The following is a 144179-nucleotide window of genomic DNA, read 5'->3' as shown; positions in this document are numbered from 1 at the left end:
TTGCAATTGAATGGGAAAACACCCAACATGACATGCATGAAACCAATGAGATGATACCACACAGTGAAGAATGAAAACAAAATTGTATTAAAAAAAGAAAGAATGCAAAAGAAATGAAACAAACTACAATGGGAATGAAAAAAAGATAAGCTGCATGTCCGTTTAAAAAAATAAAAACACCAAATCCTAATCCAAAAAAATGTCGTACAAAGTCAAATGAAAAATAAAATCAATCCAATGATGAACTATGTACAAAACATCCAAGGGTTCATGAGCCCAACTGAAAAAAGGAAACCTACAAAAAACCCTAACTAAAATGCAACTATATACAAAAAGTGGAGCAGTGTCCGTCGACTCCAAATCATAAGAACAAACAAAGGAAAGCTAATACTAAAGAACTATATACAAAGGCGGCGGGCAAGTCCAGCAGCTCACTCCGTGGTGTTCCGGCCAGGGCATCATCGAACTCCTGTTTGATGTCCCGGAGGCGGTCCTGTTCCATGGCCCCGAGGGTCCGCAGGGATGACGCCGTGTTCTCCTCCAACCCCCTGCGGATTGCCTCGAGGCACTCGGCCCGCCTCAGGGCCCTCGGCATGGAGTTCTCCGCCCTGACCATTGTGAGCCGCGCCTCTTCCGCCCGCCGCCGCTCCGCACCTATGGCGTGGCCCAACCGCTGCCACACGGAAGACACTCTCTGTCCTGGGTCCTCCTGCCCTCCGGCCGATGCCTGCCCCTCCGATGTTGAAGGCCCCGAGTCTTCATGGCCCCCACCACGTTGCTGCTGCTGCTGCTCTGCCTTTGCCCGTGCACTGCCTCCTGCTGCCTGCACATCCTCCGCCGGCTAGGGTGCAGTTGTTGATGTGGCCACCCCTGCTGGACGTCCGACTCCCGACTGTGGCAGGGATGCCTCCTCCACCAGCCTGGCCGCACCGTCAGAGGCAGCTCCACAGGGCACCCAGGTGACTGATGGGTAGGAAGATGGCACAGAGGACGACTGGCGCGTAGGGGGTCCAGTTGAGGAGGGGGTCGGAGCAAGCCCCATCAGACGGAGGAATCCGGCCTGGGTGACCTGTCCCAGCAGGCTGACGTGGTCAACGAGCCATTCGAGATGACGTGCAGTCTCTCCATGAAAAGACTGCAGGTCACCTCGCATGGCCCGTTGACGCAACGCCACACCAGCCAGGACAGGCTCAACCCGGACCTGGATAGCCACGTCCGCAGGCAGAGGAAGGCCAGTTGACGTCAGCTCATCCCCTGCCTGAAAACGGGTCTGAACATAGGCATCCCTGCTGGTGCAAGATGATGCAGGGACAGGATCGGGGACAGGATTGCACACAGGCACCTCCGCGGCGGCCTGTGCTGCCTCCTGTCCCTGGTCCTGCACTGCACCACTAGCACCAGTGGGATCCCCACCTCCAGACCCCGTCTCTGGTGCTTGCACGGCCTCCTCCTCCACCAAACCCCCCACCAACCTGGATGACTCCGTGCCATCTTCCCCTGTTGGGCCCTGTGGGGTCCCAGCTGCCCCTTCTGCTGCCGAGGAGTCCAACTCCAACCTCCGCCTCTTGGACCTCCCCCCGGCAGCTGCGGCCTGGGACGCGGCACCGGACTCCTCACTCCCCGACGAGATGACAACACGGGAGGGGAGCCGGGCCTTGCGTCTCCGGCTGGCGGTGGGATCCCCGCCGCTGTGCTCCACAGCACCTTCTCCGCCCTCTTCATCAGTTGACGCTGCAGACAGGGAGAAACAAAACACAGGCATCAGGGCACTGTACAATGGACACATACACACATGACAGTTGCACATGAGTGGCATTGGAATACCTCAGACATGTCATCACAATCCCCAACACACATGTCATTACAACTCGCACACATGAGCCATACCACAGCCATATCGCCACCACCATCCCTACACATACAACAGCATGAGCAGCCAAAGGTGAGCCAGACATCACATGCAACACAGGAAGTGCACCACACATGTACACACACCACCACACTTGCATGCATGTGTACACCTCTGCCAAGTGTCACACTGTTCAGACGGGCATCCATCTCACATCTGCCAATCAGGCTTCCACATACCGCTGTCACATGCATCCATGTTGCATCACTGTTGCACCCTTGTCAAATACACACACATGCACATGTACACAGTGCACATACATGCAGCCGAAAACAACATACATGCGTGACATCACGGACATGTCTACTTACATACACATTCATCCAAACATGTGTGCCCACACAACTGCATTTGGCATGCAAGCCTACACACACAAGCACCATCCATGTCTCACACATTACAGCCCTCGCATGTGTCAGCCCCACGGCCCTGTACACCCCCACCCATACTCGACCCCATACAAACAGATGTGCAACCTGCACACTACCGAATAATCACCACACTCACTGCTCACAATCAGGATGCATGTACATTCACCGCTCGACTCCAGACGGGTCTGCTTCTCTAGGACCTGGACGTGGAGCGCTGGGGATATGCGTTCCAGGACCCTCATCTGTTCTTCCGACAAGTGGCCCCGGCGCCCCTTGGCATCTGCTGCCTTCAAGAGGCGCCGGTCCTTGTTCGGGGTCCTGGACCTGAAGTCCTCCCAGCGCTTCCTGACATGTGGTAAGTCGCGGACTGCCACCCCCTCCGCGTTGATGGCAGTCACGATGTCAGTCCAGATCCGAGTCCGTCCTTCCTTGTCGGCGCGGGAACTTCCGAAGAGGGCATCATACTGCCCCAGGACTTGCTCCACCAGGACACCAACTTCGGTGGCACTGAAGCTGGTGCCCCTCTGCCTCTCTGGCCAGGGGTTGTCAGTGGTCACAGATGGTGTTTGCCCCGACATGACAACCCCAGAGGCAGGAGTGGGTGGGCAACTGGGTCCTGGGGCTGGGCTGTGGAGCGATGGAATCCCAGTCGGGAGTCTTTGGTTCCAGCAGGGGTGGTCACAGCAACAGCACCCCTGGCTGATGTGCAGGCAGCAAATGGCAGTGCACATGGGCAGCAGGCAGTCAGGCAGCAGCAGATGGCAGGTGGGAGCGTGCTCGGGGCTCTGGGGGGCAGTAGTTCGGCCTTCTGGGCAGGAGCGTGGTCTTCCGTGTGCTTACGCGTGGCCAGCTTGATACGGAGTGATTTTGCACGTGAAAAATCCAACACGTCTGCGTGTAATTCGAGGAAAGGCCCTTAGCGCGTAAACGCGTCACCAGCGTATGCGCGTCTATGAAGTCACGTGCACGTTGAATTGGGCACACGTTTGAAAATGTTGCGTGTGAAAAAAATGAAAGACACGTCCGAGTGTCAAAGCGTGTAATTGGTGTGAATGGGCCTAGCGCGTACACGTGGCAGTGACAAAGCGTGTAATTGGTGGAAATGGCCCTACACGCAGAAGTGACAAAGCGTGTAATTGGTGGAAATGGCCCTACACGCAGAAGTGACATAGCGTGTAATTGGTGGAAATGGCCCTAGCGCGTACACGCCGCGTAAGTGACGCTGGACGTGTGGGCCTGTATAAAAGGTACGTGTAGAACACCATTTCCTTGTACGTGCTTTTCGTGGAGAGCGAGTGGGTGAATTCTTTACTTCTTGTCGTTTCACACGCGATTTACTTCACAGCGTTTCAAGTTCGTATTCCCTGTTACCTCTGACAGCTTTTTCTCTTTTTTCTCTTTAACTGGTTTACCTGGGCCTGTTCCCTCAAACAGTGTTCCCTTCTACTGTTGTCCTGTCTCCTCAGACAGCGTACAAATCTTCTTTTGGCGGGGGTGTTGCCAACCAAAGGCGCTCCTTTTTCACGCTCTTTTACCTGGCAGACGGTGAGTCACGCACATATCTAACATCTGTGCTTGCCCCGTGTGTAGCCTACCCCTTCAGAGGTCATTCTAGGCTGCGTGTGACACGCATACGTTCATTCTTGTGTTACTGGGTGCCACAGCGTAGTGCAGGTTTTTCTTTCTGCACACGTGGTCTAGGAGGGGTTGCGTGCACGTCATCTCCCTTTTTTGGGGCTCCTGTGCGTAGCGTGACCCGTCATCTTTCCCCAGGGGTTACATTCAGCCTTGCAAGAGCACTAGGGTACAATTACCATCTGGTACCCAACCCCTTTGACCCCCAATTGCCCAGGACAATAGTTTACAGCCACTCCCATATGCACATTAACATCAGTGCCATGGCTGGGAGGCGAGGATTCCGTAAGGGTGGCAAAGGTGGAAGAGCCACAAGTGGTGGCCGTGGTGGATCCGGTAGGGGACATGGTCGTTACTTGCAGGGTGAGCCTGTCCCCCCATGTGTGGAGGACCAGTCAAGGGCACCCATAATCCCCCCCCCCCTCCCGTTGAGGCTGATGTGGCTGACACCATCCATGCTCAGCCCTTGTTGGATCAGCAGGCCTATGACACGTGCGCTGGTGCACGTTGATGCCATCATGCCACGTCCATCTGGGGCAGCAAGGTCATCTGCTGCCCCAAGTAGGCAGGGCGGAGAGGCTGCAGGGGCAGCTGCGGCTCCATCCACCCCAGCTCTCACACACCCAGCCAGGACTGTGTCGGTCCTAGTCCATACTGCTGACATTCCCCCTGACACCATTACACTTGAGCCAATGCCTGCACCAACTCCAATGCTGAGTGTGCAATCCCACACTCCTGATACAGAGTCCACCAGGGCTCCTGCCCCTAGTGTCCAGAGCGGCGCAGGACACTCAGGATCACCACCACCTTCCAAGCGGAAGAGGAAGAGTGCTCGTCCGGCACAGGCTGATGCCCCAGACACGGCTACACAGTCTGGCCCGTCGAGGAAGTCCAGCTTCACGGATGACGAACTGAATGCACTTGTCGAGTATGTGTCTGCACATGATAACGAGATGGTCATTGTTGCAGGATCCAAGACCACACCTGCACAACGCCAGGCACACTGGCAGACCGTTGCGGACATCGTAAGTGCCCTTGGAATTGTGAGGCGCACAGCCAATGATTGCTATAAGCGCTGGAATGACCTAAAGCGCAGGGCAAAGAGTAAGCTGGCCTCAAGTCATGCCGCAACTCTAGTGACTGGAGGTGGGTCTCCAGTAGTAGACATGGAACTCACTCCACATGAGTCAGTCGCTGGGACCTACGTCACGGAGGAACAGATCCAAGGCGTGGGAGATCTGCCTGATTACGAGGCATTGTCCGGTGAGTGCACATGCAAGTGTGTGTCATCCATGTGCATGGTGTGTGTGAGGGATCTGTTTGTGTGCCAGGTGAGAGTGTGTGCGCCTGAGTCGTATGGGTCCGCCATGTGCTTCATGCAATACATCCTGCGCAGCTGCATTTGGCCATAGCAGGATACCTTCTGCCAACAGTAGACATCTAGCCCAACTGCACGCCAGTTGCCCTTGAAGTGTCACCTTGCCACAACATTGTTGCTTATTTTTCACTGTTCATTCAGTCAGATTGTTTGCATTCCACCACTTTTACTAGGCATTTCGCAGTCCTCTAGTCACATGTCTGACATGGCTATGGTAAAGTGGAGTGACTTTGTTACCTGGATATCATTTGTTCACACATGTCCCTGTGCAATTGGACCATTTTGGACTGGCAGCTCCAGGTGAAAAATCTGACCTGTTTGAATTAGAAAAGCTATTACATGCGGGAACTGGACTGAATGAATAGGTGCTGCCCTCCTCTCCATCTTCACTCAATAGCAATGGTACATGCCATCTGTGTGATGGCATGTGTGTTTCACCTGGCAATCACAGGCCAATGTGTGATGCCACTGCCAGGCAGCATGCAGAAAATGTGTTCCTCTTCCATCTTGGCGTCATCAGTGTGTGCCATTTGCCTGCCCTTCATATGCAGTGAGGGTGCATGCATGGGAGGGTTTTAGTCATGTGGGACATGTGTCAATCAAGTACTGGTTCTCTTGCTTCTCAGCCCTCATTGTGTGCCATGGTGCTAATGCCTTTTTCCATTTCTTTGTGTTTATGTCTTTGCAGGGGAAAACGCACCTGATACTGCTGGGGTTGTGGAGATGGTGCAGACCCAGGAGGGGTCCGAGGGCCGACCAACCACCAGTGAGGGACGTGGTGTGGTGGTGGGTGAGAACCCACAAGTGCTGCAGGTCGTGCTCTCAAGGGGTGTCTCTGGCTGCACCTCCCCCGAGCTGTACTCAGGTGTTGATTCGGATAATGAGACCTACGTGCCGTCGCAGGTGACTGTTCCAGGGAGGGATTCTGTTCTGTCCCACCCACCTGCACCAGGGTCAGAACCCTCAATGGGGATGTCAGTGTTGGCAGCTACGCCTTTGGTGGTTACGGATGCAGGGTCACACTCCGCGACATCTGATCCTGTTCCTGGGCCAGCAGATCAGAGGGGGAATGCAGTCCTGCAGCCTCAGGCAGTGCCGGCACAGCATGGCGCAGTTCGCCTTGCCCCAGACAGGTGTGGTGCCCGCCGACGTGGTGGCCGTACACCACCTGGCAATACCGCATGGGAGCAATCCATTTACGGTATGGCAACCCAACAGGCAGCATCATCCGAGATGATGGCTCAGGCCATGGATAGGGTGGCCACTTCCATTGTCCCCCCTGAAAGGCTGATGGAGCGACTACAGCAGGCAACCGACTCCATCTGCCAGTCACACAGGGAGGACATGTTGGTGTCCAACAGGGACAGGCGGGCGGCACTGGCGACTCTGCAGGAGGCCATCTCCATAGAGTCCCAGGGCCACAGGGAAGCCCTGAGGCAGGAGCTCCTTCACCTCAGGACGACTCTTGTTGAGCTTGAGGCTTCAACACACCAAAGGACAGAACAGCAGCTGGAGCGTCTCACCCGTACGCTCTCAGCTGAGATGCAGGCAACGAGGGCGGAGGTCCGGGCATCCCGTGAGTTGTTGAATGGGGACCTCCGCACACTCATCCTCCAGAACCAGACCTACCACACCCGCATGCTTGCAGCCATGGAGGAGCAGACTAGGGCCTTGCGTGGGCTGCCTCCCATAGTGCAACCACCTCCGGATGCAGCTGCACAGGGTGATAATAGCGACAGCAGTGATACTCCCACAATAGGGTAGCCGTGTGGGCCATGAGCCCATGGAGGTGTTTTTTTTTTCCCCAGGATCCACACAGGTGGGTTTTGGTGTGCACCCTGTCCTCGGACCTCCTGGGTGGCCTCCCCAACCCCCCCGGGCCCATCAAAGGCCATTTTTTATTTTTTTTTATTTTTATTTTTATTTATTTATTATATTTTTCCCAATTTTTTTGGGACAATTTGTTGCCTTCCGTGGTTCCTGTGGGCATACGCTGCATTGTGGCTGGGCACTTGCAGGCTTGTCATGTATTTGGTTCAGCTGCTTGGGTTTGAGTCACACACACCCCTCCTGCTTCCCGTTTCCATGGGCTTGCAAAGGGTGTGCCCAAGTGACATTGACGTACATGGTGACATTGGACTCCCACTACATGTGTGGGTAGTCTAGTCAATACTGTGTATACATTCCTAGTGCATATTGCTGTTGTGTTGTACACTGCATGTTGCATTGATGTGTAACTCATCATCTGTGTCTACCTCCCAATTTGCAGGTCCCTTCATCATGTCTACACAAGGCCCTCTAGTTTGGAGATGGGGTCCATGTTGGCAGCAGTGCACCTACAACTCTACATGGCGCCAACACTGCACAGTTGGTAGTGGTGGGAGTGCAGGCATTTCCAGGTGGTGAGACTACTAATTTATAACATTTGTGATGTCATGTTAATGGTAGTACCTGCTCAAGTTTGTTGTTGGTCCTGCATTACTGTGAGCATTTCAGGTGTTGCAAGTTTCAATTAGGGACACTGTACATTGTGACACAAGTGTCATGTTGTGGGGATTACTTTGTTTACCTGCAAATAGCATGACATGGCACGGTGTGTCGTGTGGCGGTGCTGGAGATGGGTTGGCTGACATGGCACTGTCCTCTTGTTGCATTTTGAAAGTGGGTATTCATTTTAGCTGCTTGAATGTGTTTCTTCACAAAACTGCATTGGTGGTGTCTGTGTGGGTAGGGATGCACACATTTTAACACTTTCAGCTGAACAATCTCAGGCTGATATGATTTTGACGGTTGATTCTCCAGACATTCAGGATCAGTGTCAGGTTGAGTCATCATTGATTGTCAGATGGAATGTGCCAGGGCAGTGTGCACTCCACAGGGGTGTGATTTCTATGTGAAGTAATTAGCCACTAGCTGTGTACAGGCTGCCTCCCCCCGTGCCCTTTCCCCTCCCATGCGCAGTGGCTGTGCATGTGGTTGGGGATGTGGTTCCACCACCATGTCCACGGCCAGGCCCCGGCGTGTTGCAACGTTGTGCAGAACGGTCAAGGGAGCGAAAGCTTGACTTTAGCACTCCGAATGTGCGCTCCACTATGCCCCGGGTTGCAATGTGGGCTGTGTTATATCTTACCTGGGGTGGCGTGGTGGGGTTCCGAATTGGCGTCATCATGTGGGGGCTGAGAGGGTAGGCACTGTCCCCTGTGGAGGTGGTGATTGGTATCATTGGTGGGGTTGTGACCTTGCTCAGTATCTGACATGCATGCATGTGCAGTGGCATTCATACTCACCAAGCAGCCATGTATCGCCATGCCGCCCAGCTTCTAGGTCCCGGCTTAGGGTGGACATTCGGTAAATGAAGCTGTCGTGGGTGGACCCGGGATAGTTGGCATATACTGAGGTGATGATTCCCTTGGCATTACATACTACCTGCACGTTGATGGAATGCCAGTGCTTGCGGTTCCTATAGATGTGCTCTGATGCCCTGGGGGGACGTAGAGCCACATGGGTGCAGTCGATGGCACCTAGCACTTTGGGGAATCGTGCCACACCGTAAAAATCCAGGGCGGCAGCATGCCTTTCTGCAGGTGTTTTGGGCAGGTATATGTGCCTGCGGACTGATGGGCGTGCAGTGATGATGTTCAAGACCTGGTGTAGGCAGCGTGACTTGGTGGCCTGTGATACCCCACCCACTATGGCACTTGTCCGCTGAAATGATCCTGTGGCTAAGAAGTGCAGTACATTGAGGACCTTCTCCAGGGGGCTGAGTGCTTGGGAGCACAGGATGGGTGATGTGAGGTCATCCTCCCACTCACTCACCAGGTCCAGTATTATGTGTGGTGGAAACCTGTACCTCCCATACACCTGGTCATCAGGCATCCCGAAAAGGCTGGTTCTGGGTGTGAATATTCTGGCCCTGACTATCCTCCTCTTCCTCCTTTGGTAGCCCACGCCCACTGCTGCTAGGAACGGTATGTTCATCCTGGGTCAGAGCTAGTTATTTTGTTAGCGCGCAAATTTATGCGTTGCGTGTGTTGTAGGCGAGCGTGTTACCCGTGCACCCCTGAAATCCAGTACCCAGCCCAATAGCGTGTGGAAATTCCCGCGCACCCCGGGATACAGGTGCGCTGACGTACTTGCGTGTGTAAGTGCCCGCGCACCCCTGATATACACGTACATAGGCCAAATAGTGTACGCGCACTTTTGTCCAATTACACGCGATGACACTCTGACGTGCTGTCCAATTACACGCGATGACACTCTGACGTGCAGTCTTTCCACGTGTGCTCTGTCATCACGTGCTGTGTGGGAAACACCCGTGCGGGTCACAGACGCGCTTACGCGCTGAGGGCCTTTGGTCCAATAGAATCGCGTATGCGTGCTGACGCGCTTACGCGCTTAGGGCCTTTCCTCGAATTTCACGCTGACATGCAGGATTTTCACGTGCCAAATCACTCCGTATCAAGCTGGCCACGCGAAAACACACGGAAGACCACGCTCCTGCCCAGAAGGCCGAATTACTGCCCCCCAGTGCCCCGAGCAGCCTCCCACGTGCCATCTGCTGCTGCCTGCCTGCCTGCCTGCCTGCTGCCACCGTGCCCTGCCATTTGGTGCCTGCACATCAGCCATCTGCAGGGGTCCAGTTGCTGTGTCCACCCCTGCTGGAACTGAAGACTCCCGACTGGGATTACATCGCTCCACAGCCCAGCCCCAGGACCCAGTTGCCCACCCACACCTGCCTCTGGGGTTGCCATGTCGGGCACTTCCACATCTGGCACCAATGGCAACCCCAGGCCAGAGGGGCAGAGGGTCACCAGCTTCACTGCCACCGAAGTTGGTGTCCTGGTGGAGCATGTCCTGGGGCAGTATGATGCCCTCTTTGGATCGTCCCGCGCCAGCAAGGAAGGACGGGAGAGGATCTGGGCCGACTGTGTGGTTGCCATCAACGCGGAGGGGGTGGCAACCCGCGACGTCCAGAAGATCAAGAAGCGCTGGGAGGACTTGAGGTCCAGGACCCTCGTGAAGGCCCGGCGCCTCGTGGAGGGGGGCCGGGCCGCATGAGTTCCATCCAGATGAGGGTCCTGGAACGCGTACGCCCAGCGCTCCACGCCCAGATCCTTGAGAGGGAGACCCGTCTGGAGTTGAGCGGTAAGTGTCCAAGCATTGCTGTGTGAGACAGGGCATGTTGCGGTGTGCTGGTTCTCTGATACTTGCCTGTATGTGTGACATAGGCCATGTATGCATGTATGTGTGCAGGGACATCATGGTAATGCATGTGCGACCAGTGATGTGTGAACCACATGGTTGTTGCATGTGTTTAAATGCCACATGGGGAGCCCTATGCAGATTTTAGACATGAGAGCATGCCAGTCTCTGTTCCTGGACATGGGTGGGGGTGAGGGATGGGTGCTGATGGCAGGTACATATATGGTAGCCATGTCTGTGTGCCTGACCTGCGTGTCTGTGACTTGTGCATGCCATGGATGCATGACACATGTGTGTGACAATGCACAGATTCACTGATGCAGCCTAGTTACCCTTGTATCCGCTGTGTTTGGGGTGTATGGGGCCAGATGGATGTGACTGAGGTGAAGTGTGTGCATGTGATAGGCATGACCCATGATGCATGTGAGTTCCATATCATTGTATGTTTCAAGAGTCCATTGGACATGTATGGAAATGTCCATGGCATGCACCATGCCTGTTACTGTGTGTGTTTTGCCTGGACTGACCCATGTGTTGTGGAGGGACTTGATGGAAGTGTACTTTGACAGTGGTACTCATCTGCTATTGCTTCCTGTCTAGGGGACCATTGTACAGTACCCTGATGCTTGTGTTCTTTGTCTCCCTCTACGCAGCGGCTAGTGAAGAAGAGGGCGGAGACGGCGCTGTGGAGCAAGGCGGCGGGGATGCCCCCACGGCTGCAGCGGAAGGGGTGGGTGAGCCCCCACAGGGGCCTGCTATGGTGGAAGACGGTGAGGAGCCATCCAGGTTGGTGGTTTCCACAGAGGAGGAGGAGGCCGCCACAGGGGCACACATGGGGCCTGGTGGGGGCATCCCTGCTGGTGCAAGTGGTGCAGTCCAGGGCCAGGGGCAGGAGGCAGCACAGGTCACCGTGGAGGGGCCTGTGCATGTCGCTGTCCCTGACCCTGTGAGTGCACCACCATGCACCAGCAGGGTTGCCCCGTCCCAGGCCCGTCCGCTGGTAGAGGTGATGTCCATGTCACCTGACTCCCCTCCACCTGCGGACGAGGGGACCCGTGTCCGTATGGAGAAGGTCCTGATTGTGGTTGCGATGCGCGCGGGTGCAATTCGTGATGACGTGCGTGCTTCCCGGGAGGAGCACGCACATCATCACGTAGAGCACCGTGCCGACGTGGCCCAATTGGGATCTTCCATGTTCGGGGGTTTCCTGCATGTGTCGGCCAATCTGGCGGCCCTCTCCTCCTCTGTGGAGGCTATACGCCAGTCGTTCTCCTTGCCGTCTTCCGTCCCAGATGCCACCAGGGCCCCCTGTGGACCTGCCCTGACCTATGCAGCCAGCTCGGTGGGGATCCCATCCCTGCCACAGTCGGGAGTCGGAGGTCAAGCAGGGGTGGACACCACAGCAACTGTACCCCAGCAGATGGAGGATGTGCCGGCATCATCAGGCAGGGCACGTGCACCACGGCGTCGGTGGATTCCATCAGCCTGGATGCCGTCGTGCTGGCAGAGGCAGTTGCGTCGGAGGCAGCAGCAGAGTCAACGTGGGAGGCATCATGGCTCGGGGCCATCAACATCGGAGGGGCAGGCATCGGCCGGAGGGCAGAAGGACCCAGGACAGGAAGTGTCTTCCGTGTGGCTGCGGTTGGGCCAGCAGATAGGTGCGGAGCGGCAGCGGGCGGAAGAGGAGCGGCTCACGATGGTCAGGGCGGAGAACTCCATGCGGAGGGCCCTGAGGCGGGCCGAGTGCCTCGAGGCAATCCGCAGGGGGTTGGAGGAGCAGATGGCGTCGTCCCTGCGGACCCTCGGGGCCATGGAACAGGACCGCCTCCGGGACATAGACGAGGAGTTTGATGATGCCCTAGCCCGGAACACTACGGAGTGAGCCGCTGGACTTGCCCGCCGCCTTTGTATATAGTTCTTTAGTTTAGGTTTCATTTGTTTATTCTTATGATTTGGAGTCGACGGACACAGCTCCACTTTTTGTATATAGTTGCATTTTTATTAGGGTATTTTGTAGATTTCCTTTGTTCAGTTGGGCTCATGGACCCTTGGATATTTTGTACATAGTTCTTCATTGGATTGTTTTATTTTTTAATTTTATTTTTTCTTCTCCATGGAGCAATGGTGTTTGGATTTTTGTTTTTTTCTGTCGGATTGATTTCATTTTTAATGTGACTTTGAAGTACATTTTTTTTGGATTTGGTGTTTTTCATTTTTTGGGACGGACATGCACCTTTTCTTTTTTTCATTGGCATTGTACTTTGTTTCATTTCATTTGCATTCATATTTATTTAATACATTTTTGTTTTCATACTTCACTGTGTGGTATCATCTCATTGGTTTCATGCATGTCATGTTGGGTGTTTTCAAAATCATTTGCAACCATTGTGTGTGACAGACATGGGTTCATTTGCTTTATGTACGTTGGGGGGGTAACATGTAATTTTCATTTCCATGTGGGTGAATGGGTTACTTGGTAGGGCCTTTTGGCTGTGGAGGCTGACCATTACGCACATGGTTGGTGATTGTGAGGACCTGGGTGCAGGGGGACATGGGTGGGGGCCTGGTGGAGGGTGCCCCTGGATGCTGGGGGGTGGGGGTGGGTGGGAGACATGAGTGAGGACCTGGTGGAGGGTGCTCCACACTGCTGGGGGGTGGGGGTGGTGGGAGACATGGGTGGGGGCAGGTGGAGGGTGCCCCGCACTGCTGGGGGGTGGGGGTGGTGGGAGACATGAGTGGGGGCCTGGTGGAGGGTGCCCCTGGATGCTGGGGGGTGGGGGTGATAGGGGCCATGAGTGGGGGCCTGGTGGGGGATGGCCATGGTGGCTGGGGGTGGGGGTGGGTGGGAGACATGAGTGGGGGCCTGGTGGAGGGTGCCCCTGGATGCTGGGGGTTGGGGGTGATAGGGCCCAAGAGTGGGGGCCTGGTGGAGGGTGCTCCACACTGCTGGGGGGTGGGGGTGGTGGGAGACATGGGTGGGGGCCTGGTGGAGGGTGCCCATGGTGCCTGGGGGATGGGGGTGGTGGGAGACATGAGTGGGGGCCTGGTGGAGGGTGCCCCTGGATGCTGGGCGGTGGGGGTGAAAGGGCCCATGAGTGGGGGCCTGGTGATGGGTGCTCCACACTGCTGGGGGGTGGGGGTGATAGGGCCCATGAGTGGGGGCCTGGTGGAGGGTGCTCCACACTGCTGGGGGGTGGAGGTGATAGGGGGCATGAGTGGGGGCCTGGTGGAGGCTGCCCCTGCACTGCTGTGGGATGGGGGTGGTGGGAGACATGAGTGGGGGCCTGGTGGAGGGTGCCCATGGTGGCTGGGGGATGGGGGTGCTGGGAGACATGGGTGGGGGCCTGGTAGAGGGTGCCCCGCACTGCTGGGGGGTGGGGGTGGTGGGAGACATGAGTGGGGGCCTGGTGGTGCTGACCCTGCACTGCTGGGGGGTGGGGGTGGTGGGAGACATGAGTGGGGGCCTGGTGGAGGGTGCCCCTGGATGCTGGGGGTGGGGGTGATAGGGGCCATGAGTGGGGGCCTGGTGGAGGGTTCCCCTGCACTGCTGGGGGGTGGGGGTGATAGGGGACATGAGTGGGGGCCTGGTGGGGGCTGCCCATGGTGGCTGGGGGGTGGGGGTGGGTGGGAGACATGAGTGGGGGCCTGGTGGAGGCTGCCCCTGCACTGCTGGGGGGTGGGGGTGGTGGGAGACATTAGTGGGGGCCTGGTGGAGGGTGCCCCTGGATGCTGGGGGGTGGGGGTGGTGGGAGACATGAGTGGGGGCCTGGTGGAGGGTGCCCATGGTGGCTGGGGGATGGGGGTGGTGGGAGACATGAGTGGGGGCCTGGTGGAGGGTGCCCCTGGATGCTGGCGGGTGGGGGTGCAGGGGGACATGATTGGGGGCCTGGTGGAGGGTGCCCCTGCACTGCTGGGGGGTGGGGGTGATAGGGGACATGAGTGGGGGCCTGGTGGGGGCTGCCCATGGTGGCTGGGGGGTGGGGTTGGGTGGGAGACATGAGTGGGGGCCTGGTGGAGGCTGCCCCTGCACTGCTGGGGGGTGGGGGTGGTGGGAGACATGAGTGGGGGCCTGGTGGAGGGTGCCCCTGCACTGCTGGGGGGTGGGGGTGGTGGGAGACATGGGTGGGGGCCTGGTGGAGGGTGCCCCGCACTGCTGGGGGGTGGGGGTGGTGGGAGACATGAGTGGGGGCCTGGTGGAGGGTGCCCCTGGATGCTGGGGGGTGGGGGTGATAGGGCCCATGAGTGGGGGCCTGGTGGAGGGTGCTCCACACTGCAGGGGGGTGGGGGTGATAGGGGGCATGAGTGGGGGCCTGGTGGAGGCTGCCCCTGCACTGCTGGGGGATGGGGGTGGTGGGAGACATGAGTGGGGGCCTGGTGGAGGGTGCCCATGGTGGCTGGGGGATGGGGGTGCTGGGAGACATGGGTGGGGGCCTGGTAGAGGGTGCCCCGCACTGCTGGGGGGTTGGGGTGGTGGGAGACATGAGTGGGGGCCTGGTGGTGCTGACCCTGCACTGCTGGGGGGTGGGGGTGGTGGGAGACATGAGTGGGGGCCTGGTGGAGGGTGCCCCTGGATGCTGGGGGTGGGGGTGATAGGGGCCATGAGTGGGGGCCTGGTGGAGGGTTCCCCTGCACTGCTGGGGGGTGGGGGTGATAGGGGACATGAGTGGGGGCCTGGTGGGGGCTGCCCATGGTGGCTGGGGGGTGGGGGTGGGTGGGAGACATGAGTGGGGGCCTGGTGGAGGCTGCCCCTGCACTGCTGGGGGGTGGGGGTGGTGGGAGACATTAGTGGGGGCCTGGTGGAGGGTGCCCCTGGATGCTGGGGGGTGGGGGTGGTGGGAGACATGAGTGGGGGCCTGGTGGAGGGTGCCCATGGTGGCTGGGGGATGGGGGTGGTGGGAGACATGAGTGGGGGCCTGGTGGAGGGTGCCCCTGGATGCTGGGGGGTGGGGGTGCAGGGGGACATGATTGGGGGCCTGGTGGAGGGTGCCCCTGCACTGCTGGGGGGTGGGGGTGATAGGGGACATGAGTGGGGGCCTGGTGGGGGCTGCCCATGGTGGCTGGGGGGTGGGGTTGGGTGGGAGACATGAGTGGGGGCCTGGTGGAGGCTGCCCCTGCACTGCTGGGGGGTGGGGGTGGTGGGAGACATGAGTGGGGGCCTGGTGGAGGGTGCCCCTGCACTGCTGGGGGGTGGGGGTGGTGGGAGACATGGGTGGGGGCCTGGTGGAGGGTGCCCCGCACTGCTGGGGGGTGGGGGTGGTGGGAGACATGAGTGGGGGCCTGGTGGAGGGTGCCCCTGGATGCTGGGGGGTGGGGGTGATAGGGCCCATGAGTGGGGGCCTGGTGGAGGGTGCTCCACACTGCAGGGGGGTGGGGGTGATGGGAGACATGGGTGGGGGCCTGGTGGAGGCTGCCCCTGCACTGCCGGGGGGTGGGGGTGGTGGGAGACATGGGTGGGGGCCTGGTGGAGGGTGCCCCGCACTGCTGGGGGTGGGGGTGGTGGGAGACATGAGTGGGGGCCTGGTGGAGGGTGCCCCTGGATGCTGGGGGTGGGGGTGATAGGGGCCATGAGTGGGGGCCTGGTGGGGGATGGCCATGGTGGCTGGGGGATGGGGGTGGTGGGAGACATGAGTGGGGGCCTGGTGGGGGATGGCCATGGTGGCTGGGGGGTGGGGGTGGGTGGGAGACATGAGTGGGGGCCTGGTGGAGGGTGCCCATGGTGGCTGGGGGATGGGGGTGGTGGGAGACATTAGTGGGGGCCTGGTGGAGGGTGCCCCTGGATGCTGGGGTGTGGGGGTGCAGGGGGACATGAGTGGGGGCCTGGTGGAGGGTGCCCCTGCACTGCTGGGGGGTGGGGGTGATAGGGGACATGAGTGGGGGCCTGGTGGGGGCTGCCCATGGTGGCTGGGGGGTGGGGGTGGGTGGGAGACATGAGTGGGGGCCTGGTGGAGGCTGCCCCTGCACTGCTGGGGGGTGGGGGTGGTGGGAGACATGAGTGGGGGCCTGGTGGAGGGTGCCCCTGGATGCTGGGGGGTGGGGGTGGTGGGAGACATGAGTGGGGGCCTGGTGGAGGGTGCCCATGGTGGCTGGGGGATGGGGGTGGTGGGAGACATGAGTGGGGGCCTGCTGAAGGGTGCCCCTGGATGCTGGGAGGTGGGGGTGCAGGGGGACATGAGTGGGGGCCTGGTGGAGGGTGCCCCTGCACTGCTGGGGGTGGGGGTGATAGGGGACATGAGTGGGGGCCTGGTGGGGGCTGCCCATGGTGGCTGGGGGGTGGGGGTGGGTGGGAGACATGAGTGGGGGCCTGGTGGAGGCTGCCCCTGCACTGCTGGGGGGTGGGGGTGGTGGGAGACATGAGTGGGGGCCTGGTGGAGGGTGCCCCTGGATGCTGGGGGGTGGGGGTGGTGGGAGACATGAGTGGGGGCCTGGTGGAGGGTGCCCATGGTGGCTGGGGGATGGGGGTGGTGGGAGACATGAGTGGGGGCCTGGTGGAGGGTGCCCCTGCACTGCTGGGGGGTGGGGGTGGTGGGAGACATGAGTGGGGGCCTGGTGGTGGGTGCCCCTGGATGCTGGGGGGTGGTGGTGATAGGGCCCATGAGTGGGGGCCTGGTGGAGGGTGCTCCACACTGCTGGGGGTGGGGGTGGTGGGAGACATGGGTGGGGGCCTGGTGGAGGGTGCCCCGCACTGCTGGGGGGTGGGGGTGGGTGGGAGACATGAGTGGGGGCCTGGTGGAGGGTGCCCCTGGATGCTGGGGGGTGGGGGTGATAGGGCCCATGAGTGGGGGCCTGGTGATGGGTGCTCCACACTGCTGGGGGGTGGGGGTGGTGGGAGACATGGGTGGGGGCCTGGTGGAGGCTGCCCCTGCACTGCTGGGGGATGGGGGTGGTGGGAGACATGAGTGGGGGCCTGGTGGAGGGTGCCCATGGTGGCTGGGGGATGGGGGTGGTGGGAGACATGAGTGGGGGCCTGGTGGAGGGTGCCCCTGGATGCTGGGGGGTGGGGGTGATAGGGCCCATGAGTGGGGGCCTGGTGGAGGGTGCTCCACACTGCTGGGGGGTGGCGGTGATAGGGGCCATGAGTGGGGGCCTGGTGGAGGCTGCCCCTGCACTGCTGGGGGATGGGGGTGGTGGGAGACATGAGTGGGGGCCTGGTGGAGGGTGCCCATGGTGGCTGGGGGATAGGGGTGGTGGGAGACATGGGTGGGGGCCTGATGGAGGGTGCCCCGCACTGCTGGGGGGTGGGGGTGGTGGGAGACATGAGTGGGGGCCTGGTGGTGCTGACCCTGCACTGCTGGGGGGTGGGGGTGGTGGGAGACATGAGTGGGGGCCTAGTGGAGGGTGCCCCTGGATGCTGGGGTGGGGGTGATAGGGGCCATGAGTGAGGGCCTGGTGGAGGGTGCCCCTGCACTGCTGGGGGGTGGGGGTGATAGGGGACATGAGTGGGGGCCTGGTGGGGGCTGCCCCTGCACTGCTGGGGGTGGGGGTGGTGGGAGACATGAGTGGGGGCCTGGTGTAGGGTGCCCCTGGATGCTGGGGGGTGGGGGTGGTGGGAGACATGAGTGGGGGCCTGGTGGAGGGTGCCCATGGTGGCTGGGGGATGAGGGTGGTGGGAGACATGAGTGGGGGCCTGGTGGAGGGTGCCCCTGGATGCTGGGGGGTGGTGGTGCAGGGGGACATGAGTGGGGGCCTGGTGGAGGGTGCCCCTGCACTGCTGGGGGGTGGGGGTGATAGGGGACATGAGTGGGGGCCTGGTGGGGGCTGGCCATGGTGGCTGGGGGGTGGGGGTGGGTGGGAGACATGAGTGGGGGCCTGGTGGAGGCTGCCCCTGCACTGCTGGGGGGTGGGGGTGGTGGGAGACATGAGAGGGGGCCTGGTGGAGGGTGCCCCTGGATGCTGGGGGGTGGGGGTGGTGGGAGACCTGAGTGGGGGCCTGGTGGAGGGTGCTCCACACTGCTGGGGGGTGGGGGTGATAGGGGCCATGAGTGGGGGCCTGGTGGAGGCTTCCCCTGCACTGCTGGGGGATGGGGGTGGTGGGAGACATGAGTGGGGGCCTGGTGGAGGGTGCCCATGGTGGCTGGGGGATGGGGGTGGTGGGAGACATGGGTGGGGGCCTGGTGGAGGGTGCCCTGCACTGCTGGGGCGTGGGGGTGGTGGGAGACATGAGTGGGGGCCTGGTGGTGCTGACCCTGCACTGCTGGGGGGTGGGGGTGGTGGGAGACATGAGTGGGGGCCTGGTGGAGGGTGCCCCTGGATGCTGGGGGTTGGGGGTGATAGGGGCCATGAGTGGGGGCCTGGTGGAGGGTGTTGGTGGAGGGTGCCCCTGCACTGCTGGGGGGTGGGGGTGATAGGGGACATGAGTGGGGGCCTGGTGGGGGCTGCCCATGGTGGCTGGGGGGTGGGGGTGGGTGGGAGACATGAGTGGGGGCCTGGTGGGGGCTGCCCATGGTGGCTGGGGGTGGTGGGAGACATGAGTGGGGGCCTGGTGGAGGGTGCCCCTGGATGCTGGGGGGTGGGGGTGCTGGGTGACATGAGCAGGTGTGCAGGGTAGTCCCCTGTGGTGTGTGCTGCCTGCAGGGGCCGTGGAGGGTGTACAGGGAATACCTGGGAGCACACAGCCAAATCGAGTGTAGGATTTCCTGCGTACCCCTGTCATACACATGCCCAGCCAAATCGCGTGTGGAACTTCCCGCGCACCCCTGTAATCCACGTACCCTGACAAATCGCGTGTGGAACTTCCCGCGCACCCCTGAAATCCACGTACCCTGCCAAATAGCGTGTGGGACTTCCCGCACACCCCTGAAATCCACGTACACGGCGAAATCGCGTGTGGAACTTCCCGCGCACCACTGAAATCCACGTACCCTGACAAATCGCGTGTGGAACTTCCCGCGCACCCCTGAAATCCACATACACGGCCAAATCGCGTGTGGAACTTCCCGCGCACCCCTGTAATCCACGTACCCTGACGAATCGCGTGTGGAACTTCCCGCGCACCCCTGATATCCACGTACCCAGCCAAATCGCGTGTGGAAATTCCCGCGCACGTACCCTGCCAAATCGCGTGTGCAACTTCCCGCGCACCCCTGAAATCCACGTACCCTGCCAAATCGCGTGTGGGACTTCCCGCACACCCCTGAGATCCACGTACCCAGCCAAATCGCGTGTGGAAATTCCCGCGCACGTACCCGGCCAAATCGCGTGTGGTACTTCCCGCGCACCCCTGAAATCCACGTACCCTGCCAAATCGCGTGTGGAACTTCCCGCGCACCCCTGAAATCCACGTACCCAGCCAAATCGCGTGTGGAAATTCCCGCGCACGTACCCGGCCAAATCGCGTGGGCAACTTCCTGCGCACCCCTGAAATCCACGTACCCTGCCAAATAGCGTGTGAGACTTCCCGCGCACCCCGGTATACACGCACACGTATTTTTTGTCAGCGGGTGTCCGTGTTTGTGGGTACCCCTTTGCACCTCATTTGTCCTGGAGGGCCACAGTATGGGACATTCATCATGGCTGTATATAGGTGCTATTTGTTGGCGCACCTTTTGGCGCACATTTCTTCCAGGCGCAGAGACGCTACCGCCTGCTTTCTTGTGGCGGTCGTGTTTGTGCCTGTGCGCTGGTTTGAGCGTGCGCTTTTTTGCCCTATTCTATTCCATGAATATGTGTTGTAGGCGAGCGTGTGGGCGTTCCGCGCGCTTGTACCCTGTACTTTCCCCGTGACGCCCACGTTTTGGCAAGTTGTTCCCCATTCCGAGTGTTACGCCCCGTGTTCCGCCTACTTTTGTTGCGTGCGCCGCGCTATGTGCGATTTTCGCTGTGGCCTGTGCGATTTTCGCTGTGACCCGGCGCACGCAGTTAGATGGCCTGTGCGCCAACATGCGCCGCACACTTTTTTATCGCACATCCGATGGTTTTGTCGCGCACGGCCTTCCATGAATCGATGTGCGCTGCTTTTCGTGCGATTTTCGCACTTGCACTGCGATTTTCGCTATTCCACTGCGATTTGCACGTTTTTGCCCACTTGCGCCGCGCTAATTATTCCATGAATCGGCCTGAGAATGTCTTGTGATGATCATAACAGAGACAATGGCAGAAAAAAACATGCTATTAATGCAACTTGCAAAAGGCAAACTACATAGTCCGAAATGAATGCTTATTCTACTCTAAAATTGGTTGTTTATCACTAATACCACTACTACATATGTGTCACTAATACAACAGCACAGCAACTCCAGGGTGCACTGTGCCCCCTGGAGTGGCAGCACGGTGACAGCTGCCGGCCCGGCGGCAGCGCCGGCCCCTCAACTTTGCATGCTGCAGCAGCATATTTATGATGCGTGTATGATGCACACATAATGCATGCAAATACATCATCAAAGCAAGGTAACATTTGTTACCTTGCTTTGATGAATTATGCAGTTGCAGGTATTTGTTTTCTTCAAAAATATATATATTTTTTTCCCAAAAATGTATTCTTAAATTTCTTTTTGTCCAAACCAGCCCAGGCCGAAAAGCCGAGGGACCAATCCAACTCTGTATACATCATGTAAATTGTGTTTCAAAGGGCCCACATGGCAGCAGGGAGGGAACATGGGAACGAAAGACAAATATACAAGCAGTGGAGAGAAAGAAAGAGGCGTACCTACTAAGCCTTGTGAGCATTCAAAATGTGTAATTGTAGAGAGGGAGAAGGGACAACAGAAGGAGGTAAGTGCTAGGAGTTCCACTGAGGCAGTGCTAGAGGTACGTTGCAGTTAGTTGTTAAGTTCCTGCCAGAGATCACTTGGTGAGAGTCGTCAACTGCCAATAGTAAGTGCAGGCCTGTGAGACAACGCAGGCCAGTGGGTGACCAAAGGCAAGAGCTGGGAGTGGGCGGAAACTGGAGGCAATTGGGTAGGGGGGGCAGGACCCAGAAGGATACATGAGGGCCCTCGTCTCCAATCTCAGTGACTGTTGTGTTTAGCACGGGAGGGAGAGGGGGGAGGAGGAGGTGAAAAGGAAAGTCTTGAGAAGCTTTCCGGAATTCGAGAAGATCTGGCTCAAGACAGAGAGGAAGGGGGAGGCTGTTCCAGAGGAGGGAGCCAGCCGAGGAAAGAGATCGGCCACGCTGTTTTGAAAAGATCTTTCCATGCAGAGTTGGCACCAGAGGAGCTTAAAGATCTGGAAGGAGAGTATTTGGTGAGAGCCAGTTCTAGATAGCATGGCCCCCGACCCAGACAGCCTTGTGGATGATGCAGAGGGATTTCAATGTGATCCTTGCATCAACCAGGAGCCAGTGGAGGGATTTTAGGGCTGGAGAAGATGCTGTCCATGGGCTTGAGGCCAAGGATAACTCTCACAGCGATATTCTAGATAAGCTGGAGGGGACATAGAGAGGAAGAGGGTAGGTTAAAGAAAAGGATGTTGCCATAGTCCAGCCTAGAGAGTACCAGAGCTCTAGAGACAATGAGCTTCCGGGGTAAGTGAGAAAAGGAAGGATTCCTTTGAAGAAGTGTACTTGAAAATGGGCCTTCTTGGTAAGGTCCTGGAAATGATGGATGAAGGAACGGTTTCTGGCTTCCAATGAAGGGGAAGGGGGAGAGTCCATAGAGGGAGACCAGAGTGAAGGGAAGAAGGGGGGAGCAGGAGTCCTAATGGGAAGGATCTCAGTCTTTCTGGCTTTGAGGCAGAGGTCATTGGAGACACACAAGGACTGGATGGCAGACAGGCAGTTGGGAATGATGGAGGAAGTAAGGAAAGGATCAGAGGAAAGTTTGAAGAAGAGTTGTGTGTCATCTGCATTACAATGGAAGGAAGGGGAGTAAGTGGAAATAAGGTGTGCAACCTGGGCAAAATAGATGTTAAAGTGCCAGAAGAGAGGTTGAAGCACTGGGGAATGGCACAGGTGGTGCAAACTGTGGGAGTGGGGAAAGGGCCCAGGACGGTCAGTGAGGACGGAGGTTAACCAGTCCAGTGTCTGTCCTCAGAAGCCATGGGTATCGTGGAGCTGTTTTATGAGGATGGAGTGGTTGACCGTATCAAATGCAGAGGAGAGAGCAAGTAGAATGAGAAGAGCTGGGGAGTTAGAATCAAGAGATGTGAGCAGTCCTTCACAGGTGTTCAGAAGGGCAGTTTCTGTGCCCCTGGATGCTCAGAATCTAGATTGTTGGTCATGTAGGCTACCAAAAAGCTCAGTATGCTGAGCAAGTTGTGGGTAGACCAGCTTCTCCAAGAGTTTCCCAAGGAACAGGATAATATAGATATAGAGATGGAGCGATAGTTAACCGGACACAAGGGGTCGGCAGTATATTTTTTTCAGGAGCGGACGCACAAGAGAGTGCTTTGAGGGAAGAGGGGAAAGACCCCATAGCAAGAGAGTGATTGCAGAAATCAGGAAGTGCAGGTACCAGGGAGCCAATATTGTTCAGTGATTGATTTACTGTAAACAAATTAAATTGTAAAAGTTCTTGTACTAAATACAATAAATAAATAAATTGCATCTCTCACCCTTGTCTGCGTAATCTATGTATAGCTCGCGGAAAAGCCCTATAGGGCGGGGCAGTGGGCCCCATAACGTGCAGAGCATCATGCCTGTGCTGAAAATTTGACAAGTGGTGCAGTGTATGATCATGTTAGTGGCGTACTCCTGAATATTGGGCACAAACCATCTGGTATGCACAGAACATATCCTGCGTTGTTAATCATTGGCACATACTTATTGAAACCCACACAATTAGCAGACAGAGACAGTGAAGGCATATATTATCTCTTATCTCACTTGGAGCTGGCTCTCCAAGATCCAAGGCTGAACAAACACTGAGCTAAGCCTTTATGTGCCATAACAGCATTCTCATGCCGCAAACATATTTAGTTTAAGGATAGAAAATTGGAGACACAAGAGTCGGTTTGTTAACAAAATGGAGGGCATAGACTAACCAAAATGGATGCAGATTCATGTGTGCTGCTTTGAACTGTGGGAGGGGCGGTGGAGATGGTCGAAAGTTATTGTAAACTGTTCATAAGGCATTACTGCTTTGCCAGTGCACTCCTGCCACCAAAACAAATCAGTCAGTGATTATCTGCAACCTCTCTTTTCCCAGTGTTCTTTCTCTTGCCTTGCAATTCAATAAGCTATGCAGTAGGCACAGCTACATATGGGGTGCTTTGTTGATTATTTGAAGGTGTGGTCATAACGTACTCAGCCGGTGTGGGTACCGGAAGACAAGCTACCATTTAGACTGCTGCATTAGTAGCAGTGTTTCCCAGTTAAATTTCATCTGTGTTATTGGTATGGGTGGCACAATTAACAACCGCCACTACAGAGGGATGGGACAACGCAGAGATTAATATGTCTAGCAATGCAGCATGTTGAGCGGGGGAACCCTCTGCTGTTCGAAAACCCCTTCTACCATGACAGACCGGCATGCACTGTGGTAGTGACGTATGCCGAGTCAGAATATATGGTCACGTGGCACCCCTGCGACGCCCGCAGCACTTCAATGAGTGTTATGAGCTCTGCTGCTTGGCCAGAGTAATGCATCAGCAATCTCTTCATAATCAGTGTCTCATATTCACCTGCCTCGAGGTGCAACACTGCAGCACCCGTATGTCTCTGGCCCATCTCTTGGTCAATTATTGCTGACCCTTCAACAAAGAAAACCTCCCCTCTGCCAATCGGCTATGTCTTGCCTTGGGAATGGCATCTTCCTCCCCTTCATATGTGACACAGCCATGAATTGCTAAGTCTTCTTCTATGCATATTTCTGTCAAAAAGATGGCAGGGTAATTTTTTTGCATTGCACATATGGATGTTTGGGCTTGAGCGGATAATTTCATACGCTAAAGCTCATTGTGTGGTTAGGGTAGATTTTGATCTCTCTAAGATGGTGAACACTGAATGTTCCACATACCAAGGAACGGAACACACCATCACGTTAGGGGAACTTTTCTCAATTGCAAATATAGCTGCAGCAAGTGCTTGCTCGCACGCATGCAAACTGTGCCTGCATTACAGAGTCTAGTGTGCCTCTGTAGTAGGCCATTGGCTTTTGGCCGATTGTACTCTTCTGGGTCAATACTGCAGTCATTAGTTGCCCATTAGAATCTGAGAATATGTAGAAATCCTGTGTGTAGACTGGGGTGGCGAGCACTGGGGCTGTACATATTACTTCCTTTAAATTATTGAAATTTTGTGTCAGGTCTGCTGTCCATTCTACTTTGTGATTGCTGTTTGTGCTTCCTTGAGGGCTTGCAGGAGAGGCCTGGTATATGCTGCATAGTCTAAAATCCATGCTCTGCAATAGTTGCATAGCCCTAAGAATTTCTGCATGTCCTTTACTGTTATGAGCCAGTGGGTGGCGCGCACAGCCGCCACTCGGTCTGGTATGATTATATGGCTGTTTGCTGATATTAACTGACCTAGATATAACACTTCCTGATGGCTGTACTGTAGCTTGGCCTTGTCAACCTTGTACCCCTTCCGGGCCAGTAGTTGTAGGTGTGTGATAGATTCCTTCCGGCACTGCTGCTCATTTCACTACATACAAGCAAATTGTACTGGATAATTGTGCTGGGTTCTTGAATGTTTCCTAAGTCAGCATGCAATATCCTGTTGAAAATGCTTGGACTCTCGCAGTACCCTTGGGAAAAACAGGTATGTTTAAAGCGCTTTGAGCAATGATACATTTTGTAAGGTACTGTGAATCGGGGTGCAAAGGTATCAAAAATAAGGAATTTTTCAGATCCACTACTGCAAAGTGGATTGCCTTCTTGGGAATACTGCATAGAATGGTTGCAGGGTTAGGTACCACCAGACATTCCTTCTCTAGTACATTGTTTAGGGGGCGTAAATCCTGGATCATTATCCAATTGCCCCTGTTGCCTTTTTGACAGGGTAAATATCCGTGCTGCACGGGAAGGTGGATGGCACTATTATATCTTAACCGAGCAGGGCCTGTATTTTGGCTCTAATAACTTCTTCTGCTTCTCTTGACAATGCGTACTGTTTAACCCGAGGTAGCACTGCCCCTACTTTCAGTGTTATGTGTACTGGGTCACTTCCTGTAAAAGCCCAACATCGTGTGGATTGGTGGTCCACAACCGCTGAGGTACATATTCTAGGTCTGCTTCAATGAAGGGGGTTGAGGCCACAATGGCCATTAGGGGACACTGTACTCTTCGGTCCTGCACCATGATCTCACAGGGGATGAAAATCTCTAGAATTATTTCTCCATCACTGTCATCATTTTCAAACAACTCTGCATCTGTCACTACCTTGACAGGTACAGTGGGGTCTGTTAGACAAGACGGTATGTAGTATCCCTGTGGGAGACTACACCAGCCTTGTCCTCTTGGCATTAGATACCCAACTATTGGTATAGGTCTGTACTACACAAGTTGGTAACATGACAGCAGCCAGACTTATCTCAGGATAGGTAATTGTGAGCTGTAGAGATATACAGTGACAAATATCCAGATATCCAAATCACATGTATACTCAAGGTTGTCTAGTAAAATAAGGATTTATTGAACATTCAATTTTAAAATAAGCTTTCTTTAGAAAGGGCACGATGCAACAATAACATACACTTCAAAAGCACTTTCTCAGTTTCAAATTAAGTAAGTAGATATCCTTTGGCGATGGCACACAGACACCCTGAGGTGACTTCAATGCTAGGACACTGTGGACATTGATATATCACTTCTGACACTGAAATGCAATACTAAGTTTGTGAAAAAGGCAAAGGTTAGGGCCAGAAACAAAGGTTAACAAGTTCTCTGAACAGTTAAGTGTTTTACAATCCCCCAATGAAGTGTAGGATAACCTTTGTCCAGCAATGCAAATAACTCATGCACCACCTATGTGGACAGTTACATGAAAAATCAATGACCAAGAAGAGTCTGCAGGGAGCCAGGACAAGCAATGTCAATTGAACAAAGTCTAAAGGAGTTGAGGTACTTCTTGGAGATTGCACAGACGTCTTGCACAATGTTATATAGAGAAGTTGTAGAAATGAATAATTGTTGGGCCACAAGCTGTAAGACTTGTGAAAGCAAAGATGCCAGATACTTCACAGAAAAAGTAGGTACTGTAAGTCTCCAGTGAGAACAAACAAGCTACACACCAAAAAGGCAAGTATCCCTTTAGTTGACAGAGTACATTAGATTAGAAGAAGAGATTTCAGCTGGCTTCTGTTACTGTTGCAGTCCTGCAGATCCTGTGTTCCTGGGCCTCAGTCGTGGGGACAAGATGGAGGACACCCGGGGACTCCCAAACTGCAGTTTGAATTTCAGTGGCAGCAAAGGGCTCTTTTCAAGTCAGAGGCACTTTGCGGTTACAGCTACCGGTCAATAGCACCACCACAGATCTCGGACACTTGATGGGCCCCCCCTTGCTTCTGTGGTGTAGCATTTTGGTCAGGTGCCTCAGGCTTGGGTCGTCCTGCTTTGAGATGGTCCTTAGGATCTTCTTGGAGCTCTGGTCCACTTAAAAACAATGCACTCAATTCTGGTGCATCTGACGCTTGGCACTCGGTTCCAGCAGCAGCGAGGAACTGCAGCCAACAGGGAGAGGGGTTTCAGGCAAGTTCGTCTTGGGGTCGATTGGTCCCACCAACGCAAGGGGAGAAGGCGTCCATTCCGGGCTTCTCTATTCGATTCAAAATTTGGAGCTTCATCACTGCAGCAGAGCTTCACCGGGTAGGCCAAAGGTCCAGGAGGGTGCAGCAAGCTTCTCTTTCAGGTTATTCTTCGCATTCTTCATCCAGTGGCTGACTCTGCCTTCTGTCCAAATGACCTTGCCTTTTATGCAGGTTTCTCCCATTTATTTGCAGCCTTGCTGTCACTCACACACATGGTGGCTGTCTTCCAAGGACAGCCAGCCAGACAATAAACTTTGGGTCCATTTCTGTAACCAAGGAAACTGAGCACAGGGCGTTTCGGGAACCTCCCTCGCTTCCTGCCCTGCCAGGCACATTGGAGCCAGAGGCGGATTTTAGCACTGTAGCCCGCCAAAGACAAAGTGAACAAAGGGACCAAACCTGATTTGGCCAGCAAAGTAAATCCCAAGAAAGACTTCAAAAGCAAGAAATGGTGAAAAAAGAAGACTGGGGCCATTTTGACAAAATGAGCACCCATGGATCCAATACTGAAGCTGAGGATTCAGCCTGTGGTAAAAACGCACAATGGTAGGAAAATTAAACTACTGCCATCAGCCATTAATTGTAGTGAGGGTAACATAAAAATGTTACATGAGAAAGTAGACAAACGGGGCTACTAAGTAACAACCAGCACTCCACATAAAATGGCGTGTGCTGGGTCTACAAAGAGAAAAAGTTAAGTAAAGTCAATTTCACTTTACTACTCTTGGAAACAGTAGTTTATCCAAGAGAAGGTATATAAACCTTAAGAGAAATCCCAAGGGCTTCTCTGTGACACTACACTGAAGGTGTTGTGTGTCACAATAAAAAAAGGTGCTGCCTATGGATTTTGTCAGACTACAACAATCATAGAAACACAGAGTTCATTTCAAATGAAAAATCCATGAGATAGTGAGAAAAAGGCCTCACTCATTCCAGGATAAACATTTAAAGTCTTAAAGTCCAGCAAAAGAGCTGGGGGTCTCTAAGATTGAAGGGAATTAGTACAGAAATTAGAATTCTCCCTAACAGGGTCAATGCAGAGCACCATAACGCACTTACGCATCTTCGCCGATACCAACAACCCTTTCAGGTCCAGGGACTGAGTGTGTCTGCCACCGATTCGGGAGACACCACTGTGTGAAAGATAAAATCTGTTGGCACTCTCCAACAGCCCTTGGCAATCTATGGCACTGTCTCCACAAGTACTGTTATTACATAGATAAACATGCCTGGGTCTAGGGTATCCCTCAGACCATTAGCTCCCCTGCCATTGCATGTATTACCACCTTTGCTCTTATTGCACACATCCCTGTCATGGCACAGACAATGCCTTGATCTGTGAACAAAATCATCCTTGTTCAACTTGCTGTGCAGATCCCTGCACAGCAAGTTTAAAGGAGAACTTTCAGAATACAATAAGGGAGCGTGCACCACCCTCCTTCCTACGTTTACATCTAGATCTTTAGTGTATGGAACTGTAGAAATAGCCCCAGAGAAGCCCCGCATGTCATGAGTTTTGCCCGAACCAACCATAAAATTATTGCTTGTTTCCTATCTCTGCCCCACCAAGGGTTCCTCTTCAGGGTTGAGGGTCATCGACAGGACCGGACACCTAAGAGTTCTCTGTGGGCTGTCCTAGTCAGGGTATTTATATGTCACAGGAAATGAAAAGGGATTTCCCTCCCACGGCTCCGCCTTCAAACGGGGCGACCATGGCTTTTGGTGCTCTGGTGAATGGGGCTGTGCCACCTCCCTGTTAGGATGTGTGTTAGGGTGTGGACGGTTGGATTGCTTGTTGCTGATGTGCAGGTGGACCAGGTATCTGTGTGGGTAACTGTGTGTAGACCTGGTGTATTTCATAGGGTATAGAAGTCATTCTAGGCATTGGCCCGTGTGGGGGTCCCTGGGGTTGTAGGCCATATTTATACCCCATCTCTGGTCTGCTCATACATTCTCTTGAAAAATGTCCCCATTTCACACAGCTCCAACATTGTGAAGGCCCCATTCCCCCGTCTGGGCCTCATTCCCCCAAAACCCCATCCCCTTGCTCTTTGAAATCCACCTCTTCCTTGCTTCTGTCCTCCCTGTTGCCACTGTGGGTCCGGGTACTGTGGACACCCGCCACACTGTCCTTGCCCTACTTCTGAACAAACCACAGCTATTCTAGTGTTTGTGAACTCTTGGGAGTTTCCTGCCAGCTTTGTCTGCTCTGGCATTAATACTGACGCTGCCACAGCCATTTTAGCTAATTTGTTTTGTACTAGGTTCGCTTCCTTTGCTTTCCGGCTTTGGGCCATTTCCTTGTCACGCTCCTTTATCCTCTTGGAAGGGTGTACTATTATGCTCTGTATTTCGGCCTACCCCTTCGCCTCAAAGCCCACGATTTTGTCTAGTACCTTTTGTACTTCTTTGGGCAGGCCCTTTTTAACGATAAAGTAGAAAAGGGGTATTGACTGGTCCCATGAACTACCCGTCTCCTCTATCCACATTTCCTGAACTTTAAGAATTAACTGTGAAGGGTCTTCGTCATTGCCCATAGTACATTGCATCATCGATTGTAGGTCAAGGTGTATCAGGGAACGCTTGCCGCTGTGCATCCCATATTTGTGCCCGGATCTTGTTGAACGTTGCCCCGTCATGTACATCGTTAGCCAAAGTCACTCGCGGGTATCCTGCTTTTACCCACATATCCCCAGCCTGGTGTTCAATAGCAGCTACCAATAAGCTTTTGATGTCGCCGACTGTCAGGGGTACCCAGGCTGTCTGCTTTTCAAATGCATAAATCCACTTACCTGCACCTGCCATGGGGGGTGGGAGCGCATTTATCAAATTGTCTTTTTCCATCAGTGCCCAGGGCACATAGTGCGGTCTGTTTCATCCCTTATGTTTAAGAGGCATCTGCATCTTTGCCCTATTCCTGTCAACCCATTTTCCACTTTCCTTTTTTCTTGCCACTGCCATCCAGCCAAACCTGCTCCTTAACCTACCTTCCCACAAACTGTCTATCCAGGGAGTTTGTTCAGGCGCTTGCTCAGCCTCCTCACCCTCATCATCTTCAAACTCATCAGTTGTTTTCCTCTCCCCAGTGAGTTCCTAAATTCTCATACCCTAGGTTGTCTGCCCGCTCACCCCCATCTCCTTCCTTTTCTATATGCACATTTGTTATGGCTGTGCTATCTATTCTGAACATAAAGTCTCCTGCTTTCAACCCATCTGAGCCTTGTTCTGCTGGTTTATCAGTTTTCACTTCACTCTGTTCTGCCCGCAATCTAGTCAATTCTGTTCTTCCCACTGCCAGTGCCACTTCTAGTTCTATTTTATTGACATCAGCATGCGCTGGGACATCCGAAGCGGATGCATATGGGGGTGGTGGGGCTGTTGCTGTAGTGGACACATAAGTTAGTGTAACCTACTGCAGGGTGAGCTGTCAATGGATATTTTCCCTGCGCTCTGCTGGTGCCGCTCCCTCCTTTCCTGTACAGTCGCCCTTGCTATCTTTTTGCGCTCTGCCTCCCTCAGAATCCTTCGAACAATTTCCACAGTTCTAACACGTCTCTTCTTTTCTCTTTTGCAACAGTTTTCCTTTATACTTGGCTGTCAAAAATATGGGCATGTGTTCTAGAATACCCTTATTAGGGGAGCCTTACTGTGGCCACGACCAGGGCATCCCCCTCCTCTCATCTCCACCAACCTCTATTGTTTGTGATATTTCTAGATTCTGTCATGATATAGTGGCAGTGCCTTATACATATACTCTATGGGTGTTTCACCTCCCATTATAATGGTTCTTGTGCCTTATTGCCTTTACGCCTTTGCTAGCGCGCCATGTCCACTGCCGCTGCTCATCAAAAAAGTCAATCCTTCATCCCCTCCCTCCCATCAAAAAAAGATCAAAAACATCTTACCCCCACCCTTTCTTTCTTCCTACACCCCCACTCTCACACTCCACACACTCAAAACAAACTACTACTTACACAACACCCCTCCTCGGGCCTCCAGCCTACACAATAAAAACATTTATTTTATTTATTTATTTATTGCATTTATTTTACGTCCAAACCCGGAAGTACCACAGCGTAGTTTACAGTATACTTAGTCTTGGTAGTTACATGTACAACAAATAGAATAGTACGGTTTACAGTTGCAAGTTGTGTTACACTAACAGTGGTATGCATAGAATACTTACAGGCAAGCCTAGTATCTTGAATGTTACACAGGACAGGTAAAAAAGGGAGGGATCATTAGGTTGGTTAGGAGCTAAGGTTAATTAGGTTATTGGCTGAAGGTCAGGCGTGTGATTAGTATTTGTTGAAAAGCCATGTTTTAAGGAGTTTCTTGAATATGTTAAGTGTGGGTTCGTTTGTTATGTTAGGTGGGAGTGTGTTCCAGATTCTGGGGGCCGCTATGGGGAAGCTGGATCTGCCTGTTCTAGTATTCTTGAAATGTGAAATGAACAGGAGTAGGTGGCCATTGATCTAAGTGTTCTAGTGGTATTTTTCTGGCTTAAACTTTGATTGAGGTAGCCGGGTGCAGTACCTGAAACACATTTATGTGTTAGGGTGAGGGTTTTGTGAATTATCCTTGCTTCAATAGGAACGCAATGAAAACATTAACAAAACAAGCTAAAATAACAAGCAAAAATAAAAACAACTACTATTTCCAAGCCCACTATTTATGCAGGGCTCCTATTTGTTTCCTTTTTCTTGTTACACAATACATGTGGTACTATCTTCTCCCCTCACTTGGGAAGGCTCCATACCATTCCATTTTCCTTTCCTTAAAATTCTCTTTAAAAGGCTAATAATACGAAAATATAAAACAAACCACATACATGCCACTACAAAAATCTTAATTTCCACTGCTCACACCCTTCACACTTTCCCATATACCCATCCCCCACGTGTTATCACTTTCAAGTTTATACTCACATGCACGTGTTCACCCAAACCCCTCCATCACAGGGTCCAAATAACACCAGTCTGCACTCTTCTCTGAGCCGCGCCCCACTCCAAAGAGCAGACAAGAATTCTGCAAAGACAACTCCTGTAAAACCACTCGAGGAATATGCGTTTTTTGAGAATGGTTGCTATAGGTGGGTGCGGTCCCCCCAGAGACGCATCCTGGACACCTCCGCCGGCACGGGGTACTGTGATCATGTCGGGGTCAAGTTTTATTTCTACAAAAATAGGGGCATCAGGAAAGAACTGTGCTGCCATGGAATGTTCTGTTGAAAAAGGTTACAAGCAGAAGCTTAAAAGGAGACACAGCATCATAGATCACGTCATTATATATATAGTGGAAAACTGCGTGGCTGGTTGTTGCGACCCTATACATGGTCGGCCTGCTCCATAGGGGATGCCAAGTCATTGGTCCCAGCCCTGTCCATCAGTCTTCCATCACATGGGGTCTGCTGGGCTCATCATCTCCAGGGAACCAAGGCCAAACAATCAATTAGCTACATTAGTGAATAGCGCTACTCTATCATTATACAGTGCACCTGGCATGCTCAAATGCTTGCGCAGGGGAGTCTCGAGGTCACACTAAACCACACATAGTTTACTCACCCTGATCGCGTCTCTCGGCTTCTATTGGCTTCCACCCTCGCTTTTTAACTCTAATGTATCCCTCACTGTACCTCGCATTACAAAAATAACTCTTATGCTCTTATATATTGTGTGGTTGATTGATTTATGGTCAGTGGTTTTGGGTCAATTAGTATCTTGGAATGCAAGGTCTCTGGACTAGGCAGTTGTAAGTGCTATAACTCGTAGTTGGCTGGTCAGGGTCGAGGCCTGCTCTGGCTTGTTTGTGATAACGTGTACACTAAGGCGCCCAGTGCTGTCTCATGGCCTTGCAGAGCACGTTCTTTCTAGAACATACTGGCAGCAGCTTTATAACAAAGAAGCGTTTCTGTGGATGGTCTGCAGCGTGGGCCTCTCTCATCATCGCTTGGGCATATTCAGATTTCCCCTTCAAACTCGCGGCCTGTGTCTAACACACTACATATTTCATGGCTTTGCAGGCCCTATGCTTCGACCATGGCTACTTAATATTTGCTAAATGGCGTCTGCTTATATGCACTTACTATGTTTAAATATCAAAATTGTGTATAATATTATGATTGTGTGGGCACCTTTAGGACACCCACCTGCACCCAGGATTTCCAATGGGACATGCCTCAACCTAAAGCACCGGTGGGGGGTGGGATGGGTTTGTTCCCTTTCCAACAATAGCGTTGGTTTGGTAAACTCGTGCCATCTTCAGCTTTAGATTCTGTCCATCTCTTGCTGTACCTGCCTGGGATATGGGCGGTACAGTTGCCTTCATGAAATGTTTCTCACCTGTGGGGTATTGGGTTGAGGGAGGGGCAGAAAATATGGATGATGTATTAATCTGCCTCTCAACAAAAGTCTGCAGCAACCAGGCCATAACCAAAGATAAATTAATATCCAAAGTTAGCTACACTAGGGACAGAGAGAGCAAATCTTTCCTTGGGGGCCTTTACCCAGATGTCCCTATCAATATTGCCAAAGTAGTTCAAGACATCAAAGCATCCCTTGTACAGAATTACCCATGCTGAAGATTATTATTATTTTTTATTATTTTTTTTTAATTATTATTTATTTGTATATAATCAAAAAAAGATGTTTACAAAGAAAAATTGAAGATTTTTTTTGACGATAAAAGACCATGGGCCTCATTCCGAGTACGGCGCTAACCAATGGCGCTATTAACGCCTTGGTTGACGCCGTACCCGGACCGGCAGCGCCTTGGTGGATGGCGGAATTACCGCCCCATTCCAAGGTTGGCGGGGCGGTAATTCCCCATTCACCAAGGCTCTTCCCTCTTCCCCATTCCCAAATGAGCCCCCATAGGGCTCAATGGGAATGGGGAAGATGCAAATAACGGTGACCGTTCATTACGGTCACCGTTATTGGCTTGGAGGCCCCTTTGCGCCCTCGACTTTAACACCTGCTCAAAGCAGGCGTTAAGGGCGAGGGCGCAAAGGGAACTCGGAGTATGGCGGTAAGGGATTACCGCCACCGGTCTCGTTACCGGTGGCCGCTATACCTTACCGCCATACTCGGAATGAGGCCCCATGAGTTCAGTTCAGAAAATTCAGTTTGTTAACTCTTTAATTTGTCTCTTTGTAGTTGTAAATATTTCAGGGGAGCTTGCCGGAGGACGGGACTACTTAATTGAGGACATTTTATGGAAGCATCTCTTTGACAATGTGTTGCATAATGTTTACTGTTGCCAGTAGCCATGAAGTTCTATCACCTCCTATCAGTTTTTGCCAGAAATCCTCCTCATCCATTAGAACAAAGTTAGATAAGGTACCGTTTAGGTATTTGAAACGGATCTCTCGTGTAGCCGGGCAAACTAGAAGCAAATGGCGAATGGATTCTTTCTCCATCGAAGGTCTACATAGGCGGCAGGTGTTCGTATGGGATAGACCTCTAACAGCCAGTATTTTGTTTGTTTCAAGTAAGTTCAGGCGGATTCTCATGAAGGAGTTAAGCGTCATTCTATTCGGAAATAGTTTGATGTAATTTTGAAGAACCTCTAGTTTTTTGAAGTTCTGAGGCAGATGTATCGTAAGTTTGTTTTTGCTGGCAGATTCTAATGTTGTTATCCAGTCCAGTTCTCTGATTTTTTTTAGAACTTTTACAGTATTAGTTGAGAGTTCTTCTTCACAACTCTCAACAGAGAATAGCAAGGTGACGTTTGTTGCTTTCCATTTAGTCAACATAGTGCAGGTGGAGGCCGACAGTTCACGGTTTATCAATCTGTAGACATGTGGACTATCCTTTAATATATATTTTCTGTATAGCATTAAGCTACTGCAGTCTACTGATGTCTTTAGTGATGAAAGGCTGAGTTCTTGTCTGATCATTACTATAGATGTTGAGTTAGGAAGGCAGAGGACTGATCTCCAGAAGATTGCTTCCATCTTAGGCCATAGGTACAGAGGGAGATTAGGCATGGTGTCTGCGCCAAAGATTAAAGAAGGTATAACCTTTTTTTGTAGAATTCTCTTGCTGGAATACAAGAGAATCGATCATATTTGATGTCAATTGCCTTCCCCTGGGCTGCAAGCTTTTTTGTTTTTTCGTAGAGGACTCCTTGCATATCTTTTTCCTTCCCAGAACTATCCAGGGCCACCCCTAGATACTTGAAATCGCTCACTCTTTCTACTATGGCGGTCCCCAATCGAAGGGAGGTCTTTTCGGTTTTCATGATAATTTTTTTCTATTATCATCATTTTTGTTTTACCTTCATTGATGTTCAGGTTGTTATTTGCCATGTAGGACTGTAAGTTATTTAATTGGTGCTGGAGGGCTATTGGAGTGTGATCCATCAAGATCAAGTCATATGCGTATAGCAGGCGAGTGATCTTTTCCCCTCCGATTTTTGGTGGAAAGGAGCGTAAGGTCTTTTTGGTTTCTTGGAAGTCACCCAAGTATGCCCAGCACAGAGCCGGAGCCAGACGGCAGCCCTGTTTCACTCCTCTCGCTGTTGTAATCTCCGCCGAGACGGCCCCTTGGGGGTTTAAGCGGACTTGCATTGTGGTGTTAGAGTACAGTGCTCTAATTGGATTCAGGATTTCATTTGGGCACTTCCAGGCAATACGTTTCGACCATAATCTAGATCAATCCACTCGGTCGAAGGCCTCGGTAAGGTAAACGAAGGCTACGAATATTCTTGGACTGCCTTCTAGGACCTTCATTTTTAAGGTGCTCAAGCTCAGTATGTTCGCATTTGTGCCCATGTTCTTTTTCAACCCTGTGTGGAGATGGTCTTGGCAAGGAGCATTATTTGCCCATAGTGTGAAATGATGTAGCATTAAGGATCCAAATACTTTGCCTATTGGGTCCAGTAGGGCGATTGGGCGATAATTTGCTGGATCGGCCATGTTCCCCTTTTTGTGGATGGGAACCACATTTGCTGTGTTCCATGATGCCGGGATAGATCTTGAGTCGGGCACAGCGATTGAAGATCTTACTTAGCAGTGAAGACCAGTCTTCCGGATGGGTTTTCAAATCTAAGTTGGTTATACCATCTGGTCCTGGGGCACGTGAGACTTTAAGTTTCTTTATTAGGTCAAGAATGTCTGTTTTGGAATCCGACCGAATCCATAGAGAATCTGGCCTCGTATTCTCTTGTTGGGAGTTTGTTGGTTGTTGGAAGAGGTGCTTAAAGTAATTTTCCCATGTCGCTTCACCTATTCTGTTTTGTTGGGAAGGTAAGGCTCTTGTCGATGTTGAAAGTAGTAAGGACCAAAAGTCTTTAGCATGGTTGCCGTTGCTTTCGGCATCTTGTTGGTATAAAACGGCTCGATGGGCCTGTATCCATGCTTTATAAGATCTTGTCACCTCTGTGATGACGTTTAAGGCAGCTTATGGGTCAAGTTTTTTTGCATGTCTCTTGATCCTCCGTACTTCACATCTTTTGTCTGTCACCAGCTTGTCAAAGGCGTGTTTAGTTTGAAGGTTTACTGTTGTCTTCTTCCGAGATGGAACTTTGTAAGTGGTTAATAGAGGGATATAGTCAACCTGTAGTGGACTTTGGCTGCTTGCTAAGATGCTGTAATTGACTTTCAGAGCTCTAATGGCAGCCTCCGTCATTCTTAATCTTGTTCCTTGGTTGTTTAACTCAAGGTCGGAAGTCATTTTCTCATAACATGGTGTTTTTGAGGACCAGGAAGTTAGTAGGAGATTGTGGTCACTTGCTGCCGTCCTGACCACTTCAAAGGCCATTATTAGTTGTAATAGCGGGCATGTCAAGAAAATGTGATCGATCGTTGAATGTGATCTTGCTCGTTCCAAGGAAGGTATTTGATTGGCGTCAGGGAAAATCGTGTTGAGGTGAAGAAAGTCTCTTGATTTCATTAGTTTCATCCATTTAATGGCACATTGTTCAGCAGGTGTTTTCTTGCTATTTGTTTTGTTTTCCATTTCTTTTTTTTGACAGCTGATGTTTAGATCGCCACATATAAGGATGTGGTCAGCCTGATAAGTAGCTTGGATTGAGTCAATTTCAGTCTCTATCATTTCCAAAAATGTTGCTGGTTCAATTGAATCAGGATTCCAATAGGTGTTGATGATTGTAAGGACCTTTGTCTTGTTATCTTTTTTCTTGGCACTAGCTGAGATCCAGTTCAATTTTACCACTAACATAGATTGATTTTCTTTAAGTTTTTGGTCGAGTGTAATGCCACTACCATTTCGAATGGTCATCAATAAGCCCGAGGTGGGGTGTCCTGCGATGCCGTTTTTGGCCAGAGCTACAGCGATTTCATATCCATCCAGAGAAGGACTTTGTAGGAGCCATGTCTCCTGGAGGTGCAGAAGAGGATGGAGCTGATTCCCCGCATTGTGCTTTGCGGGACTCCGCCTCCAACGGTGGTGAGTTGACAGGTCCCACGAGAGGCCTAGGGGTGCAGGAGGGGGGCAAAGACTCTGATGGGCCCCTTCAGACTGAGCCGCGGCTGAGCTCGGGCGAGTCCTCCCAAGAGGCAGTCCAGCCAACGCCGAGCTCACAGCTTGTGGCCCCGCCCACAAACCTCGTCTCAGTAAAAACGCTGATCCATGATAATCCGACGACTCCTCAGCCCATTGAACCATTAGCTCAGCAAAAAACTGTGATAATGCCAGCTTGGACTGTATCCAAGAAGTGGAAGACCTAAGTGATTCACTAAACACTAAAAAAAGACAAAGAAAGCTGAGAGACTCTTTAGAGGAAGTAGACGGAACACAGCTAATTGCCAAAAAAAATAGCTAATTCTTCTCTGCGGCAAGTCCACAGCACCAAGCCTTTTAGCAACCATAGAGGCAGTTGTGTGAGTACTACCTCAACAAGAAAAAGTGGGAAAAAACCCTCATGAAACATCTCCCAAATGCCTTCAAAGAGTTCAAGAATGAATCACAGGCAATATCATCTTCCTCAATTCCAGCAATATGGCAAATATCTTTTTTGGGGCATTTTCCCTGACATCACTTCCTCTTAAATAGCCCGGGACACTATGCCCCCCCGCCACATCTAGTTTATAAAAAAAAAGTGGCAAAATGTTTTATTCTGACATGTCCTTCAACCCTCAAATAGATGAGGTTTCCTACAATGCCCAGTTCAACTCCACATTTTACAAAGGAACACACTTTGTCTAGAGTAGATGGAATTGACTAGATCCTCTGTCCCATCTCAAGCAGGCGAAGAACGTTGGTCTGGAGGGTTGCCACGAGCAATGCCAGTGGTTAAGATTCAGTCTAAACCTTCCAGCCATCACCTCTTTGTTTTTGCTTTGTCACCCCGAGTGGGACGGGTATGCCCAGACGTGGGTCCCGTGCCTGCTGGGCCTAGAGACCAAAGCTACTCCTCACTGATGAGCCCCAACAAGGGTGAAACATGTTTGGGGATGCTTGTGGACATGTGTAGAAGGGATGTGACCTAGCAGTTCGGGCTGGACTTCCCCTTTTGGGGTGGGGCCAAGCCTGATTTGCATATGGTCTTTCCCCTTCTGTAATGGCTTGGCAGGCGAAGAACGATGGTCTGGAGGGTTGCCCCGAACAATGCCAGTGGTTAAGATTCAGTCTAAACCTTCCAGCCATCACCTCTTTGTTTTTGCTTTGTCACCCAGAGTGGGACGGGTATGCCCAGACGTGGGTCCCGTGCCTGCTGGGCCTAGAGACCCAAGCTACTCCTCACTGATGAGCCCCAACAAGGGTGAAACATGTTTGGGGATGCTTGTGGTCTTGTGCAGAAGGGATGTGACCTAGCAGTTCGGGCTGGACTTCCCCTTTTGGGGTGGGGCCAAGCCTGATTTGCATATGGTCTTTCCACTTCTGTAATGGCTTGGCAGGCGAAGAACGATGGTCTGGAGGGTTGCCCCGAGCAATGCCAGTGGTTAAGATTCAGTCTAAACCTTCCAGCCATCACCTCTTTGTTTTTGCTTTGTCACCCTGAGTGGGACGGTTATGCCCAGACGTGGGTCCCGTGCCTGCTGGGCCTAGAGACCCAAGCTACTCCTCACTGATGAGCCCCAACAAGGGTGAAACATGTTTGGGGATGCTTGTGGTCTTGTGCCGAAGGGATGTGACCTAGTAGTTCGGGCTGGACTTCCCCTTTTGGGGTGGGGCCAACCCTGATTTGCATATGGTCTTTCCCCTTCTGTAATGGCTTGGCAGGCGAAGAACGATGGTCTGGAGGGTTGCCCCGAGCAATGCCAGTGGTTAAGATATAGTCTAAACCTTCCAGCCATCACCTCTTTGTTTTTGCTTTGTCACCCCGAGTGGGACGGGTATGCCCAGACGTGGGTCCCGTGCCTGCTGGGCCTAGAGACCCAAGCTACTCCTCACTGATGAGCCCCAACAAGGGTGAAACATGTTTGGGGATGCTTGTGGACATGTGTAGAAGGGATGTGACCTAGCAGTTCGGGCTGGACTTCCCCTTTTGGGGTGGGGCCAAGCCTGATTTGCATATGGTCTTTCCCCTTCTGTAATGGCTTGGCAGGCGAAGAACGATGGTCTGGAGGGTTGCCCCGAACAATGCCAGTGGTTAAGATTCAGTCTAAACCTTCCAGCCATCACCTCTTTGTTTTTGCTTTGTCACCCAGAGTGGGACGGGTATGCCCAGACGTGGGTCCCGTGCCTGCTGGGCCTAGAGACCCACGCTACTCCTCACTGATGAGCCCCAACAAGGGTGAAACATGTTTGGGGATGCTTGTGGTCTTGTGCAGAAGGGATGTGACCTAGCAGTTCGGGCTGGACTTCCCCTTTTGGGGTGGGGCCAAGCCTGATTTGCATATGGTCTTTCCACTTCTGTAATGGCTTGGCAGGCGAAGAACGATGGTCTGGAGGGTTGCCCCGAGCAATGCCAGTGGTTAAGATTCAGTCTAAACCTTCCAGCCATCACCTCTTTGTTTTTGCTTTGTCACCCTGAGTGGGACGGTTATGCCCAGGCGTGGGTCCCGTGCCTGCTGGGCCTAGAGACCCAAGCTACTCCTCACTGATGAGCCCCAACAAGGGTGAAACATGTTTGGGGATGCTTGTGGTCTTGTGCCGAAGGGATGTGACCTAGTAGTTCGGGCTGGACTTCCCCTTTTGGGGTGGGGCCAACCCTGATTTGCATATGGTCTTTCCCCTTCTGTAATGGCTTGGCAGGCGAAGAACGATGGTCTGGAGGGTTGCCCCGAGCAATGCCAGTGGTTAAGATATAGTCTAAACCTTCCAGCCATCACCTCTTTGTTTTTGCTTTGTCACCCCGAGTGGGACAGGTATGCCCAGACGTGGGTCCCGTGCCTGCTGGGCCTAGAGACCCAAGCTACTTCTCACTGATGAGCCCCAACAAGGGTGAAACATGTTTGGGGATGCTTGTGGTCTTGTGCAGAAGGGATGTGACCTAGCAGTTCGGGCTGGACTTCCACTTTTGGGGTGGGGCCAAGCCTGATGTGCATATGGTCTTTCCCCTTCTGTAATGGCTTGGCAGGCGAAGAACGATGGTCTGGAGGGTTGCCCCGAGCAATGCCAGTGGTTAAGATTCAGTCTAAACCTTCCAGCCATCACCTCTTTGTTTTTGCTTTGTCACCCTGAGTGGGACGGGTATGCCCAGACGTGGGTCCCGTGCCTGCTGGGCCTAGAGACCCAAGCTACTCCTCACTGATGAGCCCCAACAAGGGTGAAACATGTTTGGGGATGCTTGTGGTCTTGTGCAGAAGGGATGTGACCTAGCAGTTCGGGCTGGACTTCCCCTTTTGGGGTGGGGCCAAGCCTGATTTGCATATGGTCTTTCCCCTTCTGTAATGGCTTGGCAGGCGAAGAACGATGGTCTGGAGGATTGCCCCGAGCAATGCAGTGGTTAAGATTCAGTCTAAACCTTCCAGCCATCACCTCTTTGTTTTTGCTTTGTCACCCCGAGTGGGCGGATATGCCCAGACGTGGGTCCCGTGCCTGCTGGGCCTAGAGACCCAAGCTACTCCTCACTGATGAGCCCCAACAAGGGTGAAACATGTTTGGGGATGCTTGTGGTCTTGTGCAGAAGGGATGTGACCTAGCAGTTCGGGCTGGACTTCCCCTTTTGGGGTGGGGCCAAGCCTGATTTGCATATGGTCTTTCCCCTTCTGTAATGGCTTGGCAGGCGAAGAACGATGGTCTGGAGGGTTGCCCCGAGCAATGCCAGTGGTTAAGATTCAGTCTAAACCTTCCAGCCATCACCTCTTTGTTTTTGCTTTGTCACCCCGAGTGGGAAGGGTATGCCCAGACCTGGGTCCGGTGCCTTCTGGGCTTAGAGACCCAAGCTACTTCTCACTGATGAACCCCAACAAGGGTGAAACATGTTTGGGGATGCGTGTGGTCTTGTGCAGAAGGGATGTGACCTAGCAGTTCGGGCTGGACTTCCCCTTTTGGGGTGGGGCCAAGCCTGATTTGCATATGGTCTTTCCCCTTCTGTAATGGCTTGGCAGGCGAAGAACGATGGTCTGGAGGGTTGCCCCGAGCAATGCCAGTGGTTAAGATTCAGTCTAAACCTTCCAGCCATCACCTCTTTGTTTTTGCTTTGTCACCCCGAGTGGGACGGGTATGCCCAGACGTGGGTCCCGTGCCTGCTGGGCCTAGAGACCCAAGCTACTCCTCACTGATGAGCCCCGACAAGGGTGAAACATGTTTGGGGATGCTTGTGGTCTTGTGCAGAAGGGATGTGACTTAGCAGTTTGGGCTGGACTTCCCCTTTTGGGGTGGGGCCAAGCCTGATTTGCATATGGTCTTTCCCCTTCTGTAATGGCTTGGCAGGCGAAGAACGATGGTCTGGAGGGTTGCCCCGAGCAATGCCAGTGGTTAAGATTCAGTCTAAACCTTCCAGCCATCACCTCTTTGTTTTTTCTTTGTCACCCCGAGTGGGACGGGTATGCCCAGACGTGGGCCCCGTGCCTGCTGGGCCTAGAGACCCAAGCTACTCCTCACTGATGAGCCCCAACAAGGGTGAAACATGTTTGGGGATGCTTGTGGTCTTGTGCAGAAGGGATGTGACCTAGCAGTTCGGGCTGGACTTCCCCTTTTGGGGTGGTGCCAAGCCTGATTCGCATATGGTCTTTCCACTTCTGTAATGGCTTGGCAGGCGAAGAACGATGGTTTGGAGGGTTGCCCCGAGCAATGCCAGTGGTTAAGATTCAGTCTAAACCTTCCAGCCATCACCTCTTTGTTTTTGCTTTGTCACCCCGAGTGGGACGGGTATGCCCAGACGTGGGTCCCGTGCCTGCTTGGGCCTAGAGACCCAAGCTACTCCTCACTGATGAGCCCCAACAAGGGTGAAACATGTTTGGGGATGCTTGTGGTCTTGTGCAGAAGGGATGTGACCTAGCAGTTTGGGCTGGACTTCCCCTTTTGGGGTGGGGCCAAGCCTGATTTGCATATGGTCTTTCCCCTTCTGTAATGGCTTGGCAGGCGAAGAACGATGGTCTGGAGGGTTGCCCCGAGCAATGCCAGTGGTTAAGATTCAGTATAAACCTTCCAGCCATCACCTCTTCGTTTTTGCTTTGTCACCCCGAGTTGGACGGGTATGCCCAGACGTGGGTCCCGTGCCTGCTGGGCCTAGAGACCCAAGCTACTCCTCACTGATGAGCCCCAACAAGGGTGAAACATGTTTGGGGATGCTTGTGGTCTTGTGCAGAAGGGATGTGACCTAGCAGTTCGGGCTGGACTTCCCCTTTTGGGGTGGGCCCAAGCCTGATTTGCATATGGTCTTTCCCCTTCTGTAATGGCTTGGCAGGCGAAGAACGATGGTCTGGAGGGTTGCCCCGAGTAATGCCAGTGGTTAAGATTCAGTCTAAACCTTCCAGCCATCACCTCTTTGTTTTTGCTTTGTCACCCCGAGTGGGACGGGTATGCCCAGACCTGGGTCCCGTGCCTGCTGGGCTTAGAGACCCAAGCTACTCCTCACTGATGAGCCCCAACAGGGGTGAAACATGTTTGGGGATGCTAGTGGTCTTGTGCAGAAGGGATGTGACCTAGCAGTTCGGGCTGGACTTCCCCTTTTGGGGTGGGGCCAAGCCTGATTTGCATATGGTCTTTCCCCTTCTGTAATGGCTTGGCAGGCGAAGAACGATGGTCTGGAGGGTTGCCCCGAGCAATGCCAGTGGTTAAGATTCAGTCTAAATCTTCCAGCCATCACCTCTTTGTTTTTGCTTTGTCACCCCGAGTGGGACGGGTATGCCCAGACGTGGGTCCCGTGCCTGCTGGGCATAGAGACCAAAGCTACTCCTCACTGATGAGCCCCAACAAGGGTGAAACATGTTTGGGGATGCTTGTGGTCTTGTGCAGAAGGGATGTGACTTAGCAGTTCGGGCTGGACTTCCCCTTTTGGGGTGGGGCCAGGCCTGATTTGCATATGGTCTTTCCCCTTCTGTAATGGCTTGGCAGGCGAAGAACGATGGTCTGGAGGGTTGCCCCGAGCAATGCCAGTGGTTAAGATTCAGTCTAAACCTTCCAGCCATCACCTCTTTGTTTTTGCTTTGTCACCCCGAGTGGGATGGGTATGCCCAGACGTGGGTCCCGTGCCTGCTGGGCCTCGAGACCCAAGCTACTCCTCACTGATGAGCCCCAACAAGGGTGAAACGTGTTTGGGGATGCTTGTGGTCTTGTGCAGAAGGGATGTGACCTAGCAGTTCGGGCTGGGCTTCCCCTTTTGGGGTGGGGCCAAGCCTGATTTGCATATGGTCTTTCCCCTTCTGTAATGGCTTGGCAGGCGAAGAACGATGGTCCGGAGGGTTGCCCCGAGCAATGCCAGTGGTTAAGATTCAGTCTAAACCTTCCAGCCATCACCTCTTTGTTTTTGCTTTGTCACCCCGAGTGGGACGGGTATGCCCAGACGTGGGTCCTGTGCCTGCTGGGCCTAGAGACCCAAGCTACTCCTCACTGATGAGCCCCAACAAGGGTGAAACATGTTTGGGGATGCTTGTGGTCTCGTGCAGAAGGGATGTGACCTAGCAGTTCGGGCTGGACTTCCCCTTTTGGGGTGGGGCCAAGCCTGATTTGCATATGGTCTTTCCCCTTCTGTAATGGCTTGGCAGGCGAAGAACGATGGTCTGGAGGGTTGCCCCGAGCAATGCCAGTGGTTAAGATTCAGTCTAAACCTTCCAGCCATCACCTCTTTGTTTTTGTATTGTTAACATGAGTACATATGCTTAGAACATATCAAATTCACCAACCCAGCCTCTTTCAAAATCAAGCAATCAGGATGATATCGCTATTTTTGACCCCATTTCTGATGGCCTTGGGACTTAATAAAACATATAATCCCATCCAAAGTTTTATAATCCTCTAAAAACTAGGGAAAGCATTCCTCTCACCTTCAAATCTTATTGACAATTACACAGTGGAAGAAACGTGTAGATGATCACAGCTATGATATAGAATGGACTGCCAAGGGGACTAAGACCCGATTCTGCTTATAACATTTTTAAGGCCTCCACTAAAGCCTTCCTGTTAAAAAAAGTATTTCCAAATACTTGTGTATAGGCGCGTTATAAATGCCATATCATATCATATTATATCAAACATCAAACCTGGTGTACTTGCCACAGATGCCGCCTGAAACATTCTTCCACCTCTGGTCATTACCATGAGAAAACCTTTCAATTTACCCCTTGACACAATACTCCTGATGGCCATTGCTCCATGACATACACAGGTTCAGTTGCATGTTGTTTGCATTTTGTCTGTTGTTACCCAGGAATGTACTGTAGTATGATGTATTTAACTATATTTATGTGTTTTGCTCCCCATCCAACTCCCTGTTTTTCGATGTATTATCCTAACGTACACCCTGCCACATCTCAACTTTGCACATTTAAAAAGCTCTGTTTTGTTTTGTCAAGTTATAAACAACAACACAATTTAAAAAAATACAATTAAACAAATGTCACGGATGCCCTATCAGTTTTGGAAATTAACCTTTTTTCGGAGGTGGATAACTTACAGTACTGCTGGGAGAGGTAAAGAGACAAGAAAACATACAGCATGCCAATAACGAACCACACAATCAACAGTGAAGAAATGCGTAATGAGTAATTAAAAATACTATATTACATACCGAGTATTAAACTCATTCATGGGCAGTAAAACATAAATGAAAACCGCATTCATGAGAAGAATACAAAAACTATCTCTCTGCCCCATATCTTGGTCAGCAAATGCCAGCAGAAGATTTACAATAGTCGTTTTCAATAGCACAAGGAGTAGGAAAGAGACACACTGCAGACTACCGTAATTTAGCATTGCTGATAAAGAGGACATCTGTAGTCTTTTCCTTTTCAATGGTGGGCACCTCTCGTCCCAACTTTGTTGTATCTATCCTCTCGCATTGTTTAAACAGCATGGTCCACCTAGTGTAGAACATTGTGGTCTCCATCTAGAGATTAGTACCTTGGACAGATTAGGGCTCAGCACATGCAGTGCACAGATTTCAATAAGCAGAAATGGTGCCATTTGGAATCTTCCTCTTCCCCACAACGACCAGTGCTTCATCAACAGAATGTCTATAATGCAAGCTAAAGAACTACCAAGCTATGGATGGCGTTCGCCTTGCGGGCAGTGTTCAGCATTCTACAAAGAAGATACTGGGCCTCATTACGAGATGCCTGCTAAAAACGGAGTCATTACTGGCTTGGAGGTATTAGCGCATCTGTGCACCCTTGACGCTGATAATAGCGGCTGATTACGAGTGCGCGAGTACGCGCAAACCGCCATGCCAGTAATGGCTACACCACCATGCTGCTAAATGCCCTCCAACCCCCCGATAGCGCCATCACGGGACCTGCCGATATCGCTTCCACCAAGGAGCAACCCCTTAATAACGACCCGGTAATAACAACATGCTAATACCAGGCTCGTAATACCGGACCCGGAAGTAACATCATCGCGTCGGAGCGGGAAATGCGCCGGCGTACATCTTTAAAAATACGATCAATTGCAATCCTCTCAATCCAGCAGTTCTACAGAGGAGAGAGTAGGGCCATAGCATCCATCATGTTGAAGGCTAGCCGCAAAACTACCCCCCGCCTGCACAAGAAGCGCTTCTCTGATGGGGAGCTAAACATGCTGGCTGATAACCTTGCAGTCAATGCAGAAGAGGTTTTTGCTAATAACCTTAAAAGGGAAGTCCAGCTGAGGAAGAAAGAAATCTGGGAGGAGGTTTCCCACAAGGCGTCAGTGGTTGGCACCACCCGGCGCACAGTCAAAGACTGTAAAAAAAAGATGGGACGACCTCCGTCTCAGGGTCCGGAACATCCTGTCCAGCAATCGCAAGGAGGCCATGGACACAAGCGGGTGTGCCCACTCACCAGTGAAACTGATGCGCTGGGAAGAAACCTGCAGCACGACCATCCAAATGGAGTCCATAGAGGGCTTTGGGGAAATGGAGATGGGTGCCGCGACATCAGGAGATGGAGGTGAGTGACCCTGCAAACCCCAGTAGGCCAAACCATGACATAGGACAACTAATATGAAAGTGAGCCAAGCCAAGCCAATGCATGGCCCATCACACACACATATACAGATCCATGTCCAGATGAAGGCCCAAACCCTGCCACAATGAAATGCATGCTGTGTGTCAATCCCATTACCAACAGACACCCAACACACAGGGACCATTTGTATGTCATACATCACACAAACCTCAATACAATGGCATGGCACCTAGTACGCATCAGTGCCGAATGGAGACGCCATGGCTTATGCCAATATGCCCCCCCCTTGAAACTACCATGTGTGACGCACCTATAAGATTGCAATGCATGAGAAATTAAATACTGTACAGCACCAACTCATGCATCTTGCATGTAACACCATCACTGATGCCCTGCATCTCTTCTTCCCCCACAGGCACTGATGCAGATGGTGAAAGTCAGAACCCTGCCCAAGGCCATCTATATCCAGGGCCAGACCACAGGGCACTGGCCATTCCACCTCCGGGGCAGCACCGCGGCCCACCGTGCAACCCAGGGCACGTGCACAGGCCAGTCAGGCTCATGAGGAAACCACAGCACAGACTGCGACTACTGAGCTGCCAACAACAGCTGAAGGGGAGGCTGATGGCACCCAGTCCACTGCCACAAGTTCAGTGAGTGAGGCAGCAGCCACAGCCCCACTCAGCGATATGGATGTGGAAGTGAAGGTCTGACCTTGAAGGCACAATCCATGTGGAATGTTCCCACACCCCAATCCCCCCGTCCACCCACCAACACACCACTCAGGGCACACTGTCCAGCCCCATGCTGGATTCTGTGGTTCAACTGCACAGTCCAGATCTCACAACCATCCCAGAGGCCAGCCCTGCAATGGCCCACCCATCCGCAGCACCCTCTACCTCCACAGCTCCCACTGACATGGAGGCACGCCTGTCAAGGGTAGAGGGCCGGCAGGACTCGATGATCGAGCTGGTGTGCCAATATGTGGGTGACGGCGAGGAAACATGCCGAGAGATCCGTGAGGCCAATGCTGGGACCATTCTGGTCATAAATTCAAGTGCAGTCATGATCCATGACAGTTTGGGGGCCGTCACACAGGTCCCAACCAGCATGCTCCAACAAATGCAGCGCCAAGAACCTGCACCAACAGTGCAAATCCCATCCACATCCACCCCATCGTCCACACCTGCAAGCTCTGCTCCCTCCAGCCCTGTGCGGATGACGAGGCGCAGTGCAAGGCAGACAGAAATGCTGCCCCCGGACAAAAAAAAAGCCTGGAATAGTGTGGTATGACAATGGGTGAGGGGGGAGTTGGTGTTGGTGGTGTACAGGGGATTAAGGGTGTGTTTATTGGGGGTATGGGGTGTTTATTGGGAGGTATGGGGTGTTTATTGGGGGTATGGGGTGTTTGGGGGGTATGTGGTGTTTGGGTGTTTTGGGGGAAGGGGGAAGCACTATTTTGTAATTGTTCCTAATACATCCGTTGTGTTCAATATCATTTAATGCTTGGACATTGTTCATTTCGTGTGTGTCCAATCAATTCATGACAGCGCACAGTGCCCAACTCCCCACAAACCCTGTGTCCATGTCCACACGGTGCCACTGCTCAGTGTAGCACTGACACATAACCCTCAACGTCCCTGTGTTTCAGAAGTAATCGTCAATCAGTGATTGGCATACAGCACGGCCATCTTGTGCATCACGTACTGGCAGGAGTGCTGCTTCTCCTCCATCATTCTCACCCGGTGCATGCATGTCAATGTCAGGTGGCAGTGGTACATTTCTCCGGATGCACATCTTGTGCAGCATGATACAGACCATGGTGATCTTTGCCACCTTCTCAGGGCCATTCTCTGGCTCCACCATACCTGCTTAGGCAGTGGAACCGTGCCTTCAACAGGCCAAAGGTCTGCTCAATCACGACATGGGTACAGGTATGAACCCGATTGTACTCCTCTTCATGCCTGTTACACGGGTTCCGCACAGGGATAAGTAGCCACGGCTTCAAGGGATAGCCTCCATCACCTGCATGAGAGCACAAAGAGGTATGTGTGAGTCAATCTGAGCTGACACCTTTAGGATTCACGCCCATGGACACAGCTATTTGGTGTTGACATGCACATATCCCTGTATGCACACAGATTAATTTGATGCATTGTGTACTGCAATATGGTCTGCTAGTGTGGATTGCGTTGTACAGATGATGCAGGGTGTTCACTTGCATGCTGATGCGGATGTATTGTGGATGCGGAACAATGTCTTGCCACCCATAATTGCAGTGTATGCTACTCTGTACCTAATCACACTAGCGACATTGGCACAGTTGTAATCATGTTTAGTCATGCATTGCTTGACATACCCATGCTGGCCTGCTTGTGCGTCTTGCATGTTGTCATTGATGTACGGCATTGGTCTTATGTATGCCATTGATGTGTCATGTTCGGTTTGGGATGTTCAGGTCAACAGTGTTTGCTCTGAATGCATTGTCCACTCACCGCCCATTCCCACCCAGGTGGAGTATGCACCCCCCCAATCCCACCCAGGTGGAGTATGCATCCCCCCAGCTCTTGACCCCGATGCACTGCCATGGGCCCGTCAGGCAACCCACCAAGCAGCCAGGCACATCATCCAGAATGTCACTCCATGTAGCGGGGTAGCGTGGAGTTACGCAGTACCATGGCATCATGTGTAGATCCGGGATATCGGGCGCAACAATGTGTGATGATCTTGCTGGAGTCACATACCATCTGCACATTGATGGAGTGGTATTGCTTGTGATTGCGGTAGACCACCTCATTGGCATGAGGGGCCACCAATTCTACATGGGTGCAGTCGAGGGCACCGACGCAATTGGGCATGCCAACCAGTGCATGGAAGCCTACTTTGGTGTCAGCAAGCTGCTGGCGTGGTACGTGGTAGCTAAATGTGGATGCTGGCATGCTTCAGGAGGGCATCAAGCACTTGGGTCAGCATGCCGGACAGGAGTGGTTGTGATATGCCATGCAGCTGGCCCACTGTGTGCTGGTAGGTGGCTGTGGCCAGGAAGTGGAGCACAGACACCACCTTTAGTAGAGGGGGGATGGCAGTGTGGATTTCTATCAGGCTGACAATGTCATTGTGTATCATGTCCACTATGGTGGTGATGGTGTCCCTGTCCAACCGGTACAGGGTGTGGATCTGCTCAGGGGTTAGATTGAATGGACTGGGTCTGATGCGAGGGATTGGTGGCTGCCTACGTTGTACCACTGGCTGCACTGGTGTAACTTGCTGGGCCTGTCTCACCCTCCTTCTCCTCCTGCATCTCCTCTCTGCTGCCTGTTGTTGTAGCTGTAGTTGTCGTTGCTGTTGTTGCTGTTGTTGCTGTTGTTGTAGCAGTATAGGCATGTCCTCAAGCCACATGATTGCAACTGCTTGTGGGATCATGTTGGTGTAGGAAGGGGTGTGGTGTGTGGGTGTACTCCTTTTGTACTGGGGCAGGCTCCATTGACTCCATCTGTGGTGATTGTGTGCACCTGTGCCAATTGCCTGCACTGCAGGTTGCTATTTGCGGGTGGTCCGCGATGCCTGTATTGCCGTCGTCGTGCAGGTCCTAATACCGCCATTGGGATGCCGGTAACTGCATGCCCGTGTAACTTGTGATATCCTCCTGTTAGCGGCATCCCGGTATTGGCGCCGTGAAGGGGCACGTGTACGCACACATGCCGGTAAGAAGGGGCACGGTATGGGCGGTGGTGGTATTGGCGGGTTGTCGGCTCGTAATGGCCCGGACCCGTTAACAATGCCGGTAATGCCATTCCGCCTTCCTTTTTTCATTACCTCCATACTCGTAATGAGGCCCACCGTCTACCGAGCATAGCATACTGAATCCTTCATCACCCAAATACTTTACCTATGGACAGTCCTTCTGGTATGAAAGAGTGGGGGATGGGAGCTTAAGTTGAGGAGAAATTTTAATGAAGCTGCTGTTGTCACCCATCCAGTGACAGCCCTGGAGGGATCTTCACTGAGAAAGACAGCCTCCATGTAGTATATACCTCTACCAGAGCCAATAAAAGTGGCATGGCCCCCTACAGAGAGAGTTAATATTACGTATAGGTAGAAGAAAGAGCTACACAAAAGCAAAGAAAAAGTTAACATTAAAGAACATTAATGAGCAACAGCTTTATCTTGGGAAATGATCATTAATATTGCTTTTTGACTGGTAAACTGGTTCTGGCCACATGAAGTCAAATATTCAGCTTTATACCCGGTGAGGGTCAATCAGAATGTAAGAAACATTCAGATTGTCCCTCGCCGGGGCCATACCTGACCGCGAATCCCGTGGCGGGATTCCTTTCCTTTGTTCCCGGCAGGGGGCGTGACAGCCCCTTAGCCAATGAGGAGGCTTGAAATGGGGCAGTCCACACTCGAGCCTCCAAACGGCTGGAGGCTGCCATCTTCCCCCGCCAGAGATTCAGGTAAGTATTTTCTTTCTTCCAACCCCCCCTGCAAAAAATCACCCCCGCCCTCCCAACCACACTTACCTTCTTTTTTTCTTTTTCCGGGAGCAAACACGCTGGAAACACTTCTGTCGCCAGCACGTCCGCTCCCGATGGCCACCACGGAAAGGGAAAACTGACTTTGTTTTACCTTTGCCGGCGGGCATATTTTTCAAATGTATTTATTTTTTATATTCCAAAACGGCAAACTGAAAAAATGCTATAAGTGCCCTAGTCTTGCGGGCCAGGTACTAATAGCAAAAAGCCCCTCGCCGCAAGGGCATTACTGAATCAGAGGCGTATTGCTTAATTCAACTGATGTGTTCCTAAATGTCCAAAATAAGACAATTAAAAAAAATGAGAGTATCAGTGCTACGTTTTCAACTCAGCACTTTTGGCTGCTTCCTTTGCCCCGACCAGTGGTATAACCGATGGACCATCAATGCTCTGTAGTGATGACTGACTGAATAATGCTGTTCCGGTAAACGGTTCACCTGTGCGTTTTGCGGACATGGCATGCACGTGCAGCCAGGTTGAACCCTGTTAAATGACAATGAGACAGCAATGAGACAGCGAATGGAAAAATGATAGAGTCTTGCATGGCTGTCGTGTCAATGCATTGTGACAATTTGGGGCCAAAATAGTGCCTAGATGTCTTGATGAGATGACCATTTGGGAAATAAAGAAAGAAATATTTCCAATTAGTGCACTGAAGCACTGTTTTACATATCGCGGGTCTTTAGCTTTTGTAGCTATTCTGTCACAACACTAACTACATTTTGTTTTAAAGCAGCTAGGATGTGCATTCCACAACCTTATTGAGGAATACATTGACCTGATTCATGGATTCTTAGCGCCGAAAAAAACGGGATTTGTGCGCCATTCTGCCCGCAAATCCCTGTTTGACAAATGGGGATTTGCGGGCAGAAGGGCACACTAATCCGTTTTTTTTTCGGCGCAAATAATACATGAATTATATGTTTTTAGCTTGTAATACATAGCGCCAAGTAGCTAACATGCACATCCTTAGTTGGATCAGCAAAACGTCTTCAGCGGAGGGGGCTAATTCCACCTCTGAAACATCTGCTACAGACATGGCAGATATCCCTGCACTCCCCATTGAAAAGCTGCTTGCATGATAGCCAGACATGCGTGTAAACATTTCTGGCCAATCACGAGTGGAACTGTTTCTCTGAATTAAAACAAGTGTTAATTCCAATCTCAGAAGTGCTCATTTCGATTGCCTCAGGAAAAGTTGGGCCCTACCTTCTTGCCGTTTTAAACCTGTGAACAATGTCCTCCACACAAATGTCTGCAGCAGGTCTCTTACCCCATTGAGCTACCTGATCCTTACTCAAGTACTGGGACCTCCAGAGAGACTCAAACGTCCTTTTTTGTACCTCAACTCACTGAAAATCACATTGAATCAGCATGAATGCCTGCAAATACATTCAGCTTCCTTTGACGATTGAGGATTGCAATGAGATTTCAGGAAAGCTTTAAAGATTATTGAAAACCTTGAAATTTCTGAATTTCCTCCAAAAAGGTCAGAGGGGTACAGGCACCCTTTTTTGGAATGGTGTTCAGTTTTTCATGTCAGTTACTAGTGCGTGTTTCTAAAATGAGTGGCATTTGTTTTCCCTTTATTGTCTTGATTCTATGCCATTGTTTTCGTTTTATCGGTGTATATTTTGAATCCTGAAAGTGCTCCCAGATGTTCTAGTATCTCACTCTGACTTAATATTCCTCTGTATTACTGTTTATATATAGTGTAATGCTGTCTAAGTATAGGCAGAGCTTTGCCATAAATATGTTGCATGGAAATGAAGTTGGGAGTTGTGGTTGCTCAATTACAGAAGATGTTTCTATTTCCAAATACATCGGGTCGGATTCACGAAGACAATAATTTGTTAATGTAAAATGCACTATGTACAAATTGAACGAGCAACTAAGTGACCAAGTGCAAATTGCATATGCAATGTGATTCACATAGAATCTCATTTGTCCCAGGGTCATTTCATTATATTATAACAAAGGGTTCCTGCTTTGGTGGTTTCTACATGCATAAGTATTGCATGTTTGTGAGTCTAATGTTTATCAGGTATTTATATTCCATATACTTTCCTAGAATGACTCCTAGTCTTTTCTTATATAAAGAAGTACATAACAATCTGTGATCCTTCTTAACAATAATTGCCCTTATTTTATTTCTTTTTTCCAATAAATCTGTTAAGCATTTCTATATAGGATGCTCAAGGAGTTTTCTGATTCATAGTGCAGTTGATAAATCAATCTTTTTACATCAACATATTGTAACAAGCCATTTAACAAAAACATGTGTGAACAAAACACTTGTGCAAAAATACATTAAAAGTAAATCCTAGTGCCATATCAAATCTTAGTATAATTCATTCATTGTTCATCTTGTCAGGAGCATTTCTTGACCAATTCTTGGTGGACGTCACTAAAAATATTATAGAGCAGGGATAGATGGTGGGGATGAGTTTAGTCGTAGACCTTAGACATTTTGGCTGGTGTTGTTAGCGCCTTCATCTGGGCCTTGGAATGGTTGGCTCTGTGGTAAGGGGAGACATAAGTTCATATGAATGACCTACAGACTCACATATTTGTTGTGCGCATAGTTTTAAAGAAATGTTTTCTTTTTTTCTTTTTTTCCTGACCAGGGTTCCTGGTTCTAGAGAGGTTAGCAGGTGTTGAGTTTTTTTTTTTTTTGAGTGCCCTCTTGTTGCCACTAACCTTATTTGTCCTCTTGTGTCTGTGGCTGGGCAGAGTTTGGGAGCTGCGAGTGCTGTGTTCTCATCTGGTTGGCATATATGTAGTCGCCTGGTGGGCACTAGTTGGTCACGTGGTATTTTGTGTACATTCTGGCTAAAAAAGGGGTTATAATACGCTGTCATTAGTATTTAGTGTAGGTGGCTATGCGACAAGTATATTTTCAGGGAGGCAACTATTTTACCTGGATGGCAGCGTTTGGGGGCAGATCCGTGTCTACCCGTATTCGCAAAACACATAGAGATTGTGCACGTTTATTGGTCGGCTTTTGTCCCATTCTGTCTGTGGGAGTGAGATGAGAGCGTGTCACTTACGGATGTTATTCAGTCGGGTTGTCATATCTCACAAGGGTGTGTGTACACTTTCTAGTCTGTGCTGGAGCCTGAGTAGATGGTGTGCTGGCGAGACTCCTCTGTTTTTTTGGACTTCTCTGTGGTAACACTGAGAGTGTTGCTGCATGGCGCATGCGCATTAGGTGGATTTTAATTTCTTTTGCCGTGTATTGGTGCATGTGCATGTCGTGGACGTGCCTCTGAGCTGTGTTTTAGTTGTCAGGGAAACGGGCCAGAGTTTATGTTGTTGCTCAGTTTGCTTGTCCAAGGGATCCATATAGGTATGTACATGTGCATTTTCTTATGTGAAAAAGAGTGGGAGAGTATGGGTGTCAAATCTGTATTGCTGGACCCGTACCAGAGATGGGATACAGCTGTAGAAATGCAGAATGAGAGAAAAGGCGGTCACCTGCAGATGTGGGTAGGAGCTTAAGCATCCTATTCCTCTTTTGGTGCAGAATCTAAATGGTGGCCTTAGCTGTTATACTGGTTGCCATGTTGTATAAAGTCCATGTATGCCAGAGAGGATTCCTGGAGGGTGGTGGTTAGCGACCTGTGAATGTTGGGTTTAGTTCATTGAGCCCATTTGTGGTGGCGTTTAGTTAGTGAATCCACCAGGCTTCTTTATCTTTATGTATCCCCATTCCACTCCTCCATTTACAACCACTCCTAGTATGCCCATAATAAGGAACAGTGAACCTTGACTGTGAGCACTGAATCTGACCCACTGGGGAGATACCTTGCTTGATTGTGTGTGTCATCTGATGACTGTCAAAGCCTGGCATGGCAATCCTTTTCATTCGGTCTCCTATTGAATTTGTCACCAGTCACTAAACTGCCTCAACCTTTCTTTCCAGAGCATGACAATTGATCTCTAGTCATATGCCTGAACAAGTATGCTAGAGTCCAAACATGTAGTCTTCTGTGCACCCTGGGAACCTGAGCTGTGGATGTCCTAACTTTGTAAGCATGTTTGTGCTAATGAAGACAGTGGGTTTGATTGATGAATTATCAGTAAATAGCAAACACGGTTAACACTACATGTTGCTAAGCACATGTAGTGTTATCGTTAACGTCCTACCAGTTTAGTGGATGACGGTCAAAGTTGAACTGTATGTAGAGCACTTTAGAGGTTGTATGGCCAACGTTTTTTAATTTCCAAATGCGTTGTGGGCTTTGCTGTGAGACTATGATAAGGTAGAGGAGGGGGCCTGTAATCCCAAGAGGCCAGCACATACAGCTTCTGTCTACTAAACCTTTTGGGAAGCATGCCAGAAGGGTGCAAAAGGTGAAATTTGGCATATCTGAATTTGAAATGCATGTTTAAGGGACGTGGATGTATGGGCCATGGTTATTTAGCAATTGGGCCCATTTTTGACAACTCTCCATTAAGAACAAGAGTTGGAAAGAGCTGTTGTCAAAAGTAGGTTATGAGGTTGTCACTGTCCATGCCATGGAAGACATAAGGAAGAAAGGACATGATCTCCAGTGTCAGGTTCAGGAGAAAATGCTGGATAAAAATGAGCATGTTCATAGTACTGGAGGGGTGTCACAGAGGCCAGCTTTCCTGACACAACCGCATACGCCTGTAAATAACCATGATGGCTCACTGGCCATGGAGGGATAGGTGACTTGGGAAGTTCAAGTGGTGGTGCTAGTAAGTTTGTTTGAGTTCAAATGTTTTAGTCCAAAAATGTTCATTAAGCAGCAACAGCATACATAGTAAAATATATAGCATACAATTAGTAATAAAAAGATTACTAGATAGAATTACACATAAAGTACATTAGCAATAAAGTGTATTTCTAAATTTTTAAAAAAATGTTTCCTCAGTCTCATTGCAATTATAAGATAGCGTGCCAAGCTCCAATAGACTCATGGATCTTTAGCATCAAGCAGAAAAAACAAGGCAAAGGGACATTATAAAATCTTACATAATCTAAAAAGTGGGTTTAAATATTTGTATCTTTGAGCTTCATGAATTTGGCAAACATAAAGTGCATCACATTTTCTTCCTTAAGACTGTTGCAAGGACAACATTTCAGACAAGCAGGAGTGCATTTTGCTTTATTTGCTGCCAACAGCAATTGATTCATGCTGAATTATGTACGTCTTGCCAGGGGATTTGAAACGAATTTAAGATAATTTTATGAAAAAATTCTTGAAATAATATATACATATTTCACAGGGTTTCTTTTTTACATGCTGGTGAATCAGAACCTTTGATTTAGCAATGTTAACAACCATCTGCATTCGACATTCAGTTCTTATGATCATTTAAAAGAGCTTTCAGTGCTGTTTGGTTGTGTCCTATCTCAACAACATTGTCAGCATATTATAGACAATGGATATATCTGTTCTCAGTTCACAGAATATTGTTTGTGTGTGATATTAGGCTGTCCAGGCCTGTGAGATACAGACTAAAGATGAGTGGTGCGAGGACAAACCTCTGCTTAACTCCCTTGGATCTCGCAAAGGGCTTTGTTATGTTACCTTTACCTCCATATCTCACAAAAGAGTCAGTATTTGTATGTAGCTAAACTAGTAAGCTTAAAATATATTTACTTAGACCCATATTTATTAAATAAAGAATTGTTAGTCACATTAATTCTGTTCCTATTATTATTTGGAGGAATACAGAAGTCTTATTAATTTTTATTCGAAAGTGATAGGCGTGTATCTTCTATCTTCACAGATAAGGGAAAGTGGTCAATTTCACGTCTTATAATTAACTCAAAGTTCTTTATCATACTCCATTCTTCTAGTCTACAGATAGCAATCAATTGGTGCCAACTGTGTAATTAGAAAAGTGCCCTTTGCAAGGATATTCTTTATAAACCACCCATTTAGGACACAACCCTTACATTCTACAAGGAAGTCAATAAGGTTCTTTCCTAGTTTATTAACATATGAGGAGACCATTTTGGAGACCGGGATAGCCCAGGCCTCATAGTCCTCCCAATCCCAAACTAGTGTTATAGAGGAACCAATTTGAGCATTAAAGTCACCAGCTGTAAGCACACAATTCCAGCAATTAACATCCCTATCTGGATTAGTGACAAGATTAATATATATGTTCCTTAAATCATCAGTTGGAGGATTTTACTCACATCATAATACAAAATATAAATCACATATTTACTACCAGTACTAATATAAACTGATAGACCCAGGATATTAGGAATTGATTGAAGCAAAGTAACAACAGTAGCCCCAATAGTGGCTGAGAAAAAGGCTATTAGCCCAACCAAATTACAAACACTAGCTGCAACGGTGGTCAGCATCATAAAGGAAAAATACCCATCTAGATGAAGTACGTTATTTAACCATGTTTTCTGTAGGAAAAATATATTATGATCTGTCACAAAGAGCTTCCATTCAGGACCTGCCATGGGGTGCACTTGGTGCACTTATATCCAGAAGGCAGAAGAAGACAAAATCTCATGGCTCCAAAGTAAAATAGAATCGAAAAAACTCAACATCTCCAATGCAGCACTCACTCCCTCTACACCAGATGGGAATAATCACAACCAATTTAATTTCTCCCCCATCAAAGAGGTTGAAGACATTATCTTAAAACTAAAACCCTCTAAATGCCAGGGAGATATCTGCCCCACCCCTATTATCAAGGATGCAGCTAAGGAACTCGCCCTTTTCATCACTTCCGTAATCAACGCATCATTCCACTCCAGGATTGTACCCCACAATCTAAAGGATGCATGGGTACTCCTGCTGCTACAACCCTAGACCCAAATAACCCCTCAAACTATGGACCCATTACCACAGTACCCTTTCTTTTGAAAATATTGGATCACGCAGTTTATCTGCAAATTCAACAACATCTAGAATCAAACAACCTTCTTGGTCTGAGACATTCAGGCTTCAGACCCAGACACAGAACTGAAACAGCTCGATGAACCTTAAGACTCAAATCCAAACCCTTAAAGACAAAGGCAAACTTGCTTTACTCCTCCTTTTAGACCTGTCGGCAGCGTTCAATCTAGTAAACCACAAAATACTATGCAACCATCTAACATCAGCATCTAACGTCAGCTGCACAATTTTCGGACAAAGCCAACTCTTGGATACAGTCCTTTCTAAACAACAGATCTATGAGGGTCTTTGCACCATCAGCCTCTGCTGAGCATCACCAGTAACTTGGGGAGTCCCCAGAGGATCATGCGTGTCCCCTACTCTATATATCATGTTCACAAAACCTCCATTTGATGACCTTGACAATTGGGGTGTCACCTATACCAACTGCGCAGATGACACCCAAAGACTCATCCCCGTCACTGGAGACTATGCTATGGACAGCAAAACACTAAATGACATCTCCATCATCATACAAGCCTGGATGGCCAAGCACAGACTCTGTCTTAATGATGACAAGACACAGTTGCTCCTTCGAGGAATCCCAGCGAATCATGATAAATTAGATGCACAATTCACCTCCTTCAACATTGATGGAAACGCAATCAAACTATCTAAGGATGTAAAAACCCTATGCGTCTACATCGACTTGGCTCTCACCCTAACCCGACAAACCAATGCAATTGCCTCCTCCTCAGCCTACACATGTAAATTAATCACTGCCTGCAGACCATTCATTACTACCTCTAACTGTATCACAATAGCCAGAGCTCTAGTCATGTCCAAACTTGACTATTGCAATGCACTATACTTAGGAACCACAAACCATAACCTAGATAAGCTGCAAGTCATACAAAATAATTCCATCAGGTCAGCACCGAACATACCAAGATCACAGCACACCTCTGAAACCTGATGTAACCTAAACTGGCTAAGCAAAGAATCTTACTGAAAACATTGTCAGTTATACATAAGTGCCTCGCAAATATGGCACCCAAATATCTGTCCAAAAGTCTCTTGCGCAACATATCTACCCGCCCTACTAGATCTGCCCAGACACACTGCCTCAAAATCCCCAGGTTCATTTTACAAAGAGCAGGAGGGATCAGTATAAAATACTTGCATGTGTTAAAGTTCCTGAAAGTCGGTAACACGTTCAGTATGCGTATATGTGAAAACTGGGCTGTTTTCAAGTTGTAAACTCCAATACTGCTCGAATAGTCTCTGGGCAGCACGGTTCTGTCACCAAAATGAAGAGCGTTCGTTAACGGGAGGCATGAGGATGAAGAGAACTAAATTAACTCTTTAATTAAACACATTTGGGCATTGCTGCAGAATTTCGAAAAACTATCTTCAACTCAAAGCCAACCTGGAAGAGTTCTGCCTTTACCTTTGTAAAGCTTTAGAGTAACCCCATTTGGTGGTCAAAAGGAGAGTGACTGTACAGCTGGGTGTTCAACTCAGTTTTCCTCATGATAACAAAATAGTGTCTCACATTTTATGAATTATGATTCACACTTCAGTTTATAGCTGTAGATGAGAAACAGTTAATCTGTGTTGATGACATTCTTTAAACCTGATGTTACCAAAGTTCAGTTGAGCTTCCATTATTTAAAACATTTAAAAGTTTACAGGATTTTTGTGTGTGGCTTAACCTTCATTTCACTATGCATTGCCGGCATTTGCATGAGTACGCTTGGTAAGAGCACCACCTTCACCATCCCCATCACCCACTTCCTGGAACCTGGAATTTGCTGACTAAATTGTGCAATATGCAACACAACATTATAAGTCCACATACTCTGCCAGGTGCATACATTAAATCATCACCTGTTCGTATCTGTAGTGTCTGAGTCATCAGGAGGTCACAGTTAGCACACAGGAACAGGTAGGTGCAAAAGGAAGTGTGTTTTATTCAGTTACAGGGTAGAAGGTAGGTGGGAGAACAGATAAGTGCCATCCTTCTGGTATAGTTCCCATCCTGAATGACCCCCAACCGCCACTCACAGAAACATAGGGAACCCTACAGCATAGCTGGTGCCAGAAGGGTACGACAGTATTTAAACCTACAAAATGTAACCTACGCCGTGATACCTCCGGGTGTGGGTGTATGACAAATACCATAAATAATAAATAAATACATACTTTTCAACAATCAAAAAGCTTGCTCGGTGGTATTCCATGTTTTTACATGGGCTTTGTTGTACCTATCCGTGGCAGCCATTCATCGGTGCACTATTGGAGACAATAGCCAATATTTTAAGGGATATGCACTAACACCTGCCGGGCAAGCCTATCACATCCAACACTTGCAAAAAATACTGTTATAGCAGATTAATTATGCTTGCCATGTACACATGCACTACCTATCTAATAGGTAGCTGGCCGGCAAAGAATGGTGTGAGACCATTTAGAATGTCCTCACTGCCAAAATATCTAAGCTACAAGACAAAATCCTAGCTCAACAAAAACTCCTAGCTACCAATAGCCCCACACAATTACACCAGGACTTTAAGGCAGCCAAACTTGAACTTCAATTCAACTTTGCTCAGGTCAACCAATCACATGTCCAGGAGGTCATAGCCAGGTTCAAACCTTCAAATTGCAAAGGTGATTGCTTTCCAGCGAAACTAATCAAACAATGCACTTCCTCACTTTCCCACATCATTACTAACTTTGTGAATGCCTCCTTCAGAACAAATACTGTCGCCACCAGCATCAAGGTATCGTGGCACATTGGGCGTGGCTTAGCCCGAGAGCTCCTGCTGATACGAGAACGATCCTGGCACACACAGATAATTGTAAGCTTTAAACTGCATGAAAAACGGACCCGCGGCTGTTGGAAGGTGTGGGGCTCAATGTATGCATCATTTGCAGCAGATCAACTGAGCTGGGTGACAGTTACAGAGACCAGATTGAGTGACTAGGCCCGCGGACCAGCCACCAAGATGGCAGACACCACCAAACAAAGGGCAATGCCAGGATGCAGTATGGGATTCCACATGGACTAGAACAAGAACAGCAGTCGCTCTGAGAGAGAGATCGCTGTGGTTCCGTACAGTGGGTCCCCCTGCAAATGAACGGTCTACACGAGGTACGCAGGGTGGAGGTACATTGTGTCACCGTGTATCCGTGACAGCGGAGTGTGCTACAGCTAAATGTCCCGCATGACGAGCACACGGTGCGGATACATTGTATTACCAGATGAGAGGCGCATGGGCGGCGCGCAACACAGTGGCACGGACCATATCATACTCATCGCCTGAAAGATGAAGACGTGAGTGTCTGCAATGTGGCCTTACAGACACTTCTCACTATTAACTAATAAAATTAAAAAAGAAGTGATGAAATTGTGGCCACTCCTGAATGTGGGTGAGTCAAATCTTGAAAAACCCAGATTTGCAATTAAGCGAGGGAAAAATCTTCGAGACTCTCTGATCCACACCTATAGAGAACCAAGGGAACCCATCGTGAACACCTTATGGAATCAGGTAAAACCCACAGGACATGCACCATGTGGGTCTTGCAGTGCATGCACAGGAACTACCAGAACTACATCTATTAATATTGGTTGGCACTATCCATGGCTGCAGAAAAATTTCACAAACTGTAATAGTAAGAACGTTATCTATCTAATCACCTGCCCTTGTAATAAGCGATATGTGGGTATGACTACCCGGTCTATCAAAACCAGACTGGCGGAACATCGGTCATGTATCCGCACGAAGAAACTTACTGCCCCTATGGTCACCCATTTTGTTCAAAACCAACATGATGTGATGGACCTAAAATGGACAATTATTGAAAAAGTCAACATCGCAAAACGAGGGGGAAACATCCACGATTTCCTTTTCAAAAGAGAGCAGCTGTGGATCTTTCGTTTACAAACAGACAAGTCCGGCCTAAATGAACCAACCAGCTGTCAGACTCTGGCTACTTTATAAGAAAAGACCATCTGGCCGTTCCTATGCATGTCTGAAATGTATGCTCTTGTGAATGTTGTTATCTATTTGCACGTATTTGAGCTTATGCCATTGGTAAGTTTGTGTTTTGCTTTGTCAGCTATGAAATAAGCTCTGATGAACCAATTTGCATCATTCATAGTTACAAACATGCCTTACGATATAGGCAGATTTAGGACCAAACACACACATTTCACCATCACTTAGGAGGTTTTCCAGCTTTTTCCTGTTCCCTGTGTGTGTTTTTTGATAATGGCAGCAACAATCTGTGGTTGAATAATGTCTATTTACCACGTGTCCCTGAGGCACCGCGGCACCATACTCAGATATGACAGAACCCGTGTAAAACATAGCTAGCTATAATCTAGCGGACCCGCCCAGATTTATATTTATATTTATTTTGGTTACCTAGACGCGCACAAACACCCATACAAGATGGCGCGGCCCAGGTACTAGTCCCTTTATGATGTCGCTGATGCTTCCCAGGCATCTTCGGACGCAGTAGCAGACCCATCATGTAAACGCGACCGGACTTGTACGCAGCCACATAACACACAGCCCGGCATCACTCACGGAGAGCCAACCTCCTATTTTGGTTTTTCGATCAAAATTAAGTAAACGGAGCAGGTAAGCCTAATCTGAGTTACGAGCACCATTAGAAATAGATTCAAAACGGATCAGACACGCATGCAGCGGCTTCCCAGAAGGGCTTGTGTTTAACTTTCACCTACCTATTGATTACGGTGTTCGGGTGCCAGCAGTTTCACGAGGAATCTTCCCGGTCCCTTAGTGGTTGTGGTTGTGAACCGCCCCCCGCTCCTTTCTTCCACATTACCCATTTTGGTAAACTCACTCCAGGGGAATTTGGCACACAATGAGGAGCAAGCACGTATGCTCCATTACCTATATAATTTTAGTACATTTTTAGTACAGTAGACTATATGGCATGCTTTTTCAGTCTTGACCATACATTCGGAAGGAGACTGTTGGAGCTTTTTGTAAGAAAATTGCCGGGTGTCATTCTCATATGACCTCTACACTTTGAGCACTCATTTTTTAACTACTAGTAACAATCATTGTTCGTCCTTGCTGGATAAGAGTTTAAAATATACCTCTCCTTTCCAGATTCTAGAGCATGTCAAGTATTCCATGCCTTTTGGGAAGTGCAATACCTATTCTCCCCAACCACATGGACATCCATGGGGACCCCTCTAACTAGGTAAGACCTAGTCTTTAACTTTGCACATGATAGCACCGCTGTAATACACCTCTGAGATCATAATGGTGCTATTTTTTCTGTCCCCTCCCTCTTTCTCCCCCTTCATTTATAGGTGGGATCCCCTGGTACCATCCGACCAGCATTCTAGACGTAGACAAACCAACCTCTTAAAACGTCTGCCCAGCCCTGATGAATGTGGCGTTCTTGCCACTGAAACCGGTAGGCTTTTTGTGGCCTTGAATATCAGGAAGAGTCTTAGACGAATAACCAATCAGTCTACAACTCGCCGGACTCCCTGATTCATGATCTCCCATAAAATAGATGGGAACTCTTAAAAATTTCCAAACTGAATTCTGAAGAAACAATGATAAAGATCAGAATAGAAGAGGAAAATGGGAAAGTTTAATCCCGAAGCAAAACCGAAAAAAACTGGACGCTATCTCTAAGATAAGTGAACATAAGTACATAATAGAAAGACGTCTATCTGTACTGTCCTTTTTAATATCCTGTGGATAGAGAAACCCAATAAAATCATTTCTTTCATCTATGAAGCAGTTTTTTAAGAAACCTTAAGTACCTCACTCGAGGGCGAACCTAAAAAATAAAAAATTAAAGATTTTTATAAAAATGTCCCCACAGAATTAATCAACCTGAGCTTTCTATTGTGTTAACATATACGGGTATGCTCAGGTCTGAGACCCCGTTGTTGGTCCTTTTTGTGCCAAGAGAAATTTAAAATCATGCACAGGAGCAAAGCTCTTTTTTTCGAGACACCTGAAAAGGCCACGAGCTGCCTTGATGCACAAGGTTGTCCAGAGAATGCGAATAGCCAGGACCGGAGTGGACAAGATAGGTGAACCGGCATCGCATCACTGGTAGACTTGGCTGATGTAATGTACGAGGCCCTAATACTGACTTCATTAAGAGATAGCCCTGGCACCGAGCAGAGCCTTCTGAGAAGAGTGACCATGTATATTAAAATGTGCGATATAATGTAGCATTAATGCAGGAGAGGCAGAAACAAGGCAACTTACACCTAGAAGTTAGTGTAGTTGGGATACTGGTAGTTTGGTTTCCCCCCGCTGTGATCCAAGTACTGGCGCAGGCCACGAAAGGACGAGATGCGGGTTAGCCTGAGATCCAGGGATGGAGCTGGGCAACTGTTGGGGATGGGTGAGATGTGGGTGGGAAGAGAGGTTGGGGGGTTTGAAGGGGTGTTAAAGGGGGGTGGGCGAGTTTACACCTATACCGTATCGCGGATGGTGAAGGAGGTGAAGGGCGTAACAGGATATGGATAGGATGGGAGATCTCAAGGTAGTGATATGGAATGTTACGGGGCTCAATAGTTACTTAAAAATGAAATATGATTATGATATACTTGAAGAGACAGAGAATTGACATTGCCTTATTTCAAGAGACTCACTTAACTAAAGAGAAACAGGGGTTGGTGGAGAGGAAATGGAAGGGAATAACTGTAGGGTCAACGAACGCCAGAGGGGTTATCACGTGTGTGGCCCTGCATGTCCCCTTTAAACTGTTACAGTCCACCATAGAGCCCAACCCGAGGATGGTCCTGATTAGGGGACTAGTGGAAAACAGAGAACTGAGCATTGTCAATATGTATACCCCTAATAAAGATGCTACGGGTTACTTCAAGACCTTATACAACAAAATTGGTCCATATTTCGGGGGAGCAGTCATATGGGGAGGAGACTTTAATTGTACATTTGACCCCAAGATAGATAGATCAGATACAAAGAACGACAAACCCACCCCGGCAGCCATGACCTTGTTGTCCCTACTGAAGGACTTCAATCTGGTTGATGTCTGGAGGATGCACCACCCACAAGACAGGCAGTACTCACACTATTCTGCCCCACATAATTTATACACAAGAATGGACTATATATTTGTTGTGCCAGAGTTGATGGGGGAGCTGGTGGGGTCGTAATATAAAGCAAGAGCGCTCTATGGCCACTCGCCTCTCATTATGACATGGCAATACATATCACCTAGGGCACATATCCCCATGTGGAAACTTAGGACTGAGGCCTTACAAGATGTAATTTTTAGGAAGGATATGCGGAAAGAAATAGTGGAATATTTTGAACATAACACGGGTAGTGTGGACTCAGCTGGCACAGTGTGGGAGGCATTTAGGGCTGTGATGAGGGGGGCGTCAATATCTAGATCCAAAGGCCTGCTAGGAGGAATAGTACGGAAGCTGCGGGAAACAGAGAAGAAAATAGAGGCAGTTATGCGAAGGGGGGCAGGAGGATGGAGAGAAGGAGACCAAAATGTTCGTGGATATTGGGCTTCCCAAGTTGGGGACTGCTGTGAGAGAGGCCCTGGGGGTTCCGATCACGGAGGAGGAACTAGAAGCAGTGATTACGTTGTTACCCACTAGTCAGGCGCCAGGTGCGGATGGTCTCCCAAGTGAGTTCTATAAAACGTACAGGGCGGAGGTGATCCCTCCTCTGTTGGCAATGTTTAACGAAGCTCTGGATAGGGGGATACTGCCGGAGTCTCTGAGGGAGGCAGTCATTGTTCAACTACTTAAGCCCAACAAACCTTGCACAGTGGGTCATACCGACCACTATCCATGCTAAATCAAGATAGCAAGATACTCACGGCAGTGTTGGCGAACAGATTAAGACCTGTTATCAGTAAACTCATTCACTCTGATCAGACTGGGTATGTACCACACAGGAGTATATTGGATAATCTTAGGAGACTACACCACGTCATAGATCAGACGTAGGAGGACCCACAGGAGGTTGCTAGTGTCTCGCTTGATGCAGTGAAGGCCTTTGACTCGGTCAAGTGGCCCTGGCTGTTGGCCGTCTTGAAGGAGTATGGGGTCATGCCCACGTACTTGAGGTGGGCACAACTGTTATACAGTTCGCTCCTGGCCCCGTTTAAGACGTGAACGACGGTCTCAGATTGATGGCAGCTTAGAAAGGGTACTAGACTGGGATGCCTGTGGTCCCCATGTTGTTTATTTTGGCTTTGGAGCCTCTGGGGATATACCTGAGACAGCAATATGGTAAGGTGGGGATCAGCACAAAGGGAGGGCAACATCTGATATCACTGCTGCTGATATGCTACTATATCTAAGATACCCGGAGGAGAATTTACAATACATATTGGAAGTGATGGAGAGATACCCGGCGCTGTCAGGCATAACTGTGAACCCTACAACGTTGCGTATATTTCCACTAGGCAGGTATAGAAGGATAACTCAAGAGAAGCTGCCGGTACTACAGATACAATGGGAGACCAGAACATTCAGGTACCTGGCGATTGATGTATATCATACAGTCGAATCTGAATATAAGCATAACACTGAGAAGGCGCTGACTAACATAGAGATAAGTATGAGGTTCTGGGCTAACCTCCACTTGGCCATGATGGGGAGAGTGGTGCTACTGAAGATGGTAGTGTTGCCTGGATTGTTGCATTTTTTTGGGAACATACCATACATGATACTGAGGCGCTTCTATGTCAAGCTTGAAAGCATGTGCAGATGGTTCGTATGGCTCAACACTAGAAACAGGATAGCCTTGTGGACGTTTAAGAACACATATGACCAAGGGGGTATTCAATTGCCCAACTTCGAGATTTACTATCTGGCCAGTCAGTTACAATAAGTGGCCAGATGGTTAATGGAAGACTCCACATCAGAGTCCAGACTGCTGAGGGCTGAGTGTAACCCATTCTTTTTGAAAGAATGGATATGGGTGCCGAAGCCACAGCAGGACAGGAAGGTGAGATTGTTAGACCTGGCATGGGAGATTTGCTGAAGAGCATGTCGAATCATGGGGAACCTGGCCCCATGCTCCCCATAAATGCCGCTAGTGGCGTTGAAAGGAGTTGACGAGCAATTGATAATGATAGTTCACAAGCAGTGGGAACTGATCGGAATAGCTACGTTGGGGGAAATCTGGCATGAGGGGAAGGCAGTCGAGTTTGACTCACTAACTGCAGACACTGGTCTACATCGGAGACAATACATTGCCTATACTAGGCTGGTTAGGAAGGTAAAGTATACATGGTCAGATATAGTATTGGAGGATCTGGCCGATATGGCCATAGAAACATTTTATGCTATATCAGATGGTGGTCATGAGGTTTCCCGCATCTATGAACTAATGATGTCTAAGGTGGGGAAGGAGGTGCTCCAGCTGACAAGGGACTGGGAAGAGGAAGCTGGGGAAACTATGAATGATGGGTTGTGGATGAGGGTCCAGAGATACCACAAGAAGGTATGTAGAAATATGCAGCTGCAACAAATCCAGTTATATATCACACATAGGGCGTACTTGACCCCCCAGAGGATTGCTAGGTTCCAGAATGTTGGGATACAAACTTGCCCCAAATGTGGGGAGGTGGATGCGGGAATGATACACATGTTCTGGCCGTGTCCTGAAATTAGGAAATTCTCGGGGGAGGGTGGCCCACCTCTTGTCTAATAAAGGGATTAAACTAGATGTGGAATCTTTGTGGGCATGCATGGTGGGGGGATTCTCTAGACCACGTAAATTAGCACATGTTAGCAAACTCAAGGACCTGGCTTATATAATGGCCAAGAGCAGAATCGCCATGGGGTGGAAAGCAACTAATAGACCGAGAGTGGATGTATGGTGGCATGACCTTCAGAAATGGGTGGACGCGGAAACAATGGTATGGTGTGAGACAGCCAATAAGGGGGGAGAAAAAGCAGAGACACTGGGAGCTTGGAGGCATTTGGTAGCTACCTTGTCAGATTCTATCTCAACTGCCCTTGATGAGGAGGATTCTCTGGATGTTGAGGGGAGGGCGATGCCCCAAGAGGTGACGACCCCAGTAGCTGATGGAGAGCAAGCTCGGGGGGCAAGGGGGATGGGTAACAGTGGTTAAACATGGTGCGATAAATGTTAAGACTGGAATTCACTGTTTGGTTTGTTTTGGTTGTTGTGTTTGTTTACAAAAATCAATAAAAATTGAAAAAAAAGGAAGCGTGAGACACCACTTTTAAAAAACAGCGCTAGATCTCTCTGTGCCCATTAACTACCGTCCCATTACCATGGTCCCTTTCCTCTTGAAAATAATAGACAAAATTGCATACTACCAAATTCAAGCACACCTCGAATGAAATAACCTACCAAGAACTAGACAATCAGACTTCTGGCCTAATCACAGCACGGAAACGGCTCTACTGGATCTAAAAATCCAAATGGATTCCATCAGAGATTCGGGCAACCTCTGTATTCTACTCCTATTAGATTTATCATCTGCCTTTGACTTGGTGGACCACGATAAGCTATGCACTACACTGGCAGAAAACTTCCATCTCTCCCAAGATGCTACGTCATGAGTGAAATCCTTCTTAGCAGACCGAACATCCAGAGTCACACTAGGCAAGGTATCAGCAGATCCTATTCCAGTACCCATCGGAGTACCACAAGAGTCCTGCCTTTCACCACTTTGTATAACCCTACACTAAGCTCCTCTTCGCTGCCCTGGATGCTATGGGTGTCATTTACACAAACTTTGCAGATGACACCCAGATCCTGATACCTATCTCAGGGAACCGCGAGCAAGATAAATCTTATTAAACAAAATCTATGCTATAATACAGAATGGATGGCAGTCAACAGTCTTTGCCTCAATGATGAAAAGATGGAGATCCTGATTATTGGTGTTCAATCTAAAATGAACGCGCTCCACACTGACTACTCCACTATAACTATTGATGGCACTCCCATCACTATCCTCAAACAGATTAAAACTCTGGGGGTCTACTTCAACTCAACCCTAACCATGACAAAGCACACCAATTCACTCTCTTCGGCTACTGCATACACAGCCAAGATAATTGCACTTAGTCTGAAATCTTTGACCCCACAAAATTGCATCACCTTCGCCCGTGCATTAATACTGTCTAAGTTAGACTATTGCAATGTTCTACTCCTAGGTGTGTCCAATGCTAAACATGACAAATTAAAAATCCTACAAAATAAAGCCCTAAGAGCAGCCCTTGGCATTAAAAAGTATGACCATATCTCAAAGATTAGAAAGGAAGTCCACGAAGTCAAGAATCTTTTTTCAAAACGCTTTGCATCACACATAAATGCCTGATAAAGACTGCCCCCATCTACCTCACTAACACAGTGATGACCAAGACTTCAGCAAGAACACTAAGATCTAACTACAGTTCCCAATATCGGGTCCCATGCTACAAATGGTCAAGAGTGGGAGGATGAAGCTTTCAGGTCCTAGCACCTAAAACATGGAACGCCCTCCTGGCAACCCTGAGAGGTGAACCAGCGCACCGAAGTTTCAAAAAATCACTAAAGACCTGGTTCTTTAACAGAGATGCCATACCCTCCTAGCAGCATATAAAATAGTGAAACTAAATGAAATGACACTGGGAGATTCCCATACAGTATTTACAAGAGTCGACATTAGACTATGTTCTCTCGAATACCAATGGGCTCCCATATATTATAGGTATGAGTATAGTCGATATGAGTATAGTCGAACGAGAGGAGAGTGAACATCTCCAATTATGTATTTTGTTGGATCTTCCTGTTTCGACAAATGTAAATAGTGAATATGATGGTAATGGGTTGGTACATCTAAATGAGGGGCAGAATCGCATATTATGGCAACAGCGAAATATTGAGCAAGCTAATGTATTAGCCACTACTCTTTTACCTAGCTTCATACAAGAAGGAAAGAATGGAGGGGGCTCAGATGAGCTTATGCTCTCAAACTTTGCCAATATAATGAAAACCATACAAGTCAAAGTTGCTGCAAAAAGACAATAAAAAACAGCAACAGAAAGAATTAATAAACCTACATGCTTACGCAAAGGTTATGATAAATTAATTAATGAAGCTAAAAAGAATATGCATAAAGAAATTAGGAGAATAATATCACAACAGGATCACAGGGGTATGTCGATCTCAGTAGCTAACCTCATTAAAATAACAAAAAAGAACCATAGAAAATGGTTAAAAAAAATCATAATATCGAATGCGAGGCTAAACTCTGGAAAAAGATCACAAATTTAGCACTTACTGGCAGCTCTACCAGGATATAGCAATTATTGCAGAATCATAAAAAATGGGAATTGACAATAAATGGTATCACTGAGGAGCAATGGGGTAATCACATACATGCCACACTCAGTACAGAGGAACCACGTGAAGATATGTTCCCTCTACCAAAGGAGAATTGGGACTACAAAGTGTCGGCTTTGGACATCACAGTGATCTCTGGGCTGCAGTGCTTCATCTTCTCTTTAAACAAATAGGTGCATCAGTGCTATTCCTAAGTCTTGAAAGTCTAGTCATATACTCACTGTACACAAAAAGGAGCTTGTGACTGTCCTGGTAACTTTCACATGTTAGCGATGCTCGACATCTCATCAAAGATATTCTCTTGTGTTCTATTACAAAAACTGAATGTGTGGATAGAGACAAAGAAAATATTGCCACCAAACCAGATTGGGTTTAGAGAGAAGTCTACTACTTTACATAACCTGTTGATGTTGACAACTGCAGTGGATTATTCCTGGGAAAAATGGAATCTAGACATGTATTGTGCGTATATCTATTACTCTGCAGCATTTGATACTGTGTTGAGAAATTGTTTATGGAGACAACTTAGTTCATGGGGCATTCCTAAGGGTCTATTACGTATGCTCATGTTACTACATACTGATACTAATGTTCATATTTGCCTAAATGCAATGGGTAAACTTTCAGCATCTATGGCAACATCCAGTGGAGTCAAGCAAGGGTGCATGGTCACAGCAGTGTTATTTAATCTCTATCTAGCAGACATGAAGGCAGCCTTTACTTTAATAAATGATAATCCTGTAAAGATTAATAATGCGATAATTGGATGGCTTGCATATGCTGATGACCTGCTAATCGTATATTATACACCTGCAGGACTCCAGAGCATGCTTGATTCCTTAGTGGAATACTGTAATATGAACAGGTTTACTATCAATATTCATAAAAGTAAAGTGATGGTCTTCTCGAAAAAACAAAGACCTAAGAAAAATGTATGGACACTGAACAATACGAGAGTTGAACAAGTAACAACATAAATATCTTGAAATTGTGATTGACGAGAAGTTACATTGGGAATCACATTGGTCCTCATTGAAAGCATGGTGTCTCACATTGGTAAATGCATTAAGTATTTTCATAGGGAGGAACAGTGGTTACTCAGCATCTGCTGTTCTCACTATTTATACTGCAAAAAATAAGAGTGATCCTAATGTATGCAATTGCGATAAGGGTTCACAAATTTGGTAAACAATTAGTGACATTTGAGGCAAAAATGCTTCGTAAATTGCTACAGTTACCCCAAAATGTAAGTGTGGAATATCTTTACTTGGAATTCAACATAACGGGGGTAATATATACTTATATAAGCCAATGTGTACTGTGCTTTGAAAATATATGTAAACTAGAAACAGATATGATATTAATCCCCTATGTAAAGGCGTTTCTGAGGTTAGAAGGTAATGTGCTAGTCGGTATCATGGGATTATTGAACACTCTCCAAAAGAAATGGATTGGTGAGCTGACCAATAATAGGCACATTGAAATATATGGAGTAAAAAACAGTTAAAACGTAAATTGAAGGAAATTGGCTTTGAACAAAATCTAATTAACTTGGCGACAAAGGTGCATAGTGGACCCTATTGTCAATAATGGATAACCTGGTGTATCACACCGAAGTACATCAATTCTTATCCAAGTGTAAGTACATTTTGCACATACTTACTACTGAAATGTAATACCTCAGAGGTGCTAGAAACTAAGGGTGAGAGGTTAGGTCTACCCTATGATTTGCATAAGTGCCGCTTATGTGTAAATAAAACTAATGAGTCACTATACCACTTGCTCATGGACTGTGAAAGTCTGAATTGCGTTATAAGTATATGGAATCTTATAACAATACAATTGACTTGAATGAAATTCAGGCCTCATGGGGAATATTTATGAGGGGCAATGATATGAATCTGATGTATTTTATGGTTGCATTTTATCTAAAGATTGTGGTGATTTTAAAATGTCTTGAATAGAAGTATGTATGCATTTTTTTTTTTTATCCTTTTAATATTGGACATGTATCTTGCGTAAATGTTGTGTTATATAAAGCCAGTTGGCTATAAGTATATCTAATAAACTTTAAAACTTAACAGAGAATACGGCAGAGCTGCTCCCCTTACCCGAAATCTCTGCATGGATAACCCGTTGTTAACAACAATTCTGTGTGATTTCAAAAACGATCCGTCTTCCCAGACTTGCACTCTTGGCTATTACTTTGTAACCCTGCCTCGACTGTAACCTGAATTGTAAATTCAAACTTTGTGTTGTTTGCCATTAACTGGGTAACCTTGCCCCCACTGTAACTAGAAATGTGAAGCCTTCTGTAACCTACGCCGTTATACACAAGTGTTTGGGCATATAACACATGTAATAAATAACATACATAAATAGACATCCTCTCTCATTACATAACGTTGTCATCAATTCCCGAAGGGTACATATGGCATGTGCTTAGCCAGGGGATTTCTTACAAAAATGAGTGCTGGTGAAATCATATGGTACACGTGAGAGTCAACCCATCAAGGGTTCCTGACAGGAAACCTAGACAGTGGGCCTCATTATGAGGTAGGCGGTAGCCATGGTGCTACTGGCACCATGGCTACCCCCTTACTGCATTCTGGGTCCGGGTTGTCGGAATAGGGACTTACCGAGTCATTCCAACCTTGGAGGACCCGGTAAGTCCCCATTCAGAGAACCATTCCCATTCGAGCCCCCATAGGGCTCAATGGGAATGGGGATGGAGCTAATAACGGGCCCGCCAATAGCAGGCCAGTTTTGAGTTCCCTGGTGCCTTAGCGGCTCCCGCTAAGGGCGCCTGCTGAAACCAGGCGCCCATAGCGGGACCCGCTAAGGGACCTCGAAATAGGGCGGTAAGGGTTTACTGGCACTGGTCTCCTTACTGGTGCCCGTTAACCCTTACTGCCCACCTCCTTATGAGGCCCAGTGTTATTCTAGCGAAATGAATCACTAAATGTGGAACTAAGTGCAAACGGCCAACATGGTTCTATTACACGTCTTGCTCCCCAGTACTACTGGGAGCTCTTTTACTGTTCTGTATCTATTAAAACAGAAAACACTTTACTTTATCTCCAGATATTTCACTTTCCATACATGAATTGGATATAATTACAATTAAAAAACGAATTCTTCACAAATTGTTATACCCACACACCTTTGTGCAAAAAACAGGTATCAGGATAGGCCTGGAAGAGTTAGCGCTATTACTTCAATAAAGCTAAAATAGAAAAAAAAACAAAGAAAACACCACAAAACTTTCAAACCTTTAAATAAATACAGTCAATACAGAAAAAAGATAGCTATACAAATTACACGTTGCATTTCCTCACTAGCTGACAACTAATATGTTTTGCTTCTCACATTGTCACATAGATTTAATTCAATAGTTGAGGGGTATACGTAGTGTGCTGACGTAGAGCTGACAGTAGCGCAGCCCAAAAGCATGATTTAATCAAGGTGCAGGGGTCTGTACCTTTTGGCGGTCTTCTGTAGATATATCCGACTTCCTCAGAACCAAAAAAAACTGAACTTGATTGGTCACCCCTGAGGAGAAGATGGGAAACAAAGGAAGGTATAAGTCTGCGGGTGAACCTGTATCTTGTGTGTAACCCTCCTGGAGACTGGTAGTGGTCCTGTGCATTGACTGATGTTTTCTTTTTTTTTATAGGTGCACATATGAGAAAGAGGAGTGCTCTATTGTTCCCTTTACCCATTAAAACAATTATAGGAACGTTGGAGAAAAGAAAATAAATGTGTTTAAAATAGGAAGTTGGTTAAAAATGAACATTCCCTGGTGGTACAGAGAGAGACCAACACGGAAAATGTGCTTACCCAGGCAAGGGCGTAGGACATGGGGGGGGGCAGGGGGGACAAATCCTGCCCACACATTTAAGTGCGGGATGTAATGTCATTTATCCCCCCCACCCCCCAGAATATGTGTTTGATGTTTTGTGCAGGGATCTGTTTTTGAAGTGGGGGTAGGGGCTGCTTACTATGTAAGATGCCCTCTCCCCCCTGGCCCCCAAAGCATGGAGGCAATACCCTGGGGCAGATGGGTGATCATCTGCTGCAGGGAAGGGGGCAAATAAAAAAAAAACAATTTTTTAAACGTAGTTTTGGGTTGGGTGGGTGTGGGTGGAACCACTAGTCACCAGGGATTTTTGCAATGGGGGGTGGCCCTCTCCCCCCCACCCTAAGTGGATGGGTGGTACCTTATGTAGCCCTCCCTGGGGGCAGATTTCTGCCCATAGGAAGGGGTACATAAAATGCCCTCCATCCATTTGGGGTGGGGGGAGAGGCCACTACAAATATTGGCAGAGCCACCGTTCCCAAGCCTGGGCCAGTACATTTTGACCCCCCCGGGGGCAGATGGCCACACACATGTGCCCATATGCCCCTAGGGAAGGGCAAAACAAAAATATATATATTATAACTTGTTTTGGGTGGGGGCAGGGGGCCACTAGACCACCAGGATTTGTTGTGTTTGAAAGGGGGGTGGCCCTCCCCCACCCTAAGTGGATGGGGCACCTTATGTGGCCTTCTCTGGGGGCAGATTTCTGCCCCTAGGAAGGGGTACATGAGATTCCCCCATCCATTTGAGGTGGGGGGACCCCACTGCAAATATTGGCAGAGCCACCCCCAAGCCTGGGGCAGTACAGTTTGCCCCCGGGGGGCAGATGGCCACACACATCTGCACATCTGCCCCTAGGTAAGGGGCAAAACAAAAATAAAACAAATTGTAACTTGTTTTGGGTGGGTGTGGGGGGCCACTGAACCACCATAGATGTTTTTAGTGGAAAGGGGGGTGGCAATCTTCCCCCCGCCCCAAATGGATGGAGGCATCTCATGTAGGAAAGAGGCAAAACAAAAACAAAAAAAACAAAAAATGATAACTTGTTTTGAGTGGGTCTGGGGGTCACTAAACCACCATGGATGTTTTTAGTGGAAAGGGGTGCCCACGGGTCTCTTCTTTTCGGAAGTACATGGGGTTCTCTGTTTTCCTTGGTGGCTTCGACACCCTAGGCCCAAATCTGTAGGTTGTCCACATGAGCAAGATCTGCTTTGCCGAAAGGCTTGGGGTTATCAGTGGGTTAGCCTTTTCCCTTTGCGCCGAGGTAGGTGCATCCACACATGTGAGGTACCGTTTTCGTCAGGATACCTGTGGGAACGCGGGAAGGTAGGACATCTGTTGTTGGTGGCGTGTTTCGGTGGGTGGGCAGAGGGAAATGTCTCTGAAATTTGGTGAAAAACAAAAAACAATTTTCATCTTGGCACCCACCGAAAACACACCACCAGCTCCACATATCCTACCTTCCCGCGTTCCCACAGGTGTCCCGATGTAAACGGTACCTCACATGTGTGGGTGCACCTACCTGGGCGCAAAGGGAAAAGGCTAAACTACTGGTAACCCCCAAAGGGTTTGGGGAGACAACCTACAGATTTGGGCCTAGGGTGTCAAAGCCACAAAGGAAAACAGGGTACCCCATGCATTTCCAAAAGGAAGACACCCGTGGTAATCCACAGAGGTCTGACTTGCGCGAATCGCCCCAGAATTTATTACCCACAATCCCAGACAAAGTTTAAATTTTGTTTTTCCACCAAATTGTAGACTTGTCTGGGATTGTGGGTCATAAATTGTGGGTCCAATCATCCATGCCCACAAGTAGGGTACCCCTCATGCTCCAGGAACCCTGATGAGCAACCACTGTGCTTTCCAGGTGATACGTTATTTAAAGCCAGAAGTCTAAAATGTAATGGCGTAATTGCAGCTGGAAATTAGCTCCTGACGTGATCAAAATGCCTTAACCAAGTGTGACATCATCCCCTTCATTTATAATCAATATGTGTGTTCTTGCGTTTCTTCATCCACTGAATTACTTTTAGAAACAAAGGCACGAGTTGTCTCTTGTGTGGGCATTAGGAAGGCAGTTGCCAGCCTCTGACATAATATGCCCATGTTCTTCCAATATTGGCTAGCTGTTGCCCTCTCATGGCCAGGTAGAACCATCATGGCAGTGACTGGCAAATGCCTTTCACCTGCAGACAGAAAAGCGGAAATAGGAGGTCAATTCAAGATACGGAACAAATAGAAGTTAAGACAGACTGCAGCTGCCATTGCTGTGTTAGGGAAAATATGTTGAGTGTTCAAGCAAGGAGGTATGTATTAAGCAAGCAAGCAGTGAGACAAGGGAGAGTCAAAGAAAGGCCAGAGGGGCTCTTTGAATAATGTAACAGGGCAGAGGACCCATGCTCTGCCATCCTAGTAACATATGAGAGAATCAAATAGATCAGGCTTTGCAGCAAATGTTAAACAAGAAAGTAACAGAGTCCAGCTCTGCATTCAGAATAACAAAGGCAAAGAAAGGCTGGGCTCTGAAGCCAGCATGAGATGGAATAAGAGGGACCAGACTCATCGTGAGAGGCTGGCCCGGCCCTCGCAGGGTTGCTAGAGGGGCAGCTCACATAGTGGGCTGCCCGTCTGGCCACCCCCCCTGGGTCCACATACGCCCCACCTACTAGGCATCCCCCAGGTCCGACACATCCAGCCACGGACCTCGAGAGTGCTTATAAGGGGGTGGGCTTTCAATCGCTCATCCTCCTTGTTTGCTGTCCCTCCCCCCGGAGGACAGTCAAAGCAGCAACATCACACACCTGGTCCCTCTACTCCCATAGCAGGGCTTACTCAGAGGTACAAACAAGATTTCCTCTTTCTTTGAAACCCCCATCCTTCCATTCCAAGTGACACACACGTCTCCTTGCCCCACACAAAAAAAGTAGCAACTTGCAGTTGGTAAAAAAGGCTGCAACTCCTTTATTTGGCAGGAGTCCACTTACAGGTGATCTGCCGCTTAACGAGCTGGCATCCTAGCCGTGGGCCACTGGAAGTAATTGTTATTTCCTCTCTCTTACCATGAGCTCATATTCAGATGATAAATCCAGAAATGAAACATACAAAGACATGTTCTTTGCTGCTGCATCCTTTAATTTTCTTCTGTTTCCTTTTATTCTTTTCTCTTGTTTTATACAGTGATATTTGTAATTTAATACGTATTGCTATTTTAATTCAAATTTTGTGAAAAGTCGAGTTCTTTCACTAAAACACAATAAATAAATAAATAAATAAATAAATAAATAAAGCTAAGTCCCAAAGAGTCCCTCTGTCCCCCCCAGATTGTATGTGTCTCCTATGCCCCCAGGCGAGAAATGACCATGAGAAGGGTGCCTCAGATTCCGGATGGGTAACTGGGGTCGGACCTTGTTTGGCTTGATGAGCTGGATGGCTGCCTCACACTGCAAGGCCATAGAGGGAGGCACAGTGGTCAAAGGGCACTCAACAGAATGCTGGGAGAAAGCAGAACATTAACAGACCAACATGTGTCAGACTAGCATATCTAAAAGTGTTGTGGGCGGCAAGTGCGGCAGAGTGGGAGAAATCCTGTGTGTTGGACGTGCATCTGCTCTAGATACTCCCAAACGTGTAGGAGAAACGTGTAGTTTGTCTGCTTTCATGTCTCCTTTGCTCAGGTCTACAGGGAAATTGAAGCGATACCACAAGGAACTTCAGTTGGTTTAGCAAGGAGCACTAAATAAACGTATGTTGGTGTCTGTGTATGCGCACGCTGCTGCTTACCCGTTGGATTGTCTCCAGTGCGCATGCATTCGGCGGTCTGGGACCATCGCCGTGCTGTGGGATGTTGTTTGAGGGTCACTACGGCAACCACTAGTGGAGGCTCGGGCTGGCAAGCGTGTGAGATCTAATACACGCTGGCCCTGGAGGAGGAGTGGTTAACGGCGCAACAGTGCACGTATAGTGTGTTGGAAGTACTGCACTCCGCATGAAGAGAAATTGTTAGTGGAGGACAGGTCCTGTAAACAGGAGTGTCTGTGGAAGCTGCCGGAAAATAACCTCTGCCTATGTGTTGGTGGAGCTGCATGGAATACATCGTCCCTATGGAAACAGCTAATAGAGCTGGAATTTATAATGCAGTAAGGAGATGTGCGTTGGCATTGTCCAATAGGACGATGGTGCAGGTTAGTGTCCTGCAATGTGTCTGTGAATGGAAAGCTATCAGATCCTGTGATCTGTAAGATGTTAACTGGTGGCTGTGGTGGAGTAAGATGCACTGATTTGGAGGGCTGACACAGAGTGTGAGTAAGGTGATAAGAGTGTTAACAGGGTCGGCGACAGGGTGGTAAGCCGAATCCTGCCAGGCACCTAACATGTGCATATTAGATGTAGGAGTAGTACTAATTCAAATAAAGGGTGGTACCTTGTCATTGAGCCCCCGTTCCATGGTGTGGAGGTGATGTATCCACTGTGCCTCTTTATTGAGGAGACTACTTTGTGGGTTAGACACATTCTTTACTAGATCAATAATCCACCATTTGAGGTAATCAGGAGAATGTTATAATTCCAAGAAATGGGAGACTAATGGTGTTTTATGGTTTCTGCACCGTATCCTGAACCTGTGCTCATTGATCCTGACGTGGGCTGCCCTTGTTGTTTGTCCGACACACCTCAAGCCGCATGGGCATTCTATACAGTATATGACATTAGTAGTTTTGCAGTTCAACATGAATCTCAATTCCCATGTTTTAGTCTCAATCTGAAATGTAAGTGTTTTGGAGGTAAACTTGCAGGCTCTACAGTTACCACATAGGAAATCTCCCTTGAGTGGGCGTAGGCCCCAGTTGCATGTATTGGATCTGGTCTGCATGGATCTCGAGTGGGCCAGTTTGTTCTTTAAGTTTTTTGAACACTTAAATGCGAACTATGGAGGTTGTATATTATAAGAACAGACCAACTACACATTGATAGAGCAAGTCCTTTTTCATTTATGAAATATTTGTTTGCGCCCTCTTGATGAAGAAAATGCACACCTGTTCAGTCCAAAGCATCTACAACATTGGGAAGGATGATATTGATTAAGAAACCATGTAGCATCAAGGATATCTGCCTCACTCTTAAGGAAATTGTGTAGCCTCACTTTGCTCCAACATGGCTTCAATAACCTGCTTCAGGATTTGGCAAAAAGACGGTTGGGACACCGCAGCTACCAAGACTACTATTCCTTGGAAGAAGATAGTTTCACCAAAGTTCAAAACTGTTTGTAGCCCATGGCCCTAATTGGGCCCGGCTTGACAGCGATGCATACTTGTCCCCTAAGGGAATGTAGAAATCAAGACACAGACACAAGGTGCATAGATACAGTTCTTTATTCAGTGCGTGCATGTTTAGTAGTGTTTGTGCTTGCTGTGCTTGTTCCGATCCATCCAGCTCACACTGGGACTGGATGGAATGTTGGGGAAAAAAGAAAGGGAAACAAAAACATAAGATAACTGCTGGAGAATGGTTAAATGAAAAGGAGAGGGAAGGGAAGAAAGAAGAAGAAAGAGAGAAAAGAAACTTGGCTCTCTGGTGGCTTGTTGTCTTCAGCGCCTCCCCCGGCCCTCACGGCCTAATCATGGTGACAGTTGGCCCACATGGGGGACAGATCAGACGGGCCCATCCTTAAGGGCCCTGGGTTGCATGCGTGGTGTAACTCAGTGGCAAATTCTGAGGTGCTGCCCTGTCCAGGCCTTGTGGAGGGTGGCCCAAAATGGACGACACAGCTGTGCCCCTTGTCAGCCTGCCTCGTGGCTGGTGAGGCGGGCCATGAAGAGGGTCCTCCCAGGCTGTGTATGCCAGGCAGCCCAGCAGGTGAAGATGTGGTGATGTCTGCTTCCCCCAGAGGGCGAAGCAGTGAAAGAAAGTCCCAGGCTCCCACATCGGCAGCCTGAGTGATAAGTAGAGAGAGGCTGGGAAAATCACGGGCTGACTCATCTGGAAGCCCAGGCGAATCTGAAAGCTCAGGAACATCGGCCAGAGTCCAGAAGATCTGCAGACCCCCTGCTTACCTCTAATGCCAGGAAGAGAGGGGGCGGGGCTCTTGAGTCCTCGGAGGCACAGCACGAGCAGGAGGAGGGACAACCCTCTGGGGCCATCCTGTGGTCTCTCTCTCCAGTGGTTGGTGTCAGGTGCAGGTCAGGGGTCTGTTCTATCAGTTCCACCCTATGGTTCTCACTGTGACCTCTCTAAGAGTTGGTGGGCTGACGGGCCAGGTCCCTTTAGAGAGAACTCAAGCCAGAGGAATATTGAAGGGAATTAGTGGTTAGAAGGGTAGCAATGGTTAATAAGGAAAGTGTATGTGTTTTTATAAATAAATAGTGGTCCCTATTTGGATCCCAAAATAATCAACCTTCGTCTCTGTGCCTCATGAAGAAGTAAGGACTCGAAGCAGTGTGATATTAGTCCATCACTCATGGTATGGTTTCCCTGTGAACATGGTACATCTTCAGTACGTGCACATCTAAAATAGTGAAAAGGGATGGTCTGCATCTAAAAGTGTGCTGTTTTCTTATGCAACACAGCTTTACCTGCTTCTGTGGCGTGCCAGCAGGCTCCTGCTGCCCCTCTCCAAAAGGTGACTCGATTTGAATTCCAAGGAGTGCACTAAAGGCTGTTATAGTTTGCAGCAATGTGAAAGTTCTCAGGATATTGTGAGGCACTGCTTTGCTGAAGTAAAGCTGCCTCAGGTTTGAACTGGGGCCTAACATGTTTTGGGCACCAATGTAAATGTGGCCTATAGTCATGATTGTCAATTTGTTCCTTTTGTGACAGACATTTTGAGTAATATTCTGGGGTGAGAGTTTTGTGGTAAACTATCTTGCAAATTCCGCCTTTTAAAGAATATTATTAAATCTGGTCAAAACCACTAGATGCACGGTGAAGTAACTTAGCAAACCGACCCTCTTTGGTCAAGATTCCGACCAAAAAAAGTGCCCAAACTAGTATGTCGGGGTTGCCCTTCGGCATAGTCCTATTGCCTTATAGGCCACTCCAGGCATGGACAGCTTCTGTTCCAAAGTGTGTATTTTGGTACATTGCCCAAAATGCCACACACAGAAATGCCCTGACCCAAATTTTTCCAATGCATGTCTGCCACCACTCGCTGAACTTACGAGCAGCACTTGCAAATGTATGGATGATGCACTATTACAGACTGTTGGGGGTGTGTCCTGGCCCCATGCGGTCCCATAAGCCCCCACCCTGTAAGGACCACACACGATACACGTCCTTACAGTTCGGGCTTCCCGGTCGCTCTGCCGCGGCCGGGAACGGCCCGTTTATTTATACAGCACGTGGTGGCGTGCAACGTCACGTCGCCGCGTGCGCGTCCCATCACGGGGCAGTGCCACACTCCTCCTTTTTCGGGAGGACACACAAATGCTTTTTTATATACACTGCAAACCACTTCACTCGGGTCGACCAACCAACTGTCCCAGCACGTAATCACTGAGGTAAGCGGGTTTCCCTCGCCCAGCCCTCTGGGGGTACCTCCCGCTTTCCTCCAGCACGGGAAGTCCTTTGGCAGACGTCCCCCAGACAGGGGACCCAGGTGTGCTGGAGGAAACCCCTCCATCTTCCGGTATTTCCACTAAGTCCGGCTCCCGCGGCGGTTCAGTTCTTGGATCACCCAGTTTCTTGAAGAAGCTGACATTCCGGGTGACGGCAGATCTTCCGTCGGAGGCCGTCACCATGGACCCCTTTACAGCCACAACATCCAATGGCTCTGGCTCATAGGGGAGCGAGAGCTTTCCATGGGGGTGTCGATTACGGATGAGGACTTCGTCCCCCAGCTCGAGCCGCTGGTGGTGGAGACCCCTTTGCAGGTTCTCCTGTTCAATCCTCACCCGCCGGTCTACCTCGACCTGTTGATTGTCAATCACCCCGGGCTCCTTCTTCCCGACCTCGGGTAGTAGACCCCTGGGGCAGTGCTTGAACAGGGCCTCAGCTGGAGCCACCCCCGTGGATGCATGTGGGGTGGTGCGGTACACCCACATGAGCTGGTATAGGGCTCGTTGGAGTGGCTGTCCTTGTCCTTGGGTGATCCTGAATATCTTCTTCAGCGTCCGCATCAGTCTTTCAGCATCTCCATTTGCCCTGGGCCACAACGGAGACACCTTCCTATGCTGGACCCCGCAGCTCTCCATGAGTTCGGAGAACCGCTCACTCTGAAATGGTGATCCGTTGTCCGAGCACAGGGTGTGGGGGAACCCATGGGCCGCAAACACTTTCTCCACGGCCACGACCATGTGCTCGAAGGCCACCGACTCAACAAACTCCACCTCCGGATACCGTGAATATTCATCGACGATTACAAGGAAATGAGTGCCTATGGACGTTGACCCAAAGTTTGCATGGATGACCTGCCAGGGTCGCGTGCCTCGGGGCATTGCTTCGATGGCCGGCTCTCGCTGCTGAGGAGACGCCGCCTGCCACCATACACAGGCCACCACGAAGTCATCCACTCTCCGCTCCAGCTCGGGGAACCAGACCTTCAGCCGCAGCCTGGCCTTGGTCTTTGCGGCGCCCTGGTGTCCATGGTGGGCCAAGGTGATCACGTCCTTCACCTTGGACTGGGGGACCACTATCCGGTCACCTCGGAGCAGCAGGCCGGACGCTGAGAAGGACGATTCCTCCTTGACCTTCCATAGTTGCTCAAGTCCTGTCTTGGCCTCCTGGGTCCGCCCCGCCAACGCTTCCAGGACAGACTTCCAGGAGCCCTGTTGCATGGAGTGCTTTAGGATCCGGAAGCACTTGTCCTCGGCAGCTGCCACCTCCAGTTCTGACAGGGGCATTGCGTTCGGCGTGGCCGCCTCCACCACCATTGGGACGTGATCATCGGCCTCAACCGCACAGGTGTCGTACTCGTCTCGCCCACGCACTCCCGGACGTCCGCAGAGATAGACCGCCGCATTATTGGCCCCCGGCCGATACACCAGGGTGACCCCGTACTCGAGGAGAGCTAGCATCCACCTCTCGATTCTGGCCGGTGGTTTCGAGGATGACCCTGCCAGAATGGGAAGCAGGGTCTTGTGGTCCGTCACCATCGTCACTGGACGCCCCAAGACATAGAGCCAAAAATGCCTGCAACCCCAGAGGACCGCAAGCGCCTCACGCTCAATCTGTGAGTATCTTTGTTCAGTTTCGGAGAGCGCTTTGCTGGCGTATGCCACTGGCCGGATACTCCTGTCCCGATCCACCTCGGTTAGCACGGCATCCAGGCCAAATGGACTGGCGTCCACAATGATCTCTGATGTCAGCGCCGGGTCGAAGAACGCCATGGTGTCCTCAGCTGTCAGGGAGCTCTTGATGTCCTCAAAGGCCGCTTGCTTGAGCAGGCCCCAGTTCCAGGCTGACTCCTTCTTCGTCAGAGCCCTGAGTGGTTCAGACCTAGAGGCAAGACTTTGGATGAAATGCCCACAGTAGGTTACCATGCCGAGGAAGCTCTGCACGTCAGACACAGACTCGGGGGTGCTGTGCCTTCTTGATATCCTGGACTTTCCTCAGGTCTGGCGACACCCCCTCCCTCCGTGGTGACAAAACCGAAGAACTCGATGGAAGGGCGCAGGAACTCACATTTGTCCCTGTGAAGGGTGAGGCCTAGCGATTGCAGTCTCTCAAAGGTCTTCCCCAGCTTTCTCAGATGGTCCACCTCAGTCCTTGCAAACACCAAAATGTCATCGCTGATGTTTAGGACACCCTCCAGATCTGCGAGGGCGCCCCGAATAATGTTCTGAAAAACCTCTGCAGTCGATGACACCCCAAAGCTCAGTCTCTTATACCGGTATAGTCCTGGGTGAGTGGTGAATGTGGTGATATACCTGGACTCGGGATGGAGGACGACCTGATGATAGCCCGCTCGGAGGTATAGTTTGGAAAAGAACTGAGCCCCTTGTACTACCGCAATAATGTCATCGATAGTGGGGGGTGATATGCCGCTCCCTCTTGATGGCCTTGTTGGGCAGTCTCATATCTACACAGATCTGGACAGAGTCAGGTTGTTTGGGCTTCCTAGCCACCGCAATTGGGGACACCCAGGGGGTCGGGCCCTCCACCTTCTCGATGATGTCGAGATTCACCAGGTTGTCCAGCTCCTTGTCAACCTGCTCCCTCAGATGAAACGGTACCCTGCGGTGTTTCAGGGCGATGGGCTGCACAGAGTCATCGATGTGCAACCTCACTGGGTCACCGGCCATCCTTCCAATGCCATTGAAGAGGGCGGCATACTTGTCGAGCAGATCATTGATGTCCTCGAGGTATACTGAGTATGCGAAAGTGACAATTCCAAGAGCCTCGTTGCTTACGGGCGTCACATAGAACCGGGCTTTGATCTGTGAGCCCTCATGCTCCACCTTCGCCACGAAGGCACCGTCCAGTGGTATTGGTTCCAATCCTCCAAACGCAAATATGCGGGCTTTCGGCGTGAGTAGCTTTGGGGGCGAGTCGAGAGCATCATAGACCGAGGAACCCGTGTCCACCAGCACCGGGACCGGCGAGTGATTGACCTCCACCACACACCTCGGTTGCCTCCTGGTCTTCCCCATCAGGATCTCCATGCTGGAAACAAAGAAAATGTTTTCTTCCTCTTCCTCCTTGGCCTCGTTCACCTGGGCATCCTCCCCGCCCTGGTCCACCTGGGCCACATTTGGTGGGTGGTTTTGTGCGGGACCCACGTCCGACCCGGGCCTCTCGGCACCATCATGGGCAGGGCTGCCTTGCACACTCTAGAAAAATGGTCAGGCAGGCCGCACCTACCACATGTCCTTCCAGCCGCCGGACACTCCGTCGGGTGGGGGAGGTCATACCCGCACTTCTGGCACGAGTCCCCCGCTCTCCCCGCTCTGTCACGGGGTCCCACACCAGGCCTTCTCACTCCTCTGCCACCACGCCACATGGCACACACCTCCTCTGACTTTATTGAGCGGGACCCCGCCTCCATCTTGGTTGCCCGAGCCTCCGCCACCTCATGGCACCGGCTTAGTTCCAGGATGCGGGGTAGAGTGATACCCGGCTCTCTCAGGACCTGCCTCCTGAGTTTCCCCGAAGAGCACGCCTGAATTAGCATTGTGCGCATCATGTCCTCCGCGTCTCCCCATGTACAGCCCAGGGAGAGGCGACGTAGGCGACCATAGAAGGTGTCCTGTGTTTCATCCTCCTTTTGCTTGGCCGATAGCATGACAAATCTTTCATAGTCCACGTTGGCAAGGGGCAGAAAATGGGCCCGGAGTGTCGCCTTGGCCACGTCGTAAGAGCCATCCCCTGCAGGAAGCGATTCAAAAATCTCCTGGACTGAAGGCCCCGCGGAGTACAGCGTAGTTGCCACCCTGCTGTCGTCAACCGTTACCTGGCCGGCCCTGAAGTATATATCGAGGCGCCCAAACCTCCTCTTCCACCTGGGCCGCATACTGAATGGTGGGCCCGATGCGTCAAATTTGGGGATGCGCTGCAGGGCTGCATGGGCACGTGCTTGGGCCATGATGGGAAGTCCTTGCTGAGCAACTGGCTGTACCACCGGTGGCCCCTGAGGCACAGGAGCTTGACCACCTACTTGGATTTGAGGGGGTAGCTGTGGAGGTGCCACTGGGTGTTGCACTGGAAGCACCAGAGCCTGAAGGACATGCTGTTGAGCTGCCGCCTGACCACCGTCCTGGGGAAGCTGTGCGGCTGCAGGGGTCCCACCACCTTGACCTCCAGAGTCACTCATGGGTTTGAGCGCACAGGCACCGCCACTCTGGAATCTGGGGGCCGCAACTCAATCACCCACCACCACCTCACAGTCTGGACACCCCCCACAGGCAAAGTAACAGTCCAACCTGGGGAGGGGGTGGTGTAATCTTGTTCTCAGCACCCCTAAGACTGCCACCAGAACTGAAGAAGCAGACGAAAAAAACCTGCCAACTTGAGGATCCATCACTGCAGTAATCCACCCTGATGATGAAGCGGGCGAAGAAGAGGCCACAGCAGCCTGATAATGAAGGGGATGAAGAAGCACCGTGCCCCTTCGCTGCAGCAAACACCCAGGAGTGTAGGAGTTCCAAAAATTAAGCAAAGAAAAAAAACTGGGCTAAACAGGCCCAGCCATTTTAGCCCTTCTCCTTGCTTTCACTCGACGTAGGAGGCCCAAATCTGGAGGAAAATCCAAAAAACGGGCATGGGCTTGCAGGTTTGACTGCCTGCAAGCAGTATGTCCAAAAATTAGACCTGGATCACCGTCACCATCCAAACCGGAGCTTGGTGAAGTTCTACGGCCCTGCTGACAAAATGGCCGCAAGCCGCGTGTGAGATCGGCAGCCACGGCAAGAAACAAAATGTCCGTACGTTCCGTTTCATGGAGAAAAATTCCGGAATTCTTTCACCGCCAGGCCCGGGCATCCACATCCACTCGTCGCCACTGTTGGGGGTGTGTCCTGGCCCACATGTGGTCCCGTAAGCCCCCACCCTGTAAGGACCACACACGACACACGTCCTTCAGTTCGGGCTTCCCGGTCACTCTCCCGCGGCTGGGAACGCCCCGTTTATTTATACAGCACACGGTAGCGTGCAACATCACGCCGCTGCGTGCACGTTCCATCACGGGGCAGCGCCACACAGACTAAGCACATGAAGCTAACCCAGTGTAATGTTCCGCCGCATGTTACATGGTCTTGTGCCTGCACACCAACACATATCGACACCTCTTGCACAAAGGTTTTCCATGCACTGTTGAAATTTAGAACGGTCAATGTATTTAGTATTTTGTGTATACCCAAAAGAGTTAATTTAAAAACAAATGCATTGAGAAGAACTCGTTACATTTGCACTTAGGTGCAAACAGGGCACCTCCATGCATTATTTTTGTCATCTGCATTACGAAGTGCAAAAATGAGTAACGCTGATACAATCACCTTAACGACCCCGTTTTCCACTTCATGGTAGGCATCCGCAGCCCATTTACGTATGGCATGGCAGACACCATTTGCAATGAATTCCCATGGGAAATGCCTGCTTTCAGCAGGTGTAGAAAGTTGGCAAATTCCATAGGAATCCATTGGTTTTAGTGGCTTTTGTGTGCAGGGGTGGTAGAGACTGTGTTCCTGTTCTATGTCCATCTCTGACTCCATAAATCTCTGGAAATACAAATGAACATTAGAAAGGGTGCTTAGACAGCTCCAAAAGGTATGCACCTGTCTCTGGTGCCTTTATTTTTTACACTGGAGCAAAATAAGGCATTTATGCTTGGTCGCATTGATGTTATATGTTTATAGTTACCTATTTTGTGTGCATTATTTTCATTTTCTCATTGGTTTATTTGGTTTATTTGTGATTGTTTATTACTGAATGCAACAATGAATTCAGCGCGTCATCATACATGTGTCATTTGTTTGTGATGCTAGATTGGGAACTGAAGAATTGTTTATCAGTGTTCATGAGCCAGGTGTTCATGTCTGCCCACACATTGGGACTTCTTAAGATGTTTGAAGTTGTGGGACTACTCCTTTCCTTTATACATAAAGTTATTGCGAGGTATTTCTTAATATGCTCTTTGTACTCCTTCCAGCGCATCTGACTACTGCTTTGAATACACAATAAGAGATGTAATACTTGATGCGATGCGTTTGGAGGTTTCTGTGTGCAGAATTCTTTCTCTGCAGGCTTGATTCTGCCGGGGACGATTATTAATTCACAGAGAATACGTGATTACATTTGTTCTCATATTTGACATTACTTTGGATTTGCATGGGTAATGGCATTGTTGAATAAAAATACTTAAATGCACAATATAATACATGGACCTGCAGCAGATCAGCCAAAAAGCTACATTTGGTTATTGCTATAAATTATAAATATGATTGTAATTTATGCTTTTTAGCTACATTCTGAAATGAAAACTCGACTAAACCGATTTTGTGGATTTCTTTTCCACTGTAACCTCAGAGGGCAGTGGGAGTACATTTTAGAAATATCTTTTGTGAGATTACTATGCTGGAAAGGACGTTGCATCGAAATACACTGAAAGTATTTTACATTGGGCCTCATTACGAGGCTGGCGGCCGCGGAATGAACCATTCCTTATGGGCCGCCCATTTACGAGTACTGCTGCAGGTCCCGCTCTGTACGCCTGGCCAGACCAGACTTGCAGAGCGGGACCCACTAGCAGTCCAGGATGCTAACAACGGCCATGTCATTAATGGTCCCGGGTCCCGCGAAAGGGAATTACCGGGCCTTCCAAGGTCGGAAAGGCCCGATAAGTCCCCTTAGCGGGACCCGGACCCAGACCTGACTCGTAATGAGGCCCATCATGTTGCAGAGAGGGATTGTCAGAATTCTATCTTTTTGCGAAATCATGCATTGCTACTCCGATGCCGGAACTCCAGAAAGCCTAGAGGATACGAAATGCAACCCTGCACATGCTGGCAAAAGAGTATGAGTAAAAGAGAGTGTGCATGGAAAAGAAAGACCACTCCGATGAGAGAACACGGTTTGCGAAAGATGAGAAAAAAGATGTTGTGATTCAGAAATAATCAGCCATATAGGCTAACCCTGCTAGAGAGAAATGCAAGAGGTGTGGAAACAAAGAAGACTGAGAGAGTCTTGCCAACACGTAAAAATAGATTGGTTAGAAGAGTGGGTAAAGTGAATAAATTAAGGGGAAGACCAAGATATGAATGCATTTAGGAATAACAGAACAGCTACAAGAGTATCAAAATGGAAATGGTTTGGTATGTTCAAGATAGATGCCAGTGAGCGAGAACGTTTAAGTAACAACATGTTGGATACATTCATAGTGTAGCTAGTGGCTGTGACAAATGTCACAGGCTGGATGATAGAAATGGGTTCACCATGGGGCTCAGAAACTGTCATCACCATAGATATGTGATCCCCAGTGGAGGTACACAGAGAATGACACAGGATCCCTGCTACATAACCAATCTTGTGTGTAAAGTCATGCATTGCAAAGGATAAACACTAAGGCTGCCTGGGAAATAAAACACCCAACATTATCCTGGTTAGACAAGCTGTTTGTGTGCCCACTCCTGTTAGTGTCCATGAGCCAAGCATGGAAAACATTCAGGTGAATTACCAATAAACCAAAGGTTTATGAGTACTCTGGTCAAGATGGTCTGTCTATCCTATGTGCCTTTGTTTATAGGCTCTGCCGATTGGAAGTCAAGATAGATATCCTCAAAGACATAGGTTTGAAGAAAAGTCAAGCAAAGCAAATAAGTGGCTTTACCGTAAGCGAGGAAATGATGATTCCAAGATGGTGGATCCATTCGATGAGTCATCAGTCAGTGGAATCACAGTATGGTCCACTGGTTGACACATCACAGCTGGGTGACATGTAGACATGAAGTCTGCAAGGACACTGGAGAGTTGAGTCAAGGAGTTGTAGAGTAAAGTGTAGTGGTGCAGCAAGTAGGTGCAAAGGAGAGAAATGAGGACAGAAGAGGTCAAAAGGGGAGAGAATGAAGCAGAGGAGTGGGAACGATACATAGAAGAAAAATGAGATAGTAAAAAAAAGGAAGAGGAAGAAAAGGAGGAGAAAGGGGCAGTACAGAAAGCAGAGTGAGGCAAAACTGGGAGAGAGGAAGAAAGAGAGCAAAAGTGAACAAGGGCAACAGGAAGGTTTGAAGGAGAGAATAATAGTAAGGGGCAGGTAAACAGGTAAATAGGTGATCTAAGGGGCAAAAGACAGGGTACCTAAAACATCAATCCTGGCCATGTTGATACAAAGGTGGAGAGACTTCATGATACACCTGCGAACCTGGGACACTAATCAGTGGTAGCTGCCCACCACTGTCAAAGGGGTTAAGATGACTGATAACCCTCGAGTCCAATGATTGTGAAAGACTCTGATGACAACTCTCGGCCAGATGACACACCAGCAGAAGGGGTGCCAGGTGGTGGCCCAGACATCCAGGAGAACCAACACGACATCCCTACTCATCCAACAGATGCCAAGAAAGACTCCACAGAAAGAAAAGAAAGGAGTGTGGATCTCTATAATCCATAGAAACATTAAGTGACTGATATGCAGCCAAAGAGGTGGACCTATTTTGGGGGAGAGAGGAAGGACTAGTCGGTGTATTTTGCTTTTTTTCTAGCGTACAAATACGATTTGAAATCACACCATTCAGCATTTCGAATAGCTGCAGGAGTATAAAAGGATATGTTAAAATTAGAAGCATTGTGTTCTCCTCACGGCCTACTATATTATCTGAGGCTCCTCCACTTAAATAACACTGCCTCTTTAAAGTTGGATTCTCAAGGGAATATGACTGCACAAGTTGAGCAGAATCGAGGGGTCAAACAGGGCTGTGTCATGTCTCCCACTCTATACAATATTTTTGTCCATGATCTTCCAGAGGCAATTTGTTCTGTGCATAACTGTCCCCCACTTATAGGAGCTGAACCATGCCTCGTACTTACGTACGCGGATGACTTGGTCATACTCGACCATACGATTAGCGGACTACGGAGATCAGCAGAGGCTTTATGGCAGTATGCTAAAATTAATGATCTTGTAATTAATCTGGAGAAAACACAATTCATGGTGTTTTCTATGAAGAAGATGCCCGTACTAGATTAAAGGTACAAGAGTTATAGATATTGTTTACGCCTGACTATAAGTACTTTGGCATTGACTTTGAAACTGGAAATGACTGTCGGCTATGCATACTTCACTAAGTCACATGGGGGCTTTACTATTTGGGCTGCTCGATTACTGTATCAACAGGTTCTTGCACCAATGATTGTATATGGTCTGGAAGCGCTGCAGGCAATTGACCTCAAATGGTTACAGGTAGTTGAGGGCAAATATTGGAAAAAGACTCTAGGCCTTCCTACCATTATATCTATGGCCGTTCTTAGGCTGGAATTGGGGTTACATTCACTGAAATCATTGGTACTAAAAAGAAGAGCTGAATTATATGTGAAGATAATGGCCCTCATTCCTAGTTTGGAGGTAGTCATGGCATTATTTGCGCCATGACTACCTCCAATACCGGTACCGAGTCCGCCCTGGTTCTAATCCGACCTTTGCGGGACCGGTAAATCCCCATTGAAAAAGCCATTCCCCATTCCCATTCCAGCCCCATAGGGCTCAAAGGGAAGGTGATAATAACGGTACGGCAAATTGCGGTACCGTTATTAGCCCTGAAGTCCCTTAACGGGCCCGTCCCTAACGCCTGGTAAAACCAAGCGTTAAGGAAGGGACCCTCTAAGGGACCTCGGAATAGGGCGCAAAGAGATTACAGGCACCGATGTCCTTAACGGTGCCGGTATCCCTTTGCGCCCAACTCGGAATGAGGGCCAATGACTACTTCCAGTAACCAGTTGCTGATATCTTTGCAAAAGGAGCTCATGAAGGAGTCTAGGAAGTCTATTTTTAAGGTAAATAATGAAAAGTACCTAGACGAGATAAACTGGAGTAATCGATCGGGAGAATTTTGCCCTGCAGTAAAATCTTCTCTAGCAAGGAAAATTGATCTAGGAGATTGGTTAGAAAATGATGCCCACTTAGAAGATCTTAAGAAATATCAGTTTGTGAAATATATATATGTTATACACTTATAAAAAATCACAGCAATATCTTAATTTATGCCCAGCATTAAGACTTAGACAATTTATCCTATTAGTTAGGAGTAATCAGCTACCAGTGTTAGCAATCACAGGTACAGTAAGCAAGATATCTGTTACTGAATGCTACTGCCTGCTGTGTAAGGACAAAGAAATCGTGGAGAAAGGGAAACAACTACTGACTAGTTGCCCTAATATGGCAAGTGATTATAAAAGACACTATGATAAATATGTACATGATATAGAACATGTCCGGGAACCAACTTTCCGTTGGCGTAATGTGAATGCTTCCAATTTGAAGGTCTTCATTGCAATGTATAACGTTTGGCTAGTGATTGAGAATCTACTTGGGATTTGAATGGGATAGAAGTGCAGGAGAAGAGTAGATGGTTATGATTAGATGCATTACACCTGGACTAAATTAGAAATTAAGAAAGGAATTGATTTGAAATGATAAGCTTTTAATGTAAATTTTAATATATATTTCTTTTGACTTGTATTTGAGTATGTAAATTACATTATTTTATTAGGTTTGATGAAATAAATGATGATACATTTTAGTATGTGTATATGGATTATAAATGTATTTATTATGTTTACGATTTATATTATATGTGAAAAGTTTCTTTATAAACTGTAACACATTAATACAATTATAATAAATAAAAGTATATGTGGGCAAATAGGATTGTGTACATCATACATGTGACGCATGGTATGCATACTCTCCAGTATGGATTGGCCAGTCGGTTTAAAAAAGTAGGGTTTACAAAGAAGTACTATACTAAGCTTATTCACCACAGGTACATATATTGTTGCTGTAGTGCCAACAAGGCCTCAAATATCTATGTATAAAATGTACACATATTTCCCTTTCTAAAGCACTTAGAAAAAGCTAGAATACTGAAAATAAATTTTAATTAGAAACATATAATATGTAACACTTGTGGTGAAAGGCCTACAAGGCCCACACACCCAGCAGGGATGAACTTTGACAGGATCCAAGCTGCTTCCAACTGAAGACAAGTGTAGAACCAGTCTCAGTAAGCAAGCCAAGACAAAATACAGACTGATTCTTTAGAATTAATTTCAGAAGCAAATTCAATGACTATTTTACATTACTCAAAGAGATACAAGGAAAGGATTTGGGGAAGGTTTTTGAGAAATACTAGTGAGATGCAAGGAACGCATTTTGAAAATTCCTAGTGAGATATGATAAAAATATTTCGAGACTAGCATTCCTAGTCGTTTAAAAGGTGCACTAAAGATTAATACAGAAACAAGGAAGCATATGGTGGGAAACACTATTTTGATTATGCAGTACACTTAGTATAGAGAAAAAAGGAGCAATTAAAGCATGTTGATTTGAAGTCCCAAAACCTACATTATAGGCACATAAAGAGAAGCCTACATTTCATTTTTGATTGAGACCAGTACACGAAGCATGATTTAGGTTACATCTACCTGTACAGTATAGACACAATACAAGACAGCAGAACTTGGAGCAACACTACACTTTTAAGTACATCATTTAGAAAATTGTGGACATTGTATAGTATTTGTTTGTAAAGAATGGATACGTGAAATATGGATATCATTTGTAAGAGGGCGCATCAGCCTAGATGCAAGTTATGTTAAGATAGTTAACAGAACATGAACATTATTTGTTTTGTTAATAAAAGCCAACTCGGAATTCTTGCAACTCAGCCAAAACAAACACCAGTGTCTGAGCTAAAATTGATATATTTGTTGTCAGTTAAATGCACTGGTGAAATATCCAGGGACAAGCAAATTCATTCTAGTGCAGGAACGCCTGAAGGAAACATGTTATGAATGAGATGTACACGACATAGAGATGCAACAGACTCACGCCTATTTTTTATTGATAGCTCGCTATTTTTTATTGACAGCTCGATAAGCAAAATGTTACCTTTATACTGAATAGACTTTTCTCTGAGGACAGCACATAGATAAGTCAACACACATTGAGTGAAAAATAGGAAACGCCCTTGGTTGTGATAACCCCTTCTGGGTAATAGCTCAAAAGGAATTCCCACGAGTCTGAGCTATATGTTGTTGAAGGAATCCTAGCCAAGTGTTTTTGTTTCAATTCAACCTAATCTCCCAGTTTCTTCTCTGCATAATAAAGCGAACATTACCTTGTACTTTGACTTCCAGTTGTCTGTTGATCCAACGGCCATGACATCTTTTCAGAGTGTGGAGCATTATTTGTCTATCTCTAGGGCTGTGCCAAGTCTTGCTTAAATCTGGCATGGTATCATAAACCTAGTATAACATAACAACATGCGCTCACCTTGCTGTATTATTAGGCGCTCTCCCCACAACCTCTTCATCTAGTTATATGTAGTCATTGGGCCTCATTACGAGTCCGGCGGTAATCGAGTCGGAAAAACCAGCAGGTTACCGCCGGACTCGTATTACCATTCCGCCTCCGTGATTCCCGGAATTACCGGGGCATTACGACCCCGGTGACCCAGGAATTCCGGAGGCGGAATTGTGTAAGTCACAATGGAAACACTGGTTCAGTCTATGACGGAGCCGGTGTTTCCATTTCCGCCTGCAGGCGGGTGGTGTTAAACCCACCAGGTCAGACCTGGCGGGAGTGACACCTCCTGCCTGCAGGATTCTTAATCAGCTGGTCCGGAAAGAACGGTGGTGGCGGTTTTACCACCACCATTCTTTCCGGACCGGCAGGGTCGTAATGAGGCCCAATATCTTGTTAGAACTAAAAATGCCTCTTTTACTCATGGGATATCCACAACATTTGTAAAGTTATTGCACAATGACATCTATTTTGAAAGTGGTCATCATCACATGTAAAGGAACACTCCACACTTGAGTTTTGTATACATTGTTTACTGGTCCACCTTGGGACTTTAAGCTTTTAACAGGTGCACCATTCACCTGTTTATAGTTTAATACGTATTTAATGTTTGTTGTACAGCATATCAACAATCATTCTGCAGGCTACCGACCATGGAGAACGTCAATATTGTGCACAAGTTAGTGGTGGCCCTCCATGGGGTTGTTACGGCAATGAGCCAGGGAGAGGCTACTTTCCATGAACTAGAATGTGGGAAAGAACAAATAGTCTTTCTTCAGGGCAGTGAATTTACGGGCCTGTGTAATTGTGACATAGATACAGAGGAGGCGGTTGGCTATGGAATAGACTGGCTGAGCATTTGGGAAGATTTACAACACCCTGGACAGCAACACCTCCCTCAGCTCTGAGCTTGGTAGGAGACCCTTGGATCTCCATCCACTGGCAAGTCCTGTTCCTGAACCCCTTATCTGTTAACTGCAACCTCATGATGTGCTCTGCTAGGAAAATCTCACTGGACCTGGAGCTAGGCATGCTAAAAATGAACATATAGCATATGATATGCTATAGGCTATGGAGGGGACAGGCTGCTTAGTAGGTGCTGGGTTACGTGGGGTGAGATGGGTTTTTCGTTGGGGAAGGTAAGGGAACTGAAGGTGAGATGGGTGTTTTGTCAGGGAGGGGTTGACAGATGTCTAATGGGTGTTTAGTTTTGGATCAGTCAAGCTTTCTGATGATTCTTGGACTATGACAAGGGAAGGGGTGGAATGTGTCTGATGTGTTATGAAGGGAAAGAGGATGTGCAAATGGTGTTGGGATAGAAAGATGGTGGGACGATGAGTGTGATGGTTATTGGGTTATTGGGTATAATGTTCATTTTTCACCAGTCATTTTTCCGATTGGATTTTTGCTGAGTTTGTTTTCCTGAAAAAAACAACCACACCCCCCACATCCCCACAATGAAAACACAATTTTTCAATGGGGTTTTATCGAGAACATTATTTTGGCAAAAAAACCCATCCAAAATATGACTGGAGAAAAAGGAGCATATAACTGGGCTATGGACGGGGTGTTGTGTTTGTGAGACAGGTTTTGGGGTATATACCTTCATTTTAAAGAATTTTCATTGTTCAGCATGGGGCATTAAGCATCGAAATATGAATTAGTTAGTAAGGACTTATTTAGACTGTACGCAGATATGGGGGAAGCTTATGGATTCTATGGCATCTCTCACAACTGCCCACAAAAGTGATGGGTGGAAGGTTTCAAATTAATCTAAGCCACTGGCAATTGCTCTGGGCAACTTTCCACATCACCGTTTTTTAGCCCGTCTGCGCCATTGCAAAAGGGGACCAGCCGTGTGCAAATCAGTCAGCAGCTGCCGCCACCAAAGGTAGCAGCCCAGCCCGAACTGCTAGGCCAGGTACCCTCTGCCCAGAAAACCAAGCAACCCCAGACATGTTTCGGCCTTGTTGGACCTCCTCAGTGAGGTGCAGCCTGGTGCCCTGTGGCGCAGCGAGCAAGGGACCCACGTCTGGGCATACCCTCTCTCACAAGGAGAAACAAACTGACCACAAAAGTGATGGGTGGAAGGTTTCAAATTAATCTAAACCACTGGCAATTGCTCTGGGCAACTTTCCACACCACCGTTTTTTAGCCCGTCTGCGCCATTGCAAAAGGGGACCAGCCGTGTGCAAATCAGTCAGCAGCTGCCGCCACCAAAGGTAGCAGCCCAGCCCGAACTGCTAGGCCAGGTACCCTCTGCCCAGAAAACCAAGCAACCCCAGACATGTTTCGGCCTTGTTGGACCTCCTCAGTGAGGTGCAGCCTGGTGCCCTGTGGCGCAGCGAGCAAGGGACCCACGTCTGGGCATACCCTCTCTCACAAGGAGAAACAAACTGACCACAAAAGTGATGGGTGGAAGGTTTCAAATTAATCTAAACCACTGGCAATTGCTCTGGGCAACTTTCCACACCACCGTTTTTTAGCCCGTCTGCGCCATTGCAAAAGGGGACCAGCCGTGTGCAAATCAGTCAGCAGCTGCCGCCACCAAAGGTAGCAGCCCAGCCTGAACTGCTAGGCCAGGTACCCTCTGCCCAGAAAACCAAGCAACCCCAGACATGTTTCGGCCTTGTTGGACCTCCTCAGTGAGGTGCAGCCTGGTGCCCTGTGGCGCAGCGAGCAAGGGACCCACGTCTGGGCATACCCTCTCTCACAAGGAGAAACAAACTGACCACAAAAGTGATGGGTGGAAGGTTTCAAATTAATCTAAACCACTGGCAATTGCTCTGGGCAACTTTCCACACCACCGTTTTTTAGCCCGTCTGCGCCATTGCAAAAGGGGACCAGCCGTGTGCAAATCAGTCAGCAGCTGCCGCCACCAAAGGTAGCAGCCCAGCCCGAACTGCTAGGCCAGGTACCCTCTGCCCAGAAAACCAAGCAACCCCAGACATGTTTCGGCCTTGTTGGACCTCCTCAGTGAGGTGCAGCCTGGTGCCCTGTGGCGCAGCGAGCAAGGGACCCACGTCTGGGCATACCCTCTCTCACAAGGAGAAACAAACTGACCACAAAAGTGATGGGTGGAAGGTTTCAAATTAATCTAAACCACTGGCAATTGCTCTGGGCAACTTTCCACACCACCGTTTTTTAGCCCGTCTGCGCCATTGCAAAAGGGGACCAGCCGTGTGCAAATTAGTCAGCAGCTGCCGCCACCAAAGGTAGCAGCCCAGCCCGAACTTCTAGGCCAGGTACCCTCTGCCCAGAAAACCAAGCAACCCCAGACATGTTTCGGCCTTGTTGGACCTCCTCAGTGAGGTGCAGCCTGGTGCCCTGTGGCGCAGCGAGCAAGGGACCCACGTCTGGGCATACCCTCTCTCACAAGGAGAAACAAACTGACCACAAAAGTGATGGGTGGAAGGTTTCAAATTAATCTAAACCACTGGCAATTGCTCTGGGCAACTTTCCACACCACCGTTTTTTAGCCCGGCTGCGCCATTGCAAAAGGGGACCAGCCGTGTGCAAATCAGTCAGCAGCTGCCGCCACCAAAGGTAGCAGCCCAGCCCGAACTGCTAGGCCAGGTACCCTCTGCCCAGAAAACCAAGCAACCCCAGACATGTTTCGGCCTTGTTGGACCTCCTCAGTGAGGTGCAGCCTGGTGCCCTGTGGCGCAGCGAGCAAGGGACCCACGTCTGGGCATACCCTCTCTCACAAGGAGAAACAAACTGACCACAAAAGTGATGGGTGGAAGGTTTCAAATTAATCTAAACCACTGGCAATTGCTCTGGGCAACTTTCCACACCACCGTTTTTTAGCCCGTCTGCGCCATTGCAAAAGGGGACCAGCCGTGTGCAAATCAGTCAGCAGCTGCCGCCACCAAAGGTAGCAGCCCAGCCCGAACTGCTAGGCCAGGTACCCTCTGCCCAGAAAACCAAGCAACCCCAGACATGTTTCGGCCTTGTTGGACCTCCTCAGTGAGGTGCAGCCTGGTGCCCTGTGGCGCAGCGAGCAAGGGACCCACGTCTGGGCATACCCTCTCTCACAAGGAGAAACAAACTGACCACAAAAGTGATGGGTGGAAGGTTTCAAATTAATCTAAACCACTGGCAATTGCTCTGGGCAACTTTCCACACCACCGTTTTTTAGCCCGTCTGCGCCATTGCAAAAGGGGACCAGCCGTGTGCAAATCAGTCAGCAGCTACCGCCACCAAAGGTAGCAGCCCAGCCCGAACTGCTAGGCCAGGTACCCTCTGCCCAGAAAACCAAGCAACCCCAGACATGTTTCGGCCTTGTTGGACCTCCTCAGTGAGGTGCAGCCTGGTGCCCTGTGGCGCAGCGAGCAAGGGACCCACGTCTGGGCATACCCTCTCTCACAAGGAGAAACAAACTGACCACAAAAGTGATGGGTGGAAGGTTTCAAATTAATCTAAACCACTGGCAATTGCTCTGGGCAACTTTCCACACCACCGTTTTTTAGCCCGTCTGCGCCATTGCAAAAGGGGACCAGCCGTGTGCAAATCAGTCAGCAGCTGCCGCCACCAAAGGTAGCAGCCCAGCCCGAACTGCTAGGCCAGGTACCCTCTGCCCAGAAAACCAAGCAACCCCAGACATGTTTCGGCCTTGTTGGACCTCCTCAGTGAGGTGCAGCCTGGTGCCCTGTGGCGCAGCGAGCAAGGGACCCACGTCTGGGCATACCCTCTCTCACAAGGAGAAACAAACTGACCACAAAAGTGATGGGTGGAAGGTTTCAAATTAATCTAAACCACTGGCAATTGCTCTGGGCAACTTTCCACACCACCGTTTTTTAGCCCGTCTACGCCATTTTCCTGAAAAAAACAACCACACCCCCCACATCCCCACAATGAAAACACAATTTTTCAATGGGGTTTTATCGAGAACATTATTTTGGCAAAAAACCCATCCAAAATATGACTGGAGAAAAAGGAGCATATAACTGCACTATGGACGGGGTGTTGTGTTTGTGAGACAGGTTTTGGGGTATATACCTTCATTTTAAAGAATTTTCATTGTTCAGCATGGGGCATTAAGCATCGAAATATGAATTAGTTAGTAAGGACTTATTTAGACTGTACGCAGATATGGGGGAAGCTTATGGATTCTATGGCATCTCTCACAACTGCTACTTGCCAAATGGACCACTTACTAAACATGAGTCTAGTGGACCATCTACTCTACCCATTTGAGATGCTTCAAGTAGATAAGCATCCACAATCTCATCTGCTGAAGGTCTGCTGCAGGATCGTGTAAACCCAATGTTCTTCACATCCTAGTGGAGTGTTGAGCACATGGATTGTTCCATTTTCTTTCAGTCTCTGTTCTTCACAATATTTGATGGCCACCAGTTGCATGAATGTGTCTTTAACAATGTCAACTGTATTGCATTCTGCTGTGTATCCAGACAGAAAACAGCCATTTTCAACTTGAAACATTATGCCAGCAGGTATTGAGTATTCAATTAAGCTTTTGTGTATCAGGACACCTCTCAGCTGGCACTGGCAGGTACGATCACTCACTGTGCAGTCACAGCCAGATGGTCAGCACTCTATCCGCTGGTCCAAATGTACATAGGGAAATGGTTCTTACATTCTGACTGATCTAATGCCTGACCCACCATGAACAATACTTTGTCATTGAACACTGGTAAAGACCTGTGTGAAAAAAAATACAGTGACAGGAAATCTCCTACTCGCAATATGCATTACTGACAGACGTAAAGAAGAGTTTTTGACAAAGGAATGCAGCTAAAGGTCTATACAATGTTATCCCTCATTAGTAACCCAGCGAGAGCGAAGCAGAATGCAACAAGCATTCTGATTGGCTCTCGCCAGGTGCCTACCCGTCCGGGAATCCCTCTGTCGGGATTCCACGGCCTTTGTCCCCGGTGGGGGTCGTCGCAGCCCCTCAGCCAATGAGGAGTCTCGAAGCAGAGCCATCACCGCTCCGAGCCTCCCCGCGGCTGAGAGGCTGCCTTCTCCCCCAGCCGGGGACTCGGGTAAGTCTTTTTTTTATTTTTTTTTAAATCCCTTCCCTTCCTCCCACCTGCCCCCCCAACTTACCTTCTTGGTCCTACGTCCCCAGCGGGGGACGAGGGAAGCCTCCTGTCACGCCACTTCGGGGGAGACCGAGGTCCAGGGCGATCGCTCTCCCTCTTCCTTCCTGGCGGATCTACCCGCGCTTTCGCGTCTGGGGAGCCGCCGGGAGGAGAGATTCAGGAACCACTGTTGGTGGGCTACGGCGCATGCGCGGGAAACCACAGTCTCGGTCCCGCGCATGCGCCGTAGATCAGGCTTGTACATCGGGAAGGGCTTGCCTTCCAAGCCTCGTTTTGGGTCCGCCGGCGCTCGGGGGTGAAACGGCTTGCGTTTCAGGCCTCGCGGGCGCCGGCGGCCCATAAAAGGAAGCCGCAACAGAAGCTATTCGCGTCTCAACGCGGAAGCTTCGTTCGTGTTGCTCGCTCCTGGTTTCCAGCGATTCCAGCTTCCCGCTACCCTGCCTTGTCCTCTGCCTGCCTGGACACCCTTTCCTGCCTGGGTATCCTGTCCTACTTGCCCTGCCTACTGCCTGCCTGGGTATCCTGTCCTACTTGCCCTGCCTACTGCCTGCCTAGGTATCCTGTCCAACCTGCCCTGCCCACTTGCCCTGCCTACAGCCTTCCTGGGTACCCTGTTCCACTTAGGGTCCTGTTGCCTGCTACCCTTTTGTCTGCTTGGGGGTCCAGTTAGTCCTAGATCTTTTGGGTCCCTCTGGTCCCTATTTCAGTTCCTTGGTTCCTTGTTCTTACGGGTTCTAGGGTTCCCCTCTGAATTCCCCTGGGACCTTTAGCTCGTTCCCAATCTGGTTCCCCTTTTCCAGTCTGACTCCGCCTGGTGCTTGGTGTTCCATCTTCATACCAGCTATCCGAAGGTAGCCTGCAGCTTGGTGCTTTGACCTTCAACTTGGGCCTCGTCTTGTTTCAACTCTTCAGACTGACCGTTGCCTCTCCTGTCTGTGCTTGCACAGTCCCATCGTCACGTTAATCGGGAGAGTGCTTTCCGTGGCGCTGGGAGTCTGCCCATCCTCCACCCTGTGCCATTTGGGTGGTGGAGAGGCGGGTTCCCCGAGTCACACACTCATCGTTCAGAAGACTGCAGTCTGGCAGCCCCAACAAGAACCACATCAAGGAAAACAGGTACACAGTCATCACGAACATCTCAGCTTGACAGATTGAGACGCCTGCCTTCAGACCTTGAGATGGAAGATTCGCAAGAAGTGCGGAATGAGTTACAAGCACTCAGGGCAGAGATGATCGCCTTACGCCAGGAGAACCAGACCCTACGCCAAATGATAACCCAAGGGGTTCCGAGTACCTCACAGGTGGAGGGATCTTTGGCACACACAACGCCTATCAAGTTCGATGGAGACCCTCGACGGGTAGCAGAGTTCTGTAATCATTGTCGAATCCATTTTCTTTTTAGATCGACACATTTCAATAACGATAAGGCCAAGATCGGTTATATCTTGGGTAATTTGACGGGCAATGCTCTGGCCTGGGCAACCCCGTTTGTGGTTACCAATAGCCCAATTCTGAACGACTTTGCAGCTTTCGAAAAAGCATTTCTCGAGGTCTTTCAGACCCCCAACCTGGCCTCCGCTGCGCAGAACCAGCTGATGGATCTAAAACAGGGGAACGTCGACGTAATAACATACATCAGTCGATTCCGTCTACTGGCAACCGATTCCCAATGGCCGGAAATCACACAAAAGACACTGTTTCGCCGTGGGCTAAGAGAGGAGTTTAAGGATGAGTTACTCCATATACCCGAACCCGAGACTCTTCAACTTCTAATTGAGCAGGTGCTCCGAATTGATCAGAGATTGGCGGAACGGAAGGCAGAGAGACGTCGGTTCGAGAGGGGCAGTTCCAGGACAACCAGTTTACCTGCCGGATCCTTCGGGTCTACTGAATCTGGACCAGAGCCTATGCAACTAGGGGCTATGAGGGGTCCTTTATCAGAGGAAGAGAGAAGACGGAGAAGAACCTTACGCCTATGTCTCTATTGTGGAGCTGCTGGGCATTTCCTGGGTACATGCCCTCTACGGTCTCAGAAGAAAAAGGCGGAAAACTAGTGGACCTGTCGTGTGTTGGGAAGGCAGCGACAGGTTCCTCTCTCTCTTCAGTCCTTTCCGCGTTCTGCTCGGTTCTACATCCCATGCAACCTGCGGTGCTACAGACTCTGAAAATTCGAATCAAGCTACCCGGCAGAAGTTTGGAGGTGTTTGCTCTGCTGGATAGCGGGGCTTCAGGCAATTATATAGATGAAACTTTTGCTTCTGTGAATCGGATTCCACTCCTGTCCAGAGCTACGGCTCTGTCCGTGCAAGTCATCGACGGAAACTCTTTGTCCTCTGGCCCTGTCCGACAATCCACAGTGGGTCTATCTCTTCGGATCGCCAACCATCTTGAAGAACTCGCTTTGGATGTCATAAAGTCTCCCATCTACAAGGTGGTTTTAGGATTACCTTGGCTACAATACCATAACCCAGTAATTGATTGGAGAAAGCACACTCTGACCTTTTCCTCTGCTGTTTGCGCTCAGAAATGCTGTATGTCTACACCTACTCGGGCTTCATCGACCCCCTTGAATCCTAACGAAAATAGGGTCCGTGTGTGTTCTGTCTCTCATGTTCCTCAGGACTATGCCGAGTTCGAGCACGTGTTCTCTGAACCGGGCGATATACCTCTACCACCGCATCGCCCGTTTGATTGTTCAATCGAGTTGTTACCTGACTGCGTGGTACCTCATGGGAAACTATACGCTTTAACACGGGAGGAGAAACAAGTGCTACGGGATTACTTGTCGGATTGCTTACGGAAAGGGTACATCGTTCCGTCTAAGTCTCCTGCGGGGTTTCCCTTATTTTTTGTGAAGAAGAAAGAAGGAACCTTGAGACCTTGTGTTGATTATCGTGAACTCAACGAAATAACAGCTAAAGACCGGTATCCTCTCCCTTTGATACGCACCATCCTGGATACCTTACATACTGCCCGGATCTTCACCAAACTGGATTTACGTGGAGCGTACCATCTGGTACGTATCAAGAACGGGGACGAATGGAAAACGGCTTTCAAGACATCATTTGGGCATTACGAGTACAAAGTCATGCCATTCGGTCTATGCAACGCCCCAGCCGTCTTTCAACGATTAATGGACAACATCTTTAGTGATCTCATTGGTTTGTCGGTTTGGATATATCTGGACGATATCTTGGTTTTTTCCAGATCCATCGAAGAACATGTAGAACATGTTCGTGAAGTCCTTCGACGTTTGTCTTCCAATCACCTATTCGCAAAAGCTGAGAAATGCAGATTTCACTTGTCCAGCATTGAGTTCTTGGGATTTGTGATCAATCATGATGGGATAGAGATGGACCCCAAGAAATTACAAGCCATACAGGAGTGGATTCAACCCCATGACGTAAAATCTCTACAACGCTTTTTGGGATTCGCAAATTTTTACAGGCGCTTTATACCCCTGTTTTCTCAAATCTCAGCGCCCCTTACCCGTCTGACCAGCAGTAAGATTGCTTTCAGATGGGATTCTCTCGCTTCCCAGGCATTCGACACCTTGAAGTCGGCCTTTATGGTCGCCCCTATTCTGCGCCATCCTCAGGAGGATCTACCGTACATTGTAGAAGCGGACGCATCGAACTTTGCTGTGGGTGCAGTTCTCCTGCAGAAAGATCCAGAAACCTCCGTTGAACATCCGGTGGCCTACTTCTCGCGTAAGCTGAGTCCCAGTGAAAGAAACTATGCCGTTATCGAGTTAGAACTGTTGGCTATAAAAACCGCGTTCGAGGAATGGAGGCATCATCTACTCGGAGCCCGTTTTTCGGTGGAAGTACGTACCGATCATCGCAACTTGCAGTATCTACGCTCCTTGCAATGCCGAACACCCCGACAGGCTAGGTGGGCCTTCTTTTTCTCTCCTTTTGTATTTCAGGTCACATACATTCCGGGAACAGCTAATCTGAAAGCGGACGCTCTCTCACGATCCCTGGAGAAAGGGGAAGAAACGCCTAGTTTGGATCAGCCTCTTCTTTCCCCCCAACATTTCTTATTGGCTTTGTCCTCTCATCTACAAGCCATCGCTGACGCAACCTGGACGGATCCTGAAAGACCGGCCCTTCTTCGGCGCAAGTCCGTATCGGAACATGATGGACTCCTGTTTTTCCGGAAGAAGCTTTACATTCCCGAGGGTTCGGTTCGTGAAGGCATATTACATGGGTTTCATGATTCTCCCATTGGTGGGCATCGAGGGGTGAGAGCTACATGTGAACTGATATCTCGACAATTCTGGTGGCCTAGGTGGGCTACTGAGGTTAAGGGATTCATCGAGAGCTGTCCCGTCTGTGCTCAATGTAAAGTCCCAAGAAGACGACCTCTGGGATTACTGGTACCCACTGAATTGGCACCATACCCGTGGCATACTATCGCCACTGATTTCGTGGTTGAACTACCTCCCTCTGACGGGTACACTTGCATCATGGTCGTGGTCGACAGTTTCACTAAATATGCCCACTTCATCCCATTCCACAAGATCCCTACGGCTGCTCAGATGGCTTCCGTCTTTCTCCACGAAATCTATCGATTACATGGTCTTCCAGAAAAGATAATCTCGGATCGTGGTTCTCGATACCTTTCTGCCTTTTGGAACAAGGTGTGTAATCATCTGGGTATACGTAGAGCGTTGAGTTCTGGTTATCATCCACAGACCAACGGTCTTACCGAAAGGACTAATCAGACCCTGGAGGAGTACCTCCGTTGTTTTTCCAACGCCACTCAGTCCAACTGGAAGGCATGCTTGGATCTCGCTGAAGTATCCTACAACAACACTATTCATGCTTCCGTTGGGATCAGTCCGTTCTTTTGTTCTACTGGTCAACATCCCAAATTGGTGCCGTTCCATCCTGTACCCACCAGTACCGTTCCATCTGCCGATGCCTTGGTCTCTAACATTCAACGACAACAAGAACTGGCATATGATATCCTGAAGAGAGCTAAGGAACGGATGAAGGCCCAGGCTGACAGGAAAAGGAGTTTGGAACCAGATTTACAAGTAGGGAATAAGGTGTGGCTGTCCTCCAAGAATCTGCCTCTGCGCAATTCACCGGGTAAACTGGCTCCCCGGTTCTTTGGTCCGTTCACGATAACCGAACGGCTATCCTCTGTGGCCTTCCGTCTTCAGTTGCCTCCCACTTGGCATATACACCCTGTTTTTCATGTCTCCCTTTTGAAACCCTATGTAGCAGATCCCTATGGTCGGACCTGTCCTCGCCCTGCCTCGGTCTTGGTCCAAGGGGTCCCTGAATTTGAGGTACAAGAAATTTGCGATGCCCGCTATCGTAGGGGGGTGCTCCATTTCTTGGTGGATTGGAAGGGGTATCCGGCTTGTGATCGCACTTGGGAGCCTCTTCAGCATGTGCATGCCCCCCGCTTGGTGCGGAGGTTCTATGATCGGTTTCCTTGGAAACCCGGGGCTCCGGGTCTTCCTGGGAGGGAACATAGTGTCACGCCACTTCGGGGGAGACCGAGGTCCAGGGCGATCGCTCTCCCTCTTCCTTCCTGGCGGATCTACCCGCGCTTTCGCGTCTGGGGAGCCGCCGGGAGGAGAGCTTCAGGAACCACTGTTGGTGGGCTACGGCGCATGCGCGGGAAACCACAGTCTCGGTCCCGCGCATGCGCCGTAGATCAGGCTTGTACATCGGGAAGGGCTTGCCTTCCAAGCCTCGTTTTGGGTCCGCCAGCGCTCGGGGGTGAAACGGCTTGCGTTTCAGGCCTCGCGGGCGCCGGCGGCCCATAAAAGGAAGCCGCAACAGAAGCTATTCGCGTCTCAACGCGGAAGCTTCGTTCGTGTTGCTCGCTCCTGGTTTCCAGCGATTCCAGCTTCCCGCTACCCTGCCTTGTCCTCTGCCTGCCTGGACACCCTTTCCTGCCTGGGTATCCTGTCCTACTTGCCCTGCCTACTGCCTGCCTGGGTATCCTGTCCTACTTGCCCTGCCTACTGCCTGCCTAGGTATCCTGTCCAACCTGCCCTGCCCACTTGCCCTGCCTACAGCCTTCCTGGGTACCCTGTTCCACTTAGGGTCCTGTTGCCTGCTACCCTTTTGTCTGCTTGGGGGTCCAGTTAGTCCTAGATCTTTTGGGTCCCTCTGGTCCCTATTTCAGTTCCTTGGTTCCTTGTTCTTACGGGTTCTAGGGTTCCCCTCTGAATTCCCCTGGGACCTTTAGCTCGTTCCCAATCTGGTTCCCCTTTTCCAGTCTGACTCCGCCTGGTGCTTGGTGTTCCATCTTCATACCAGCTATCCGAAGGTAGCCTGCAGCTTGGTGCTTTGACCTTCAACTTGGGCCTCGTCTTGTTTCAACTCTTCAGACTGACCGTTGCCTCTCCTGTCTGTGCTTGCACAGTCCCATCGTCACGTTAATCGGGAGAGTGCTTTCCGTGGCGCTGGGAGTCTGCCCATCCTCCACCCTGTGCCATTTGGGTGGTGGAGAGGCAGGTTCCCCGAGTCACACACTCATCGTTCAGAAGACTGCAGTCTGGCGGCCCCAACAAGAACCACATCAAGGAAAACAGGTACACAGTCATCACGAACATCTCAGCTTGACACCTCCAGCCGTGTGGAGACTCGGAGTGGGGCCATCCCCGCTCCGCGCCTCCACATGGCTGGAGACTTCCCTCATCCCCCGCCGGGGACACAGGCACTTTTTTCTTTTTCTCGTCCCACTCCCGCTCTCCCAACCCCACTTACCTTCTTTTGATCCTTTTTCGGGAGCGGACGCGCTGGGAACACTTGTGTTCCCAGCGCGTCCGCTCCCGATGGCCGCCATGAAAAGGGAAAAAGGACTCCGTTTTCCCTTTCCATGGCAGCGGCCATTTTCTTTTTCTTTTTTTTTTCATCCCGAAACACTGCAGCGCTGAAACACTGCAGCGTTTCGGGACAAAAAAAAAAGCTTTTAGTGCCGGGGGACTAATAGCAATAGAACCCTCGCCGCGGGGGCATTACCGTCCCAGGTAATGCCCGGGGCCTTTGGTAAGGCCCTCGCTTCGCTCGGGTCCTTACCTATGGGCCCCAGGGCATTACCTGGGACGGTAAATGCCCCTGACGCTCGGGTTCTATTGCTTAATTAGAACACCCTAGTGGTGTTTGCAGAAACATGATTGGCTAATCTGCGGGCTATACAAACTGGTATAGCCCGCAGATTCAATGCAACCTGGAAATCTTCAACTGGAGCTTTGCTCCACCGCGGCGCAAGCAATGTAGGGGGGAATGTAATTAAAAATGATTACCACCACCGCCGCCTAAACTCATGTGGGTAGAACTACAATGAGACATGGCACACAGTACTGAAACAGTTAAAGTTCTGTGTGCCGTGTTGTTGTAGAAGCGTGCCTGGTGTGGCCACGCCCCCACAAGGAAGTTCAATTCCTTTCATTTCGGGCTGAAGTGAAGTGCTGATATAACGTGCACACATCGTAAAAAAGTAATCCCTCATTTATGCTGCTGCTATAGCGCAGCTTGTATATCATTAAATAGCCGCTCACAACACTTTTTAGAAATGGCTCGTACTGCAACCTTTTCAATGTGCATGCTGTGGAAGCATTAAGTTAAGGAAATGAACAAATTGGGGTGCAATGAAATGCAAGTAACATGCAACACAAATGTAAGTAGGAAAGAGTTTGTGAGGAAAGTTAATGCTACATACTAATTATGGTGTCAAAGAAATATTGTGCTGTTTAGAACACTGAGGGTGTTCTAATAGCTTTATAGACCTGCAGCGCGTTATGGTACCTCATACACCATTAACTTGTTCTTCAGGGCCTATAAGGCCCTGTACGGCCCTCACTGCAGGACTATAAAGCTATAGTGTGCACTATGTCATTTGACCTGCAATTGTTTTGCCCAGAGTCAAACATAATCATCACTCAAGTTTGGCAAGATGGGATAATACTGTGGCAAGCAGGGGTGGAGCTCAGCAAAAAGAAAGAACAATGCTTGCCCAGCAGCAGTGCTTTGTGGGGTGAAACTATAGGGTTCTGGTAGAATGGTAATGGCCTGCATGTGGGATTAATTGATGTTGTTTTGTGCATCACTGTCCTCTGCATGATGCTGAATCATTCAAGACCTCAAAGATGAGATATATAAGTTGGTCCCAGGCCTCTTTGGCACATTTGAATCTTGCACAGTGAGCAGGAGGTTAGATGTCTTTCATTGTTCTTTTTTGAAACACGTTCCACAGGTTGGATTTCAAAGTGGTTTTAGATGTGAACTACTCTTCTCATATCACTGCAACTCAAATAGTTGTTGGCTTATTGGAATTGCTTCCTTAAGCTAATGTTTTGCACTATCAGATCTTAGAAGTTGTGTGTGAAAGACACTGAACACTGGTTGAGAGTGAGCGTTGTCTTTCCCTCCCGTCTATGCAAGTGCGGCATTGTCCTCTTCCTTATCCTTTCCCTCCTCATGGGTTGTTTGCCAAATATTGTGTTGCATTTTCTCTGCTTGAATGGCTCATAATCTATATTGATCTCATCATAATCTTCCTGATTCTGAGGCTCCTTAGATGGAGTAGTGGTGAACAAGAACTTCCTATATTCTGCATCTTTGCACTGTGTATTGTTTCCTTTTACTCATCAAGCTCATATAGATTGCTGCCAGAGAGACAAAGGAGTTTAACATCCCTCCTTTTACTGCATTCCCTGAAAATGTGATATGTCTCTTTTAGAGTAGTTGCTGCCAATTGTGCTCCTGGTGCCTTCAATTTACCATACCCACTACCTACATGTCCTCTACTCTCTTTTTCATAGTTAAATTCTCCATACCTGTTGGCATTCAAAATACTGGTGTGTGCTCCCTTTGACAATATATGTCATGTGAGTATCTGTCACAAGGTAGTCACTGGGATTATCTCCTCCCTATAAATAGTAGGCAATAGATGAAGGCATGGGTGTTGCACACATGGTCAGAGCCACTGCATACTGTTTTCCTGTTTTTTGCCTTCTTTTCCATTAACAAAATGTGGCACACCTGTGGTGAACACCCATTTATTAGGTTAGTGATTGGGCTTGGGTGACCATGGAAGCTGGATGCCATGACCCTCTTTGTGATGTAGGGCCTGAGGACATAAAGGAAGCGTCTCAGAGACCCTCCAGTCCACCACACATCTTCCAAAGAATACCTCCCTCCTAGACACTGAAGAACCCCAAGGTAAAGGGGATGTGTGCTGTATAAGAGAATCGACCCCACATTGAGTAAGGCCTGAAACCAATGTCAGAAAGTTCAGACCAAGTCTGCCAGAGGCCATCATTTGGGCAGGATTGAGATTTAACACCTAAAGATAAAGAGGAAGCCAGGGTTAAACCTAGGCAACCCTTACTCCATGAAAAAGGCACATAAAGTACTTGGTCAGAATGGAAAGTTATTAATGTATCCCTTTGTCCAAGCTTTTCCCTGCAAACCAACACTGGATATGCGCACAGATCACACCCTCTGGTCAGACCATCAATCTGATTCACCATGAAATTCTTCCGACGCTATCACACCCTCTTGAGGAACTAGTCACAGGGACTCTTTGGACTTGTTTGAAAGACCCAGTAAGTACTCAACTTGAATTGTGCATTATGATCAAAGAAGGCAAGCAGCAACAGAGGGCCTAAAAACAGATATGATGGTGGTCCTACTGTATCATGTCACCTGTTATGTAGAAATGGCTTAACTCACAAAGGGCTGGTGTTCTTCTACTATAAACCTGCAGGATGGATTTCAGGGGAAATGCTTATGTACATGCCAAAGTGCGGGCCCAACTGCTGGCAACCACAGGGCATGGAGTTATTGTGAGCTAAACAAAGACTATCTGGGATTCAAAATGGCAAACCCTCCTCATGCAAACTCTATCCACAGAGCTGCATTTATTACCTATCTATAGTACATTTTTAAGTCACATTATGTGTCGCTTTATGGCTCCACAAGTGGAAAAGGGCAAACAAGTAAAAGATCTTCACAGCCTTTTCACAACCACATCGTAAGTGCAAAACCTAGAGGGAAGTGGAGACATGTACAGGTTACATGCTGGGATGCATAATGACAGACAGATAGGGCAGTTTAAAGATACATGCAGGAACCCAAATGAGACAGGAACAGTGCAGGTACCAATGCAATAGAAATATGTGCAAAAATAGATCATCAGTGAAGCACATAATAGGTAGTGCAAAAGCAAGAACCCTGCTGATCTCCAGGAGTGCAGTGGCTTAGAGGGAAATTAGGTCAGAGCGGTGCCTCTAAGGGTAAGCCTGGTCCTGGATCTGAAGAGAACATGAGTAAGGCAGTGACATTACAGTGCCGCGGCCAGGGAACAGGTGGCCCAGAACACAGTGGGCCTCATTACGACCCAGGCGGTAAGTTACAGCCTGGGTCGTACCCTTACCACCATGGTGTAAACTATGTTTACACCATGGTGGATGGCGGATTTACCGCCCCATTCCAAGGTGAGTGGGGCAGTAAATCTCCATTTCCCATTTTACCCTTCCCCATTTCCATTTTTGCCCCATAGGGCATAATGGGAGTGGGGAAGGCGCTAATTACGCCATCGTAAATTACGGTGGCATAATTAGCACCACGGTCCCTTAGCGCCATGGATTTTAACGCCTGCAAAAAGCAGGCGTTAAGATCACCATGGCACTAAGAGACCTTGTAATCAGGCATTAAGGGTCGGCACCGTTTACGGCGCCGTTAACCCCTTAACGCCTGACTCATAATGAGGCCCAGTAAATCAGTCTTATCTGTCAAAAATGTTGTTTTAAATACAAAGGAGTTTAGTAATCTTCTGAAGCAAGAGAATACGACATTCCAGGGGTTGGCCCCAACCGTTCCAATGGTCCTGCTTTCAAATTGTTGCTTCCCAGATCAACATACAGCCACGGATTAAGGAAAGATAATCTTATGCTCCAAGGCAGGCATTTCTTGGACATTTTACCCTAAAGGTGCCACAACGCCCCCAGTGCCAGTAGGCATGGTGAATGGTGCACAGCGTCTTAAAGGATATCCAGATTTCAAATGAGAGCCAGTGAGATTTCTATGCAGGGCATATGTTGTCATTGTAACAATGGACAGGAATGCCCCGGGGTGGCTTGTTTTGGTTGCCCTGCAGCCTTTAAAATACTATCCACCCTACCTGGGAAACTGAGGAGAGCTAAAATGCGTCTAAAGAGCTGAAGTTGGAAGTGAATAATTTTAGATAGCTCCAATAGCTGAGAGGCAAAGAAGAGAGTGTTGATAAAATAACCCCCATGTTTCGTGCAGAAGGATTGAGGATAGGAGGGATGCCTATAGAAGAAGGACAGAGAAAAGAAAGGGAGGCATGAATGATAGTGCCCATGTCAACAATTTCAATAGTTGAAGCATGATAAACAGATTGTTGTCAAACATCCTTGTCTAAATAATGGAAAGGAAAGCTATGCTCAGGTTGGGAGCAGAAGACAAGTCTCCCACAACTCTAAAGGCTATTTGGGCGTTATAACTTAAAGGAACAATACAAATGAATGATAAAGTCAGCCAGGGATGAACAGTGAATTTTAATAAGCCAAGATTACCAAATTAAGCCTTGGGGAATCTTGCAGTTGATTTAGAGAGTTGTGAAAAAAAGAAGTTCTACCTCACATGGATCACATGGTCCACAATGAAGGAGAACAGCAACCCGAGGGTAGACTCAATGATATCAGGGCTAGTTTCCAGGCAGTTCAGCAGGGTACCATGATTGACAGAGTTAAATGCAGAGCACAGGTCAAGAAGGATTGCAGGGTATTTTCTGTTAAGGGATAGAAGCAGATCATTTCTCAGAAAAAGCAGAGCAGATGCAGATCTGCTCAGAAGTGTACACACCAATTAGTGGTCATACAAGGGATTATTTTCCATGCTAAAAGGCTGGAGTTGGGAGATAGCTCTTATTTCTCCATGACCTTACCTAGGAATGGTAAGATGCCTATGGGACAGTAATTTGGTAGGATTTCTGGGAAATCAGAAGGCTTCTTGAGAAGGAGAGGGGTGCATATCTTCTTTACTTTATGATGGAACTCCCCAGTATTTAAAGTATTGCACAGAGCAGCAAGAGCAGGGCCCATGGTGAATGACATGTTTGTGGCTAAGCAGTGGAAGAACTGTTCAAAAGATACCTTCATTCCCCTGAAGGAGTTAATGATGCCAGTTGTTGATACAGACTTGAAGGAGGGGAACTAGGAGACATATCCAATGGCTGTGTGTTAACCAATCAAAAACAGCAGGTAATATTTGTTTCATAATTAACAAACCAATCACTGTGCTTGGTGCAGAGGAAACAAAGCTGAGTTGTGTTCAGCATTCGAGATCCCTGGTGGTATGTCCGTGCTCATATGTAAACTACCTCCATGTTATGCTGAACCTAGCTAGCTATTGAAAGGCAGAAGGAAATTGCAGAGCAGAGCGAGAAATCAAGGTGGGTCACGAGAGCAAAGGATATTGAGTCGGAGAAAGGATATTGAGTCGGAGGCCAATGAATGTCAGGGATGGAATGACAGACTATGTTCCTTAAGCAAACTGAAATTGAACTTATTTTGTTTATTAAAGAACCTTCTTTTCCAGTACCAAGTGTATCCCTACTATTTGGTTGTTTGTGTTATAAAATACAATGTTTTACCCCATTTTACATGTATGTCAATTCCCCAAATGTAACACACCGAGTTCAACCAGTAAACACTCTCTTACTTCCAAAGAATTCTGAAACTATTTCTTCACAGCTTGCCTTTTCTTTCCACCATTATTGGTACACTCAGTACACATATTGAATGTACTCTCCTTCCCACATAGAATTGTCTTCTTGTCTTCTTAACTATTATTTTCTCCTCTGTATCACCCATAGTTTGCACACCCAATAAAACTACTGACTGTACTGTCATATATCCAAAGAATTCTAAGAGTCTGTATTTGCTGCTAGTACTTTTTCTCATCTGTTGCAAAAAGGTGGATTTCCCGATAGAACCACTAAATGTAGTCACCTGCTTTCAAACAAAATGAAGACATTTTCTTTTTAAGTACTATGTATGCTTGTCCCAACAAGATGACCCGTTCATTTACAGACCCTAAATGTAATATTCTGTCTTCAAAGAATGCAGAGACGTTTTCTTCACATTGAGTACCCACCGCCATCCATCACAAAATGGTGGAATGCAAAATATAACCTCTGAAGCAATGTGTGGCTCCATCGGATTAAATGTCCTTTTTTTTGATTTTCACTCCTCAATTAATATTTTCTATCATCACAAATATGCATCACCTTCAAATAAAGCCACGGATGTAAATCGCCAACCTGCTGGTTCAATGTAATTTCAACAAAGTGCATTACTTTGATGTCATTTACTTCGTTGAAATTACTTTAGAAAACCCTTTGAAATGTTGTTTTGGGGGGTTCCACTCCTAAACCACGCTTCCCCTCCAGTACTGCCACAACCCCCATCCCCTCCCCACCCATTGTATCCCTTACCCCACAAACATATCTACAAAGTGTTTTCAAAGTAATTGTCACAAAGTAAATTACATTGAAGTAATTTGCTTTATGGAAACCAGGGAATACCCATCCTGCCACCAAACACTTCTGGGATTTTCTTCATATCTGTAGTCATTCACAAGAAATGGTGCCGGTGTGTATGTCATGCAACTTGGTCAATGGGATTCTGTCCTCAGAAGATACAAATAAAAAGATGACCTATTGTTGGGTGTCCTGACCCACGTTTAAGCTACCCTGCTACAACATTTGGTGCTGTGGGCTTAGAAAATTCAAGATGGCGGAAAACCCACATGTGCGCTGAAATCCAGGAAAGCTGCGCAGTTTGTGCGCCCACCAAAATGGTTGCCTCACTTGCCACCCACCAGTGCGAGAATGAAAGGCCGGGTTGCCATGAGGGAAATGGGTTGCCAAAGGAAAAACAGTAGCGCCGGTTAGCTTCAAAGCGCTTTAAAACCACCATTGGACTACCCGCACAGTAGTCTGAAACCATTGGGAATGGCAATGCTGATTGCCAGATGCAACCTAGAATTGTGGGGAATTCATTTCTTAAATCCCAAAAATGGGTGCAGTACCAGTACTCACCACTATCCAAAAGCCGGCGTTTTAAAACCACTCTGTGTGTTTTTCTGAAGGCAAGCAAAATGCCTATTTCAAACCTTGCAACATGTGCAAAATATTCACTGAACACCAGCAGACATTTGGCAGAATGGAGTTTTGTGTGCCTACAAAATCTGGGAAATGAAGAGCCCAAAAACAATGCTTATAACAAAAATGCTATGGAGTCAGCAGCTTAAGCCTAACTACAACTGGATTTAAAACCACCAAAATCGAAAATGTTAAATTAAATGAGTGACCTATGTTTGGTGTCACATGCCTTTGTAACTGTTGAAATGTCATAGTTTTGCGCTTAGAATCAGCATTCTAGCTGCATGTGTAAAATTACAAGTTATTTTAAAAGCAACAAAAAGTTAGCTGAAGGTCTGGCTTAAGGAACTTGATTTTGCCTAGCAACTACCCATCAGCAGTGAAACTTGAGTCACCACTGTGTTCCCAGGCCAACCTTCCTTTTGCTGCCCAGGCTAAGGATATGCCATCTATCTGATAATTGAATTTCCTGTGCTCTGCCAGAGAGTGAACAAAGCCCTCTCCACTCAGGCAAAGGTTTTTTATTACAGACGTCGTAAAAAGTGGCTTCCTCCTGGAGAAGCTGGGAGGAGCACTGCCTGTGAGAAGCAAGCTGGCTTGGCAGAAACTGGAAAGACTGGTTTCTGTACCATGTGACCTGAAAAGACACACCCCTGCAGCAAGGATATGGTTTTATAAAAAGGGGGATAATTCATAGAGCGGACATGTGAAAATTTTATAAATGATACCATAATTCTTGTGATTTTTCTGCCCACAGTTTAAGACGTGGTAGGAACCGGTGGTATGTTCAGGGGGGTTTTAGCGGAAAAGTGGATATTACTCTAAATGTGTGCATGTTAAAAATCTGAAACTTCATCAGTTAATGTCCCTACCCCCTGCACACATGTATGTAAAGTTGGGTCCATGTCGGAAATTGAAAAAGCAGTTAAAAAGTCAATTATGTGCCAGTTCTGAATGCAAGCTCCCAGGAAGAGCAGAGTTTGAACAGGGGATACCTCCTGTAATGCATGATGGGTGCATATGATTTTAAAACAATATGTACCTCTGCAAATATGTATTTGTTTCAAATCTAGATTTGTGTGTAAGTTGACAGGAGGAGTGGACTTTCTGCAGGCTGTAAAATGACATCAATCTGACTCACAGTTCAGTTTGCCAATCAAGCGGAGGAATGGAAGTTTGACCAATTAGAAGCTGAGAGAGAGGTAGGGTCAGTGATGCTAGAACACACCCACATTCTAAACACATAAAAGCAGACAGACAGGACAGATAGGGACTTCCCAAATCCATCTGCAGCGGGACGCTCTGCCGGAAAAATCCATACTTACCTCCACACAACATCCAGAGATCCAGACTTCAAATTCATCAATCTATCCAGAACTAAGAGACCAGACCAGAGGGAGAAAGCAGTGCTGTGCCCAGAGAGTGACCAGAGCCCAGTCTAAAACCCTGACCAGATCCATGGCGAGGCCCATTTCACCCAAAAATCTCTTGTGAGTACCGCCAAACTGTACCAAACCAATCTCTTAGTTTAAATTCATCTAATTCAATCTATTTAACCTAAGTAGAACTGCCTCCTAGCTGTCACCTGTCAATTCTAGTAAAATTTGTCACTTGTCAAAGTGTGCGTTTAAAATTGGCAAAACCAAAAACGACCTTTACTAAATTGCTCATATCTCCGCAACCGTTTGGGCTAGAGACTTGCAATAACTTTCATTTGGAACCTGAGATCCTAGGCTTTTCTAGGACCCCAAAACGGTAGAGATAGTCCTTGCGGTTCCTTGGTAATAGCGCTCGGCGCATCCGCGAATTTTACCGCGATTTGCAATTTCTTCACATGTAAAAACTGCTGCTGTTTGCTTTCCATTGGCCAGAAATTCGTCTAACCTGCTAACTATCCCTGCATCATTGCTAGTGTGAGCCTGGACTAATATTAACTAGATACCACTCACCCTGAACCTCTATAAGGGAATTAAAAGCAAATTTAGCATATTTCTCATTCATTGCCAGCACATATCCAAGCATTGCCTGTGTTTTCAAAACTCCTATCTGTTTTCTGTAAGCTTGCTGGGATTGAACTGAATTACAGTTGATTGCATTTCTGAGGACTGTGTGTCTTCCTTCCATTTCCTTGCATTGCATAAAGAGGGGGGGAGGGAATAGCCCGAGAAAAGTGATTACATTGTCTGGTTGAATCATATTGCGTATTTTCTGTACTGCATTCATTGAATATTGCATCCACCTGAGCTACATAAAGCATCCTCTACCACATTATACTTTTGTTCCTATTTACCAGTGTGCTACCTTATCCATTTCAGGTCAACTCATTAGTCATTATAAAGAAGTGTGCTAGTGCCAGATTCTCCGTTGTTAATATTTACCATATCAGATTAAGTGTGATATTCAATTATTAATTTATTATAAAGTATCATATATATATATATTTTAATTTATCAAATAAACCTTTTAAACTTGCAAAACAGAACTACTTCTTGGCTCAGTGGGGTCAGGGGGATTCCAAGAGAGGGGTGTTATACAAGGGTAGTCATCCAGGACGCATGAACTGGACCTAAAGATATATCAATAAGGGTTTTCATTCAGTATTCCAGACTAGGCGTTGACTTAGCTGTAGTGTTGAATTGAATCCTCTTACAAAGTGGGGGCTCGTATCCGGGATTCTGGGTTAGAATACCACTTGTGCAGCTTAATACAGTGTGCTAACTGACGGGATACATACATCCAGTCGGATCACCACGCTGCATTACGCTGTGAAGCATTCCTCAAAAGGGACACTCCAAGAAAAGTTCTGTTCTGCAAAACTAAAATACTAACTTCTGTAAGTCAGGACAGAGACCAATCTCTAGAATGACGACCTTGGTAGATATGAAAATAGCCAGAGAGCACTTCTTACATAAGTTATTTGTGAGAGGTGAGTGGACTCACCAGGACCAAACAGTCTGGTTGCAGGCCATCATGCAACAGGTCACGGAAACAGGGTCAGATATATATAGAGATCAGGGTCCATTACACGTGGCCCTGAGTGAACTATATATGGCTCCTAAGGCCAAAGATGAGCACGACAAGATTGTTAGGATAGCGGCATATTTATATTTATACATGGGAGCCATACAGAATAAATGTGCTGAAGGCCATGATCTGGCAAAAAGGCAACAGATGGCGTTAGAGAAGGCCCAATCTGATCTGGACTCTTCTGAGCAAAGGCTGCACAGAAGCCAGGAGTCAGAAAATGAGACCAGACAGTACATCACTAAAATAAAGGAGGATATGGATGTGCTGCAAAAGGAAAAGTCAGAACAGGATACCAGATTTCTGGCCTTGCAGAAGGAACACCAAGAAGGTTTGGACTCCCTACTGCAAAGCCAGAAAAAGCTGGAGCAACAGCTAGACTTCAATAGGGCATGTGCTGAGCAGGTAGTCACCCTGCAAGGCCACCTAGATAGAGTGAAGGAGGAGAGCAATAAACTGATTCTGAAAGACCTGGATACCCAGGCAGAGTTTGATCAGGAGCGCCAGAAAGCTGGTGCCTTCCAAAGGCAAAGGGACGACCTGGCGGCACAAATGCAGGCTCTTAGTCAGGAAAGAGACGCCTTAGGCCAGGAAGTCTGCCATTTAAAAAGAAAAATGGAAGAAAATCACCTGGCCCACCAGGGGCTGGGTGATCTCCAAAAAGAAAACCAGAACTTGGTAGAGCACACCAGAAGGGTGGAAGATGCTCTAGCAAGAAAGGAGCAGGCCAATAGGGACATTGCCCAGGAGGTAAACCTCCTGCAGCAAAGACTGGCCCAGTTCTCCAGGACCAACCAGGAAGCACAGAGGGAGAATGAGGCCCTCTGTCAACACAATGATAGGCTCCAGCAACAGGTAGCGATGCAGGAGAAACTGATAGAGTCGAGTAAGGCCTTAACAGAGGAACTGAAAGCACAAATGCAGGCTCTTGCATTGCAACAGGGAGCAGGGGCGGATAGAGATGAGGTCCGCTGGGAAAGAGAGACTCCTGACCATAACCGCAGGAGCCCTAACACCAGGGGCCTTCATCTTCCCCAGTCCCTGGACTCTACCACCCCCATGTCCCCTGGCGCACATGAGCACAGGGCCGCAGGGATGGCAGATCACTATCCAGCTAAGAGTATGGGGCTCATAGGCCAGTACCACTCAGGAATGGAGGGGTGGGCATCCGGGTATGGGCACCCAAGTACAATACAGTTCAGTGGGGAACCCCAGGAGAGTAGGCCCATTAAGGGCATCCTGAAAACCTCTGCCCAGTTAGGTCAGTGGAGGGGGTACCCATCAAATCCTGACAGCAAGGAGGAATCTGAAGACTCCTCTGAACTGCGCAGGACACAGGAGACCAGGTCCCCACATTCTGCCAGCCATTCCCAGGCTCGCAGAATCCGGGAAAACCTGGAAGAACAGACGGGAACCTCTGGGAGCAGTGCCTCTGAGTCCGACGAAGAATGGACAAGGGTTACCCGAACCAAAAAGGCCAATAAGGCAAAAAGGGCCTTGCTCAAGGACCCCTTAAAGCAGATTAAGGCGATCAGGAGCGTCATCACGCCTTACCATAAGAACGCTAAGTATTCTGTTTGGGAGCACTTAGAGTTGTTTGAACAAATGATGGAGACTTTCCATTTGAAGGACAGCCAAAGCTGTATTCAATATGTAAAGTGGACATTCTCCCCGGAATACTCCAGTTTCTTTGCGGGGCTGGAGGACCAAAATCATTTAAGATGGTCCACATATAAGGCGGCCATCCTGAAACATTTTTCTGTTCACAGAAATCCTCAAGAGGCTCGCAAGGCGGCCTACAATTTGCAATGTGGGGAGGATCAGGCCCCACGAGAATTTGTGCAGGAGTTAAAGCGTGCTTTTGCGCAAACCACCAGAAGGGTGCGCACAGATAGTAGAGAGTTTGTCAATACATTTTTCCACGCCTTGCCCAAATATATAATGACCCAGCTCGTGAGAGATTTTCATGAGAAAAGATCTTTAGACTGGGTCATTGAACAGGCTACCCGCATCTATGAGGTGCAGAAGCCCATAGAAAATAAAAGCAATGCCCAGAAAAACCCCAAAGCCAACAGCACCCCTGCTGCTGCCAAGGTGGCAGAGGTAAAGGTCACCCCCGTTTTGGATTTGGAGATGGGGGGGCCTAAAAACCTACCTGCACCTAATAATGCTAGGCCCAGAAGGTCCTCGGGCCAGTCGCAGACAGGGAGCCAGGGAGGCAGCCCCACAAATGGGGTCCCTCGCTCTCCTGACTATGTAAGTCCTCGCTACAAAGGTAATCGACCCATCCTGGGTTATGTGTGGACTCCTCCAGCCCAAGGGGGGGGATCCAGACAAGCACCTAACCCAGGGAACTTCCCTCCAAACTTCCCACAGGAGGGCAGAAATTTACCAAACCCTGGGCAGAACTTTTTCCCCAGATATCCACCCGACTTCCAACCCCAAAATCATCCATCCTTCTTTCCTCAATTCCCTGAGCCCAGACCACTGAATCCGGGAGAGGGGAGGCCAAGGGTGGAGGGGTACCAAAATCTTCCCAACCAGGGGTACTACCAGAGGAGGGACAGCTACCCTTCCCGGGATCAGCCCAGGGGAGAAAACAGGGCCCCGTATCAGCCTGAGCGGGTTTCCCAGTTAGAGCGCCAGGTTCAAAACATGGCGCGGGATATGGGTCATATACTGAGGGCACAGCAGAACCCTCAGATCAGCATGCCGGCGCAGAACGCACCCAACTCTGGACCTGGTGCTCCAGAACAATGACGGGGGCAGCACCCCGATAACTCACCGGTTCCCAGGGAGGAGGCACAAGGGGAAGGGGGGTGTAAAGCCTTGGAGGAAGCTTCCTTCCTCACTTGTAAACAGCCCCTAGAAACCCAGGAACCGGAAACAAAATCTCTTGCCCCTGAAAGTCTGCCTCCTAAGGAGCAGAGGGGGGGTAGGAGAAACAAAAGACCCAAACAGACTCAGTTTGAGGAGGAGGTACAGATCTTCCAATTTGAGGGAGAGGGATCCACAGAGGATCCTGGGAAAAGGATCTTCTCCTTCAGAGAGGGGGGAACTCCTCCCAAAGAAAAATGGGTCCCTAGGGATGCAAATCTAGACTGGGGAGATGTGGAGACTGAGCTACCGCCGCCCACCATCTCATCCCAGAACCAACAGCAAGAAAATCCCCTGGTTCAAACCCATCCTGGTGACTGCCTCCAAAAAGGGGGGGGCGGCCCAGAACCGGAACCAGGGGAACCCACAATGGCTCTGATCTCCAGTTGCCAACTTTTTCTTTCAGATTCCCAAGGCTCTCCACAGAATTCTGCCCAAAATTCTTCTCTCGCGATGTCCAAAACCAGAAAGTTAGCCCACCAGTTGTCCAAAAATGTACATTATCTGTGCCCCCTTGAGGAGAAGGAGGGAAGATATTATGCCCCGGTACAAGTACAGGGGCAGGGTACAATCTCGGCACTGGTGGACACTGGATCTCAAGCTACCCTTCTGTCCAGAAGGGCCTTTGATGAACTGAATGCAGGAAGGGGAGAGAATTACCAAATTCCTCTCACCTCACTTCCTGGACAACTCCAGAACTTTGACGGGAAGGAAATTCCCGTTGAGGGGACTGCAGACTTGGACATTAAAATTGGGCGACATAAGTTGAAACACCCGGTCATAGTTGTGACCCCAGAGGGCACCCCTTGTTTACTAGGGAATGACCTCCTGAGAAGGTTGTCACCCCTAATAGATTGTGTAAACAAGGTCCTCTGGACCCAGACTAACCGACCAATAAAATTAAAACAGAGTGTCAACCATGTTAGTTTAAACGGCACCTGCCACATGGTTGAACAAAAATCTGACCAAGTAGAATTTCACTTCCAGAATAGCCGAATTCCAGACGTGACAGTAATAGCAGTAGGACAAGAGACTGGTGGTGGAGGGTCCTCTCTATTTCTGAAAATCAACCTTCCTTCCAGTCTAAAGTGGTATTCCACGCTGGAAGGAAACACGCTGAAATTCTATACCAATCCACAATCTGAAACTCCCACTCCTATAGTCCAGAAAGATGTGAAATCAGCTCAGAGCCTGGCTGATATTCAGCAAATTGGAGAGCAGTGGTTCATCCCTGTCCAGTTAAATGATGGGAAGGACTCTGTTCTCGCTCGAGTGTGTGTGAACAACGGTAAGAGCTTCATCAGCGAAGCCATGTTCCGCCAACTCCCAAAAGATCCAGCCATTCCCACCTTCAAACTGATAGACAAATGGGAAATGGACCTGGAAGCACCTGACTCCAAACATCTCCTGCCAAGCAGGTGTATGCTCAAAATCTCCATTGGCAACAAGAGCATAGTCCATAATTGTTGGGTCGTGCGAGACGTCACTGCCGCCTTTTACTTAGGCAGTGACATTCTCAATCGCTTTGCCATTAGTTTGGACCTAATAAACTTCAAAGCTTGGTCCCGATTAGCGGATAATCCCATGGGCTTTGATGATCCAGAAAAAGCATTTAGGTCAGCTCAATTGCTACCTTATGCAGTTGAAATTCAGGTTAAAGAGGAAGTCACCATCCCAGAAAGGACCCGACAATTCTCCCTGGAAGTGAAAGTTAAAAGGGGACAAGGGTTGAAAAACCCTGATGCTTACATACATCTAAATGCTTCTCTCCAACAGCAAGGGTTGGGGGTAAACCCGACTCCATTAGTCAACATAGAACATGACCCCATTCTAATAGAGGTGGATAACAGCGACTTAAAGAGTATTACTCTAGCCGCAGGCACCATTATGGGAATGGCGGTTGATGACCGACATTTCTCCATTGATCTTGTAAATGAACTGTTAGGACCCATCCCCAAGGACTGTTTTGACAGTGACAGTGATGACAACGCAACACCAGACAGGATTTTTACCCGGCATGGGGGGAACTTCCTGGTGTACACTTCCTGCCCCTATGGTAAGGAAGATGTGACCTGTGACTTCAGGAGGGATGAGGTGATTTTCCAGGTCCATGAGGGCTGCCTTTCCCACCTGAAGCCTCCGGTCCAAATCAGCACTCTGACCAGGGACTTCTCCACCCAGCTGGAGGAGGCCGCGGAGATAGCCAAACCAGAAGTCTTTCCAGGCTTCAGGCAGATGGTGGAAGAGAGAGTCAACCTAGCTGATGCCTGTGTGACTCTGGAACAAAAGCAAAAGTTGAAACAAGTTTTCTTGGATTTCCAAGATCTCTTTGCGGTAGACTCATATGACTGTGGTCGCACCGACATCCACACCACAACAATCCCCACGGACCCTGGCATGACTCCAGTGTTTGTGAAGCAATATCGCTTGCCTCTCGCATCAATGGAGTCCCTTACTGAAATAATTAAGAACCTTGAGTCCCGGGGAATAATCCGTCCCGTCCACAGCACTTTCAATAATCCGGTGCTGGGAATATTGAAGCCAAACGGCCAGTGGAGACTCTGTGCCGACCTCAGGGAGCTCAACAAACGGGTCCATACTTCCCGATGGCCTCTGCCCTACATTGACCAAGGGCTGGCCCAGATCCAGGGGTCACAGGTATTCACTGCAATAGACCTGACCAATGGATACTGGACTGTGCCTGTCAGTAAGGAGGACCAATACAAGCTGGCTTTTACCTTTGGGGGCCAGCAGTACACCTGGACCCGGACTCCCTTCGGATACCTCAACTCCGGCAATGAATTCAACATTTTTCTACACAAGGCCATGCCTGACTTGGGTGCAAGGGGTAACTTGGCTTATGTAGATGATGTCCTCATCAAAAGTTCATCTGTGGAGGAACACATAGCAGAGATCCGTTATGTTCTGACACAGTTGAGGGCCGCCGGAGCAAAACTTTCCTTTCAGAAAGCACAGTGGTGTAGAACCCGTGTTAATTTCTTGGGGCATGAGATTACTCCTCAGGGCCTCTGTCCCCAGGAAAAGAAAGTGGAAGCACTTCAGAAACTGAAAGACCCCACAACTCTGCGGGAACTAAGGAGCCTCCTTGGACTGACTAATTACAGCAGAAAGTTCATTGAGGGCTATGCAGAGATCACCAGACCCCTGATTCATCTCCTGAAGGGGGGGGTCAAGTGGGAATGGGGTCCAGAACAAGCCGAGGCGGTAAAACAACTCAAAAGAAGCCTCTCACAAGCGCCTTGCCTAGCTTACCCTGTCAGAAACAAGGAGTTCTTCCTGGAGACGGGGTTCTCTAATACGTGCTTGACGGCAGTATTATACCAAAAGCATGACAAGGTCAATAAAGTAATCTCCTATGCGAGCAAAACTTTATCCTCTGTGGAGGAAAAATTCAACGATTGTGAGAAGGCACTCCTGGCAACGGTGTGGGCATTGAAGAATTACCGCCCGTTTATCCAGGGGGAACACATCATAGTGGAGACTCCACACCAGCCTCTGCAATATCTCCAAAGTGACAGAATCCGGGCCGGAAATGTGAGTAATTCCCGAATTACTTCCTGGATTCTGTCAATGCAAGGCTTTCCTGTGGAGGTCAGATATGGCCAAAACAAGAAGAGTCCCCTCGCGCAAGGTCTGGCTGACTTGCATGATTGTGCCAGAGAAAACTGTCTCGAGGACGAAAGTCTAAAAATAAAGGACAACATGGAGGCATACCTCAATTCCCCCCACAAAGTCTTTGAAGAAGACAAGTGTGAGGGAATGCCCACTGTGTATGTGGATGGATGCTCTTACCATGTCGACAACAACGGGGAGAAAGAACTGGTGGCCGGCGTAGGGAATGCATGGGTGAATGAGTCCCCAGAACCCTCCGCTGGATACAAAATTGGTCCCCGAAGTAGTCAGGTGGCAGAATTGATGGCTGTGCATCAGGCCATCCTCACTGCTGTCCAGCATCAACTCCACGAACTGGTCATAATCACAGATTCGGATTATGTACGGAACGGGTTCGTGGAGCACCTGGTCAATTGGAAAACTAGAGGCATGTTATGTGCTAACAACAAACCCTTGAAACATGGGAAGTTGATCCAAAACATTGATGATCTGGTCACATCGAATGGGATGACCATCTATTGGAAAAAGATCAAGGGTCATTCCAAAGTAGAGGGACCAGACAAAACTGGAAATGACTTAGCTGATCAGCTGGCCAAAACCGGGGCCATCCAAGGGGATCTAATTGAGATTGAGTCCCTGTTGGGGGAAATCCAGGTCACTGCCATCACTAGGTCCCAGACAAATGCTCACAACGACCTCTCAATTGCACAATGGAGTAAGGAGACCCCTGATGCTGATTTGATTACTGCTCAGAAGGGGGATCCAATAATTGGTAAATTTTACCAGCACCTTGAGGACCCTGAGAACTTTCCCCTGACGGATACCGATTACATTGGGAAAGAGGACCTAAGAGTGTTGATGAAATGTCCCAAAATGTTCCGGATCCAAGACGGTTTGTTGGTAAGGAAATCCAAAGCTGGCCACGATCAGTGGGTGGTTCCTACCTCATTCCGAAGCCTGATGTTAAGTCACGCCCATGATGCGGCCACCGCCGGTCATAGGGGGTTTCACACAACATTGGAAATCTTAAGAGAGGTTGCATACTGGCCACACATGGGCCAGGACCTCAACCAATATTTGAAGGGTTGTCTTGTGTGTGCACAATTTCAGCCGACATCCCTCACACACCGGGCGCCTTTACAAAAGAGGGGAATGACACTGCCATGGTCAGATTTACAGATCGACTTTGTAGGCCCTGTGATTCGCTCGGCTAGGGGGAATAAGTACATGTTGACTGTGACATGCTTGTTTACCAAGTGGGTGGAATGTCTCCCAGCCCCAAATTGCACGGCAGAAACTGCAGCTGCCTTGATGATTAACCACATCTTTTCCCGTTTTGGTCTACCTCAAAGGATTGAGTCAGACAGAGGTAGCCACTTCACCAGTGAGGTAATGACAAAGATGTGGGAGATACTGGGGGTCAAGAGAAAGCTGCATATTGCTTATAGACCAGCTTCTTCTGGGGCAGTAGAGAGATATAACCGGACAATTGTGAGCATATTAAAGAAGTTTGTGGCAGATTCTGGGCCAAGTTGGGATATCCGATTACCTCTGGTCCTAATGGCCATCAGATCTACCCCTTCATCTGCAACCAAAATGTCACCATTTGAGTTGATGACTGGGCGCAAGATGGTGCTTCCGCAGCATTTGCTCTACAGGACCCAAGAGCAGACACTGATAAATGCCTCCACTACTCATGAGTATGTAGAGAATTTAAGGAAACACCTCCAACATGCTTTTGCTTATGCTCAGCGGAATCTAGAAAGATCGACTGATAGCATGAAGACCCATTATGACCTGAAAACTTCCAGGAAGGAATATCAGGTGGGAGACCGGGTCTATCTATACAACTTCCAAAGGAACCAGGCCAAGCAGCGCAAATTTTTGCCTACATGGAAGGGACCCTTTGAGATCGTCGATAAGATCTCCCCTGTGGCCTACAAGATCCGCATCCCCAAAGGTGGTTCGGCAGAGGGGGAAGACAAGTGGGTCCACATAAACCAGTTGAAATGTTGCCATCCCAGGCACACTCTGCAACAACTGGAGGAATCCTCTGGAATCCTAGCGGGTACTGTATCAGACTAATTCAGTTCCAATCATAAAACATACCACATCTAGTCTCTAAAATATTGTGATTTGCATGAAACTGTCTCTTAGTTATACTGTTGTTTTTTCAAAATAAGAATGTAATGTGTCGTGATGATGAGATGCATATGCTGCCCCACTATCTCAACGGTGGTGGAAAAACGTCTATGAATAGATATTGCCGCTTTTGCTTTATCATCCTAGGAGAGATGAAACCATGAAGGATGACCAAGAAGAACGATCCGGAGACCGGGAGCAGAGACGCAACGGGCCCGGGGTATCGCCCAATACTCCCATCAGGACCGGCGAGGAGAACTGATCGATCTGACCGGATGGAGAAGAAAACGCTGAACTGTGTCATCTACAGAAGAGGAAGAAGATTATGCGGACAGACCGGTGCATGGGTCAAAACCCTTGTGCACGCGACTCCCCATCGACTCAAATTCAAAGTGCAGTCGCGTGGGGGGGACTTGTTGGGTGTCCTGACCCACGTTTAAGCTACCCTGCTACAACATTTGGTGCTGTGGGCTTAGAAAATTCAAGATGGCGGAAAACCCACATGTGCGCTGAAATCCAGGAAAGCTGCGCAGTTTGTGCGCCCACCAAAATGGTTGCCTCACTTGCCACCCACCAGTGCGAGAATGAAAGGCCGGGTTGCCATGAGGGAAATGGGTTGCCAAAGGAAAAACAGTAGCGCCGGTTAGCTTCAAAGCGCTTTAAAACCACCATTGGACTACCCGCACAGTAGTCTGAAACCATTGGGAATGGCAATGCTGATTGCCAAATGCAACCTAGAATTGTGGGGAATTCATTTCTTAAATCCCAAAAATGGGTGCAGTACCAGTACTCACCACTATCCAAAAGCCGGCGTTTTAAAACCACTCTGTGTGTTTTTCTGAAGGCAAGCAAAATGCCTATTTCAAACCTTGCAACATGTGCAAAATATTCACTGAACACCAGCAGACATTTGGCAGAATGGAGTTTTGTGTGCCTACAAAATCTGGGAAATGAAGAGCCCAAAAACAATGCTTATAACAAAAATGCTATGGAGTCAGCAGCTTAAGCCTAACTACAACTGGATTTAAAACCACCAAAATCGAAAATGTTAAATTAAATGAGTGACCTATGTTTGGTGTCACATGCCTTTGTAACTGTTGAAATGTCATAGTTTTGCGCTTAGAATCAGCATTCTAGCTGCATGTGTAAAATTACAAGTTATTTTAAAAGCAACAAAAAGTTAGCTGAAGGTCTGGCTTAAGGAACTTGATTTTGCCTAGCAACTACCCATCAGCAGTGAAACTTGAGTCACCACTGTGTTCCCAGGCCAACCTTCCTTTTGCTGCCCAGGCTAAGGATATGCCATCTATCTGATAATTGAATTTCCTGTGCTCTGCCAGAGAGTGAACAAAGCCCTCTCCACTCAGGCAAAGGTTTTTTATTACAGACGTCGTAAAAAGTGGCTTCCTCCTGGAGAAGCTGGGAGGAGCACTGCCTGTGAGAAGCAAGCTGGCTTGGCAGAAACTGGAAAGACTGGTTTCTGTACCATGTGACCTGAAAAGACACACCCCTGCAGCAAGGATATGGTTTTATAAAAAGGGGGATAATTCATAGAGCGGACATGTGAAAATTTTATAAATGATACCATAATTCTTGTGATTTTTCTGCCCACAGTTTAAGACGTGGTAGGAACCGGTGGTATGTTCAGGGGGGTTTTAGCGGAAAAGTGGATATTACTCTAAATGTGTGCATGTTAAAAATCTGAAACTTCATCAGTTAATGTCCCTACCCCCTGCACACATGTATGTAAAGTTGGGTCCATGTCGGAAATTGAAAAAGCAGTTAAAAAGTCAATTATGTGCCAGTTCTGAATGCAAGCTCCCAGGAAGAGCAGAGTTTGAACAGGGGATACCTCCTGTAATGCATGATGGGTGCATATGATTTTAAAACAATATGTACCTCTGCAAATATGTATTTGTTTCAAATCTAGATTTGTGTGTAAGTTGACAGGAGGAGTGGACTTTCTGCAGGCTGTAAAATGACATCAATCTGACTCACAGTTCAGTTTGCCAATCAAGCGGAGGAATGGAAGTTTGACCAATTAGAAGCTGAGAGAGAGGTAGGGTCAGTGATGCTAGAACACACCCACATTCTAAACACATAAAAGCAGACAGACAGGACAGATAGGGACTTCCCAAATCCATCTGCAGCGGGACGCTCTGCCGGAAAAATCCATACTTACCTCCACACAACATCCAGAGATCCAGACTTCAAATTCATCAATCTATCCAGAACTAAGAGACCAGACCAGAGGGAGAAAGCAGTGCTGTGCCCAGAGAGTGACCAGAGCCCAGTCTAAAACCCTGACCAGATCCATGGCGAGGCCCATTTCACCCAAAAATCTCTTGTGAGTACCGCCAAACTGTACCAAACCAATCTCTTAGTTTAAATTCATCTAATTCAATCTATTTAACCTAAGTAGAACTGCCTCCTAGCTGTCACCTGTCAATTCTAGTAAAATTTGTCACTTGTCAAAGTGTGCGTTTAAAATTGGCAAAACCAAAAACGACCTTTACTAAATTGCTCATATCTCCGCAACCGTTTGGGCTAGAGACTTGCAATAACTTTCATTTGGAACCTGAGATCCTAGGCTTTTCTAGGACCCCAAAACGGTAGAGATAGTCCTTGCGGTTCCTTGGTAATAGCGCTCGGCGCATCCGCGAATTTTACCGCGATTTGCAATTTCTTCACATGTAAAAACTGCTGCTGTTTGCTTTCCATTGGCCAGAAATTCGTCTAACCTGCTAACTATCCCTGCATCATTGCTAGTGTGAGCCTGGACTAATATTAACTAGATACCACTCACCCTGAACCTCTATAAGGGAATTAAAAGCAAATTTAGCATATTTCTCATTCATTGCCAGCACATATCCAAGCATTGCCTGTGTTTTCAAAACTCCTATCTGTTTTCTGTAAGCTTGCTGGGATTGAACTGAATTACAGTTGATTGCATTTCTGAGGACTGTGTGTCTTCCTTCCATTTCCTTGCATTGCATAAAGAGGGGGGGAGGGAATAGCCCGAGAAAAGTGATTACATTGTCTGGTTGAATCATATTGCGTATTTTCTGTACTGCATTCATTGAATATTGCATCCACCTGAGCTACATAAAGCATCCTCTACCACATTATACTTTTGTTCCTATTTACCAGTGTGCTACCTTATCCATTTCAGGTCAACTCATTAGTCATTATAAAGAAGTGTGCTAGTGCCAGATTCTCCGTTGTTAATATTTACCATATCAGATTAAGTGTGATATTCAATTATTAATTTATTATAAAGTATCATATATATATATATTTTAATTTATCAAATAAACCTTTTAAACTTGCAAAACAGAACTACTTCTTGGCTCAGTGGGGTCAGGGGGATTCCAAGAGAGGGGTGTTATACAAGGGTAGTCATCCAGGACGCATGAACTGGACCTAAAGATATATCAATAAGGGTTTTCATTCAGTATTCCAGACTAGGCGTTGACTTAGCTGTAGTGTTGAATTGAATCCTCTTACACTATCCTGTTTCAGTTTTCTACCATATCATCAAGTAAGTCCTCTTTATAATGTACTCTATCGTTCTCAACTGAAACCTGTTTGAATTTTTCACCTGTCCTTCAACTAAATTCTATTTTAGTTTCCTACCTCTTTCTCAACTAAATCCTATCACCCAACCAAAGTTGGTACTCATTTATCGACCACGGAAGGATAAACGGCTGAGTCGGCCTTGCCGAGATGAGATTCAAACCTGCGACTTGCCGATCACACACAGATTGCAGCAATGAACTTAAACTCAGTTCCAGAGTACCTCAGTGTTCCTCTCTGCCACACCTCATATTCAACTTGTACTTGCAGCCTCAACATTCACTACCAAGTTCTTTTGGTTCACTTTCTGCACCTATGCTTATGAAATACTTATTCTCACTTGTCTCCTCTGCAAACCGAGAACCATCTAGAGACCATAGAAGTCGTGGCAGAGAGGCAGTGGGGTGGTCTGGTGGTCTGTCATAGCATAACAGCAGCTCCAGAGAGGGATCCTTGGACTGTTCTTTGCTCTGCTTATCTTCAGCACTAAATCCATCGTCCCTACATTCTGTGACTTTCAGTTTGTTGTCTGTGGTCTGTGGGAGGAGATTAGCAGCCTACCAGCTATCTATGGCTTTAAGAGTGGGGTCTGGAACATCAAAAGTCAACGAGTGCCTTGTGTGGTGAGGTGAGGCAAGACTTGGCGTGTGAAGTGTGGGGAAGTAGGAGTATTTCTGAACAGACACAGCAGGCTACAACATGCAGTGTGCAGAGAGGAGATCTAAAATGACCACTATTCGTTGGTTCCCACAGTGCCATAGTAGCCATAGCAATATGTTGTGGAAGGTGCACGCATAGATGTGGCGAGTTTTAGAAGTTGTTTTGCACTCGGTAGGCCATGCAGAAGGTGTTCTTACTTTCGCACTTTCTCACTTTCAAACCATCTAACTTTTGTAACCTCCGTTATGACAAAGAGAAAAGCAAAATCCTCTAGAGGTCTTCCAATTCATAATGGCAGTCAAAATATAATCAGCAGCACAATTGAGCACTTTCTAAGAAAAGCCACGTGCAAACTAACTGCACGAATTAGTGTGGCTGAAATATCAGTGAAGGAATCTCAAATAGAGCCCAAAAGCCTTCTCATGTGAAATCTCCCAAACTCAGGATAATCCTAGCACACCCATAGCCACAACCAAACACTGTAATGGTGCTATATGTTCCCTTATACTGCAGACTGCTAGAAAGGCATAGAAACCACTCAAAAGGGCTTGGGGCTGAAATCCACATTTTAACAACAACTCATTTGAATATATCTAAGAGCAACGGGGCCACTAGGAGAAACAAAACCTTATTTGTTGCATAGAAACCAGCTTTTAGCCCAAAACACCATTTTTGATTGGGAGACATACAGGGGGCGCCTGCTCGAAAAAGAAGGACAATAAATCAAGTGCATTGATAATGTTATCTGTAATTCAGTAATAGTCATACAATTTCTTAGTTGTTTCTATAGAGAGTGCAAAACATGTTTCAGCAATACGAGGGGAAATAATATCATCTTGAGAAAGTGATATGATATGATATGACATGGCATTTGTAGCACGGCTATACACAAGTGTTTCTCAGCGCCACGAGAAAAGGGAGGGAAGGCAGAGGAAAGACAAGCCAAACAATCCTATTAGGCCTTGTGTCATTCCAATTGTGCATGTGTGGCAACCTTGGCTCTGAGTAAGTTCAGCCAGGGCCACACGGCTCTGAGAAAGTGCAAGGAGGCAGGGGGGCTGCGGGGGTTACAGTTACACCCCCTAAGTGCACAGTAGGCCAGGAGGCAGTGCAAGTAAGATTGGTCATGGGGGAGCCTGGTACCCAGTGAGACTCTCATGGTACCAAGCAAACCATTTGGTGCAGCAGACAGGTACGTTAGCAAGGAAGTGAGAGAGAGAAGGCAAAGGAGAAAAGGAGAGTCTTGAGCTGCTTACAAAACTTGATTTGCTCTGACTCAAGCCTGAGAGAGGCAGGGAGGATGATCCAGAGGGAGGCACCTGCAGAGGAGAGAGATCTACCCCCCACTCTCTGCCCGGAGAAGCATCTGACCCTCAGAAAGCTGGGGGTAGCTGAGCAAAGGGCTCAAGAAGGAAGGTATTTTGGAACAGAGAGCTGGATGAAGTTCAGGCCCGACCCCAGAAAGCCTTGTGAATAATTCAGAGGGTCTTGAACTTGATACTTGCAGCCACCAGGAGCCAGTAGAGATTTCAGGGCTGTAGAGATATAGTGCCTGGGCTTGAGGCCAAGGATAAGTCTTGCAGCGCTGTTCTGGATTAGCTGCAGGGGGCAAAGAGTAAAGGTAGGCAGATTGAGAAAGAGGCTGTTGCAGTAGTCCGGCCTGGAGAGAACTAGGGCTCTGGAGACAGTGAGCTTTTGAGGGAAAGTGGGAAAAGATAGAATTCCTCTCAGGAGGTGCAGCTCTACGTGGGCCTTTTTGGCAAGGATCATGATGTGAGGAGAGAGAGTGGAGTCGAAGATGACACCAAGGTTTGTTGCCTCACAGGAAGGCGAGGGTAGAGGGTCCAAGGAGGGCAGCCTGCGTTAGAGAAGGAAAGTGGGTGCCAAGGTCCCATTGAGAAGGATCTTCGTCTTACTGGCATTAAGGCAAAGATCGTTGGAGGTGCACAAATCCTAAATCCTGGATAGACAGTCAGGAATGAGGAAGGGAGGATAGGAAGCTTAGGGAAGCCTGAAACAGAGCTGAGTGTCATCCGCATAACGCTGCATGTTAGAAGAGAAGGTGGTGCTTGGATGGGCCAAAGCGGCCAGATAGACATTGAAGAGCCATGGTGAGAGGATAGAACCCTCGGGGACACCACATGTGGATAGAGTGGGTGTGTACGGAAAAGACCAAAGTTGGATCTGGGAGGGACAGTCTAGGAGGAAGGAGGTCAGCCATGCCAGGGCCTGGTCTGTGATGCCCAGGTTCCCACAGAGTCAGTTGATCAAGGTGACATGATTGACAATGTCAAAAACAGAGGAAAGATCAAGGAGGATGAGCACATAGGGTGAGATGGAGTCAGGATTAGAGAGCAGATCTTCACAGGTGTTCAGGAGAGCAGTTTCCATGCCTCCGGCTGCTCTGAAGCCAGATTGATGGTTATGAAGACAACCAACAGATTCAGTGTGAAGAGTAAGCTGGGAGATGGTCAGCTTTTCCAGGGGTTTGCCCAGGAAACAAGTGATAGAAATTGGGTGATAGTTTGCTGCACAAGTAGGATAGGCATAATACTTTTTTTTAGGAGAGGGTGCACAAGGGAGTGCTTGAGGAGAGAGGGGAAAGATCCAGTGGCAAAATAGTGATTTCAGAAATCAGCCAAGGCTGGAGCTTTTGTGGCAATATGGTCCTTGATAATTCTAGAAGAGCAGGGGAGCACTTGTTTGGATGACACTTTCAAAAATTGGACTTGGCTAGAAACATTGTCAAGTTTTGTCAGACAGAAGGAGGAAAAAGGTAGAGGAGAGGGAGAGGCAGTCAAAGGGAGCCTGAGAGAGGGAGAGGAAGAGGGAAGTGAGGGTGGTATGTCCTGAGTTTTAGTGATAAAATGAGAAGCCAGAGCAGTACAGAGGGCCTGGGAGGGAATAGAAGAGGTCGAGACTGCAGTCGGATTGGCCTGCTCTTTGCAGATTTTAAAGAGTTTGGCTGTGTTTTTGGAGGCCGCAGAGACACAGGCCTGCATATGGACCATCTTTTTAGTGAGAACAGAGAGTCTGTATTGCCTTTGGAGCAGGCGGCAGGCCAGTTTGTCAGATGATGCACCCGAAGCCCTCCACTTCCTCTCAGCCACCCTACACTTGCTTTTCAGGGTGACAAGGTCAGAATCATACCAAAAGTTGCACCTGCAGGTAGGCTTCAGATGTATTCTCGTGACAGGGGCAAGGATGTCCAGAGTGTTGGAGATAGAGAGATGCATGTTAGAGAGGGCTGTGTCAGTGTGTGAGTTGCCGCAGACATAGGAGGGGCAGAGAAAGTGGAGGCAACGGCATCCACTCATACTTGCTTTGTGGGCCGAATGACAGAGAAGGAGGTAGTGCTGGGGGGGGCTTTGCTTGAGGGACAGGTAGATTCAGATGAGAGGAGAGCAGAACGTAGTCATTCCAACAGAGAAGAGTGGTGAGAGGATTAGAGAAGGGGGTGTCAGAGGAGATGAGAACATCCAAGGTGTGTCTGTCAGAGTGTGTCAGACAAGAGGGTAGAATGCAAAGGGTGAGAGAGTCACAAGGGTTGTGGAAGAGCCCAGAAGAGGGATTAGAAGCATCCACTTGGATTTTGAGTTCTCCCAGGAGGAGAAGTTGAGAGGTCGAGGCAAGGAGAGAAGAAGAGAGATCAGCCCATTCTGAGAGGAATTGGGTTGCCACGTGGCCTGTAGACTGTGGCCACAGCCAGAGTGAGGCCAGGAGCTATAGAGAGCCTGCAGACCAGGCATTAAAAGGAGTAGTTCTGCATAGGAATAACAGAAGCAGGGACCCACTCCAGAAATATCACGCCCACTCCACCTCTGCACCAGTTGGTTCTGGGCTTGGAGAGGATGTTGTTGCCCTCAGAGAGTGTCAAAACATGTGACAGAGCTGGCCGTGAAACATGTCCCAGGTCAAGGTCTTCAAAGAGGTGGCAGATGTCATTGGAGTGTTTGACAGCAGAGCAAGAGTTTAGAGTAGCAATGTGGAGCAGGTTACCCCATTTGAAAGACTTGGAAAGGGTGGGGCACAGGGGTGAGGTACACCCAGCAGAGGTGGTAGAAGGGCCCGAGCATGGGCAGAGGCAGTAGATGAAGTTGTCATAGGTGCTAGAGTGGAGGAGGAGGTTGGTGCCAGAGAGGCAGCAGAGGAGGAAGGATGTGGCAGAGGAGCCAGAGAGATGTTAGAAGGAGTAGCAGGAGAAGGGAAGAAGTTGATAGGACACAGGGATACCCATCAAGAAGGAGGATATTGGGCTGAGAGCCTGGGACCATGATTGTACCATTTAGATAGACATTGATGATGGTCTTGGAGGATTGGAAGGAGGCCTAGAGAACCTCCCACCAGGTGCCACCATTAATGGAAGAGGCAGAGGAACCATCCCCTCCTTTTCAGCTTCTCACTGACAAAAATAATCTTCCCTGTCTGATATGAAGTGACAGCAGTTCTCTGTGTCCACAGACCACAACAAGCCTGCCAACTATTGGCCTACCCTCACTACTCCTTTATCCTTGACTATGTCTTATTCAAGATAATAACCAGGTATTTAGAGATCAATGTTTATGATGTTTGTCCTTTTCGAAAGGCATTGTGACACAGCATCAATGAACCTAGTGAAAACAACCAACCGATAATAAATAAATTAGATCTGTGTAAACAGAATTCTTTTTAACGTGTTTCCTAAAGCAAAGCAGGTCCCTTTCCTGTCTCAGTGCCAAAGGCAAGAAATTCCAGCCCTTCTCTACCTGGTATGAAAATTACCTTTCTCCTATTCTCAATTTCTGAATTCTTGGAATCAGCTCTGTATGAGATGACATTAATCTAAGCTTCCTACCTATTTTTACAGTGTCAGCAGTGGTTGTGGATGCTCATCCTAATTTGATTAATGGTTTACGCACCATTCTAATGGCCTTAAATGTCACACTGTTTTGGACCGAAAGCCAGTGCAGCCACTCCAGACCAGGGAATATATGATCAAATCTCTGAATTTTTAACAATGTTCTAGTGACCACATTTTGAAGCTGTTGCATTTGTGAAAGCAGACTATCCAGTAACCAAAAGTAAACACTATTACTAAAGTCGAAATGCTAAATCGTGGACTATCATTCATCCCCACGAACAACACCACCTTGTTTGAGGAAAAAATTTGCTTTCACAGGTTATTAAGAAAACTCAGACTCAAAATCTTTTTTGAGTCCGATGAGAATCTGGAAAATCGTCAATCCGAGGGTGAAACATTGGAAATACGTCCGAAAAGTAACTTTGATCCACACATACAGAACTCCATCCTTAACCTCTTTGAGAAGAAAGTCATTACGGACTTAAAACTGATTAACTATCAAATTTCTACCCCTATCAATGTAAAGAAGTGTCAATTAGATCATGTGGAAGCATTGGCTAGAGATGAATCCCTAACCATAAAACCGGCCGATAAAGGAGGAGCCATTGTTGTCATGGACACGGATGATTATACAAGAAAGTGCCTGTCACTACTTAATGAAGTTGGCACCTATACTAAACTGAATGGTGATCCAATCGTGAGAATCAGATCGCTGATTGAAGAGATCATCGAGCAAGCCTTGGACAATAAATGGATTAGCTGTAAAACAAGTGAATTTCTGATTAACCAGCATCCAATCACGCCGGTGTTTTACAGATTACCAAAAATCCACAAAAATCAAAATGATCCTCCATTAAGACCGATTGTGGCTGGAACGGACAGCATCTTCGATCCACTATCCATTTATATTGACCGGTTACTTCAACCACTCATTCAGAACATTCCCACGTACCTTAAAGACACGACAGACTTCCTAAACTGTATCCAAGAAGTCAGAGCACTCAGCCCAGATTGCATATTGTTCAGTATGGACGTATGCAGTTTATACACTTCCATCCCACATGTGGAGGGCATTCAAGCAGTAGAATGGCTATTGTTAAACTCACAGGCAACGAGGGGTGACCCAGAACTGATTGTGAAACTCCTTAGCTTAATACTGAATAACAATTACTTTAGATTCCAAGGGAATTTTTACCTCCAAGTTACGTGAACATCTATGGGGTCAGCAATGGCCCCTGTATATGCTAACACTTTTATGTACAGATTCGAGCACAGATATGTCCTGGAGAATGAGAATTGGTCAAGCAGAATACTGCTATGGAAACGCTACATCGATGACATATTTGGAATTTGGTGTGGCACTAAGGATGAACTCACATCTTTCTTCAATTTCTTAAACTCAGTACATCAAAATATTAAATTCACGATGGAGGTAGGCACACCATCCCTACATTTTCTGGATGTCAGCCTGGAGATCAAGAACAATCGAATTGCAACTTATGTCTACCACAAATCAACAGATGTGAACAACCTATTGCACTTCTCGAGTTTCCATCCAAAGTCAATGCTAAGTAGTTTGCCCTACAGCCAAATCCTAAGGTTGAAAAGGATAGTCTCTGATCCTGAAGTACTCGACGTTGAATGTACCAAGTTGTTGGATAAATTTGAAAAGAGGGGCTACCCACAACCTGTCCTGGAAGAAGCTAAGGAGAGATCTTCTAAGGTTAGCAAGGAACAACTTCTCACGCCTAAAATCAAAAATAAGGAGACTCCATTACTCTATATCTCAAAGTACTCCTGGCAAAGTTTTCAAGTAGGGAGAGCAATCAAGAAACATTGGAGTATTCTCCAGAATGATCCATTGCTTGAAAGACTATTTCCCAAATACCCAATGATGGCCTTTAAGAGAGGCCAGAACTTGAGGGATAAACTTGTGCGAGCCGAGAAGCCACCTAAAGATAAACAGACGTTTCTACAGACAAAAAAGAAGGTCACATTCCCATGTCTGGGATGTTCCCATTGTAACAATGTAATTAAGGGTGAAAACATACCACATCCCCTTACGGGCAAGAAATTCAAACTCCGGGATTACGCGACCTGCATGTCGACAGGTGTTATCTATTCAATCAAATGCCCCTGTGGTAAACTATATGTGGGCCAGACCACAAGAGCGGTGAAGGAAAGAATAACAGAGCATAAATCCAACATCAGGTGCAAGAACACGAAATCTCCATTGGCAAGACATTTCATGGAACACCACCACACGTCTTGGAGGTCGTCAAGAAGACACATAGAGGGGGAGACTACCAATCCATCCTCTCCCCTAGGGAGAAATTTTGGATACACCAGCTAGACACACTTAACCCACAAGGGCTCAATGAGGAATTTTCCCTGAGGTGCTTTATCTGAACTTAATAGACCCCTGGCTCTTTCGTAGAGAAATGGTGTCCCCACTATGTAGTGTAAAAATATACCTTTTTCTTTTTCTTTTTTCATCTGCCCCCGCTGGTTTATACTACTTGGGGTAGAGGACATCTTAATTAATTCTCTTCCTATTTAAAACTATTTACTGGATTTTTTTCACCACAATTCCCCCGTATTTCTTCCTCTAGTTAATTAATTGTACTTATGTAATAGTTAAAATTTCTACCTGAATAGACATATCAAATGCCATAAGCCGTTACCAACAGTGGAATAACTGTTAAAGTCTAATCAGTTCGGGACATGTTGACCGGCCCACTGTTCATAAGCTCAAGCTCTGAAGTATGGTGTGGGTTCTATCTACAGCATATAGGCACCCGTTATTTTCTGAGGTGTTTTCCACTTGGGTGCGAGTTCGTTTTCCAGACATACACATTCAATCTGAACCAAACCATGGAAATTGAAATGTTGTTCCATCAGGGGGATCCTTACTGTGGCCACAGTGTGTAGTGCGCACGCTTATTTACCATAGTCAATTTACATAACTAACCCTTTTCTTTGGTTTAGACCAACATGAAGGACTTAACATTTTACATTCCTTACTTTACACAATATTGTGTTTTACGGGTCCTTAAATTGTTCTACATTAATGAGCAGACATTGTCTATATGCTGCAGCAGTCACTTTTTCTATTCTAAAAAGTACATTCCAAAATGGCGCTCCCATTTGCACCAGTCTAAGAGCCACTTTTTGTATTGTGTGCTCACTTAGGACGTCTTCTATGTTTACCACGCACACGCTTAGTCCTAGATGGGCTACTGTCTGTGTCAAGGGTTGTCAGGGTTACCAGTAGACCCACCTCAGCCAGCACGGGGGACGCATCCTCCTGCTCGGAGGCGCTCGCATTCGGGAAGCGTTCATCCGCTATTGCGGCTGTTTTTCTACACGTGTCCAAGTATCCCTTTGGATTCCATTACAGAGGTGAATATAATATGTGTTTACAGATTGTCAACTCAGTGCAGACACAGACCCCGCAGTTCCGCCTTGTGGAACTGATTGAGCTCTCTTATCCCTCTATTTCTCCATACAGAACAATCTGTCCTGTTTGCGAAATAACCTGGGACACTTTAAGATCACCGTGCTAGCGGAGTACAGACTCGTTTTCTCCCGTCAGATTTTACGACTTTAGAGGTAAGCCGTGACTTTATAATTGGCCCTGCTTTTTAGCGCTAACTACATAAAAACCATACTATTGTGTTGACCTCTTATTTGGGAAGCTAATATTTTATCTTTAGAATCGCTTTGTTCTTGTTTGACCCGTAGGCACTATGCACTTTTGAAAAGAGCAGTTCTCCTTCACTGACCGGCGGAAAGAATTGGAACAAACGGTTTTACCATGCTTTGAGTGGAAATTTACACTTGACCTTGATTTAAACTTAAGGTATGCCACTATTTGAATTCCTTGAATATAATTAATGGAGGCTGATGTAACTGATGGACATGCCATTATTTGCATTATTTGAATGGCTTTGATATATGTAATGGAGGCCGTTGTCACTGATAGGCAACCGTTAGCAACTCTTCTTGATTACTTCTATAGTAATTAATGTACACTCTCTGGCGCACTGATCCCGGGTGGGACCCCTCTAACTGGGATGACTCGGATTAACATTATTTATAGATGTCTTTGAACTGCACCTAATTGGATAGACCAATACATGTAATGTCTATGTGAGATCAATAATAATTACTTTGTTTAATTTCTAATATATGAACATGTTGTGTATTGAAACAGCTCTTTATGTTTATTTAGGTTCCGCAGTCCAAATCAACTAGGCTCAAGAAGAAGGGATATGTATCCCGAAACGCGTCAGCCATAAATTATATACATGGACTATCATTGCTTATTGTTTTCATGGTATTTTTTAGACAGTCATTTTGGCTCTTTGTACACTAAGGCTTTTTGGTTAACTAATTGTGACTATAATTAAAACCACCTTTTGGTGCCTTTATGAAATCATTGAATGTTTATCTTTATTATCTATCTAATTTGAAAACTTTTGTTTAACTATTACTAATGCTTTTGAAAATGTGTTGACCCATCTTTTGATGGATTTATGATAGAGTGCAGGGGACGGGAGGGTTCCTACTTTTGGATCCTCGTTTTTCCTCTACATATACTGTTGCAGTGATCCTGTGCCAGGTTCACGTTTCCTCCCCCGCACCTCAAAAAAAGTATTAATATTACTTTACACCATTGATTAAAATAATTTCTAAATATACAATATTAGGGAGTGCTTCTACTGATCCACCCTTTTTCACAGTTCATTGTTTCACTGGCTTGCACCAGTGTGGCACATTTTGTAGACAGCACCCGATTTTGTGAAACAATTCGTTTATAACATGTCCTTCTCACGTATAAATGAACTTACCGATAAGCATGCCTCGACTTTAGCCTTTGATGCTGAAGAAGCCAAACGCATTCTGTCACTGATTAAAGACACTGAAAAATCGCTACAGAGTAAAGTCAGTCCAGATCGCCTCATATTTCAGCTGGAAAAACTCATTAGAAAGGAAATCTCGCAGAAACCACACGCGAACACTTTAGTAGAATACTTCAAATCCAAAAGGATACCTAGGGGATTGAGAGTTTACCTTCGACCTACATTGTGTAGTGAGAATAAAGCATTCATCGAAAAGTGGGATCGTATCCTGAATAAATGCTCTCTGGACCTCATCCTATTAACAATAGAGGAATTATCTAAATCACTTACCTCTATAGACACAGATATAGTGAATTTGAAAATACAACTCAGCGAATTTAAATCTTCTGAAGAATTAGCACAACTGTTGGTAGACATCAATGAGAAATTAGCTTCCTACAAATCAGACATAGAACAAAGAAAACTAAGGAAGTTTAAAAGGGATACCTTTGATTATATGAACGATATTGTTTACAACTGGCAGGAGTACTACCACCATCGGAATCTCAACAGAACAAGACCTAGGAATCCAGATTCATCAAACTCTGGTAACGATAGCAGCTCGGGCAGCATAGGGGAACCTACACAAACAGGATCTAGGGGTTCAGCTGCTGACGCAGCAAGAAGAACACCTCCACCATCTAACGGAGGGACAGCACCCCTCTCAACACCAACAATAACACCAGTTATAGGCTCACCAAGTCCAAATGACACTGGGGCTTTTTTAGGCCTCCGCGACAAATCAAGAGAAAAACGAGGAGAGGGCAAAGCAAAACAAAAAAAGCAAAACAGATGAGTGAAAATCTGGTAGTCAACATTTCTAAGAAAGTTCTGAATAGTGGTCAACTCGAAATGCTAAATCGTGGACTATCATTCATCCCCACGAACAACACCACCTTGTTTGAGGAAAAAATTTGCTTTCACAGGTTATTAAGAAAACTCAGACTCAAAATCTTTTTTGAGACCGATGAGAATCTGGAAAATCGTCAATCCGAGGGTGAAACATTGGAAATACGTCCGAAAAGTAACTTTGATCCACACATACAGAACTCCATCCTTAACCTCTTTGAGAAGAAAGTCATTACGGACTTAAAACGGATTAACTATCAAATTTCTACCCCTATCAATGTAAAGAAGTGTCAATTAGATCATGTGGAAGCATTGGCTAGAGATGAATCCCTAACCATAAAACCGGCCGATAAAGGAGGAGCCATTGTTGTCATGGACACGGATGATTATACAAGAAAGTGCATGTCACTACTTAATGAAGTTGGCACCTATACTAAACTGAATGGTGATCCAATCGTGAGAATCAGATCGCTGATTGAAGAGATCATCGAGCAAGCCTTGGACAATAAATGGATTAGCTGTAAAACAAGTGAATTTCTGATTAACCAGCATCCAATCACGCCGGTGTTTTACGGATTACCAAAAATCCACAAAAATCAAAATGATCCTCCATTAAGACCGATTGTGGCTGGAACGGACAACATCTTCGATCCACTATCCATTTATATTGACCGGTTACTTCAACCACTCATTCAGAACATTCCCACATACCTTAAAGACACGACAGACTTCCTAAACTGTATCCAAGAAGTCAGAGCACTCAGCCCAGATTGCATATTGTTCAGTATGGACGTATGCAGTTTATACACTTCCATCCCACATGTGGAGGGCATTCAAGCAGTAGAATGGCTATTGTTAAACTCACAGGCAACGAGGGGTGACCCGGAACTGATTGTGAAACTCCTTAGCTTAATACTGAATAACAATTACTTTAGATTCCAAGGGAATTTTTAGCTCCAAGTTACGGGAACATCTATGGGGTCAGCAATGGCCCCTGTATATGCTAACACTTTTATGCACAGATTCGAGCACAGATATGTCCTGGAGAATGAGAATTGGTCAAGCAGAATACTGCTATGGAAACGCTACATCGATGACATATTTGGAATTTGGTGTGGCACTAAGGATGAACTCACATCTTTCTTCAATTTCTTAAACTCAGTACATCAAAATATTAAATTCACGATGGAGGTAGGCACACCATCCCTACATTTTCTGGATGTCAGCCTGGAGATCAAGAACAATCGAATTGCAACTAACGTTTACCACAAACCGACAGATGTGAACAACCTATTGCACTTCTCGAGTTTCCATCCAAAGTCAATGCTAAGTAGTTTGCCCTACAGCCAAATCCTAAGGTTGAAAAGGATAGTCTCTGATCCTGAAGGACTCGACGTTGAATGTACCAAGTTGTTGGATAAATTTGAAAAGAAGGGCTACCCACAACCTGTCCTGGAAGAAGCTAAGGAGAGATCTTCTAAGGTTAGCAAGGAACAACTTCTCACGCCTAAAATCAAAAATAAGGAGACTCCATTACTCTATATCTCAAAGTACTCCCGGCAAAGTTTTCAAGTAGGGAGAGCAATCAAGAAACATTGGAGTATTCTCCAGAATGATCCATTGCTTGAAAGACTATTTCCCAAATACCCAATGATGGCCTTTAAGAGAGGCCAGAACTTGAGGGATAAACTTGTGCGAGCTGAGAAGCCACCTAAAGATAAACAGACGTTTCTACAGACAAAAAAGAAGGTCACATTCCCATGTCTGGGATGTTCCCATTGTAGCAATGTAATTAAGGGTGAAAACATACCACATCCCCTTACGGGCAAGAAATTCAAACTCCGGGATTACGCGACCTGCATGTCGACAGGTGTTATCTATTCAATCAAATGCCCCTGTGGTAAACTATATGTGGGCCAGACCACAAGAGCGGTGAAGGAAAGAATAACAGAGCATAAATCCAACATCAGGTGCAAGAACACGAAATCTCCATTGGCAAGACATTTCATGGAACACCACCACACGGTGGCCCAGATCAAGTTTCAAGTCTTGGAGGTCGTCAAGAAGCCACATAGAGGGGGAGACTACCAATCCATCCTCTCCCGTAGGGAGAAATTTTGGATACATCAGCTAGACACACTTAACCCACAAGGGCTCAATGAGGAATTTTCCCTGAGGTGCTTTATCTGAACTTAATAGACCCCTGGCTCTTTCGTAGAGAAATGGTGTCCCCACTATGTAGTGTAAAAATATACCTTTTTCTTTTTCTTTTTTCATCTGCCCCCGCTGGTTTATACTACTTGGGGTAGAGGACATCTTAATTAATTCTCTTCCTATTTAAAACTATTTACTGGATTTTTTTCACCACAATTACCCCGTATTTCTTCCTCTAGTTAATTAATTGTACTTATGTAATAGTTAAAATTTCTACCTGAATAGACATATCAAATGCCATTAGCCGTTACCAACAGTGGAATAACTGTTAAAGTCTAATCAGTCCGGGACATGTTGACCGGCCCACTGTTCATAAGCTCAAGCTCTGAAGTATGGTGTGGGTTCTATCTACAGCATATAGGCATCCGTTTCTTTTCTGAGGTGTGTTCCACTTGGGTGCGAGTTCGTTTTCCAGACATACACATTCAATCTGAACCAAACCATGGAAATTGAAATGTTGTTCCATCAGGGGGATCCTTACTGTGGCCACAGTGTGTAGTGCGCACACTTATTTACCATAGTCAATTTACATAACTAACCCTTTTCTTTGGTTTAGACCAACATGAAGGACTTAACATTTTACATTCCTTACTTTACACAATATTGTGTTTTACGGGTCCTTATATTGTTCTACATTAATGAGCAGACATTGTCTATATGCTGCAGCAGTCACTTTTTCTATTCTACAAAGTACATTCCAAAATGGCGCTCCCATTTGCACCAGTCTAAGAGCCACTTTTTGTATTGTGTGCTCACTTAGGACGTCTTCTATGTTTACCACTCACACGCTTAGTCCTAGATGGGCTACTGTCTGTGTCAAGGGTTGTCAGGGTTACCAGTAGACCCACCTCAGCCAGCACGGGGGACGCATCCTCCTGCTCGGAGGCGCTCGCATTCGGGAAGCGTTCATCCGCTATTGCGGCTGTTTTTCTACACGTGTCCAAGTATCCCTTTGGATTCCATTACAGAGGTGAATATAATATGTGTTTACAGATTGTCAACTCAGTGCAGACACAGACCCCGCAGTTCCGCCTTGTGGACTGATTGAGCTCTCTTATCTCTCTATTTCTCCAT

The sequence above is a fragment of the Ambystoma mexicanum genome, chromosome 12 (genome assembly GCF_040938575.1).
Source record: "Ambystoma mexicanum isolate Mex_15411 chromosome 12, UKY_AmexF1_1, whole genome shotgun sequence".
In the NCBI taxonomy this organism is placed as follows: Eukaryota; Metazoa; Chordata; class Amphibia; order Caudata; family Ambystomatidae; genus Ambystoma; species Ambystoma mexicanum.
The sequence above is the reverse complement of the archived record's forward strand: the minus strand, read 5'-3'. Positions refer to the sequence as shown.